The sequence below is a fragment of the Peromyscus eremicus genome, chromosome 12 (genome assembly GCF_949786415.1).
Source record: "Peromyscus eremicus chromosome 12, PerEre_H2_v1, whole genome shotgun sequence".
Classification (NCBI taxonomy): Eukaryota; Metazoa; Chordata; class Mammalia; order Rodentia; family Cricetidae; genus Peromyscus; species Peromyscus eremicus.
The window spans coordinates 21,667,965-21,812,143 of record NC_081428.1 but is presented as its reverse complement, the minus strand read 5'-3'; the positions used below and the strand labels follow the sequence as shown (position 1 = coordinate 21,812,143).

General features: G+C 37.6%; 2 protein-coding genes across 3 annotated transcripts; one reads left to right on the top strand and one right to left on the bottom strand.

Annotated features, from left to right (window-relative positions):
* Nucleotides 1–40,022: 40,022 nt before the first annotated feature.
* On the bottom strand, nt 40,023–77,311 carry Lipi (lipase I). Its single transcript, XM_059277526.1, has 11 exons — nt 77,146–77,311; nt 69,043–69,090; nt 66,747–67,132; nt 63,751–63,859; nt 60,129–60,230; nt 56,641–56,730; nt 55,497–55,664; nt 53,756–53,860; nt 52,015–52,126; nt 46,933–47,109; nt 40,023–40,281 (listed from the first exon to the last, which is right to left on the bottom strand). The coding sequence occupies exons 1-11, from the start codon at nt 77,189–77,191 to the stop codon at nt 40,194–40,196; spliced, it is 1,431 nt and encodes a 476-aa protein (XP_059133509.1). The 5' UTR covers nt 77,192–77,311; the 3' UTR covers nt 40,023–40,193.
* Nucleotides 77,312–84,691: 7,380 nt separating this feature from the next.
* Nucleotides 84,692–92,659, top strand: Rbm11 (RNA binding motif protein 11). Of its 2 annotated transcripts, XM_059276999.1 has the most exons (6): nt 84,799–84,912; nt 86,857–87,066; nt 88,248–88,410; nt 90,049–90,121; nt 90,637–90,733; nt 92,350–92,659. In XM_059276999.1, the coding sequence occupies exons 2-6, from the start codon at nt 86,890–86,892 to the stop codon at nt 92,626–92,628; spliced, it is 789 nt and encodes a 262-aa protein (XP_059132982.1). In that variant the 5' UTR covers nt 84,799–84,912; nt 86,857–86,889; the 3' UTR covers nt 92,629–92,659. The 2 variants fall into 2 exon arrangements, with proteins under 2 accessions (XP_059132983.1, XP_059132982.1); XM_059277000.1 differs by lacking the exon at nt 86,857–87,066 and having other exon boundaries at nt 84,692–84,912.
* The last annotated feature ends 51,520 nt before the right edge of the window (nt 92,660–144,179 follow it).

The window sequence follows — 144,179 nt, the reverse complement described above, 5'->3', positions numbered from 1 at the left end:
ATGAAACAAAGAGTTGGTTCTTTGAGAAAATCAACAAGATAGACAAGCCCTTATCCAAACTAACCAAAAGACAGAGAGAGAGCATCCAAATCAACAAAATCAGAAATGAAAAGGGGGACCTAACAACAGACATTGAGGAAATCCAGAGAATCATCATGTCATACTTCAAAAACCTCTACTCCACAAAACTGGAAAATCTAAAAGAAATGGATAATTTCTGGATAGGTACCACATACCTAAGTTAAATCAAGACCAGATAAACTATTTAAATAGTCCAATAACCCCTAAGGAAATAGAAACAGTCATTAAAAGTCTCCCAACAACAAAAAAAAGCCCAGATTTGTCTTGAGGTGAATGTTTCCCCAGATACTTCCCTAACCTAAGTTCCAAATGGAGCAAATTAAATATTCCATTCACCATCTCTCAATCTTATAATGCCAGATGCTGGCAGAATCCACTGTTCAAAACAACCCATAGTTCAAAATTATTTATCCTTTTGCCAAGTCCTGTCCAACTATCGAACAGTCCTTGAAGGGAGGAGTGAGAATTGATAAGTAAAAGATATGAAAAATAGGGATGTAGACATAAAAGAAAAAGACAGAGCCACAGAATAGCTTTGACAGGGTTCTGGGTCAATACCACAGTTGCCCCAATTTTATTCCTCATGGGCTCTTTATACAACAGCAAGGGGAGAGGTAAAAGACCTCGCCCTCTCATAGACAAAATATAGACAATTGTAAACACTTCGTTAATTCTCAAAACATCTAGTAGCCATGCCTTAAGGCAAAGCATTCAGTAATTAGACCTTGAAGACAATTAAAAACAACTGATAACCATATCTTTGGCCAAAACATCCTATTTTGCAGCCTTGTGGGACAAAACAAGCTCAGACTCTCTGACCTTGAGTCAAGATGGAATAAGACCCACTATGGAGTCTCTGTGGGCCCCAACATACTTTTGCCAATATTCTTTTTCTTTGCCTTTTATTAAGACCAATTAGGATTTGTGCTATAAGAGATCATTTTCAAATTAATGGTATCATCTTGGTTACGTACCTGAGATAATACTGAGCATATGTTAGAAGAAGAAAATAGTATGTAAGGACCAGTAAATGTAGGCTTTGGGACAACCTCTGGGCAGAACCCAGCCACCCACATATGCAGTTAAACTGCATGATCATCAGGTCAACTTCAATCATTACTAAGACCACACCAGAGCTCCAGCTGTTCATTCCCCAATGCATTGACATCCTGGTAATTGAAACAAGACATTGGCATCTACAAGAAGCTAACATGCAGGTAATGCCCAATAGAGACTGTGGTGATACTTGGTGTATGTTCTAACGAATAAAGCTTGCCTGAAGATCAGAGCGCAAAGCCAGCCAATAGTTAGCCATAGAGGCCAGGTAGTGGTGGCACATGCCTTTAATCCCAGCACTAGGGAGGTTGAGACAGGAATTGACATAGCTGTGCAGAGATTGTAATATAAGGCAGGAGGAGACTGGAACTCAGTCTTTTTTACCTGAGTAGTTGGTGAGATGAGAGGTGGCAGAGGCTTGTTCCGTTGTTTCTCTGATCTTCCAAAATTTACCCCAATATCTGGCTCTGGGTTTTCATTAAGACCAAATAGGATTTGTGCTATAAGAGATCATTTTCAAATTAATGGTATCATCTTGGTTACATACCTGAGATAATACTGAGCATATGTTTCAAGAAGAAAATAGTATGTAAGGACCAGTAAAAGTAATTTCTAATTTTACGTAAGAACTTTAATAAACAGTGTTTATGTCTCTCCTTTCAATTTCATGATTTCTTGATTTAATGCTTCTAATTAAATGTGCTTCTAAAATAATAAGTGGATGGGAAATATACTATTAGAGTTACATCATCAAAACTGTAGAAAGACTGTGTATCCCATGAGAACCCACTATCTACTTGGTGGCCACATAACCAAATTAAGCCATAATACAAATACAAAACACAAACAATAAAACACTACTAAAATTTGTACTATATCCCTTAGAAGCCCAGATATATAAATGAAGAAAAATGTTCCAATTACTCTCATTTTTCTCTGTGGAACTGTAACAGATGGATTGTAAAGATGATTCTTTGATAAACATCTAAATGTGGTTACCACCTTCTGTGATTTCTTGGTTCATATTTTTATTGTTTGCTTTTTCTTTATAACAGGCAAAACTTTTTCTGAAGCAATGCAGAACTTACAGCTGCATTGAATGTTACATAGCTACATATTTTTCTTTATTGTAGGTGTCTCTTTAAAGGGGTAGAGAAAACAAATAGAGGAAAATCTAGTATTGTAAGGAGAAAGGAAAATACAGCTTAAAATAAATAAAAAGGAAAGCATTGTTTGAATAAACCTTCTAAAAGAAAGAGGAGCTTGTGAACTAGTTAGATTCTGCATCTTCTGCAGCATGCACACACACACACACACACACACACACACACACACACACACACACATGGTGGGGGGCAGGATAGGTAAATGATAGATGATGGATAGATAAATGATAGGTGAGGATGGTAGATAAATGATTGATAATTACATATATAGATACCATTTACTTATATATATATATATCATTTGCTCATATGTATGTATGTATGTATGTATGTATGTATGCATGTTTGTATGTATGTATGTGAGGAGTGATTTAAATTTCTGATACTAGGATTATAGGTGTGTGCCATCATGCCAGGCTTTTAGCGGACAGTTAATAATAGGATGAAGAATGAAGAGCTGAAAAGATAATGCTTATTTTATGTTAGTGAGTCTAATAATTAGTAAAAGCAGGACAGATCCTCCATGTTGTCCATCAATAGTGAGCATCAAATTATGCACTTTGGCAATATGAAAGGACATTCATGCACATTGAGGCATGGGAGATGAAAGCATGCTTCTAGGGACGGAAAGAGACATTCATTACCCTCTTGAAATTGCATAACCATTATGCTAACAATTAAAACTCAGGAGGCAAAATGTGTCTTTCCACATGGGCAATGCTGAATGTTGTCTTCTGCATCGAGATCAATATAAAACAGCATCACAAATAGAGATTATTTCCATCGCTAAAATAATACAATGGAATGTTGAATGTATGTGATGTTCAACACAGGCCTTTTATAGATGTATCCTGACCTTTAAGTACATTGCCATATGGTTGAAGCAAAATGTTTCTGTGTAAACTCACATAACCCTGCACAGCAAGTTGTAGAAAAAAAGTAGATCATACCTAGAAGATGAATCTATCTTCATCTCTATAGGGCATATATATCTCAATAAATATATCAAAATACTTGAAGTTTTTAATCAATACTAAAAATATCTAGTGCAGGCTATCTTCTAACTAATAACAAATTTAGAATATGTATTTTGGAAGATGTCATTTTCTATAATTATGATTAAAGTTGACAAGATAGAGGTACTTCGTGTTCAAATTTACACACATACGTTTTCTTCTAAATGTGACAATTACTTGTGTCCTATTTCATTAAAAGCTATATTTCATGAATCTGGAAAGATGGTTCAGCAGTTAAGAGGCTGACATCTCTTGCAGAGGGCCTGAGTTCAGTTCCCAGTACCCATATTCATGACTCAAAAACACATGTAACTCCAGCTCCAGAGTATCTGATGCCCTCTTTTGTTCCCCTCAGGCACCTACACACGTATACACATACATGTAGAAAAACACATATACACATAATAAAAATAAATAATAATAAAACATTTGTTAAAAGATAGTTCAGGAATGTTTTTATTTTTAATTACAATATAATTGCATCATTTCCCCCAGCTTCTCCTCTCTCCAAGCCATTGCATGTCCTATCACCACTGTCTCTGCTCACTTTCAAATTCATGACCTCCATGGCTTCTTTTCCTTATTTCTACATATATGAATGAGTAAATATATAAATGCAACTGCTGAGTCCATTTAGTGTTGTCTATATGTGTATGTTTTTACCTTCCAGTCTCCCACAGAACAGCTCCTGAAGTTCTGAGCACTGCATGTCTTTTCTAGCCTCAACTCCTTCCACATTCTCCCTAAAATGCCACGCTCAGTTCTGTCACAGAAACACTCCACAACCCTATTTACTATCTACTGTTGTGATGATATATCACAACCAAAAGCAGTTTGGGGAGGAATAAGCTTATTTTAGTTCCTGTCATGAAGGGAAGTCAGCCAAAGAATCCAAGGTACAAACTAAGGTAGGAACTGCAGGAGAGGCCACAGAGGAAAGCCACTTACTGGCTTTCTTTGGCTCTGTGTGTTCTTCTTATACAATCCAGAGCCACCCACGGGGAGTAGAATTCCCCCACTTCCATATCAATCATAAACCAAGAAAATGCCCCATGGGCTTGCCTACAGGCCAGTCTGATGGAATATTTGAAGTTCCCTCTTTACAAATGTCTCTATTAGTGTCATGTTGACAAACAACAACAACAAACACTATCCAGAATATCCCCCCTTTCTCCACTTTATAATATTAATGCTTCCTTTATGTTGTCAAAAACTGCATGTTGAAACACTGTAGGTTGAAGTAGATGACTATTTTTCACGTTGTAAGGGCTCACAGTTAAGAAACTCTATATTTACATTTGGAAAAATTTTGAAATGACTAGACTGGGAACTTCTGAAGTAGAATTCAATGCACTTTGCATTATAAGATAGCCATGGTGACAAGCAGTCTACCTGGTAACATCATAAAACCATCCAGGTGTGTTGGTAGAAGTTTCTGTCCCACCAGCAGCTCCCAAATACCTGAAACAGAGACTCAATATTAATTATAAATGTTTGACTAATAGCTCAGGTTTGTTACTAGCTAACTCTTACATTTTAATGAACCCATATTTCTTAGCTATGGTTTGCCACATGGCTCATGGTAACGTGGCTTGCCACATGACTTTTTACATGCCTTGCTTCCTCGACATCTGGCTGGTGTCTCTCCTCAGACTTCACCCTTCTTCCTGCCAGCATTCTCAGTTTGTCTCTCCTGCCTAACCTTATCCTGTTCAGCTATTGGCCAGTCAGCTTCTTTATTAAACCAATCAGAGTAATACATATGCATAATGTACAGAAGGATTATTCCACAGTATTTCTCCCTTTTTGTCTAATTAAAAAGGATGGTTTTTAACATGAACATAGTAAAACTATATATAACAAATCAGTTACTAAGTAAGATTTATAATTACAATATCCAGTCCATTTGTATTCGGAAAATTTACAGAAAATACTCTATTATCTATCTTATCTTTGTGACTCTAAAGTTTTATACTTAATTTACTTTTACTGAGGAAAACTTTAACTACGACTATCTAGACTTCACGTCCATCAAAAACCCTAGAAGTATGAAATGTTACATAACAACAGGGACATCTGGTTACCTGGACAGTCACGCTAGGTTCTTCTGCAACATTGGGGTATCCATCTTTGGCCTACAGGCCTAGTATGTCTGATAGATGCTTCTGAGAAACAGGAAATTTTGTCTTTGCAAAGATCGGCCATAGCTTTCTCTTGTGTCCTGCTGGTCCAGTTTGGACAGTATACTGTCAGTAATTGAGGCAAGGGCAGTTTATTTGCCTAAATGGCTAGCTTTTATCATAAGGAAAGCAAACCACTAAGTAGCACACTTCCATGGCTTCTGCATCAGTCCCTGCCTCCAGGTTCCTTCCCTATTTGAGTTCCTGTCCTGACTTCTTTTAATGATGAACACTGATATGGAGTGTAAACCAAATAAACCTTTTCCTTTCCAAGTTACTTTGGTCATAGTGTGTCACCACAGTAATAAAAACCCCAACCAAGATACCTAACTTTGCAAAATTGTGGTTTATCATGAAGGTGGGAGAGGGTATACTTATTTCAGCATTAGACTATGAGATTTTTAAGATGCTTGGAGCTTAAGAAGTATGTTTATCTGTGTACTTCAGGTTTGTAAGTTACACTGTCTATAGATATGTTAACATTGTTGAGGAAACAAATTGATCATTCCTCTGTCACTTGTTTCTGTGATACCTGAAGGAAACTGGATGTCCTTGTGATCTGACTTACAAAGATTTTCTCTGGTGTTGATAATGAAGATTCTCACAGAGTGCTAACACAGTTCTCCAGTATTTTTCTTATTGCCATAACATACTATCTGGTATAGGCAAGTTAAGGGAGAAAGGACTTGTTCTGGCTTGCAGTTCAAGGGTACAGTTTATCATGCCCAGAAAATCATGGTACCAGCAGCTTGAAGCAGCTGGTTACATTGTAATCAGTCAAAAAGCACAAGCTATGATGCCCAAGTGCATGTTATGTTTGTATTGAGTCCAGGACCCCTGCCCATGGCATGGTGTTGTCAGTAATTAAGATGGATCTTTCTACTTCAGCTAACCACATCTAGATAATTCCTCACAGACATAGCCAAAGCTTATTTGCTTGATGACTCTAGCTAATTTGATGATCAACATCAAAATTCACATCTTATACGCATAAGCTGTCTGAAATGTTAAGACTTGGGAAATTTCATTTGTTGTGTGGAAGTTGGTTTTCTACTTCTACCAAGTGTGTCCTGTGGATCAAACTCAAAACATTAGAATTGGCAGCAAGTGCCTTTACCCACTTAGCCACCTTGCTAGCCCTGTTTTTATTGATGGGAGTAAGGCAACACAGCTTTGCTGTCTGCAGATTCACAATCCTGCCTCAGACTTCCATTATGGGGTGATAGGTATCTGTTCTCACACCTGGCTGAACACAGTGGCTATTTAATTCAGCATTTCTCTGATTTAAACTTAGAATATCCTTGGCAACCTCCTTTTCAGATCATGTGTTATGAACATGCATCTACTTACCCACTCAGAGTCCTTTCCCAATGGGGTTCTGTGTGCAATGTTGGATAGACCATAGCATGTTCTAAAGATGTGTCACAAACAACATTCTTCTGGGTTCAGATTATTTGTCTGACTGTGCTATGAAACTTTTATTGGTTAATGCCATTTTATAATGATGTTTATTTGTTAAATTATAATTATACCATTTCTTTCTTTCCTTTTCCTCCCTCAAAATCCTTTATATACTCCCTTGTTCTCTCTCAAATTTATGTCCTCTTTTTCTTTCATTGTTTTGTGTGTGTGTGTGTGTGTGTGTGTGTGTGTGTGTGTGTGTGTGTGTGTATTCCTAGATCTATAAATACAACCTGCTTAGGCCATATAATGTTACCTGTTTGTATATGATGGCAGGGATGACCACTAGTTTTGGATAGCTAATTGGGAGTCTTTTCTCTGGAAAAGACTATTTCTCCAGCTCTCAGCATTACCCACATCCACATAGATTTTTTGTTTGATGGTTTTTTTTTTGCCTTCTTTTGTTGTTTTTATTGTTGAGTGTAACATGAAATCTAACATGGTCTTTTAATAAAAACTCAGAGCCAGATATTAGGGTAAATACTGAAAGTTCAGAGAGACAAAGGAATAAGCCACAGCCACATCTCACCTCGTGAACTCCACAAATCCTCTGACTGAATGTCTCTGAGTCCTCTGCCGAAAGGGGTCCAGCTGAAAAGCCTTTAGTTCCTGTCTCCTCATGCCTTATATACTTTTCTCTGCCCAACCATATTAGTTCCTTCTTAGTGCTGGGATTGAAGGCATCTGTGCTTCCCAAGCAAAGACATAAGATCTCAAGTGTTGGAATTAAAGGTGTGTGATTCCCAAATACTGGGATTAAAGGTGTGTGCCACCACTGCCTGGCTCTGTTTCTCTCCTAGACTGAATCAATTTCATGTAGTCCAGGGTGGCTTTGAACTCACAGATATCCAGACAGATCTCTGCCTCCCAAATGCTAGGATTAAAGGTGTGTGCCACCATTACCTGATATCTATTTTTAATCTAGTAGCTTGTTCTATTCTGTGATCTTCAAGCAAATTTTGTTAGGGTACACAATATATCACCATAGTTGAGTAACCCCCACAAACCTTCCCCTTCCCATGTTAGCATGTCCTTTGTTGTCCTCATTATTCAGGTCTTGATTAGGCAGTCATGTTGATGAGACTTTGTGGCAGTAGCTGCTCTATCATTTCTAGAAAACACAATCTTGAAGCAAATTTCCTATAACCCTGGCTATTATAATTTTTCTGCCCCTTCCTATTCAATGATCTCTAAGACTTAAGAGAAGGAATTATGCTGTAGGTCTATGAGGTGGAACTGTGCGCCACACAATCTCTTGTTCCCTGCATTTTATCAGTTGTGGTTTTCTGCAATGGTCTCTATCTTTTACAAAGAGAAGTTCCTTTGTTTGGGGAAGAGAACTACAGTTATCTGTGGATGTGAGGATAAATATTTAGAATGTAGTTGGGAATTACTATTAATACAACTTTTAAAGCTCCTTTGATTACAAGATTCACAGATTTTTGTTTTGCTAAAAATATTCATTCGTTAAGTTTAAGAGGAGTTTATTGGACATAGAGCCATAATGCTGTATCACTAACTACCCTCTGGGAGCAACGTTATACCAGCAATGAATATAAATCCTTGGTGAGGACTGCTCAACTATGAATTCCATATCCTATTAGACTTTAAAAATGCTATAAACTCAAGAAAATTTTATGTAGATTTCATTCCATAGAACATTTTCTAAAATTCAAATGCAATAATTATGAAAGAGTAAAAATGGAAATAAAAGAATACTATATGTGCGGAAGCCTTTAAAAGAAAACGTTGTAATTATAACAGTATGGAACAACTAGCAAGTGTGATTCTGCCCAATAAAGTCAGAATTACCACACAGAGAATAAAAGATATTGTTAAAACACTATACCAGTAACAACAAAGCCTCTTTTCTCTTATTGATAGAATAAATGCTTACTAAGGGAAGATGATGCAGATGTCTATAAGAACCCTCCTTCAAAATTTAAGAAAGCATATGTGATTGAAAAAGCTTAAATGTCTTTGGTGGAGAAAGTCAAAAGAAAATAAAAGATAAAACAATATGACTATTAGATAATAATTAAATGGATACATTAATTAACATTATATTAATAATATATCAAATAATCTATTACCTTTTGAGTCAAATTCATTTAACATCAATCATGTACAATACTCATAAACTATTAATAAAACCTTGATAAATTACTTGGATAACAATTTCATGATTTAAACTTTCATACCAGTTATTTTATCACACTCATTATAACAAATTTATAAGATATATGAACTCTACTGCTGTATAGAAAAAGAAACTAAGTTGTATAGATAGTAGGGAACACTATTACCAAGATAAGTATGGTTAGAGTTGATACTCCATGTTTCAGTCTTATAAATCACCATCATCATCATCATCATCATCATCATGATCTAGAGAAGTGCTAAAATATTATTTGAAAAGAGTGTCTCTTGGGTAATGTCCTAGTTAACATTAAGTGCCAAATTAAAACAGACTATAATTATCTGAGAATGGAATCTAGATGGATTTCCCAGATCCTATTGCCCTATAGACATGTCCGTAGGAGATTGTCTTGATTGTTAATAGATGAGCACTGCCCATTGTAAGAATCGCCATTGCCTTGGCAGGTAGACTTGAGTTATATAAGAAAGGTAACTAAGCACTGGCCTCTGAGTTGCTAATAAGCAGCATTCTCCATGGTTCTTCCTATACTTCTTACTTGGTTGGAGGTAATGAAGTGTAGAACACCAAGCAAGCCTGCCCTAAATGCTGAGCTAACTTCTGTCAATGATGAACTATAATCTGTAAACTGAAATAAGACCTTTCATCTCCTAATTTGCTATTTGCCAGAATATTTTATTATAGCAACAGAGATAAAAACAGAAGAAGTAAATTGTCTGTACTTAAATCCAGCAGCTGTGTGATCTTGGGAAAGTTCAATTGCGTCTAACTGCCTTAGTTCGATCAAGTTTTGCCTCTCTTGGACTAGAAAAAATTCTACTAGTTTCTACTCGTAGGAAACAAACACCTGACTCTTGCTCAAAAGTACCCATCATGTACCATTTTCTTCAACTTGACAAGTCCACGGTCAGATGGAAATCAATGTCAATATGGATAAATGCTCACAAGGCAACAGGAGGAAATATAAAACCATATAAACAGCTTCATTTTACTGGAAAGGTATTTGAAAGCTATGTTAAATTGAGAAGGGGAAAGAAGGTCTCTAAGGGCATGGTGAATCAGTGACTGGAAACTGATGAGGCTTGTCTGGAATATTATCTTGGAGACTCTGAGACTTAAGAGAAGTTTTGACAGATAATTGAAGACTGTTGGGGGAGAGATTTTCTGAAGTCAGCAGAGACAAGGGAGATGAATGTGGTAAGGGGATATGGTATTAAGTAATAATGTCTTTAAGTGGTTCCATGGGGGCTATGAATGCAAGGTGTGTAAAATGTAAATCACCAAGATGACTATTGCATCATAATTGCCTGGCTGATATACACCTACATGAATTGGCCATTGAGGTCAATTTTACCAGCCAGTGAATATCATTAAACTTCGGTCAGTGGTATCAGAAATGTCTGTCTACAGCTGAGCAGGTATCTGCTGTTCTTGGATGATGTTGCCTATCTATTTAGGAACAATTGTTCCTGCAAAAATTACACAAACACAAAATGTTCCATCTTAATCATTTAAGTATATTATTCAATATTCATAATACTTTGCAATCTTCTCTGCCATTCATCTCCATAATTGTTTATGTCTTAAAATACTGAACCATATCCCTTAAACAATGACTTTCAGTCTCTCTCTCTTCCATACCTCCTGTCCTCATGACTAAAGCATCTCATAGAGTGGAATTATACTGTGCTACATGTAATGCTGAAGATATTAAACACTTAAGTTATCATGAGCAGAGTGAGCATGTTAGCATTAATACACATGCCTTTTTTGAATTCTCAGACCACTTTATGATGTAACTGCTTATTCCCACTTCATAGCACTCCACAGCTATTAGTGAAAAAAAAAAGTCTTTTTTTTGGAAGTGTGAGATATCTAGCCTTGTCTGTTTGTGTCTATCTTCCTAGGTCAGCAGCCACTTGCCCATTCTTCCATTTAACCACGTGTTCTCTTTATCACCTTCCCTTCCTCGTGGCAGTTTCCCATCTGCCTTGAGAGCATTGACCTTGGTTACTGGTTCCTGTCTCCCACTCTATTCCCAATGCTATACCTTGATTTCATTCAGAGCTCCTTCATACTCAAGCATGTAGAAGATCCATGTGTTGCCCAACAGCTACATTCCCCAGAGTTTCATATCCTGCATCAGCTCTGCTTCCCTTCTTTTTCACCTGTAAGTAAATCTCACACCACTTTCTCCTCAGTTTATCAGATTTTCATTTATTCAGACCCTTTATGGAGCTCTCTGAGTTGCGATACTACATATACATATGTCAGTTGGCCCAATGTCAAATTTATGTACAGAAAAATAGAGAAATTTGTCCTTTCCCTTGCCAGGAACAAATTTCCAGAGTAGGAGAGATAAGAGAATACTCTGCAGTGATGTATTTAAGGAATCTGATGAAATTTAAGAAAAGACATTTTATTTGTTTTTTTTTGTTATTGTATTTTTTTTCTTTCATTTTTCTTTATTAAGAAATTTTCTACTCACTCCACATACTATCTGCATATTCCCCCTCCTCCCTCCTCCCACCCCCCAGCCCTCTTTCCCAAGCCACCCCACATCCCCACATCCCCCAAATTGAGGTCTCCCATGGGGAGTCAGCAAAGCCCAGCACACTGAGCCAAGGCAGGTCCAAGCCCCTTCCTATTGCACCAAGGCTGTGCAAGGTGTCACACCACAGGCACCGGGTTCCAGAAGCCTGCCCATGCACCAGGGACAGGTCCTGATCCCCCTGCCTGGGTGCCCCCCAAACAGTTCAAGCCAAACAACCGTCTTCTGTATCCAGAGGGCCTAGTCCAGTCCCATGGGGGCTCCACAGCCACCAGTCCACAGTTCATGGGCTTCCACTTGTGTGGTCAGTCATCTCTGCATGTCCTACCATCATGATCTCGACGTCCCTCGCCTGCAGTATCTCTCCTCTCTCTCATCAGTTGGATTCCTGGAGCTCAGCCTCGTGCCTGGCTGTGGATCTCTGTATCTGCCTCCATCTGTCACTGGACAAAGGCTCTATGGTGACAGTTAGGTTATTTGCTAGGCTGGTCACTATAATAGACCAGTCCAGGCACTCTCTGGACCATTGCCAGCAGAGCAAGGTGGGGTCAACCTTGTGGATTCCTGAGAGCCTCCCCAACACACTGCCTCTTCCAATTCCCATGGTGTCCTCATCTATCATGGTATCTTCCTCCCTGCCCTCCCACTGTCCCTGTTCCAGCTTGACCCTTCCATTTCCCTATGTTCTCATCCCCCACTCCTCGCCCTCTGCCAGGCCCCCACACCCAGTCCACTCATGTAGATCTCATCCACTTCTCCTTCACAAGGCCATCCATGTGTCCCTCCTAGGGTCTTTCCCTGTTAGCTAGCTTCTCTGGAGTTGTGGGTTACAGTCTGGCCATCCCTTCCCTCACTTTTAGTATCTACTTATGAGTGAGTACATACTATGTTTGTCCTTGTGAGTCTGGGTTACCTCACTCAAGATGATATTTTCTAGTTCCAACCATTTGCCTGCAAATTTCATGATATCATTGTTTTTTACTGCTGAGTAGTACTCCATTGTGTATATGTGCCATATTTTCTTTATCCATTCTTCAGTTGAGGGGCATCTAGGTTGTTTCCAGGGAATTTAAGAAAAAACATTTTAAACTTCTATTTTTCAGCATGCTTGCCATACAATTTAGACAGTGTCATGCCATACACAAAAACACAATTTCATGTCCAGGAGCTTGAATTACTGTGAGGTTAATTGTTCATTTTTTATAAAATTGAAAAAGCTATTTTATTTTAAATTATACTCTCTCTTTTTAAAACAAGCTGTAATTAAGAGGTTATTTTTTTTGTAGGGCACACAACTAGGAAATTAATTCTAATTTCAGCATCTACCCTGTGAGTAGGCTAATTAATTGTATGTCACAGTGACATTGACAGGTGGGAGTCTTGAAAAAGGTCCCTAGAATACTGTATATGAAGAAGCACATGAATGAGGAAACTTAAAAAAAAATCATTCATCAAGATTAAGAATAACTCATCAGGATGAATTATTCTGGTCTACACACATTTTCACTTGTACAATCCATTCATTCTATTCCTTGATATTTGATTTGATATGCACTTACTTTACAAATTTGCAAAAACAATGTAATGTAAAACAGGCTGAAAATGAAACACGTAGACATCAATAACTATAAATATCAGTTTGGAGCTAGGTTTTGAACAATTCCACACCCTAAAAAAAAAATCTTAACATTTTTAGGACGTCACTGAACCTCAAGTATATTGTTTTACTACAAATACAAATAATTTATGCACTCTCAACTAACTTAGGTCCTTTAACATATTTTTAAATTGCTTCTTCCATTGTTATTATGTGCACACATCTATAATCTTTATTCTGTGGTATATTCAGAAAATGCTGCCTAGCAAAGTCATTTTGAAGTTAGCACTGGAGAATTTTCCTACAAAAGCATTTCTGCTTAAGATCCTGGTTCTGTTTGTTATTTTCATCTTCAGTGCCCATCTCACTTCCTGACTGGGTATCATATATCATGTCCTGTAGCATTACGTATTTCTGGAAATCCTTCACTATGAAGACATTCCATGTAGAAAAGTAAGTTTCTAACAGATTCCCTTCCTTCAGATAGTTCTACCAACCCATCTACTAGGCAATACTTATAGGTTCTATGTTACTAATTTAATGTCATCTTCTTTAAAAGCTATTTTAAATCTATTTATGCTATTGAGGCCGTGCCACATTTCCATTAATACTTCACACATTATAATGCATTCAATCCAGTCACGCAGGACTGGTAAGACACCATGCATCCTACAGCTATGCTTTAGTTAGCAATGGACCCCTTCCATGACAATGGGCTGTGAGATGAGAAAAGAGCTCAAGTTTTTCTTTCACCTAATGACATCACAGCCATCATAATACTCTAGGAAAGTTCTTACATGTCTATGGCTTTTGTGTGTAAAGAAGTGTACCAAGATGTGCTATGTGAAATGCAGTGCACACAATTATGAATAGTGCAATTACTTGATAATAAGAATGAATGAGTATATTTTCCTAGCTTATGTATTTAGTATAACAACCTTACTCTTTGTGCATGTGCTCATTATATATATATATATATGTGTGTGTGTGTGTGTGTGTGTGTTCTAAAGCTCACTGAAAAACAACCTCAGGCTGTTCTCTCATGCTGTAGGAGGCGGTGTCTGTTTGTGTTGGACTACTACAGCCTTTCCAGTGGGACACAATGGAGACAGAAGGTAGAATCCCTTAGTGTTGGTTGTGACTCTGTGTGGGCCTAGGCTGATGCTTGTCACAGCTTCATTTTTTAAAATATATAATAAAAAGCTAATAGAATTAGATATAAGAAAATCTTTTCTACAATCTTCAAAGCATTTGTATCTTAGGTTAAATGTTATTACAGGAGTCAAATGTAATAAGGTTGGTCTATTATTATGTGCTATGGTTGGGTTCTTACAATAAATAGTTTCACAATATACTTTACATAAAAATATGTTATTCTGCCTTTGGGGACTTGGAGAAAGAAAAAACAAGCTTTTCATAATTAAGTCACAGTAGGTACTGAGGGCATGCTGTGTTATATTTCACGTGTTTCAGCAACTGCCCACATGACATCCTAACACTCTTCTATTAACTGAACTGGAGAAAACCATTTGTAACAGTCATGAGGAAAGTGATTAATTATCCATGTTAAGTGGCATGCCTGCATTTTGGTAGCTGCAAGGAAGGATACTACAAGTCTGTATTGTCTTAATTATCAAAATATTAAGTTCTTACAGAAAAACAATCCAAATCGGCTAACATTCTAAACCCAAATTAGGTTTAAATTCAATACTGATTTTTGTCGGATTTTTATTTTCTATTTGCAGATATTATATTTTACACATTTTTTTGAGACAGGGCTTCTCTGTGTAGTTTTGGTGCCTGCCCTGGATCTCGCTCTGGAGACCAGGCTGGCCTTGAATTCATAGAAATCTGCCTGGCTCTGCCTCCTGAGTGCTGGGATTAAAGGAGTGCACCACCACTGCCTGGCCTATTTTACACATTTTTAAACAAAGAACTCACATTATTTAAAATGTACTACAAAGATACAACACAGTAATCTAAGGTCAATATATTATTGAGGGAAAAGCATTAGTTAACGGATGTAATGTGACCTAAGAACATAATGTTTATGAAGTGTATAGTCAGGGTTATAAATGTCACAGGTACATGATATTTATAAAGTCTGTTCAGGTATAGTAAAGTCCCCGTTCTGTACCCTGTCTGACTCACCCAGGGAAACCTTCCATCCCACAAGGTCTGATCTTGGCGTGAACTCTGCAAACATATGCCATTTCCACTTTAAACATTTTTTTCTGCAGCATTTCTATGTTGGAATATGATAAGCTACTTATATGTTTGCTCTCTTGTTAAGTAGTTAGCTACAATTATGCTTTATGGGTGCTTTATGGGTTTCCAATGGGAGGTTGGGGTGTATACTCCATGATGTTTGCACAATGGCAAAGTAGTCCTAAAGCTTTTTCTGAGAGCGTGGCCTGTTAATAAGCAAAAGAAGATTAAAATTTCTAAAAGCTGGTATTAAAAACCATATTCTTGATTCACATCCTACTTACTGTTTAAAAGACAATCTCCTCTATTCTATATAGACACCAAAACTATTCAGAGACTATGCTAAAAATAAGGCTATCCAAAAGTCATCCAGCAGGTAAACTGAGGCTCATTGTCCTCTGATTCAGACAGACTTAAACCAGTCACTGTTAAATGATGGAGCCATATGCTACAGTATAAGTGGGAAACTTTAATAACTTATTTGAGCAATGCAATTTCATTAGCCAGGTCATCCTTACTTGCTAGCTTCATTAGTCCTTTTTTGACATTAAAATGAAACATTTGATTGAAGCTACAAATAAACAAATTAATCTTAGTATTTACTGGAGGTACTCTGACCTCCCAAGGGATATTTGGAGATTCCATTAGCTATGTGGTGCCACAAGATGGCTAATCATAAATGACAATAAGAAGGTCACTATGAAGTTTAAGCCAATGGCAGCATGATTAGGGATTTCTGTTAACCTTGAAATCATAGTTAGCTCAAAAGGTGAAATAGAAAACAAAATCACTTTAGCAGTTAGTGAGAAACCAATTGGAAGATAACTTTATAAACGATTCCTCTTCTTTTGCTATTAAAAATCAATGAAATTTGCAATTAGGGAACATTATGGAAAGGTTAAAGATGAGAACACATGCATTCTATCTACAGGACACCTAAGCCATTTAGGTTAATGAAATGCCTATGAAAGCCATATTAATTAGCAAGTTCCCAGGACTGCAGCCTCTATTTTATAAATGCCATGGTATACAGCACAGGTTTCCATATTCTCCTGTGTCCCTTACCAATTGTCACATAGTACTTATCTCATTCAGTCTTTATCCACTGTCTGAGCAGCGGCCTGTATGTTATGAAGTGGTATATATTTCTTAAAATCCTTCACAGGCAGAAGTGCCAACTAGTCCCATTGCCTTAAAAATACAGAGAAATAGTAGAACATCTCATTTTCGGAAAAGGTAATTTTTACTTTTTCAAAATGTTAATATGCAGCATGCTACAAAGATGACAGATCTATGTCCTTGCCTTTCTCTGTTGTCGTTTTCCATCAAAACATTTTTTTTCATAGAAGAGTGAGAGTTTTGGTCAGTGGATGTTATAATAGAACAGCATCATGTATGACAGAGTATGGACTGGAAGACAAGCAAAAATGAATGCAATACAGATTTAAAAAATGATAAAACCAGGATAGCAATCATTTCTACTATGAACTTAACTGCCTACTCAGGGAAAAATAGAAATTATCAGCAAGAGTTGGTTAATCTCTACTACTGCCAGCAGCTGAAATGGATCCACCTACAGTGCCCATGATCCCTCTTATTCTTTCCAATGCGTTGGTACACTGGATTAACTGAGCCTGAGTTTCATGTGTATCCTTGGCTAGGAGAATAATTAAGAATGCATTCCTTGATCCTAGATTTTGTAGACAGATTCAGAATTTGTAAAAGTCTCCAAATGTAAAGATATTTTTCTTAAGTTTATAAATATAGTTTTGACCATAAATTAGGATAGTAGTTTATTTATTTTAAATGTAGAGGAAAACAATAATGAGCCCACAAAAAGTAAAAACGACATTTAATAGTACCTGCGACAGTCAGAAGGCAAAAAAGTCAGAGTGGCTGAGATGTGACGGAAAATTTATTTCTTTGAAGGAAACTTCTTGAACTGGTTTCAGTTTGCCTGGGTGCTGCTTTTCACCTGCTGACACTCTATGAGAAATCAGTGAGATGAGAAGTCTTCGGAGAGGACAGAACCCCTTACAAGCTAAGAGAGTCAGAGCAGATGGGAGACAAAACTAGAGATCTGAGGAATAGGAGGGAGTCCAACAGGAGTGTATATCGCAGGGGAATGACTCAGAATAAAGAGCAAAGATGTGAGGTAAATTCCATCTGGGAATATGTGAAGCTTCTAAAATGTACCTCTGTAAGAGATTCTATATGTCCAAGTAAAAATCAGATTTTTTTGCTTCTGTGACACCATTTGAAACTGCTTTCTATTTCACATTCACTTGATAACTTTAAATGTTTACACTTTTTTAAAAAAAAAACTTAATGTTGAACTGCTTTTAACATTTAGAAAACTGTCATGGACTATGAACATACCTCACTTTAAAAACCTTACTTTAGGGCAAGCAAGGTGGTTCAGTGGGTGAGGGCACTTGCTGCTAAATACAATGACCTGAGTTCAATCCCCTAGACCCACATGGTGGAAGAAAAAAACCAACACCCACAAGTTATCCTCTGACCCCTACAATGACACACACATACTTGCATGCACACACATAAATATATGTTTCAAAATACTCTTACATATGATTGTAATCAAAGCTATGGGTTAATACTGAGTTTAATAATCCAAAGACTGTTAGACTGTCTCCAGACTCTTCAACCTTGCAGTATGGCCTCCTTCATTCCCACGGACTATCACTTTTTTGTGCTGGTTTAAGACACTGTCATATTTACATTTTTTTTAAGTTTTTGAAATAAATCCCTAGGAACTCTCACTGAGGAGTTTGAAATGGGGAATATCCTTCTCATTCAGCATTCTGCTCAACCACTCCTCTTACTCCAATGCTGAAGATGTATTCCTGTCAGATGAATTAGGTTAATGGCAAGCAGAGACACACCATCAGAGACCAACACGAGCCAAGGTTTTTGGGAGTGCTTTTAGTTTTGTAGCTTATATTGTATCAGCTAAAAACCCAGAGTCAGGTTTCAGCAGAAGAGGAATGTAATCTCTAAATACTAATGACAACATGTCTGCTCTAGTGTCACAAAGCAAATATCACCAGTTTCTGGAGACACAACGAGCTAGGGGGTTCTAACAAACATATTACTGTATTTGATGTGAATAAAGAGTAACTTCTGCGATGTGATAAGGTTTGTTAAATACAAATGATGATAAAAATATAGATATAATTAGTCTAAGTAACACAGAAACTGTGGAAGAAATGCTATGAATGTGTGTGCTTAGTTTAATTGAAAAATAAACATGGTCAAGAGAGTCCAGGCAACTTTCAAAACAGTATAGGCTATTGGAGTTGCCTTTGGTTGCCTTGCAGAATTTTAAGGTAAGGCCCTATCTTAGAAGACACCGCACACTTCAGACATGGGACTTGGAGGATTCCACTTGGACATGACCTGACAGCCTCCTCCCTGAGAACTACCTCTCATAGTATTGGAAGTTGCTATGCAAGTTGCCAAGGGAGAGACGCCATTCATAATCCTAACCAGCTGTGATAGCTACAAACCACGACAATGACCAGTGCAGCAAGATATCCTCAAAGGTGCAACAATGGCCATTACATCTTAGCAGTAACAAATAGCTGCCTAGTTGGGCTTTAGACCCACTGAATCTGAGGTAATTAATTCACACCTGGTACTCTAAACATAGCCAACTACCCAAGATATATGAGGCCACAAAACCTAGAGGAGAACCCACTCCTGTCACTTTCCCAAACTAGGATAATCTTTTACTGCATTCTTAATAATTTTCTTTAAAGCCACAGATAAATGTCGTCCTCCTTCTTCATCATAGAAACTTCACTTTGCAGCAGATAGAGATTGCAGAAAGCAACATTTGATCAAAATGCAGACAACTGACTGCTGGGCACCCAGCCCCTACGGATACATATATAACATCACTTGAACACATAAGACTCAGGGAATATTGCAAACGAGGGGGCATAAGACTGTATGAGCCAGAATACCAAGATGTCTGCCGCACAATAGTCTCTACTATATGTGACAGGGAAGCTAAACTATAAAACCTCAACAGTTGTTCCTAAACGTGACATGAATAACAACAACAGTATTGGACATGCTAAGACAGATAGGGAAAATCTTACAAAGCCCCACGCCTATATGAGGAGCTATGGTCAATCAATGACTGACTCCTGAGAGAGGGAAAACCACTCTCCCTCAGGGATAAGCCCCCTCTTTGGCTATCCAGTACCAAGGAGTCAGCCATAAAAACTCATCGAGAAACTGGACTCAGCCTGTTGTATTTATATATGTACTTGTGTGCATGTGTGTGTGCATGCGTGTGCGTGTGTGTGTGTGTGTGTGTGTGTGTGCATGCGTGTGTGTGTGTGTGATAATAATCAAAGAAAAAGGCCATGAACTTGAGAGTGAATGAGGGGCAGACATGGCAGCAGTAGGAGGAAAGAGAGTGAAGAGAAAAATACAGTATACAAATATAAACATTTTTAAAGAAAAGATGTATAGCTGGTAAAAATTTTTTCTCTCTCTGTCAGCTGCCTCTTCACTTAATCTTGACATTGTTTGTTTTATAGAAACTTTTGGTTTCATGAGATGCCATTTATTAACTATTCATTAATAGTTCTTTTTATGTTGGTATGAGATGCCATTTATTAACTATTCATTAATAGTTCTTTTTATGTTGGTATTTATTTATTTTACTATTTTGTTTTAATTGGGGTTTGCCTGTATGTATTTATATATACCACAGGCTTGCCCGATACCGATGGGTGTCAGCATCAGATCCCCTGAGACTGAAGCCACAGATAGTTTTGAGTCACCATGTTAGTACTGGGAATTAGACCCGAGTCCTCTGCAAGAGTAACAAGTGCTTTTTAACTTCTGAGCCAACTTCCTTGCCCCTAATTGTTACTGTTCTTAATGCCTGTGTTATTAGGATCCTTTTCAGAAAGTCCTTTCCTGTGGCAATAAGTACAAACATATTCACTACTTTCTCCTCTATCACATTCACAGTATCAAGTGTTACATTATGTCCTTGACCCAATTTGGATACAATTTTGTGCAAGGTGAGAGATAAATCTTGAGTTTCATTCTTCTACATGTAGCAACTTAGTTTTCCCAGCACCACGTGTTAAAGATGATATACAGAATAACCTAGAAATGATCTCTAAGAATTCCCCTGAAGGATTGTCTTGGGTTACTTTCTATTGCTAATATAAAGTAGTCTAGCTTAAAGCAGCTTGGGGAAGAAAGGGTTGATTTGTATTACATGTCCCAGTAATAGGCAATCAGGAGAGGGAATTAGGGCAGGGCCTCAAGGCAAGGAATTAGAGGCAGGAACTGAGGCAGAGGCCATGGAGAAATGATGCTTACTAACTTGCTCCCCATGGCTTGCTCAGTCTTCTTTCTTATATAGCCTACGAGTACATGCCCAGGGGTGGCACTACCCACAGTGGGCTGGGCCCTCCCATATCAATCATTAATCAAGAAATTTCCCCACAACTTGCCTACAGGACTGTTTTCTCAACCAAGGTTTCCTCTTCCCAGGTGACACTAGCTTGTGTCAAGGTGCAAAATTCTAATTCAGACATTGCTTTAAGTTAATTAATATAAGAAGGCTTGCCCACTGAAGGGAGCACCATTTCCTCGGTTTCTAACCTGGTTTGTATAGGAGTGTAGAAAGTGAGTTAAGCATATGCATTCATTGTTGTCCTTGTCTAACTGTGGATACAATATGTACAGCAGCTTCAAGTTCTTCCTTCCTGCCTTGACTGTCCACCACTCTGACACATATAACTGGAACTGTGAGCTGAAAAGTATAAAGCAACTAAAATATTTATTGCAACATCATTTGCCTATTTCATTATCCAATCTAGTGATTCCTAAACCACAGATTTCTTTGTAATCAAAATATACACTTGCATGTCACTTGCATGCATAGCCACACTCAAGCTTCTGACGTTTTATTGTAAATTCACAACATTTTGAGTCAGGGTTTTAAAGTTTAACCTTTCTTAGTATTGCATCCCATATTCAGTTTCTTCACACTTAATTTTTTCAATGGGAAAGCCAATCTTTACTACAGACTTAACCTATAAGTACTATGTGTACACAGATGCCAATTTGACTAACCAACAACAATTATGCTTTTCTGTAACAGGCTAGAACCAGTAGAACAGTAGCAATGGCCAGCACGCTACCATTTGAATAACACATACAGCTGTTTTCCTCTCTTTAAAAAGCAAAAGGTGGGCTGGAGAGATGGCTCAGAGGATAAGAGCACTGACTGCTCTTCCAGAGGTCCTGAGTTCAATTCCCAGCAACCACATGGTGGCTCACAACCATCTGTAATGAGGTCTGGTGCCCTCTTCTGGCCTGCAGTCATACATGCTGTATACATAATAAGTAAATAAATCTTAAAAAAAAAAAAAAAAAAAAGCAAAAGGTGAGGTTTACTCAACCAGGTACAAAAAGAAATGCATCCCCAAACACTTTAGTTATATTATTCTACAAAATACCAACTACTTCCACTACTTAAGACCAAATCCATAACTACAACACGGGGATACCTAGTCACAGAGAAATGGTTTAATTTTTAAAGCAATGAGTAATACTCAATTATAAGAAACTATGAATGTCTTTCAAAACTATTCAGTTCAGATATATTTCTTTTTTTTTTTTTTTTGTTTTGTTTTTCGAGACAGGGTTTCTCTGTGTAGCTTTGCGCCTTTTCCTGGAACTCACTTGGTAGCCCAGGCTGGCCTTGAACTCACAGAGATCCACCTGGCTCTGCCTCCCGAGTGCTGGGATTAAAGGCATGCGCCACCACCGCCCGGCTCAGATATATTTCTTTTAGAGTCTGCTGTTTTAAAATTCTTCAGCCATAAACTGAAAATTTTGTGTAATTATTTTCAATCCTGAAATGGTAGCTAGTGATACATGCTTTACATTATTATATATAATATATATGTAACATATAATATATATGCATTACATATATATTATATGAACAGCTATTATTATGCTCTTAGAGCTCTAATCAATCATCTCTGTAGTTTGAATTCAGAATAGCCTAGAGTGACCAGTCTTAATTATTTCTTTCAGGACAGCTTTATGCTATCATGCTGACATACTATCCAAGTCTACTACTAATTTATGTTTTCACCTTCTTCTTTCAGATCTTGCAGTGAAGAGGAATTTAATGGGGTTCATCCCTAGCATAAAATCAACTTCATGAAGTCCAAAGACCACATGCCAAGGTTTTTATTTTAGAATAGAAATGATCACTACCATGATTTTTATCGTCAGGACATAAAATGTGGTTTTCACTCTCAATACTTTAATAAATTCGAATCTATCTTACATGGAAATTGGCAATCTCTGTGATACCAGTCTTGGCAGCAAAGACTATCATGGGCTAAATGTTTACTTCTTGGTCAGTGGCTCTGGGTTTCCCATCAGCAAATAAACTGATAAAGGCGATATTTACTTTCCTCCTCTAATTACAAGACTGAGAACTGCCATGAGGTGCCAACAGCTAGATGCCAACTGATGCCCAGTGTGTGTTTCACTGCTGATAGAAGCACAATGAGCCTTTCTGGGGAAACGGTGTATTACAGCATACACCTCACAGCCTGTCATGAAGGGAAATTAGGGCAGGAACTAAAGCATAGGCCATGGAGGAATGAAGTTTACTGGCTGTGGTGGCCCACAGAGGCTTCCTAGTGAGACCTTACTCAGGGTCAGAGAATCCAAGCTTGCTTTACCCAGCAGGGCTGCATAAGGAGATGATTTGGCCACAGGTGTGTTTACCAGGTGTTTGGAAGGGTCTACACATGGTGTGCTTTGATCTTGCAAGGGGGAGGTCTTTTGCCTCTCTCCTTGGCATATTATAAAAAGCCCTTTTGAGCTGGGCTGTGGTGGCACATGCCTTTAATCCCAGCACTCAGGAGGCAGAACCAGGCAGATCTCTGAGAGTTTGAGGCCAGCCTGGTCTACAGAGCGAGATCCAGGACAGGCACCAAAACTACACATAGAAACCCTGTCTCGAAAAACGAAAAGAAAAAGAAAGCCCTTTTGAATAAAGCTCTGGGTGGCTGAGTATTGACTCAGGGCCCTCCAGATGCTGTCCTGTGTCTCTGCCTTTCTTATTGTCTCTTTCTATCTAATATTTCCTCATTCCTTTCTGCTCCACCCAAGAACCCCTCATAAGGTGGGAGACGGTTGGAGCTGGACCCTGGCACACTCCCATAACTGACTTGCTCTTCAAGCTCACATTCAACTACCTTTCTTATACCTCCCAGGACCACCTGCTCAGAGACCAAACCACCTACAGTGGGCTAGTCCCTCCCACATCAATCATCAATTAAAGTACCCCCACAGCTTTTGCCCACAGGCCAAGCTGATGGTGGCATTTTCTCGCTTGAGGTGTATGATCTAAGTTTGTGTCAAGTTGAAAATACACAAATAAAATATATGTGACCAACATGTTTGCAAGCCATGTGCAATAGCCATTGAGTGGCAGAATGAAATTATCAATTCAGTTTCTTTCATCATTTTTTCCAGCATCGATCTAGATCCTAGGAGCTAAAGACAGATTATTCAACACAGACATTTATAACAAGTGGGGTGCAACAACAAGTATTAACAGCCAAGATAGACATACTATTATTGTCTTTGATTATTAGTTCACACAAAGTTCAATCCTGGACCCACCATCACAAGGCTTCTTCAGTTATGCCAGATCTACAATACACATCTTGATGATTGCAGTCCATAGGGTTATAATGATACCCATCTCTCAGTCTGGGACCACAAAGGCTTTACCTTTTGCTGGGATACTTACATCAGGTTGGTAATTTCTTCTTCACAAACTGTTATGAAAAATTTTTTATCATAGGATCTTGATTTTCACATGTATTCTTCAAATCACTAGCTGAAAGACACTTGCTATTCCCCACACCCCTGCATCCTTTGGGCTCACTGAGGATAGGAATCAACCATCAGTTTTTATGCTACTTTGGTTTCTGCTCAATGGTTTGATTTCCCTCCTCTTCTACCTGAGAGAATCAAAGAAAGGGACCACTTTATTCACACAGATTTCTAAAATGTCTTAATTATATAAAAGCTTTACAACTCTAATACCTGGAAAAAAATCTTGGGTTTATGATTTGAAACTTAGATAAACCAAAACAGAAGAGTGCAGATGATGCATCTCAGGCAATGAATAGAAAGTAGAATTGAAATATTAAGCCACTTACCAGAACATCAACTCAGAAATATGGAAATAACTGAAAGAAGATGCTGCTAACTTACCGGAAGAACGAAGTCATTTCAAAGTTGAAGATTGGAGAGAAATGGATCACATGACTAGGAACAAGGGGGCTAGCCCCTGGATTTCACTTAGACTAAATCTGTCAGAAACAACAGAGTCCCTCTTAAATGCCTTCTGCCTAGCCCTGTGTGGCAACCCATAGCTCTAATTACAACAGTAAAAGTCTGAGGCAAGATGTCTGCTATGAACTAGACTGTGCTACACTGTGAGAGCCTCTTGGAAAACAACAAAACAAAAGCACTGCTGATCTGTCTGCCTTGGGTTAAGAACAATCTGAGCAACAACAGCTGCCCAGTGAATCCAACCACCAAATTAGACAATGTAATAAATGTGTGAACCATGAGGAGGCTCTGGACCAGAGCTCTGCCAATGATTGCTAACTTGCAACAGAATCACCTGGAGGCCCCTGGTGCTGTGAAATGCTGGGTACTAGCTGTGTAAGGGTCTGAGAATTGCTGAAGAAGACCCCAGACCCAAAGAGTATGTAAAAGCAAAGAGTGTGTATTCCAGCATGCAAGGGTCTACCATTTGAACAAAATGGCGACCCCAAAAGGAACAAGCAGGCCCCTTTTACTTTCACCTAGGGGAATTCTAGGAACAGTTAGGTCATCTCAAACACAATTGGTTAAGCAGGCTATAGCTACATTAGTACACTTTTAATTGACTGTGCTTATAGTTTTCCCATTTGGGGTCATACTTGGGCAAAGCAGGGTATGTTTTATGGAGATTACAGGAACTGTCCTTTTTGGTCACTGCCTTGAGATACTGTGGGGGCTACTTCAGGACTAGTACATGCTGTCTCCTTTGTTGTTCCTTTAGGAACGTGAAAGTCAGGTCCAGTTGTATAATGGAGAACATTCAGACGTTTTAGCTGTGCAATTTCTAAGTCAGAAAGTGCCAGAATTCACATCTGGACAAGGCAAGGTTCAGGCAGTTATAGTTCAAGCTGGTCCTGGACATGAGGTTGACCTCCGTCTTGCTGTCTCTGCCCTGGTAAGGACAAACATTGGTGAGGAAGCAATCAGAAACTTCTGATCTGAGAGGGCCATGCAAGTCTCAGAGATCAAGACAAGGACAAACAGCTGTTTGCTCCCTAAAAACCTGTCTCAGGAGCACTGTGTCCTGCGATACTTGAAAGGCTGAAAACGAGAACTGTAATTTGTACGTTGCCTTGCAGTGTTTGCGTGGTTAGAATCTAAGGTAGATCAGAGACACAGTCACAAGTGAGTATATTCACCTGAGTGCCTTGATATGCGGGGTGTATTGAGTGTGACTTTCTGCCTGGCCATTTAAAAACGCAACCTAAGGAAAGGATCGAGAACTTCCATCCCTGGTTTAGCTTATGTAGCAATCATTTCGATTAGCAGCAAGGTAAAGACACAACTCGCAGAGGGCAAAGAACTTGCTCAACGACCTTGGATTTCACATCAGTATTTAGTTTTAGGTTAACTGCCTGGAGACTGCAAACACAAAACAAACAGCAGCGACAACAAAACCCTGGTCAAAGCCTGTGGTTGTGAAGACATTTCTGTTAAAAGACTGCCCTCTTGTGACAATGTGATATATTTTACTAGTAAGGAGCTGTTTGTCCCCTCTGAATCTGACTCTGAATAGCTAGCTTAACAAGTAAAACCTAGGTATAGCTTTTGTTGTTGTTGTTGTTGTTGTTGTTTTTAAATACCTGGTCCCTTTTTTTTATGATGCCTTTTTTGATGAGTAGCTAAGTTCATTTTCTGTAGCTGTTTCAGGGAACTTATTGTTTAAACCTCGTTGTTTAGCTAATTTGATGTTTATGTTTTGTAGAATATAACCCACCTCCATCTTTAGAGAACTTAAGGACAGCTTCATATTGAAATGTCAGTGGCATTCCTCATAGGAGGCCATGGCTTATATTCCTGTAGAAAGAAATGTCAGTGCAGGAAAGAGTTTCCCTCATCAAATGGCAAGCAGTGCACAGTCTCTAGCTTTACAAAGTCTTTGGCCCAAGACTGAGGTCACAAATGTAAACAAAGCAAAACTGCATGTGCTATGACACAGGTATGTATCACACCTAAAAAGCATGAAAGGGAGAGTAGGACAGAGTGGGTGAAGGACACACACACGCCCACCTGGGACCAACTGATATGGGTGGTCTGCTTGCCACCTGATGCCATGCTGTCATCTGGTCCAAGGGCCCTGTCTGTGTCTGTGGCCCTGCCACAGCTGAGGTCTGTATTAATGTCCTTAGCTCCTGTTACCACTGAAGGCCACAAGGATGTCTGGGTTCTGGGCTGCCACCTGTGGCCACTTTGGGTCTGAGGGCCATGCTGCTGCCAGGGCCATGCTGAGCTGAGTGGCCTGCACTGCTACCCAGGGCCATGGTGTCATCCAGGCCTCAATTGCTCCTAGGGCCATGTCTGGGTCCATGGCTCTACTGCAGCCAGAGTCTGTGTTGATGTCTTGTCTGTGTTACCACAGGGGCCCATGAAGACCATGTGTTGAACCATATGTTGAAGTGTGAGGTTCATGCTGAGCTGACCTCACCAGCCCTGGGGTAGGAACTCTGATGATCCCAGCACTGGAGAGCTTGCCCTCACCCCTCATAGGAGAGCTTCTGGCCTCCACACTTGGGAAAGCTGGCTCCACCCCCTCACCAGGGATGTGGGAGAGCTAGCTCCACTCCTCACCTGAGAGAGGTGGTCCCAGTGGGCAGGACTGACCAGTTCAGCTACTATCCAGGCACACATCCAGGGCTTTGAGTTAGCACTTCCCAACATCTACCCATGTATGACCTGCTGGAGCAGTGAAGGGCCTGGTCCTGTGGAACCATAGCTGCAGAATCTCTGGGCAACAGCATGATATGGAGAGGAGTTTCAGTGAGGGTCCAGTACTGATGGTGAAGTGAGAGGCCTTGAACCTGACCAACAACACATTACAACATGAACAGTTGCAAGTAAAGCTGTTTGGACAAAAGTATATACTGCATGATAAACCACAGCTTCCAATGTCACTAAGATGAATGAAGAGGTGATGGAGAGGTGGGAAAAAGACTGAGGAGTGGTATGGGTTTTTTTTGTTTTATTTTGTCTGTTTGTTTTATTTGTATTTTTATTATTTCTTTTTAAGTATTCCTTTGGGGGAAGACACACAAGAGTGGAGGACAGATACAGAGGGACTAGGAAATGAATGGGATTAGGTTGCATGATGTGGAATTCCCAAAGAATCAATACAAAATTATGTTTAAAAATTAGAGCATGAAAGAGAACCAGTGAAAGTGACAAAAGGTAACATTGAAGCCCCTATTAAAATAGGCCAAGGAGAAAAGGACAAAGAGAGGCCGGTGACAGGTGGACAGATGGTCAAGCTCCAGCGCCCCCTTCTACGCTCAGGCTCTGCTCAAAGGAACTGAAATCTGGCACTAGATGTGTCCTTAGTGACTGAAATATCAGCCCCCAGTTCCTAGGAGTGTTGGCTGCTGACTCTGGCAATGAATCTCTCACCTGCGGAATGTCCCCGCACATAAATCAACAGCCTATCTACAGGGACATCACATAGTCAGTATGGGAACAAAAAGACATAGTATCCTTGACTCAGTTTGAGATGCTTTTTATGTACTCATTGAAACTCCCATGGAGAAGCTGGGTATAGGGAGTACACACCGGTGACCCTAGCCATTAACATGCTAAGGCATGGAGGGAGCTTGCAAGTTTAAATACAGCCTAGGTTAAAAAAATGATACTCTATATCAAAAATTATTAAAAATAAAAATAATAAATATATAAATACATCATGAATGGGTGAATGAGAAATCCCCATTGGGTGGGCTGAGGTCATTATGGTGATTTTTTGGCAACTTCTTGCTCTGTGCAGTCCTAAGGCCTTCACTGCTATATAGGTTTTCAGAAGTATCTCAAGATGAATCTTTATAGCATTATTCTGGAAAATGTGATGGTAACATGTATGTTCCTAAGACTTAATCTGGAAGTGGGCAGTGGAACATAAACAGAGGCTAACTTTTATGCTAGGATGTTGCGTCTGCCTCAACCAGCAAGGAAGACGCAACACCAGGCTCTTCTACAAGCAGTTTATTCAGGAGCCTTGAACAATCTTCTGACCCGGGGGAAAGCCATCTTCTCTCTCTGACTCCTCTCCCTCGGGAAAGCCAGCCCACGCCCTTTGTAGCCACTGGGCAATCAACCCCGTAGTGCCACGTGGACAATGCCGATAGGGTCAGACATATGCAAGCAAGCCAGATTAGGTCCAGGTGTGCGGAAGCAAGCCAGATCCTAGCCTTAGCCAAATAAGGAGCACCTGCCATTGGGAAGGCGGAAGCCGGACGCTGGTGCCATCTTTGCGGCGCGGCCGTACACAGCTCTCTAGAGTTCCCCCTTTATTGTTTTAAGCAGCAGGCAAGAGCAGAGGTCTAATCTCTGCCAAAATACAACTTGGACATTGTACTGGTGTTAGTCCAGGTGTCATCCACCCAGAGAACACTTGACTCGTCCGATACCCTTTTTTGCAGAGGTGGGAATTAGGGCATCAACCAACATGCAATTAGACTTGCTCTTCTTGGGTTTTGCAATACAGCTAGACCCAAGTGCAGTGCACTAGCATTGCTTCCTGCGTGATCAAGTTTTTAATGCGGCCAGCCAGGCCTGGGGAGACTGTCCGGCCTCTATGACTGTAAAGGCTTGGATAATCATGGCTGCATTGTGCTGCTGAGAAACCCTTAAACGAACAATGCACCACAGGTACATCAGGGAGACAAGCACCAGTAGGCCTGTCAGGGCACCTAATCCCGCCCACTCCTTTAAAAAGGTGATAGAATTTCGCAGCCAAGACATCATTTCCACAGCGGAGGCCAGGTGCACACGGGTGGAGTTGACCGCAATGATCTCACTGTGCAGGATCTGAGTCAGGTTAACAAACTCCACCAACCAGGTTCCTCTTGTGAGTCTGTCCTCAGCTGCTCCCACTGGCACGCTTGTCAGAATCAGGGCTATCAGGATCAGGCACATCAGCTTCCGGGGTGTCATCACGTCTCTCTGTCTGAGGGACCTGTCGCACCAATCGTTCAGGTACCCAGATAGGGTCTAGCCGATCCTGTGGGAAAACACAAACAGAACCTCCCGCCTTGCTCCTGATTCTCCACTGCCCCATATATTTGCAGGCCCTGAGGCCGAGGGCCCCAGTTAATAAAGCATAAAAAGTTCAAACAAGCATCTTTGCAACTTTTGTTCTCACAGACAGAGACCTTTCTAGGTAGTATTCTAAACAGCACCGTTTTTGCTGTTAGCTCAGGTTTTTCTCTGTTGCATTGATTTTCCATGGATCTCAGCTGCGAATGCCTTGTGCTGATTCTGGCATCCGCCATTCTTAGCTTCTTAGCGGCTTCTGGAGCTTTTGAAACCATTCAGACTGCCTACTAGGACACTATCTTCTGTGTCTCAGATTCTTTTACCATATACATTAAGCATAGATTCACACTCAATATTTACACTTTCACAAACTCACATATAACATGTGCTTAAGCATAAACTCACACTCAACATTTACACATTTTTACAAACTCACATATAACATATTAACATCTACTTATTTATACTCTAATGAAACTATAGAACTACTTTAGCAAATATATTTCTTATTACTTCTTATATACTTCTTACATTTCTTATTTAAACTTACATCTTATTACTTCTTATATACTTATATTTCTTATTTAAACTTACATTTACAACTAATATCTTTACTTCTTAAGACTACCTTACTTCTTGCAAGCTTATATTCTTAAAGGAACTCTATGGATCTATCTTACAAACTTATATAGGGCTACCATTAGCATATATTTAACTTAGCAAACACCTATAGATTTATTTATTTTCATCACGGACAGATTCCGCTAGAGACTTGATGACCTTAAAATCCAAAGGTTCATGGTATCTCTGTTGAGTCTGGGCATTGAGAAACACTGGGCGAGCTAGCTGCATTTCAGTTCTAACCTGTCTCCAAACCTCCGGGTTACTCTTCTTATTCTTTAATTTCTTTGAAAGGAGCAGCTCGTTAAGAGCCAGAAAAATTGGGTGCAAAGAAGTTGTGCCCATGATACTAGCAGCACTTTTGCCTTCACCTGCTTTCACTTTCTTTAATCTTCCCGTCCACTTTTGTCGTGGCTCTACGTTTCCTTTTAATTTTCCTGTCCGCTTTTGTCGCGGCTCTATGTTTTCCCGCTTTTGTCGTGGATCCCCACCTTATTTAGGGACTTACCAGTGCACTGCCCTGACTGTGAATATTTCTGAGCCTTAAAGGTTCCCCGTACGGGCCACCACTTGTCGCATCCGCCTCGACCAGCAAGGAAGACGCAACACCAGGCTCTTCTACAAGCAGTTTATTCAGGAGCCTTGAACAATCTTCTGACCCCGGGGAAAGCCATCTTCTCTCTCTCTCCTCCTTCGGGAAAGCCAGCCCATGCCCTTTATAGCCACTGGGCAATCAACCCCTTAGTGCCACGTGGACAATGCCGATAGGGTCAGACATATGCAAACAAGCCAGATTAGGTCCAGGTGTGCGGAAGCAAGCCAGATCCTAGCCTTAGCCAAATAAGGAGCACCTGCCATTGGGAAGGCGGAAGCCGGACGCCTGCACCATCTTTGCGGTGCGGCCGTGCATGGATCTCTACACTAGGACAAGAGGAAGAGGGCTTAAAATAGAAATCTAGATGATTTAAAGGGGCTTTTCTTATGAGAGATGCATTAATCTATATGTTTAAAGATGATAACTTACCAGTAGCTTGAGGGTCAGCCTCCAGCTACCCTGGGTATACAAAAAGTCCATGGGGGTGGCGAGGGCTTAGGAAAAATTCTCATCTATCTGAGGGCTAGAATTTTTCTATCTGAGGGGAAAAATAAGGAAACATACATGCTTTCTGATGGGAACTTTCTCTTCTACTTCACCTTAAAAAAATATCTTTCTCTGAAAATCTGTCTCCTCACAGTGACATCTCTTAACATACAGATACACACACACACACACACACACACACACACACACACACACACATACATATATTTCAGAATCTTTTTCTGAAAATCCCTCTTGCTCTCTCTCCAGCCTACTTATTCATTCTCTTTCCTCAGCTCCCTCTGGACACACACACACACACACACACACACACATACACACACACACACATACACATACACACACACACACACACACATACACACACACACATACACACACACACACACACACACACACACACACTGCACAGCTCTTCACAGTTCTTTCCCATAGCTCTTTCCATACAGCTCCCCTACATAGCTCTACACAGGCCCCCTCACATTTCTTTACATACAGCTATAATGTATTATATTCCTTCACACACTATTGCATCATTCATTCACTCTTTACTCTCCAGTCGGTCTCTCACCTTACTTTCTCACCCTCCCTCTTTACAGCCAAACTCTGGACAATTGTATGTTACATTTTCAGGGTCTGACCCATTCTCATAACACGTGGTAAGTCACAGTTTTTCTCAGGCTAGGAAGGTCGCACAGACTGGCCAATGTGTAACGCTTGGCCAAGCACATGGCCTCAGTTGGTGAGATTTCCCAAACAGAAAGTAGACAATTGGCTGAACCTTGAGCCTGTAACATAAACTGAGGCTGAGACTACATGCAATTACTGTCAATTACTGTAGTCAACGACTGTAGAGGGGACGTGCAGAAAGAGAATTAGCTGCAGAGAGTTATGTCTACCAAAGTTGCTGCAGTTCTGACCCTGATTTAGCAAAAACACCTGAAACTTATGCTTGTGTTTTCTCTGCATGAACAATCAGTCTTTGTCACAGATTGTTGTGGCACAGGTGTGTAGGTTCATGAGGATCCATGGAAAGAAGACTCAGAGGTACCTTAAGAATGAATCTAGCCTTTCATGGCTGCAAGAGGGTCCAGCTTCTAAGGACTGAAGCACTTTCCCTTTGCCCAGGGCATTTTTATTTTTCTCAATATTTACAGTTTAGCCAGTTGGTTTCCATATGCTCAGAACAACCTGAAAGAAGCTCCCAAAATACAATGCCAAGTGCAAATTCCTTGATTCATCAGGTACCACAGTTTTCCAGGTTTCCTGAACCAAGTTTTACATAGGCCTTTGATCCTTAGGAGACTCTCAGACAAGATTCACATAGGGTGATAAGGGAAAAAAAAAGGTATCCTTAAACGAAGGATGGATTGGGGCAAGGTGCTACTCTCTGGACCCAGAACAGGAGTAGCTCATCAGGGATGCAGCCACATGACTATTTTGAATTTGTTCTGAAATTTAAAATTAGCTGCCTTTGTGACTGGAAATGCTGTTGCTTCCCTGCGTCAGTTATGAAAAAATATTCTAGTATTATTAGGATTATACAGCTTAAGCAGAAATCATCTTCCTGACCATCCACAGCAGTACATTTGCCCAAAGATGGAATATTTTCATGAGATTAAGCACACAAGCAGTGGGTAAAATACCCAAAGATGTTATTAGGGAAGAAATGAAGTGACACAGGAGAAAATTACAAACAAAAACAACGGGTCAGTGACTCCACGGCCTTGCCAGGTGGGACCTCTGCATCCAGTGAGTCTGGTGGGTCGACCTGTTAAATTCTAGTTGTCACCTGCTGTATACTCCCATGGCCTCCTGCAAAACTAACATAGGCTAAAGCTTAATAATATGGCCATGTAACAGAATAATAGCATTTTTTTTTCTCCCTGGGCCTATGACATTGTAGTCAAGTGTCTGGAATATAGTTAATAATACCAGACAGTCATGAGTTTCGTCTTTTGGAGCTGATCTTAAGTACCAATAAAAACAGTGGTTGGTTATTCCTACACTATCCATACCACTATTGCACCAATGGGCAAACTAAACTAGTCCTTGCTGTAGCTCACAGTGTTCCCAGCTGGACCTGATTACTGAGCACTTTTCTCCCATGTTTGCATAAACAGAATTTTCTAGTACTAAGAAAGCTAGCCTGCAGGGCGAAGTTCCAGGTCAGTGCCTGCCTGACTTCTCCATATTCTATGATTCGGTTCCTTTGGCAATAGGATCTTAACATCAAGATCTGGAATGTAACCCAGAGCAACAGCAATATTCCATAATATCTGGGGATAAATGAGAACCCACTGACCAGCAACTTTAAACCTGTACCTGGGACTGAGCATTTTATTTAATAGTCTGTGGTATCTGAGAAAGGTATTGGTCCCTATAAAACCCTGCCTTAGATATGTATATATAAGTAAATTAGAAATTTTCTTCAGGACTAGATACCAAATAGAAGTTTCAAAGATCACTCCCTCTACTCTGCTCTTCCATTCTCAACCCCTCCTATACTATAATTTCTCTTTCCTCCTTCATGTCAACTATATTATATCACAATTCCCTTAAAATTTACCCCTATAGCCGCTCACAAGTTCTCTCCCTTTTGGGTGGTGTTCCAGTTTAAACACACTTATACAAAGTTTCAAATATAGCATCCAAATATAGTAGGGAATATGTAGTATTTTTCATTGTCTTCTTTTTAAGGTCTGGTTACCTCTCTTAGAAGGATTATTTCATACTCCACACATTTACCTGAGAATTTCATAATTTTGTTTTTTTTAAAGATGAATAATATTCTATTGTGAGTACGAGATTATGGGGGCCAATTGCATTCAAAATTAATGCTGTTATTCTGTTACATGGCCATTTTAGTAAACTTTAGCCTATGTTAATTATTATCTTAAAACATACAGATTATTACATCACTCATCAGAGAAGCCCCTTTAAATCATCTGGATTTCTATTTTAAACCCTACCACATTTTCATTATCTATTCATCAAGTAACAGACATTCTAGTTGTTTGTATTTTCTGGCTATTCTGAGAAAAGCAGCAATCAACCTGAATGAGCAAGTATTTCTATAGTAGTATATAAGCAAGTATTTCTATAATAGAATATTGGGAATATGTCCAAGAGTTGTACAACTGGATCATTTGCTAGACCTATTTATAGACTTTTAAAGAACATTCACACTGATTTACATAATTGCTATCCAGTTTGCATGCCCACTAAAAGTGGGTATTTCTCTTTCTCCACATTCATGCTGGCATTAGTTGTCTTTTTTTTCTTTTTTCTTCTTTGGTTGTGGCCATTCTGACTGGGGAAAGATATAATCTCAATATAGTTTGAATGTGCACTTATTTGGTGGTTAAGGGTGACAACATACTGAGAATTCAACTAAGGAAGCCATTCGGCTAACAACAGACTCCAAAGCAAAATCTTGAAATAAATCTAATGAAGGAGGTGAAAGACCTGTACAATAAAAATGTCAAGAGACTGAATTTAGAAATAAAAGATATTAGTGACAGAAATATCTCCAAGGCACATATATTAGAAGGATCAATATTCTGAAAATAGCCAACTTACCGTGGTAGCTTGAGTATAATTGGCCCCCATAATCTCATAGGAAATGGCACTATTAGGAGGTGTGGTATTGTTGGAGGAAGTGTGTCGCTGTGGGGGCGGGCTTTGAGGTTTCCTATGCTCAGGATATCATCTAGTGTCTCAGCTGACTTCCTATTGCCTTCAAGCCAAGACATAGCCAGCACCATGTCTGCCTGTGTCTACCACACTCCCAGCCATGATAATAATGGGCTTAGAGTTGCAGTGGTCATGGTGTCTCTTCACAACAATGGAAACCCTAAGACGCCACCAAAGTCAATCTACAGATTCAATGAAACCCCCATCAAAATTCCAATGCAATTCTTCACTGAAATTTACAGTGCTGTGCAAAATAACAAAAAAGCAGCATGATATTCTCATTAAAATGGACGGTTATCAATGGGATAGAATTGAGGACCCAGACAATAGCCATGCTCCTACAGCCACCTAATTTCTGACAGAGTCCAAAATAAAACACCAGAAAAAAGACAGAATCTTAACCAAATGATGCTAGTTCAAGTGGATAACTACATGTATAAGAAATAAACTATCCATATCTCTCACCCTGCCCAAAACTCACCCTGAAACTGAATTGAGGTATTCAACACAAAATCTGATGTCCTTAATTTATTAGAGCTCATTGGAACAAGAGTTTTTGGATAAAATCCTGATAGCACTGTCAGTAAGAGCAATAAATGACAAAGAGGATTGACTCATGAATTGGAAAACCTCTGTACAGGAATGGACACCATCTTTGTAATGAAGTGGGAGCCTACAGATTTGGAAAATAAAAAAAAAACTAGGCATCTGTCATATAGTTAGGTACTATGTAGAATGTACAAATAAAGAATTGTCTTTGATTATGGGATTTCTATTTAGAGCTTAGAATATTGTGATTACCTTTTTCTATATTATGAAACAACTTTGAAACCAATCTTCTGGGGTATTCTTGACTTGTTCAATGGGAAGAGATGCTGAGGTGAATGTAGCACCTATGTACTGTATCATCACAACCCTGATAAAGCTTCCAAATAATCTTTTTGTTTCATGCAAAAACTGAATATATGTTTAAACCAACAAATATCAAGTGCTAGTTTTGATGAAACTTTATTCTGAGAAATAAAGTTTTAAATGAAATAACACATTTTTCTTTAAAATCTCTATGACAAAACACTTGAAACTAATGACACATTCATTTGGTAAAGCATAATGACTTTAGAATCTTTATTGTTGTGGATGCTGTTTGCTTGTCAGCCAATGTTTAATTTTCCTAAAATATTGCTAAGGAAAGGCATGAAAGTGATTACTATTTTATCTGTTCAGATGTTAATGAATGTTTAATACTCATATAGTTAGGAGAAGGTATTTCAATTAATTTTTAATTGAACTTATTAAATACTCTATTTGTCTTGGCTAAAATTTTGTAATCCTGAAGTCTTATTTTAGAAGAGTTTAAAACCTAGAGACTCTCAAATGATCTCTAAGAACCCTCTGATCTTCAAGCGGGCCTACCTGTAACATTTTGTTCCAGACAGTCTGAATAATAATGATTGCTGCCCACTCCTTCCCACTTAAAAGAAACTTGAAAATGTTACTGCTTCATTTATCTACTTTGGCACAGGTTGCTGAACAATTGAAATAATCCAGTTATCCATTGAGACCCTGAAATAAAGATCTATGCATTCCCAATCACATTCTGATGATGGAAGACAAGTGTGCAGAGATTCACCAGAGCCGTGCTGTCACACAGACTTGGGACCACATTTCTGGTTAACAGAAGAGATAAAGGCATAGGTGGGCGTGTGCTTGGGGCAAATAAGTTAACCAAGGGAACAGCCAAGCAAAGGCCCAAGGGGGAGGTGGGATGTGGGTGAATCTGAGCTAAATATCAATTGCTGTTGATAAGGATCAAGGGAAGAAACCTCGAAGTGTATGCAGAGCAGGGCAAATGGTCTGAGTGAATGGTGCCTTTGAATTTAATCGTCAAACATTTTCTGTAATCTTGTGTTCCATTTAAAGCACTTTTAGCCTGCATGCAAAAACAATCTTCCATGTCCCTATGAGACAAAATTATACTCTGAGCCAAGAGCCTAGCATTCCAGAAATGTAAGCCATGGTACAGAAATCCAAATTCAGTTCATCAACACCATCTGTATTACCAGCTGTTCACCTTTCAGACTTTCTTTCGTTTTTCAAGTACGCCATATTCACAAGACAATAAAATATTAAGGAAAATGCTCTTCATGATTAGAAGTCCTCGATCTCAAAACTATCCCCCAGTGTTCTTCACTGATGTTGCTTATGCCACCTGAGAAATAAATTGTATTTACTTGTCTTGGGGCTATTTTATATAATGTTTAGCAATGTCTTCATCTGAAAAATCTAAAAGCACGCCCCAGAGGAACAGCATGTGTTTCTGTGAGTTTGTCAAGATGGTCACATTCAGCAAATTCTGTGTCATTTGGCTTAATATTTACCAGCCACATCACACTTTTGGGGAGCCGAGCTCCCCCTATTGGTCTGTGCTTCTGCAGAGGGTTTGACTTCTCATTCATCCATTTATTCATTCACACATTTACATAATTCTCACTGATTACTCATTATATAACAACCAAATCACACCAAAAAGTCTTTCTCATATTGTCCATTATTCAATTCTTATATCTTTGATTCTTAACCCCATCACTGAGGATATTAAAAATTCTTGCTTTTAGGGAATTTGTAAAGGAACACGAGCTATTGCAAGTAGAGATTTTAATGCATAGATTGACCTGATAGTGCTATAATTTCATCTCAAGTGTCATCTAGATGAAAGAGTATATGTTGAAGGTATTGGGAGGTTTTAGAATCTTTAGGAAATGGGCTTACTGGAGAGAAGATAGGCCCTTGGGGGTCAGTAGTGAAGATACTGGAATTTCAGCCCCCTGCTTTCCTCAAGTTGTTATTAATAATTTTAATATATCAGCAAAAACTTCACAAAATCACATAAATATATTTAATAATGCATTCAGTTGGATATATAATTTGGCTAGAAAATTAATCACTGTCTGGGGAAATGGCCCAGTCAAGAAAGTGCATACCTGTTCCTGAGTTCAGTTTCCAAAGCCTGTGTGAAAATGACAGAAATGGAGATGATGAAATGTCTCAGCAATTAAGAGTAGTTACTAGTCTTGCAGAGGACCTGAATTCAGGTCCCAGTACTGATGTTTGGGAAGCTCAAAACCACCTATAACTCCATTTCCTGGCGATCAGACACCCTCTTCTTGACTCTTCATACAACTATACTCATATGCACAAATCTGCACTCAAACACATGCATATACATAACTAAACTAAACTAAATAAATAATCTTTCAAACAAAATGCCAGACATGGTTTTTCATGCTAATAATCTTAGTTCTGGGGAGGCAAAGAAAGGATTACAGGGGGTCCCTGACTAGCCGGCCTAGACTAACTCATAAGATCCAGACCAAGAGAGTTCCTGTTTCAAAGGACATAGCCAACACTCAGGAAACTGACACTTGAGTTGGTTCTCCGGCTTCTACACACACATGTGCATTTTTGTGTGTATACTGGCATGGACACATGACTCAACATACACAGGAAAACACACACACGCACATGTACAAACACATACAAAATTTTAATTATAAAATGAATTTAATTACATCCAACTTCAGAGATGTGGTTATGTTAAAACAAGACACTTTAGGTGGGCTGCACTCCAGTCGGGCTGGTAAACTTATACTATACTAAGTAGACATTTTGAAACAGAAAGGGACAGTTAGTACTCCCATACATAGAAGACCCTGGGGATATATATCCAGAAGATGGTCATCTGCAAGCACTAAAACAATAATACAAAAAAGAAAAAAACAAAGAAACAATGAAGAGCATAGGTAGGGACTCTACTTGGCATTCTGGTTCAGAAGCATGTAACAAACTATGGAAGTACAGACAGATTCACAAGTAAGAAAGCTCTGTGGCAGAGAAGTGCCTTGATTAAACAGGTAAGATGGAGAATGTCAAGGATATTTAGATTGTATTCCAAGTTATAGTGGTAATTAATCTAACTCCTCACATTGCTAACACAAGTTGATGAAAGACATTAACAAGATGATTGACAGGTATCCAGACATCTCTGATCGAATTTGAGTTATGCATTGAATCTCCAGCACCTTTACACTGGAGTCTCTTCCTCAGTTATGTAATAAGACTAGTTTCGTGAGGTTTTATATAATTAGATGGGTTAATGTGTTCCAACAGCACAATGACCCACATAACTGTTAGCTATAAGCCTATTTATTTTTATCATCATGGGGAACAGACACCGTTCAAAGTTTTGCTGGGTAAATTTCACATACATTTCATAGAGGACTTAGAAACACAATGAATTAAATTAATCTACTCAAAGTCATATCATTAAATTAAGGATTTAGGATTTCATCTTAAGCATCACAAGTCCACTAATTATTAATTTATTGGGTACAATAGCACAACATTCTTGTTTGCAGCACATAAAAATTTATTCATATTCACAAGGTTCACATTAATCCAACTTATTTCACTAAACAATAAATTTTCAAATTAAAAATATCATTTCTTTTTTTCAACAACAGAGAGGAACAGTGATATTAATTTTTGCTCCACATTAAAGCACTAAACTTGTCATTTCCCTTTAGAAAAATATGTTTTTAACATATTCATTTATTAGGAATAAACACTCAATGTTAAAATGTATATAGGAAGCAGATAAGGAGAAACAAACAGCTTTAGAATATATTCAGAATACTTTTTATTAAATGTATATTATTTTAAAGAATCCAAAATAAGAAATGATAGACACACCTGAATTACAGATTGAATAGTTTATTCTAAAACAATGGCGGTTACATTGTTGTATTTGAGAAATTACTTGGTTCACAGTTTTAAACCTGGTAAAAGAAGGCTCTCACACCATCTGTGTCTTACAGGCTTCTGGTAGAAGTTCGGTCTTGATTTTTTCTTTAAGTACAAAATTATATTTACAAAATGGTGGTCTTTGAAAGAGAAGAAAAGAGGGAAACCATTATTTGTAAAGTAGCACATTTTATTTCCTTTTCATGTAAATCTTAGAATAGTCTAAATCTGTAACTACCTAGCTTTCCAAAAGCAGGGACTTGTAACAATCCCATAGAACTGAATCCACTCGTGCTATCTGTGTACGGATGACGTAGAGAGAATGCTTATGCGATGGAAAGTGCTCTTTCCTTCCACGTCTGTCTGTGGTATGTCACAGGATATTAACATTGTATAATCTAGATCGTACTACTGAAATCAGTCCCTTCCTGAATTCAACTTTAAAGTAGCTATAATACATCTTCCATCACAACTACTACCAAGGAGAAAGAGTGAGATATAAGACATATTTATCTAAATTTTTTCTTCCTATTTTGCCATTTATTAAAATTGAAATAACACCATGTAACATATTATACATTTTAATGAGAACATGTGTACAGTGCTTGAGAAGACTAATAGATTAAACCACTGTGGTTAGTTAAGCATCTTGTCCGGTTGTTTATTTTCCTGTTAACATTTGGAAAAGCTTGAAAATAATTCCTTTACACGATTAAACATTGTACGTATTACAGATGAAAAACAAATGATCCCCAAGAACCCACATACATTCAGGTCCAAGCAACTTGTTATAAATTAACAGCATGGAAGCAAGCAAGGTATTTTTCCCAGTCAGTTCTTTTACAGGCAGGCTGCATTTTGCAGTTACAAAGAAAAGATTGATCACTTTATTATTTATCTGAAAAAGTAATCCTATAAAAAAATCTTAAGAGAATCACAAATCTCAACTTTTATATATGAAAAACAATCAGTTATCTCTACTCTAAATCCTCATGGTGCATACCCATCAGTCAAAAAGGTTTTTTTTATATCAGGAAGCTGAGGGCAGAAATGGGTGCAAGGAATTAATCAGCACCTTTGATCACCATCCCATCCTAGCAAGAAAGGTGTGTCAGCCAGCAATAGCCAGGCTGCCATTGGTTTTGTTCCCTGACCTCACTGAGTCCCTCATTTAACTATTAAAAGTGTGTCTTTCTAAACTTTAAATTGTTTCCCAAGATTTTCTACTGCAAAGCCATTAACAAAAACATCTTTACCTTACCTTAAGTCAGTATTCAAAGCTTTGTTTTAGCTATGACACACACTGAAACCCGTGAACACATCTCCCAACACTAAGTTTGAAGTTCCACACCCATATAAAAGCCAGGTACTGTAGTTCAAGTCTGTAACCCCAGTACTGGGGGTGCACTGTGAGGTGGCCCATTCCTACAAATAACTGTTAGATCTGTGTGACAGAATCCATGAGCTAGGTCCAATGAAAGACTTTGTCTCAAAAAAAAAATCAGAAGGGACTAAGGAAAACTTCTAATTTTTATCTCTAGCCTTTATAAGACACATTCACACACATGTGCACATATACATGAACAAACACATGCATCCCCATTTGAAGATGTATGTACACACCCATATACTACACACACACACACACACACACACACACACACACACACACACATAAACACACCATGTCTCTAATTATTGTTTTCTCTTTCAAAGATTAAATATTTAAGCAGAAATGGTACAGTTTTATAGACATTTGAAATGAAAATGTTTGCCAACAGCAGCACACAAAGTATCATTGAAAAGTAAAAGCAGTGTACTACAATATTCTTCCACGTAAAGTGTTAAAAAAAATCACTTAAACTAAAGATTATAATATAAACTTCAAAGAAACCATTCACAAATCCTCATAAAGAAGCAATGAAATTATATAACTCCTCAATTTATCCAAAACAAACAAAAACAAATGAAATAAAATGATCAGGGAACCAACAGGACAAATAGGAAACAAAAAGGCAACGCTTGAATTAACCTGCACTGTCATCCAACTTACTTAGTTAAATGTGTAAATGCCTAAGTTCAAGAGCAGAGACGGCTGGGCGGTGGTGGCACACGCCTTTAATCCCAGCACTCGGGAGGCAGAGCCAGGCAGATCTCTGTGAGTTCGAGGCCAGCCTGGGCTACCAAGTGAGTTCCAGGAGAGGCGCAAAGCTACACAGAGAAACCCTGTCTCAAAAAACCAAAAAAAAAAAAAAAGAGCAGAGATGAACTCACCATCACCATCTGAGAAATGCAAAAGAACAAGCTATATTTGCCTGCCTATTAAAAAAACTAGAAGTGGGGCTGGAAAGATGGCTCAGCGGTTAAGAGCACTGTCTGCTCTACCAGAGGTCCTGAGTTCAGTTCCCAGCAACCATATGGTGGCTCACAACCATCCATAATTTGATCTGGTGCCCTCTTCTGACCTATAAGCATACATGCAGACAGAATACTGCATACATAATAAATAAATAAATAGATAAATAAATAGATAGATAGATAGATAGATAGATAGATAGATAGATAGATAGATAGATAGATAGATAAATAAATAGATAGATAGATAGATAAATAAATAAATAAATAAATAAATATTAAAAAAAAACTAGAAGTGAAACACAAGACACCAACCAAGCAGCAGTAACAACACAACCAAAACCCAACCTGGCTGTGGTGGTTTGAATGAGATGCTCCCATAGGTCTCAGGCCTTTGAATACTTAGTCGCTATTGGTGTCAGTTTGGCAAGGATTAGGAGGTGTGGCCTTGTTGGGGAAGGAGTGTTAGGTTTCTAAAGTCTCCCTCCATCCCACGTATGTGTATGCTCTCTGTTTCCAGCTGTGGAGAAGAGTATTGTTGCTGGGCCAGGAACAGCTTACACATGGTAGCAACTTTGATTTGGTCAAGTTGGTGCTGCCTACATTGACGTCACGTAAGTGGTAGCTGACATGCTGAGCTGGGTATGGACAACTTCCACGCTACAAGAAGATTTTTAAGCTTTCGTTTGGGTTTGTGTCAAGTCCAAGAGACTTGTGTGCATCCGGGATAGAAGAAGAAGCCATTCAGGTGTGACACAAGGCAGAAGAAACAAGGGTGGGAAACTGTTTACAAACGAACTGCTGGGAAGGGGTCACCTGCTGCTCATGCTGAAGTGCAGTTACCTATGTTCGTCCAGAACCAGTTTTGGTCTAATCCACATAACTGGCTTTATTTGACCCTCTTAAAGGTTCAAGTTCAAGCATATTTTGTCAGCTGTTCAGTTTCTGTGGAATCTTGTACTTCTGGTTCATTATAACAATTGTTCTCTCAAATTCAAAAAAAAAAAAAAAGAAAGAAGGAAAGAAAGAAAGAAAGAAAGAAAGAAAGAAAGAAAGAAAGAAAGAAAGAAAGAAAGAAAGAAAGAAAGAAAAAGAACTCTCAGATGTCTAGTACCATGCCTGCTTACCTTCTGCTGTGCTCCCTGCCATTATGTTGACAGACTCCTCTCCCCTTGGAAGTGCAAGCCTGCCTGAAATGTTTATTTTCTATAAGGGGCTTTTGTCATGGTGTTTATCACAGTAATACAAAGTAACTAAGACAATGGTGAAAGTACACTTGTCCAAAGAGCAATAAATACATAATGCTGTTCAAAACGCAAAACATTATATAGTTACTTTGAAAAATACTTTGACTGTTTCGTATAAAGTTTAAGACACATCATATGATCAAGCAACCCTACTTCTAGGTATCTGTCCAAGACAAATGGCATTTTATAGTCACATAAATGCCCATATACAAGTACAGGTTTGCTCACAGAAAACAAAACTGCAAACCCATGTCTTTTAAGTGGTGATTGGATGAGCATATTATGTAATACTTTTATAACAAAATAATATTCATCCCTAACTTTCATGATATGGGCAACAGCTAAGTGCAAAATTTTATGTATACAATGACCTATAATCCTGTGTATACAATATCCAGAAAAATATGAGCCAGCCACAGCAAGTGAGGTCAGAATGCAGCTGAAAAGCAAAGCATAGAATCAATAAACTTTGATGACTTCTAAATTCTGCCTGTGGTTTTAACTACAATTCTACACTTAATAAAATCCATGCAAATACACACCAACAGAAATATTTCACATTAAATTTTTAAAGTGGCTTCAGTCACTAGTTTTCTGGAAGTCGTCCAAGGTCACACCTCTCATGTGTATTTCTCTTAGTCCCTCGAATCTAAGATTTAATTTACTTGGAGTGGCTGGGCAGAGGCTCTGGCTGGTCTCTACCAAACTACTTCTGGAGATATAATTACTCATCAAGGGTGTGCAGACTAAGGTGGATCAGAAGGCATCATGTCCTTTATAATTCACATCTCCAACAGTCTGGCAGTCTGAATTCTTGCTGACTGTATATTATCTGTGTGGACATATGTGAAGAGGAACGCTACTAGATGGTTATGGCAATTATCTAGGGAATTAAACATAAAGCATACTTTCATCCAATTATCAGTTTGCATTTCTATCTCTGTCCAGAAGATGATGTTAAGAGCTTCATTAAATATCCAGAAGTAAATAATCATAAGCCATCCATAGTTTAGGTTTTGAGAAAGAAAATCCCATACCTTTGTGTTTTATGCACTGGATCATATATAAGTGGTTTTGCCCTACTTCTTAATTAATGGAATTAATTAATTAATTCTGTTTATTAATTAATGGAAATGCTCTTATTGTAAAAAATAAATACCAAACCATATATAGATGAAAACTTACAACTTTGTCCTCCAAGATATGACATCCTGCTCCAACCACACATTTGTAAGGAATGATGATAGTAAATGTTCTTGCTTGGATTGATTGGTTTTGATATTTGCATACATTTCAACCACAGGGACAATGAAAACTGCCTTTTGTCACTATAATAGCATTTTACTGATTATTGAATGTATGTATATTATCATACTGAAATTTGTAAGATGATTTGCATTTAAATTAGTTTCCAACACTTCTCTGTAGATGTAGAACCCATCTAAACGCATGTTTTCAGATTGGGAAACAGCTCAGTCAGTCAGTAACACAAGTATGGTGATCTTGAATTGGATCCCTAGCACTCATATAAAAAGGCTGGAACAATGTCACTCTCTTATAATTTCAACATTGGAAGGGTGGAGAGGGGCAGATTCCTGGGGGTCATTATTGTGATGCCAGTGACAGACCCTGTCTTCAACAAAATGTGAGTGGCACTTGAAGAATGATACCTAAATTTGACCTCTTGCCTCAACACACACATATGCACATGCACCATGCACTCATACATTCACACACAAGCATTCTATATCATTACACACACACACACACAAACACACACACACACACACACACACATAAAATCATATATTGCTTTTGTTTTTACTTTCTACAAATATTTGTCTTCTTACTGCACTTTTATAAAAGATAATTGGGAATTCATTTTTATATGTATAAAAAGTAAATGAAAGTAGAAATATTACAACAATCTAAAGAGATTACAATCTATCCACAAACCACTTCTTTTATTATGTACATATGGGTGGGATACATATGAGATATGCATGTATGCACGTGTGTATGTACCTATGCATGGGGTAGGCATGTATGCATGTGTGTATGTGTGATGCATTGTAGCTAGAGTTTTCCTGTCTGGCCCACGGTCAGGGCAAATCTCTCTCACCTGCCAGTCCCACAGCCGCTCAGACCCAACCAAGTAAACACAGAGACTTATAGTGCTTACAAACTGTATGGCCGTACCAGGCTTCTTGCTAACTGTTTTTACAGCTTAAATTAATCCATTTCTATAAATCTATACCTTGCCATGTGGCTCGTGACTTACTGGCATCTTCACATGCTGTTTGTCATTGTGGCGGCTGGCAGTGTCTCTGACTCAGCCTTCCACTTCCCAGCTTTATTCTCCTCCTTGTCCCGCCTATACTTTCTCCTGCCTGACTACTGGCCAATCAGTGTTTTATTTACTAACCAATCAGAGCAACACATTTGCCATACAGAACATCCCACAGCAATGCATTTACCTCTGCATGCACATGCAGAGGCTAGAACATGATGTTGGTATCTTTTCTCGTCATTTTCTACCTTATTTCCTTGTGATATGATGTCTTACTGAACCTGGAGATCACTGTGTTTACCAGCCTGGCTGTCAGCAAGCTCCATGATTCCCCCGTGTCCCTTCATCCAACACTGGAGTCACAGTTGTGGAGGGCAATGGCTGACCTTTTCAGGGGTGTTAGGAATCCCACTTGTGGTCCACCCTAACATAAAGAGCTTGCTTTCTCTCTTTCCTCTTCCACTGTGTCTCATGCTTGATCCTCGCTGAGCTGCTGAGATTTACAGCTTCCATGTCCTGTTCTGTTTCTCTTAAACTCTAATAAAACTGTTTTTGAGCTAAAAACAAACCAACCAACAAACAAGCAAAAAAATCAAATATTGATAAGCCTTTAAGGGATATATTGTATCAATTCCCCACCTTAACAATACCTTCTGACATTATTATGTGTGTTTGTGTGGGGTTTTGTTGTTGTTGTTGTTGCTCAGATAATGTGATTCTAAACTATCACAAGTATCACTCAAGACAAAAAAAATACATTTTATGTCCTTTTAAAAATATTTTGAGATCCTTTTATAATAAAATTAACCAACATTTACACACATAAATTCTTAACCAAAACTTAAAGAGCATTTTTAATGATAAGACAAAATGTTTAAATCAAAATTTAGATTTCCTACCTTTCTGGGTGTGTAAGTGACTTTAACACAAGACTCTGCACTCTGTATTGGCACGTGGAACAGCAGGAATCAGGGGAATGTAAGTATGTTACATATATGCATGAAATGTTCACAATATCCCTTATGAACTGAGCAAGGATCTTGACTCCTTGAAGATTATCAAATGGTTTGCTCTTCCTAAATAGAAAAACTTGATAGTCTCAGTATATTAATAAATTTAAACATATTTTTTCTAAATCAATGTAATACTAATGAAACACAGGGGACAATTTTATAGGAAAGAGGTCAGACAAGACAGAATAAAATAACAGTGAGGATATATGCACTCCCATATCAAAATGTGGAGAGCATATTTTGTCTAAGGTCTATCCTGTATTTGACTTTGTAGAGCATTCTTCAGTCATCACAATTCCTTCAGTTGACTAGGAGTTCAAATGAAAAATGTTACTCTTCAACACATTTTATAATTTTTTCCTTAAAGAAAATATCAATAAAATATTGAGATTTAAAATGAAAAGTAAAAGTAATATCTTATAAGCAAAATTTTATGACCACTCTCAATGTATCAAGTAACAGTGCTTCAAGCATACACTTGGACCTTATTTAGCCAGCAACTTCCCTTTTAGGATATTATAAGAATGGCCATTTTAAGGTAAGAAAACTGAAGTTCATATCATACAAATTGCTTTCTAGAATTCACATGGCTACTAGTTAGTTATGTGCTGTATAAAACCATATTTGTAAATTCTGTTCATTACTCCTTCTCACAGTTCTTCACCTCTGTGTGCCAGAAATATGAGTTCATAAAATAATTACCATCATTATAGACTTGTCCAAGTATAAGAGCTCTCTGTTGTCATCTCTCAGTAGCTAAAATTAAGGGCAAAAGCAAGTTGGACCAGAGGAACCACAAGATTTAGGTCAGAAGAAAGAAGTGAATGGGAAGGAGGAAAGGAAGGAAGGAGAAAAAAGAGAAAGAATATGGAAATCTTCATTGAAAAAAAAAAGTGTTTTTCATCAAAATGTGGTGAAGCAAAGGCAAGGGTTTATCTAGAACAGAGAGCAAAATAGCAGCCCATGGGGCCCCAATATTTCCTACCAAGCTTGACTTCTCTTTGCCCCACTACCCTTTTTATTCTCCACAGAAGTTAGGCTCACCAAAGGATGTCACTGTTCCCTTCAAAGTTCATCGCTGTTCTCACCCTGGCAGGGTTACCCACCTTCCCCCCAAGAATATAATTTTATTGGGTGTATTGCTAATGTGTTTCAAAGAGCATACCCAGATTTCTCAGCGTTCCTTCAACACACACAGATAGGAATATGTCACCTAAAAATTCATGTATCCCCTAGCAGTTCCAACTGTTATTTCCTCAATACCAAGGGCTTCTCCTCTCCTTCTTGTCTTTTCCCTTTCCTTCCCTTCCCTTCTCTCTCTCCTCACTTTTCTCTCTCATCTCCCTTTCTCTCTCTCCCTCTCTGTCACTCTCAATATCTCTGTTCTTTCACTTTCCCCTGTGTTCAGACTGTCTCAGTGTAAACAATCATAAAAAACTGTCTGGAGGAATGATTAATATCATAATTTTGGTTTTATCATTAATTTAAAGTTTATATGCTGCACTAGTCTGAAACTTTTTTTTTTTTTTTTTTGGTTTTTCAAGACAGAGTTTTTCTGTGTAGTTTTGCACCCTTCCTGGAACTTGTTTTGTAGACCAGGCTGGCCTCGAACACAAAGATCCGCCTGCCTCTGCCTCCCAAGTGCTGGGATTAAAGACTTGCGCCACCACCGCCTGGCAAGTCTGAAACTTTTTAAAGACAGATCTAATATACATACATACATATATATTATGAACTGCTTTCTTGCCAGTGTACTCTCTCAAAACATTTATCGAATGATTAAATTGGAAACTGTCTGTAGAACCCTCTACTTCACATATAATGGTTTGGTATGGAAGGGTATTTTAAATATTTTTGAGGGTCCACAACTCAAAATTTGAAGTTATTCTAGATTGGTTTACTTTTCTCAATTTAGCACTTCAGATAAATCAGGTAAACCCACCACACACAGATTTGGAAGCCTTAGAACCTCTAGAATCTCTCTTGGTCTTTGTCTTTATTCCACAGAATTTGCCTAGTTCCCATCATCTATCACTGAAATACAACAATAGCCATTTCTAAAGACTGCAAATTTCCTTTAATCTCACCATAATTCACCTGATGGACTACTCTAATATGAACATCCTAATATGCACATTGTTATTTAAAAGACTACCATGAGGGTGGGTTATATAGCTTAGTGAATGAAGACTACCAAACCTGACGACCTGGAAACCACATGAATGAAGCAGAGAGTCAGTACCCAAGATATGACCTCTGACCGCCACACACATGCTGTAGCATGTGCATCCTCTCTTCCACAACCCCCCAAAATACGCTCAATCAATATAATAAAAGTAAACAAATAAAACCCTAAATTTATAAAACATTACATTTCAAATCATATTACAGTAACTGAGTGCTCTTTAGTGACCTTGAAAAAATGACCACACCACAACAATATATATGAAAATCAGAAGCCAACACATTTCCAGTGAAGTCCCCCTTTACTAATAAAAAACGAAACAAAAGCATACAGTGCACAGATCCTGTACAAGAAGAGCGGGGGAGTAGGATGAGGGGGGAAGGGAGAGGAGGAGGAAAGGGACAAGAAGGAGGATCAGGAGGAGGAAGAAGAGTGATTATAATGTAAAGGTCAAGTTCAGCATCCATACACGCTATAGTCATAAGTAACCCTAATTTTTCTCTGTATAATATTGTGTATTGTGTACGAAAAGCAAATATTCCTGTTTCAGTTTTTGAAGGTAAATGCATGGTCTTTTAAGATTCTTTGGTTCTTCTAGTATTTGAACAAAAGTTCAAATGCCAAATAACTCTAATGGAAAAAAAAAAAATAAACAGCCAAGCTTAGGTGGCTATATTGTAATAAGTATACATGTTCTAATAACTTTATCCCCTACATACTGAATCCATTATGAGTGAAATTCATCACTATTTCAAAGTGTTTAACTGTTTGCAAAATAAAGGAGAACAAATTTCTTTACCTACTGGAAAAAATTGAAGCAACCGCATTAGGAGATTGGTTTATGTGGTATTTATGAGTTCAATCACTCTGTTTTATCTGGGCCTGGGAACGCAACTTCTCCCAGCTTGCTTATGTGATTGCATTACTTTCGAATGTGTTTATTCCTCTTCTGACTTCTGACTGCGCGTTAAGTGGTAATCTATCATGAAACTCACTACTGAGATTCAATTAGGTATTAGCCTCCACCAGTGTTCGGTGATTTCCTTCTGAACAATAACACTATTTCAGTTTTGAGTGCCCAGATGTCCTTTAAACATCTGAATATGTTTAGTCATAAGTGAATTAATTTAAAGCTAACAGCATATTTCTTATAAGAATACTTGATAGACTATATATGTCTGTGTAATATACACAAAACCTTTCTACAATTTAAGAGATCTTTATTAATGAACTATTTACTCAATTGCATTTAGTATTATAGCATATAATATATAAACAATGTCCAAGCTTAGGTGAAAAGGTGTTAAAAAGTTCTCTTAATGAAATATGGACCTACACAGAAGTAAGGAATTTAGATCAAAATTCTTATATGATATGTTCTATATCTTCTTTGAGTGACTTAAAGAGGTAAAAAAGAGAAGGAAAAAATTACTTTTACACTACCATTTTCATGTTATCACTAATTTATCTGCAATAATTCTTACTAATTTAAAAAATATATTTATAGAATGCAACATTAAAATGTTTGTGTCAATTTTTACTCGCCTGATGTTGACCCAGTATTTCATTTCTGAGAATGATCCTAGCATCCATTGTGGAAGCTCTTAGATTACTTCACTAGGAAGACTTTCAGTATTTTGCCAACATGAACTTTTTTCTTGTGATCTTCTTCATGAATTCTAAGATTTGAAATGCTTTTTTTTCCTATGTTACATACCACCTTTATTATGTGATATGTCTATGTATTGTATTTTTGTGACATTGCAGATTTTTCATAAATATTAATAGCATTGTAACATTAAGGATGTTGCTACCATGGTTTGACAACCAAACTTGCTTCCAGTCAGGGAGGTTTTCCTCTCTCACAGTTGACAGCTGACTAAACCTGTATGTCACAATATGTCCACAGCCAAGACTCACCACACATTGTATTTAGTCTATTGTCCAGTTCATGTATTATATTTACTTCAGCTGTAACAGCAGTAAATGTTGGCGATAACAACTGTGGCTTCTGCAACTCAAAAGTCACCAATAACAGGTTAGAGTTGAAGCCAATGTATGGCCTATTAACAGTTAAATAAAGTTTATTATTTATTTAATCATCAGACGTAAAAGAGTTCTAAATGGTTAAACCAGCACATTGGAAACTGTAATTTCAATGAAAACATGCACCTTTATGTCATTCTTTTGCTTAAAACAATTTTTTTTTATTTTAAGAATTTATCTAAGAGATAAACAGATGTTCAGCAAACTTGAGCTGAGAATGAGCTTGAAGATTAAGTAGCTTTGGAAATGTGCATATCCAATCATACACATGTAAATAGTCATTTGGAATTTAGGAAAAAGATACCTCAACCTATATTTTTGAGCTTTATGATTCAGAGTTCTATAAATGTTAAATTTGTCTCACTCTGTCTTTGACTGATGGCATCATGTTTTTATTTACATCACTGTGAAAATCATATCCCATTAAAAACTGGAGAAAGTGAGCAAGCAAGATGGTTAGGAGGAATACTGGAATTAAGAGTCAAAAACAAGACAAAAAATGGCTTCTGCCATTCCTTTAACATTTGTGGCCATGAACTGTAAAACATGTCCTATCTATTACACATTCAACATCTTCCCAAAGAATGAAACAGCAGAACATGATATGCAAAATGCTACTAATATTTAAGCCTCTCCATTTAGAAAATTCACTCTGAATTATCTACTTAACCATTCATAGATATGCAAATAAGCAAACATTTTATTCCTGGAAAAAGTAAATGATAACTAGTACTTACACATAGAGCCTAGGATATTCAAATCTCTGAAGGTTGTTTAATAAACTAAATGAAATTGAGCCGTCCTTTATAGTTCCATCCAAAGCAACTATACTGAGAACAAAATAATAGGCTACAAAATAAAAATACAGAATGTTAATCATTTTATATCTCAAACTTGGTTTGGTTTTGTCACATAGGCAAAAAATACATGAAAGCACACATGATATATGTAGTAGAGTCCCATATTTTATATGCAGGCAAAATTTTCAGATAGAATAATTTTATCAATGGAGAATGCATTCTGCTTCTTGTTGGGTTATTTCCAAAATATCTTTCTTAATTCTTTGAGAATTTCAAAAACTTTATTCTGACCATATTCATCCTCACACCCCAACTCCTCCCATATCCACCATATCCACCCATATTTCCCTAACACCCAACTTTGTGAGTTTTCTAATTTTTTCTCCCCATTGAGTACATTATGTTGCCCAACTGTTCTTGGGAGTGGAAGCTGTCCTGAAGTGTGGTAAACATACTAGGAGTCACATCATTGTAGAAAACTAAAACAAACAAACAAACAAACAAAAAACAGAGTCATGTTTTGAAGAATAAGAATCTGCCATTCAATTGTCAAGCTTGCGTATGATGATAATTTGGTTAAAATCAATACTACATTCTAACTTGCCTGCAAATACCAAATCAAATCAAATAATAATAATAATAACATGAAACAGCATTTTGTTTTTCAAGAACATATTTAAATATTGTAAGTTTCTTAATTACCTGATTAATATATACAGCTAAATTTGCTTACCAACTTCAATTGTCAATTTCATTGCCTACTGAGGAATGGCAATGAAGTTAAATAATTGTATATAGTGTACGTTCATTGGAGCTGTCATACCTCAGGTAGGATACATGCAGGGATATGCTAATCCAAAACAAAAAGGGCTCATGGTGAACTGGAGAGATTTAGTTCAATGATTAAGAGTCTGCTCTTGTAGAATACATGAATTTGAATTCCAGCGGACATGTCAGGTGATTCAACAATGCCTGCAATTCTAGCTCCAGGGGGATCAAATACCTTTGGTCTTTGTGAGCACCAGCATTTACAAGTGTGTGAATGCACAGGGGCGTGTGTGCACACATACACACACACACACACACACACACACACACACACACACACACACACTTTTTTAAACTAGCTTTAAAAATAACTGGCCAAAATTACTACTGAGTAATTCAGTAGGCCTTATTTTAGCAATAAAGAAATTAACAGCAAAAAGAAGAAGTGGGAGAGTGACGTTCAGATGTATCGATAGAAAGCTGAAATTATGAAATATAAATGAATATTTGATGCAAGGAGTGGTTGGAGGAGAAAGGTTTAAGAAAGTAGCTGGAGAAGAGAAGCATGAAGAGGAGGAGAAGAGCATCAAAAGCATGGAGATGTGAGTGTAGAAATCATGGCTAACCAGGGCTTGAAACTAAATGGCGCTAACCTGGGTTGATTCTAAAATTATTTGGCAATGTTGACTCCATTGTCTTTCTGTTCTTCTCCCCGCTGATTGATATTTCCAGGCTTCTTATACTTAACTAACTGATGTACTTAGGAGTAAGTAATTAATTCCTCAATTTACAGGTTTAGAAACCAAGATAAAATCATCTTTAAGATTAATTATAACCATGGTTTTGGTTATTCTGAAATAACATATGCTTGTAAATAATGGTTCATTTATTTAAAATGTGAACAACTTACTACAGAATGAACTTTGGGCGCTAGTATCCAAAAACGCAGTGGTCCTGAGAGGCCATCCTTCCATTCTTTCCTTCAAACCTTTTTTCCATAGCTGAGCCTGATTACCTAAGATTTGAGAAATAGACACTGGAATTGAATTCCATCAAGTAGCACACAGACTCTTCAAATCACTAAATATCTAAAAATCTCTAAATATCACTAAATATCAAGGTACACCATCAAATATAGATTAAAAGGCACCCTGAAAACATGTAAGGTACTTTACATTAATTTTCAAAGTAATTCTTATAGTCAAGATTCACAAAAATCACTTCACTCTCTGAAAGTCTTATTAGTGCTTGACATAATCTGCATTACTGAGATCCATTTGTATCAGTTTTTATACCATATTATAAATTCAGATGTCCATGCATAACTCTTTTTAGTAAATTCACCAGAATAAGTGAATTACACAAAATTTGAATATGTAGTTTATCTCCATAAATGAAGCCTCAAAACTTTTCTACCTATACAACATTGTATTATGCCACAATATCATAAACATATAAATAATACAAATATATATAAATCCTATGTATTGAGTATATTTTAATATAGGTGCATACAGAATATGAAATTAGTAACATATTAAATATAGTCAAGTTCCTCTTTATTGCTACCCCAAACCTTTTTAATTTTAATATAGTAGACAGAATACTTCATTTAAATTTCTGAATTTTTAGCTCTAGCTCAATCTTGTTCTCTTAAGCAATCTTATAGTTGACATGAATCATAGATGAAAAAACAATTCCACCAGAAAAGCAATCCTATCTAGAGATATAAGATAAATAAATTCCCAGATTATTTCTTGTGGACAGCAGAAATCTATGGAAAGTGGATTTGACAAATCCTGGATGGATCATGCTTTATATAGCGATGCTCCATTTACAGCCAGTACTGCTGAGTCAAGCTTGGTGGGTTCATTTTGGTCCTCTTAATCATCTCCCATTTTTAGAGACCCTTTCACTTTGCAAATATTTTTGTAAAACCCTTCTATGGTACTAACCAGATATTGATATATTTATACCATGCTGGTACCTGGCATTTTCTTTGGAAATTACTGAGCAGTGTCTGGAACTCTTTCAAGGTCGACTCCTTTTTTCCTTTTACTTGAACACATATTATTTATTCATTTATTCTTTCACATTTTAACCCTTTATATAATATATACATAATATACTTTTATTATGCTCTCCATGTCCTCGTTGCCTCCTCCAATTAATGCCGTCTTCTTGTGGACTTTTTTTTTTTAATTTTCCATTGGCAGACTTTTCTTTTCAAAAGCTCCCAATGTAACTGTCCTTGTTAAGTTTTTACTGATATAGATAGTATGAATCCCATGTAATTGTTGACTTCCTGCTGAGAGCAAATGCAAAGCTAGCTATGATGTATACCTCTTCACTTGTGCCTGAGATTTCCTATTAAAAGCAAAAGCAAAAAAAAACTTCCTAGTGCATAAAGAATGGAGAAATTTCTGCCTCTATGTATAGGGTATATGTATGAAGAGGGATGAGCAAATTACTTTGGAAAAAAATGGCAGGAAATATAGAATCTGAGTCTACCATTATCCCCATTGATAATTTCCCCCAAATCATAACATGTTAATAGATTAATATGAAGCACATTTTAGCCTCCAGCCTAAAATACTACCACAATGGTGTTACTCATCTTCAAAAGGAATTGTAATAACAAGTTCCCTTACCAAGCCTAGGACAGGTGTTTCCATAATGGTTCCTACAGTCCACACATAAACCATTCTCATACTCTTTGTACGACGTACAAGGAAATGAAACAAAATTGCAATTTGTTTCAAAAGCTGCAATAAACAAGTGAACTGCTCTCTGATGGTCACATTTTATGTAATTAACTCCTTGAGGGTGAGAAAAACAAGCAAAACAACTGTAAAAACACAGAACCAAGTTCAAGTGAATTAGAGAAAAACTGACCATTTAAGTTATATTAAATTCTATGTTCCTCCTAAATACAAAGCATTGACCACAATACAGTTACATCTCAACCTATTAAAAAAATCCCATTAAAACCTTAAATTGGGCATGGCTTTTTCATGAAATTAACAAGACATTTTCATAAAGTAATAAGCCATAAAGTATAGCTGTTTAAATTTAACAGTCTCTGAAAACACATGGCTACAATGTTTACTATTAGATACCTTTCCCTCTAATTTTGTACCTGTGAAATCTTGATCCAAAGTTAAACATGCCTCTGGAGTCAAGCAGTGTTACGACTCATTCAGCTCACTTGCCTTTGCAGTCTTTCGTGTTTTTTCCCTCTAGTTCGAACTTCTCTAGTCACACTAACATTTGATCACGTGCTAACCTGCCATGGTGCTGAGTGAGCCAGATTCCACACTCAGAGGCCATGGGCCACTCCGTATATGGGAAAACCAAGTGGTCAGAACTGACAAATTTGTGAATATGTAGTACTAGGTTGACCACAGGTGCTAAATTGTGGACTCAAACTCAAGCTCTGGGGTACTTTACCTATGTGTGTTTTTCTAGATGACTTAAAATTCCTCTTCATGTTTAAAATGATGACCTAAAATTGTTGCAAACACACAAAAGAGGTCTCATCCATGACCAAATGTTGGATACGCTAGTAACATTTGTATATTGAGTGGTATCAATTGAAATTATTTCTTGCCAATAACTCTCCTATGTCATTAGCAAAAATTATGATATCAAAATATTACCCACAGATTAAGAAAGCAAAATGGTGAATTATTTTCTCAGATCATTTTGAATCATGTATAACTGTACTCAGAATATATTATATGAAAAAATCTATTTTCAATAAAAGAAAAAAGAATGAAAATACTTTTAATTTACCTGAAAAAACTGTTGTAGGACAACCTGGCTGTTTTCTTCCTCCATTTGGGTAAAAATCTATATGTCCCAATGGCTCTAGAATGCCTAAACCTAGGGGGAAAGCACCCATAAAATTATAAGGCTAAAAAAGTTGTTTGAGCAACCATATATATATATATATATATATATATATATATATATAAAAGATCTGCTAGCATCCATTAAACTCGCTCCTTAGAAGTTTCCAATCAATGATAAATGCTGTTTTATCTTTGTTAGTTTCCTCTGTCTCCAGCTACTCTTGCACTACATTTTCAAATTAATTCTCATGAAAATCATGTGTTAATCATTTCACACATTTATTATCCACCTGTTTACTGTGGGCCAATCATGACACTTTGGGGGGACAAAAGGAAAATCTTTGTAGTAGAAGTGATGTGTGATAAAGAAAAATATAAGAGAAAGTAAAAAAACTATTTATCAGAGAGCAATATATGCAATGGAAAGAAGAAAAAACACCCAGCAAGGGTAGACCTTGCATATTTTTTAAAGTGGAAATTAAAAATGGAAACATATTTAATGTAGTTTGGCTAGAGAATTTCTCACCCAGCAGTTTAGAAGTTTGACAACTGAAATAAATAAGTGAAGGATGGAAAACAGAGAGTCAGTAGGATATCTGGGAGCAGATTGGGGTCCACAAAGAGAGTGGCTAAGATATAATGGGTAATGACCACCACACGAGGAAAAAATATCAGGTCATATGCAGCCTCTCGGGTCATTGTGATGCTTACTCCCACTTTGGCTGATGATGCCTTGGGCTTGTTGATGTTAGATTTACTCAGTGGTAAAACCTACAAAGCTTGCTGCCTTCATGGGGATAATTTGAGTTAGGGTGGCATGAGGCTATATGGTTATGAATTATAGGCTTCTATAAACCTGTAAATTTCCAGGGCTCTGGAGAAGGTTCAAATTCTGAACTCATTACCAGTATTGCAGTCTATAACCCAGAAGAGCCTGAGACAGGATATAAATCTCAGAAAACTTGGGACTATACTTACATATGAAATCTTGCTGCCAGATAAGATGGAAATACTTTAGCTTAGGGTACAAGCAGTTTTATGTTAGTGCATTCTTCAGATAAACATTAGTGTCTGAGTATGGATCAAGATACAGCAACTCAATTTGGGTAGAGCATACAACAGAATCCAGTAACGTGTCATGATATAGCAGAAACCCATGAAGCTGCTGGGCATGCACAGTATCAGAAGCAGACAGAAGGGTGTTCAATGTATAAAGATGAAGGCTAACTTAAATTATTTCACTAGAAATCCTTATACTTCAAAGAAGCAAGTGTGACTTTACTGTAGCAGTGGAGAATTCCTCTTCCAGCCCCATAACCTACTCACTTGTTTGATTTAAACAAAGAATTCTAGCATTCTAAATATGACCCTAGAACAGTGGTTCTCAACCTATGGGTCATGATCCTTTGGGGGTCACATATCAGATATCCTGCATATCAGATATTTGCATTACAATCATAACAGTAGCAAAATTACAGTTATGAAGTAGCAAGGAAAATAATTTTACAGTGTGTGGGGGTGGGGGGTCCAACACAACATGAAGAACTGTAGTGAAAGGCTCAGAGCATTAGGAAGGTTGAGAACCACTGCCCTATAATTCCTATTGAAGGAATTTCTGACATCTCTGTGTGCCTCAATCAACATGAATGTTAAAAACCAAGAAGCACCTGTTGGGACAGATCTCCCACATGGCAATGAATTCGGATAAAAACAGGAGGGCTACACAGCCATGAGGGAGAAACAACAGGTATTTATTATGAACTCACAAATGGTCCTTAAGGCAGGCATGCCACAATCACATGGTAGCAAGTCGGTTTGGAAAGGTTAGATCATTCACTCCTTTGGTTTATAGAATATATGTATAGCAGACACGGCCTCTTAAGTTTTTGAAATTAACTTCTCTTATTATTTTTAGGTTATCATACAAAGTAATGGTGTTTTATGGCTTTCATACATTTTATCTCATAATATTTGTTCTCATTTGTTTCCCTCTCAAACTGACCTCCCTGATGGTCTGCTCCTTCCCAATAGCGCTCTCCCTTCTCCTAGATAGTTAGTTGCCCTTTCTCCTTTCTTCATACATATTTATAACCATCACTATTTTACCCCTTCACCTCTGCCTTAATGTCCCTCTCTCCCCTTCTACAACCCCCTTTGTAGTTTGAGAACGTACACACACACACACACACACACACACACACACACACACACACACATAAATACATATATACAAAAGCATAACTTTAAGGATTTATTTTTATTGTTTTTAATTATTCGTATGTGAGTTTATCTGCATGGGCACAAGTGCACCCCACTGCAGGTGTCTGTAGAGGTGAGGAGTATCTGATTACCCCCTGGAGCTGGAATTATGGGGCGCTTGTGAAAAACCTGATATCAGTACTGGGAATCAATCCCTGATTCTCTGCAAGACCAGTACATGATCTTAACCAGAGAGCCATCTCTGCAGCCCCCACATACATAATTTTAAAACTACATTGGGGGAATAAAAGAAAGAGGATATTTGTCTGTGTTTGGCTTATCTTGCTTAATATAGTGATTTCCCTTTCCACCCATTTGCCTGCAAAATGTCATGATTTCATTTTTCTTTATGGCTATATAAATTTCCATATGTGTTTATCCATTCATGGATAGACTGCTTCTATTTCCTTATTATTATAAGTAGTGCAACCATAAACATGGCTATATAACATACATGCAGAAAATATCATTGAAATGAGTTTGATGAGTTTAACCAAGAGACTCAGTGATGTGTAGAAAGAGTTTAGTCGATGTTCATATCACCAGCTTTTAATCCAGAAAGACATCAAAGTCAGGTGCTGCCCGCCCCTCCTAACTTAATAAACTCACTCATCCAATCAAAAAAAGCCTCAGGTCAGTCTCAGTAATTTTTGTAATGAATTGTCCAGCATTTTCTAATCAATGGTACCAACACCCCGTTAGAGAGCATTATAAAGACAAAGTCAATAGAGAAAGTGTCCTCTCCTCATAGAAAAGCAGTCCTTATCTGTGGTTTTAATGTTGTGCTAACTCCAGTTGGTATACATCACAAGAGGAAAATGAACAGTAAACTAAATAGCAGCATTGAGCATAGCAAGAAATATTATCAAGTCGGTGACTGCCAATAAAATAAAAACAATTATTTTAAAATGAAATTTCGATGTTTTACAATGACGAGATGCTTCTCAAAACCTTAAAAGGAAATAATAAATAAACACAAGGCAAACAATACCAGAAGTCAATGCAAAAACAAACAACACACACACAAAAAAAAAAAAAAAAAACCACCTCATTAAACCATAAACATTTTATCCACAGCTCTTCCTCATCTTACAGACTCTTCCTCGGGATCAGATCCACATTCCACATTTTGCTTTCAAACACAAAACCCATTGAAACTTATCCTTTTACCGTCGGAATCAGTGTGGATGACATCTACAAACTTTGCGTCTGTGTAATCTAATCTACTGTCTGATGGTTTCCCAGAGAATTGTGGTCCAGCTGGGTCAAGGCCTGAAATGCAAAACAGGAACTGTCAGTCTAATTATGCTGTACTACTTCATTATATTTTACACTTGAGTACTGTCAATTATAAATATAAGTGTCTACAATTTTAGTTTAAACATGTCCAAACATATCTAAAATTATTAAACTTGACAAGTGACAAGTGCCCTCATTATTTAAATATTTATTGACAACTTTCAAAGGTGGTCCAAACATGGGAGAAATATCTCAGCAGAATAGTGTTAAGATATTTTTAGTATTCTTATCGACGGAGCAGATGGAGTAAGCTATGAAACTTTGTATTTAATAGTAACTGAGATTCCCTCCTGATTGAGGAAAAGAGCTAAGGAATACCATCTGGACCTCTCTTGAATTATTCTCCTTACTGACCTCATCCTATATCTGTCTATAGGTCTAAAATACTTTTTAGATACCAATACTATTCAGATTAATGAATGGAATGAATTTACTATTTTCTTAGCATTCACCTCTCCCAAGAGTTTCCTATACATCCTTAAGGGGAAAATGTTATAAATTCGATGAAATACAGATATTATTCTGTAGAATAAATTCTAAACTGAAGTCCTACGATCATGACTTCCTGGTAGCAAAAGGATTGGAATAAAATTCAGTCCCTTGAGGAAGAGACACCCAGTTTCCCAGACCCATGTAGCAGAAGGAAAAAAAAAACTGACTCCCACAAGTTTTCCCTTAACCCACATTAATTTATAAATTAATGTTATTTTAGCTATTGTTCATTTCACTCTTCTATTGCTCTTATTTTATTTTAGCCTGCTTGACAGAATACCCCACTTCTCTCTTCTTCTAAATTTTTTGAATGTAAGAAATCTGTATTTTCGATCTTTTAGACTTTCGTGGCATCAGAGCAACAGGTAAGTGAACACCTGCGTCAATACGAGTAACGTCATCTCTCCTTCCTTTTATGAAATTGTATTAAGACAATGCTATCCTTTATAACTAATTGGAATTATAAACATTCTAGTGATATGGATATGGATAATTGCTTAATAAACCTGACATAGAAAAATGCTGTGGGATGTTCTGTATGGCAAATGTGTTGCTGATTGGTCAATAAATCACTGATTGGCCAGTGGCCAGGCAGGAAGTATAGGCGGGACTAACAGAGAGGAGAATTGAGAGCACAGGAAGCTGGGTGAGGGAGACACTGCCAGCCGCCATCAGGACAAGGAAGATGTAAAGTACCGGTAAGCCACAAGCCACGTGGCAAGGTATTGATTTATAGAAATGGATTAATTTAAGCTGTAAGAACAGTTAACAAGAAGCCTGCCATGGCCATACAGTTTGTAACCAATATAAGTCTCTGTGTTTACTTGGTCGGGTCTGAGCGGCTGTGGGTCTGGCAGGTGAGAGAGATTTGTCCTGAGGTGGGCCAGGCAGGAAAACTCTAGCTACAAATGGCGCCCAACGTGCTGGCAAGAGTTTCCACCTAAAACCTGAGGAAAAAGATTCTAAAACAGAGCTAAAAACAGTTCCTAGTTGTTTCTCTCAAGTTAGTGGCAGCCTGCGTGTTTGAGCTACTGGCGGGTTCCTGGCATGTGCGCTTGACCTGCAGTATGGCAGGAATGAGGCCTCTGCAAGTGGCACATTAAGCTGCGTGGTAGATTTAGCCTTTGCTAGTACAAAACAAAAAAAAAAAAAAAAAAAAAAAAAAAAAGAGGTTTCTGGGCTACATGCTGCTTGGATAAAACCATAGACCCATGATAGCTCCCAGAGTCTGTGGTAAAGTATTACCGCCATGTTGGGAAGCTGAGGTGGGTGGAGCCAGCAGCCATAGCACCATTTCAGTCTTACAAATGCTGCAGTTTAAAGCAATAGATTCACAATAAGACAGATTCAGATGTAATAGTTTACAATGTGTGTAAAATATACATAGACTTCAAAGAGACAAAAAAGGTGATATATACAGTTATATAAACAAATACATAGTTTTAAAAAATAAAGTCTTTAGAGAGACAGTAAAATTAATATAAAAAATAAGCCACATAAAGATAAATATTACACAGAGAATCTGGATTGTGTTGTCTTTGGGATTCTTAACTGCAGAGAGATATTTTATTGTAAAGGAAGCTGAGTTAAACCAATATGTATATTTTAAAGATACCTTGACTTCAAAATTTGGATATAAGGATATGTTGCTTTGGAAAGGAGACTCTGCTTTTGTTCCCACAGAAAGCCAAAGGCTATGGATTTGTTCCAGATTAAGATACATCAAGTTTGACCAGCCAAGACCCCCTGAAAGGTCTCCGATGACACGATGGCCCAGATGATCCAACATCCAGAACCGTTTCAAGGCGACTGGCTCAGACTACACCCTCACGGACTACTCCATAATCCTAAAATTTTCTTTGTGTCCCCATAAGATACAGCGCCCCCCTCCAGCAGGAAGTAGTAAGAGAAGCTATGCCCAAATTCCCAAATTATATGTAATTTTACTTTGTTAAGGTTAAAACCTTCCTTTTTGAAAAAAAAAAAGGGGGGGGAGTGCTGTGGGATGTTCTGTATGGCAAATGTGTTGCTGATTGGTCAATAAATCACTGATTGGCCAGTGGCCAGGCAGGAAGTATAGGCGGGACTAACAGAGAGGAGAATTGAGAGCACAGGAAGCTGGGTGAGGGAGACACTGCCAGCCGCCATCAGGACAAGGAAGATGTAAAGTACCGGTAAGCCACAAGCCACGTGGCAAGGTATAGATTTATAGAAATGGATTAATTTAAGCTGTAAGAACAGTTAACAAGAAGCCTGCCACAGCCATACAGTTTGTAACCAATATAAGTCTCTGTGTTTACTTGGTCGGGTCTGAGCGGCTGTGGGTCTGGCAGGTGAGAGAGATTTGTCCTGAGGTGAGCCAGGCAGGAAAACTCTAGCTACAGAAAAAGGATGGAAATCTGTGTGAGCAGCGCGTAGTTGCTGCCTTTAACTACAGTTAAGTTCACCATGTGAATCTGAGTGAACACGAGAATGAGGATGTCTCAGACTTGAATAGCAACTACTGATTGGTCGAGTGCACCAGAGAATTAAAATTAAAATTCAACAGTGCTTGTGAGAATGAACTATGTAGTTAATATTTTTAGCTAATAAATAAATGATTTTTTTAACAGAATGGACCAAACTTTTCCATGTAATCTTTGATATTTAGATAAAGCTACCAAACTCAACACTTGCTTTTCTTGTTCATCATAATCACTAAGGAAGAATTAACAATCTAGGAAAAAGTAATATTTGAATATAGTTTGTAGCTGTGCCTTCAGGTTTTAAGTAGAATAAACGCTAGTGGGTATAATGTGCTAAAATGATAATTTTTTTTTTTCGAGACAGGGTTTCTCTGTGCAGTTTTGGTGCCTGTCCTGGTGTCGTTAGACCAGGCTGCCCTCGAACTCACAGAGATCTGTCTGGCTCTGCCTCCCGAGTGCTGGGATTAAAGGTGTGCACCACCACCACTCAGCGTCTAAAATGATAATTTTACAAAAGGAAAAACAAATAGCTTTACCTGTAATTCTTCCAAGTTGACCGTGAAATAGTTTTCCTACAAAACCACTAATATGAGCCCCTAAACTCATGCCTATGAGATGAAAATTGTCAAGAGATGCTCCATGGTTCTGTAATGGAAAATACAATGGAATAATTTTAATTTGAGTAATCACAAATCATTCCTAATATATTGACATTCTCTGAACTTCGTTATTGATTCTGACTTTGTATATTTCTGGGACATAAGGAAGGGGACTTATAACTTTGAAAAGATAAAGCTTTGCTCAGCTTGCATCACGAAATATCTGATTTTCCTCTATTCATTTCCAGTAACATCATTAAACTTCACCTGTGGATTTAAATTTTAATCATCCATAATGTAGAGTGAGATCTATAAAATAATATTTAGTTATCAAGGCATTTAACAATCAAATAGTAATAATAGGCCTGATTGGCTGCTTATTTTGTTTCTGGGTACCTCAACATGTGCTTTGTAAGTTTCATATTTAATATTCCTGTTTGCCCTTTGAGTTATTCATATCCATCCTATTACTTAAAACTCTGACTGGCACATATTAAATACTAACTAAGTAACATTCAGTGAATACCCATTTTACTAAGGAAATAGGCTTACAAGTTAAAGTCGTGTACAAAGCTACATATATGTGTTTTAAGTCACAAAGTCTGAATGTTTGTGCTACTGAAAATTAATGTGCCTAAGCTCCTAACCTTTAATGTTATGGTCTGTGTAGGGAGTGGGTCATAGAGAAGGTGATGATATTACAAAGCTGGGGCCTTCAAGAATGGAGCTAATGTCCTAATAAAGGACACCTAGAGAAGCTTATTTGGTTCTTCCATAGCGCAAAAGTGCTGTAACATGATAGCAACTACGAACCAGAACCTGATGCTTAACAGATCCAGAATCCACCAGGCCCTTGCTCTTAGGCCTCTTAGTCTGCACAACTGTGAGATATGAATGTCTTTGTGTACAGAGTCAGTTTAGAGTGTTTATCATGGTGGCTCAAACTGACTAAGATACAAGCCTGGATCAGTTTGACTACAAAATATATGCTAGCCTTCTTCTGTTTTCCTTTCCGAGTATATCAATGCCTCTTAGCAGAACCAGTAAGAGTATAAAAGTCACTCGTATTTGGAAATGCTAAGATGAAGTGTTTTGGACTTAAGGTGGGTTCCAGGATTGCAGGTTACATAGCAGCACAGAAAAAGAATCTAAGGTCAGTGTGTGAACATCTGTTTGCCTCAGGTAGTTAGTTTTGTGAGCTCACTGAGTGTGTGGCTTTTCCAGCAGACTTCCAGGGAGCTGAAAGGAGTTAGCAATGGTCCAGACTACCCAGTGATGTCTGAAGTCTCATAAAATGATGTTGAACTTTCACCATTATTGGAGAGCCAGAGAGGGACTTTCCTAACACAGAGAAATTCTATTCTTCAAATCCCTCCAAGCAGTGTCCCCAAAGCTGAAGGAGTATCTCTCCAAACATAAAGCTATGGCTACTCTTTTCCCAGCTCCTATAAATCCTTTGCAAGCAAAATCCTACGATTTTCCTTAAATTATCTACTTAACTCATGCTTTCCACATTAGGAAGTTTTTGTTTATTAGCTAGAGACGATCATAATTCAGGGAAAAAGTCAATTATTCAGTTTTACACATGTTCAATTTCCTCTGTGTCAATTATTTCCTCTACTTCTCTCTTGGGTCATAATGTTTTTAAAATTGTCGTTTCAAAAATAATAATGAAAAACCATTTTATTCACAGATAAGTAAATGTCATGTCTTGATTAAGCATATACACATTTACATGTGTATAATGTATATTTCTATATAAATTTACAATTCATGCAACAGACAATCGAATTTTATTATTTTGTGTGTATAAACAAAGAAACTTGGCAGAGAGGCGAAGTGATTGCTCAAAGTCACACAGATGAGAGGTGACAGACTCGAGCTTTGATACCCTCCAGTCTGACTCCTGGTGTGTTTGTGTTAAGCATTTGTGTTCCACTTGTTCAACTTAGCATAGGTTTGGAAGCTCATTGTAACAAAAATTCAGACTTCAAAACCAAGAACACCCAAAGAAATCAAACGCAACCTTTCTTTCTCTGAAAACCTTACTGTCACCACCAGTTCTCAGGACAGATAGGAACTACCCTAAAGGTTGGCATAGTAAACAAGAATTATGCACCAAATAGATAACCTGAAACCAGCCTTGAATCTGATTGATGCAGCTCAAGGGCAGCAGAGCTGGAGGACACTGAGTACTACATTTAGCCTAATACAAATTAGGCTAAATTGACTGTGAATTGTTCACAAAAGCTTTACAGAAGTGTACTTACTTATTAGAAATAAAACTGTTTAGCTCAACATTACCTATATTAACACAAACCAAAATAATATGGTATCATTTTGCTTATAAACTTAAAATAGTGAAAAATTCCTTCTAGGGCATATACCAGCACTTGAAAGTGTGAGGCAGAAGTACCTTCAGTTCAAGCTTAGCCTTGGTGAGAGAGCAAGAACCTGAGAAGAGAAAGAGAAAGAGGAGAGAAAAAGAGGACAGAGAAAGAGGAGAGAAATTGTTCCAATATTGATGAGTGTAGACATACAAAAGTGGGAATGGACCACTTTCCAAATGGTTTTCCTTTTATATTTACCAACTGCCATTTGACTAACAACAAACACATCAGCCAGCTCTTAGAAGAGATGACTAAAACAATGTACTGAAATTACAGTAATGTCCACTCTCCACACAAGATCACTAATGCATCCTGAATTCAGGGTTTGAAAGAGCTTTAAATTTTTAATAGTTTAAAATAAAAGGGTTTTCACATTTAAAAATCATATAAAATTATTTAGAGTAGACAAAGCAAGGCTAAAAAGATCACTATGTCTACGGCAAAGTTCCAACTGCTTACGGAAAAAAAATCTCTTAATTCCATGGTGTCACATAACAAACTGTATACTGTGTAGCATGTATACATTCAATTTTTCAGACTTACCAAAAGACTTTGAATTGACTCACTCAAATACTTAGCAACTAGTCTGGTGTTTTTAACAGCTCTATTGTAAATGAATGTTGTAGCACCCTGGTTCCAGTCTACAACAATGAGATTCACATCTTCGTGTTTCAATAACACCTTGGTAAACTTATGAAGCCATGCTGGGATGGAGCCCAGGGGTCTGTATCCATGAATGATGCAGATAGTTTTCTTTGACGGGTTGAAACGGACATTGAGAGAGTTATTAGACTCAAACAGAGGTTCTGCGCAGCTTACACTGTCCCTTGAGTACAACATCAGAATTATCTTTAGTTTGGGGGAAAATAAATCTCTTAAGGAAGTCATTACATTTAATTTTGAGAATTCAAGACATGTTTTCTTATTCTCTGTAAAGAAAAAAAAAGTCAAACTGAGCATTAGGATAAGATTGCCGTTTTATTGGTATAATATTATACAACTGAGCAGGAGAATTCTATTTCATTAGCACTTTAACATGATTTACTGAGCATCTACAGGGCTAAAGCTGTACACAGGTGAAGCAAAAAGACTTCCTGAACTAGAAGTAATAAAAGTAATGACAAATATGAACAAGTGTAATAGGTCAAAAATTACAAACATCCATCTAAAATAAAATAGAATATGTCACACTGAAATTACTGCGGTTACTAATCACATGGGAAGGTCAACAATAACAGTAGATAAATTGATTGTGAGTTTTTCACAAAAGCTTTCCAGAAGTGTACTTACTTATTATAAATAAAACTATTTAGCTCAACATTACCTATATTAATACAAACCAAAATAATATGATATCATTTTGCTTATAAACTTAAAATAGTGAAAAATTCCTTCTAGGGCATATACCAGCACTTGAAAGTGTGAGGCAGAAGTACCTTCAGTTCAAGCTTAGCCTTGGTGAGATAGCAAGAACCTGAGAAGAGAAAGAGAAAGAGGAGAGAAAAAGAGGACAGAGAAAGAGGAGAGAAATTGTTCCAATATTGATGAGTGTAGATATACAAAATACATATATTGAATGCTGAGAGAATGCAATGATAAAATCTATTAATCGACCCATCCTAGAACAAAGGCCAGAAAGTGAACTAACTGAAAATTTACAACAGCAGTGATCTCTGTAAGGCAGTGAAATAATGGCTGATTTATATTTAGCTTTTCATAGTTTTCCAGAATTGTGAATTATTGAACAAGCATAAGCATAAAAGATTTTTTTATGAGAGCATAAGTTTGTACTACTTCTAGAACATTAATTTGGTAATTCTGTTTAGGAAATAAATTTTTCAGCACTTGTCAAATACTTTAAAAGCATTAGTAAACTTGAATCTCAGTGATTCAAACTTAAAAATTGAGCACAAGAAAACAAAAGAAAAGAACTAACAAAATTATTTTAATATTGCACATAATATACAATGCTTATGGTAATTATAATTTTGAAAGTACAGATTCATTCATGCCACAGTAATTTAGAGGAAAGAAGCCAATTAAGAAGCTGTAATATTTGCACAATAACAATGGATATGCAGTTAGAAGAACTTTGGTCCTGCATATATAGCAAGTACCAGAGCAAAAAGAAGAAGTAAGGAGGAGCGTATAGACCCATGGTGGCTATAAACTTACTATGCTGAACAAATTGTATGAGTCATGCACATCCACCTCATTTATCACCAAGTTTGGACAAGTGTGAAATATAATCAAATAATCCAAACAGCTGCTTGGTTACAAGCCATGATAGACTTTGCCTTTAGTGGGAAGATCCCTCTGATGTAAATAGGGAGGAAAGATCTACATCTAAATAGATATCAGAAAAATGAATTATCAATCACTAGGTATAGCATCAATTACTAATTTTTTTTACAACATTCTTTTTCAGAATATAAGAAAACAATGTCATTTCAAAAGCAAGAGAAAGAAGTTATTGAGACAAATTTTAGAAGTTATTAAAAAAAACAGGATCAGGTAAAGAACAGGACAATTAAAACTACAGTTAAAGGAAAACACAACTGCATAATAAATATTCAAATCATAAAATCATATAAAATAGGGAAATCTCCCCCTGCAGAAACATATGAAGGGAGGAAGTGTTAAAATTACGACGAGAATGAAGACAAAGGATGGAGAAAACTTGGGCAAATTAACATGTGTCGCGGTTCCTTGTGGAGAGTCCTTTGGTGGAGGAAGAGTAGAGGATTGCTTCATTAACCGAGGACAGAGCTGCATGGCCTGGTTTGCAAGCTCAACAAACTTACCAACATTTAGAGAAAATTCACTCAATCAGACTCACCAAGATTTTTATAAACTCTCTTGCTTTTCGATGGCAAATTTAAATACCCTAAAAATATTAAGACAGAAAATTCAGGTTACGAACAGACTAGTAATAACTTCTGCTTTTCCTTTTGAAACAATTAATCAGACAGACAAAAGTGTACAAAGTGAGACTTTAAATGGAAATGCTTGGGGACTAACAACCTTATGCCTTTCCTGAAAGATACTACTCACACATGATTATGTTACATTTATTGATACGGGGTGTGTGTGTGTGTGTGTGTGTGTGTGTGTGTGTGTGTGTGTGGTGCATGCACATCAATGTATGATCTTCTCAGTGCATGCATGAGAAGACCATAGCAAGGCAGCAGGTGTCTTCCTTTATCACTCTCAACTTGACTGCCTTGAGACAGGACAGCTCACTAACCCAAAAGCTAGTCACTTAACTTTTAACTAAATTGACAGTCAAGGGAACTCTAAATGTCCACTTGTCTCTGGTACTTAATGTTAGTGTTATAGACACAGGTATGCCGACTTTTTCATGGGTACTGGGGATTCTAACTCAGGTCCTCATGCTTTCAAAGTAAGGGTCATTACCCACTGAACTATCTCCCCAGGCCTGATGTTGTCATTCTTAAGTAAAAATGTTAGGTTCAATAGAAATTCATTTAAAATACTGAAAGTGATTGTCAAAATGGATATTGATTTAATTTTGAATGTTATAAAGCAGAATTTCATAGAAAGTTAACAGCATAAGTCATCCTTGTCCTATGACACATACAACTTTTACTAATAAGGTGAAAGGGAATATAGAAAATTAGACAAGTCCTCAATTCAAGGTATCACAAGATTTCCGTTTTTAACTCCAAAAATAGAAATACCTTAAAAATCACTGAGAGGGAGAAAGCAGATAGAGAGAGAGACAGACAGACAGAGACAGAGAGAGTGAGAGAAAGAATTTCAGAAGGGAGAGGGAGTTAGCATATAAGGCTCAGTAATGCTGCTCTCAAAATCCCAATGCCAGATATGGCATAGTTCCTTGTTAGTTATTGGCCAAGAGGCCCCAGGGGAGCCCAGTACCCCAGGCTTTTGCCTCTCCTCTTGGTTGTCCACCAGATCCAGTTGATAAGATCCTATTGTTAAAGACATCACAGGCAGTGGCTGGAAGATGCAGAGAGGTTCAGCTAGTTCTATGGAAACTTTCTCCCTGCTGGCTCAATTTCATAGAGACAGGTGGTGCTAACCAGCTGCTTCAGAAGACAAGCCATCAACATGGTTTACCCCACTGGGAACCCTCTGAACAACAATACCAATCCACCCGAAAAAACACACTTGGTGGAAGAGTGGCAGGTCTGTTGGGGGTGGGGTGGGTAAATGACTGCTCTCTCTGAATGGACTTGAGGCCCATTGTGAAAGAAGGAATTCATGTCTGTAATGTAAACCCAGCCAAAAATCCACAGACAAGGAGACCTAGATGAGATAGATGTTACTACTGTTGTTTGGCAAAATTGACAAGCTGCATTATAAACATCTACATTTATACCTATAAGCTAATGCTACTCCCAACCTCAATCAAAAGTACTGCTCATAGTACTTAGAATAAGTGATGGCTGAGTGCTTGGGACTAAATAGGACATTTATATCATCTCCTGATTATTCAGGAAACATTAAGGAAAAGTGGATGGGAAGAAATAAGACCAGGAGACAGGGAGAAGAACTGTGAAATACTGTCTTCTTGGCATGCCACGTCCAACGTAATCATGCTGTCACCACAGATGATTCAGTCTGCCATGAGCCTGTAGTAGACTGAGCCCATCAACAGTCAGGCATGGGTTAGAGGATCCTACCCCTCCCTACTGAATGATGCCTGGATAGAGGCAGACATTTTCTTTGCTTCTATTCCCATCGATGGACTCATCAGGCTTTGTTGGATAGTTACAAACATATGCTTGAAGAAAAAGAGACAAATAAATTGTACTTTATCTAATGAATTGGGATTGTTTTCTAACTTGCATTAACATGAATATTAATATACAGCAATATGTACACATGAAAAGCATGTATTTAAGAACTGTGTATAAATGTGAGAGCATGTGTGGACTACGCATATAAAGAGAAGATAAAATAACATTCTCTTTCAACTTGGCAAAAGAATTGAAGACACTTCACATACAATGGCAAAGTATCCCAAGAAACAATACATCATTAGCCTTCCAAAATATGTAAATTAATACAAAAACAATATGCTATTGTGCACACACCAAAATGCTAAATGCTAAAGACTCGTAAAGGGGGAATATTATTGAAGATGTGAAGCTTATGAAACATTTTTACACTATGGAAGAAAATGAAAAAAATGATACAGCAATTCAGAAAACAGGTTGATAAATTCTTATAATGAAAATGTGCACCTTATTGGACCATAATAGCTAATATCTAGATGTTAACCATTGACAGCTGAAAATGTATCCTCATAAAAGCTTGTACAAGCTCATAATAGCATGCTTTTCATAAAGGCCTACTTTTGAAAGAACTCATATGCCAATAAAGAAACACATGAAGAGTTGAGTTGTTGTAGTCTGTGTAATTTATTACACCCCAAGCAATAAATAAGAGTAAAGTACTACTACATAGACAAGTTTGATCAAGAAGATATAAAGGGCTAGAAAAATGAAAATAATCATTTACATAAAATTCTAGAAGAAGGATGTCTAATTCAGAGTATCAGGAAGGAGATCTGTGTCAAGTGGAATCAGAAGCAGGAAGGAAGTGAATTGCAAAGGGCCTAGGACATTTGGGGTATAGGAAATATTTTACATGACAATTGATATGATTTTTATGTATCTTATAAAATATATACATGTATTTTTCAAAATATGTCAATACGTTCAGCTAAATCTGTACATTTTGCTGCATTTAAGTTACACTTTCATAAAAAAATATTTTTAAAGAATATAGAATAGTAATGGTCCAACAATTTTCCAAGGACGCAAAAAATTAAAGCTTTTATTTATTTATTTGTTTATTTAATTTTTATTTCTTTTCAGGCAGAATCTCAGTTATTTCACTAAGATGGTCTTGAACGCCTATTCTCCGGGGTCCCCCAGCCTCAACCTTATAAATTCTGTAATTACAGGTATATACCACTATGTTAGCTTCAAGTCATCTTAAAATTCGAAAATAGGCCGGGCGGTGGTGGCGCACACCTTTAATCCCAGCACTTGGGAGGCAGAGCCAGGAGGATCTCTGTGAGTTCGAGGCCAGCCTGGGCTACCAAGTGAGTCCCAGGAAAGGCGCAAAGCTACACAGAGAAACCCTGTCTCGAAAAAAAAAAAAAATTCGAAAATAGCCCTAATATCAACCATAAACACATATGCACACACATAAACTACATACTCAGTCAACAACGTAAATTCAAAATTGTTGAATAATCACCTCACAAAAATGTATACCATAAAACAAGACCAAAAGAACAGAATTTTAATTATTATTGCTTCAAATATGAAAATAGAAGTATGGCTTATTAAATTAAAATAATAAAATCCTAGTAGTGATTATCCTATTAAAATATTAAGAAAATATAAAAACATCTGCTGACACAGTGTGAATTGTTTTTAACAATCATAAAAGTACTAATCATTTATTTTGTGTGTGACATTTACTTCTAACATAAATATGAGAATAGAAACTGAAAGAGTAAGTACATTTAGAATAATCGATATAGGAAATAAATGGTTTGTATTAAATAAGTAATAGCAATTCTGAACTGCAATTTTTAAAATAATGGAAATTTCAATTAAATTTCCATAATTACATTTACATTTTCCAATTCTTCTTTATTTTATTTTGGAAGCTTTTTCCTACCCTAACTGATTTTTGTTTTAGTTGGTTTGGGAATTTGCAGGGGGCAGGAGGTGTTTGTTGCTTTGGGATTTTTTGTTCATTTTGACTAGCTAACCAGGAAGGTTCTTTAAATCTATTTTAGGACCATCTCAATATTCAGTTGGCCTAGGCCTAGCTCTCGTGGCAGATACTTTTAGGAGTGAGGGACACACTAAGCATCCAATTTTTAAAGTACGCAGATTCAGTGGCATTTGATACAAAACTTTTCAATAACGGGACAGCATAAATTATTTTCAGCTAGTTTCAAAGCGGTGCTAGTGACTGTAGTTCACTAGTTTTTAAAAAAAATACAAGAAAGCAGAACAGAAGAAGGAGGATACAGAGGAAGAATTAGAGGAGGAGACCACAGGAAAGAAAATAATAAAAGACTGGAATAAAGATAAGGGATACATATTCACATAAAATAAATACTGAAGGGCAAGGGTATTTTACATAACAACAGAGAAGGTTTGATTAAATATGGAGATATATCATGGTCCAAATGTATTCAGGATTAATTCTACTAAAACTGCTTGCATGTACAGTACAATTCTAAGTTATGAACTTAGCCATAAGGAGGATGGGGAAATTTAGGCAAAAGACAAATGAATGCCAGACTACAGATAATGAAGTCTGATTACAATGATTTTTTGTGTTACCCATGACAAAGTCAAACCCATGAAACAGAACATCTAAGATAAATCAAAAGAAGTATGTAATATAATGTTTCAATACATCTATAAAGATCAATCAGGAGGATTCATATATACAACCTCTCTTTACCACTTATTTGTGGTGATAACAATGAAGATCCTCTTCTTATATGGTACTGCACAGTACATCTTTTTAGGTAATGCCCGCCTAATATTTAACAGATAAAACAGTTCATTCTTCGTATCTAACTGTACTGTTGTATCTGTTGGAAGACACCCCTCCCCCCCCCCCCCCCCCCCCCCCCCCGTCCACCCTTGTCTGTTATCCTCCAATGCTCCATGGAACCATCAGTCCATTTTCATCCTCTTTGAGACAAATTTTTCTCATTTATTTCACTTAACTGAATGGTGTTCTCGCCACTGAATGGAAGGAGGAGACAGAAGTGCTCTCTCAAACCGGGCGATGGTGGTGCACTCCTTTAATCCCAGCACTCGGGAAGCAGAGCCAAGCAGATATCTGTGAGTTTTAGGCCAGCCTGGTCTACAGAGTGGGTTCCAGGAAAGGCTCCAAAGCTACACAGAAAAACCCTGTCTCAAAAAACCAAAAAGGGGGGGGGGGGATGCTCTCTCATCTACTATTACAATCTTTGGCTTCAAATTCAATCTCACTTGACAACAGCTGAGAAAGGATTATATGCCTCATGACTTTTAGGGTTATATAAGCTAAGAATGCAGGAAGCCCAAAACTGTGTAGCAGAAAGCCACTGTGCAGATACATACATCTGTATTGTATATATGAAAACAAATTCATAGTGGTTAAATAATTGTACAATTTCACAATGTTTGGTTGGCGGTTAGTTATACATTACGGTAATACTACAACTGAATGCAGAGTTTATACTGCTTCCGGAGTGGCTGCTTGATTGAACTGTTCTCTACATGGACAGAGAGATGTTCATCATATTATAAATGGAAACACTTTCTAAAATTATATTTTAAACATTTCTACTCGTCCTGAAGTGTAGCACCAAATGTTTCCCTGGATCACTATTAATATTCAGTTATCTCCTGGAAACATTGTGGCCTCTGGGTTTTTGCCATAATATTCCTATTAAAATTTACATGGTGCTTTATTCAAATGAAGAATTGCAGTCCTCAGTGAGTGAGCTAGTAGATATAAAGGAGGGATATAAAAGGAGAGACGATGTGGTGGAAATTATTTAAATATAGTACTTATGCATGCAATTCTAAAAAATTTAAATTAAAAAAAAATTTACATTTTAACCAAATTCTTATGTAAACTATACAGCATAGGGCAAGGTCTCTAATTTTAGAGAAAAAAAAAAAGACTCCAAATCTCTATGTCTCAATTTTCTCAGCTATGACATGGAAAAGAAGAAATGAATTAACCTGTCTTCAATATGTGTCCCACAGGACTAAAACATGGGAATTCACAAACTATGTCATGAAAGTCAAATTTGGTTAGTAATCTAAGAATAATATCATATTTTAAAATTATTTATTTATTTATATTTTATGTGTATTTGGTGTTTTGCCTGTATATATGTTTGTGTGACGATGTCAGATCCCCTGGAACAGGAGTCACAACTTGTAAGCTGCCATGTGGATGCTGGGAATTGAACCCAGGTCCTCTGAGTCAGCAGCCTGAGCTTTTAACCACTGAGCCGTCTCTCTAGCCTCAACTTTCTTAATTTTAAATGAATGTAAAAGATAAAATGGTAATTTTTGTGATATTTAAAAATTATAACTAATTCAATAAGTTGAATAAAGCTTTGTGAACAGACCCACACTGCTCTGTTTTCATTGAGCCTAAAGTTTCATCCAAAGTCAGATAGCAGAGCTGAAAAGACACATCATTGACTCTGTGATCCACGAAACTTCAACTATTTATTATCTAGCCCCTAACAGAAATATTTTCCTAACCTTACTACAGAAACAATATTTTCTATCCTTATAACAGAAACAACCCAAAACTGCAAATTTTGCCATTAACAACTATAATAAAAATACATGTGCATATAATTTGAATACACATGTAGATAAATTCCTTTATATAATCTGTTTAGCTACCTTTCTACTTGTCTTGTAGTCTATAAATACTTTTTAAATGTTTTACTCATTGTAGTTTCCTGGAATATTTTTCCTTTTGTAGAGAGCAGACCTTGTCAATGATGTTCAGTGTTGACAAGAGAGACCAACTATAGATAGTATAAAAACGCAAACTGTGTACAAGCAGAACGGAAGATAATTAAAAGGAATAGGCTACTGAAAATCCAGCAAAATCTCCTAATTGATTGGAGATTGTTTTTAAATGAAAGAAACTTAAGTCTACATGTGTTAACAAAAGATCTTTTAAATTATAAAAATCTTTAATTTATTATTTCCTGTTTGTTGTTAATATCTAAAAGTTTTGATATTCTATTTTAGTAATCATCACAAATGAGCCAAACTTTTGACAGAAACAAAAAATATTTAACAATTATAACTCTATTTTCCCTGTTGAAAACTTAGGAAACTGGCTAATTCTAGTCAAAACGATAATCTCTGAACATCTGCGCTAAAGCATGCCAACTATGATATCAAAATTACTATGAACTATGATATTAGAGGATAACTAAGTCTGGTGGCATAGAGTTCAAATTTCTCTGTCTTTCAAGTCAAGATGCTGATACCATGAATCACAAACTTAAAATATCTTTTTAAAAGAACATCCCAGTGAGTAAAATTTACAATATAAACTATGCACTATTGCCTAGATTCTCAAATGCTTCCAAAAACTGTGATTAGTTCAAATACTCAACTGAAAATAAAAGCAAAATATTAATTTCTACTTGGTGTATTATGGTTTTTAGAGTGTGTATAGTCATGAATTTATAAAAGATATTTAATACATAAAGAAAATAATCTTTCACAAAATTCCACCAAAGGGCTATTATTCATCTCGACTTATGAATTTGCTACTGTTTTCATTTACAGAAGGTAGAATGGCTTGTTCAACCATAACCAACAACTCATTCTCCTCCAGGCTAGAACAAGACATTCATCCATAAAGCAGAAAGTCACATTACTAACATTAGTAAGCTTTATAACCATTATCAACAGTTCTCACTTACAACCATTGGACCATTTGGAACTTTCATTATGTGAAACAAGAAAAAGAAAAGTCCTTCTGTATTGATAATTTTCCTTTGCAACTGGTAAATTACCTATTCAATAATTTTTTCAAACATGAAAGCAAGTTTTATAGTAAGTCATAATTTTCAGACCTTGAACTAATTCCTTACTGCTTAAAAACTTCTTATCTTGAATGTTTCTACTTATTCCCTCTTTGAATATTTGTTCTCTAGCTTCTAATCTTCAGACAAATGAATACAACATAGAGCTCCAGTTTAGTAAACACATGCATATCTATATAAGTGCACACACATAACCCTCTTAAAAGCAATCTGGTTTGGTATAAATACCATAATCGGCAAATTTTTCACACTACAATGGCATAACAGAATACAAATCATATTAATTATTTTATGGGCATTTTAATGATAAGTGATTAACAAACATCTTACCAAGTCTTATCCAGCACATCAAACACAGGAAAATGTATATTCTCATTTGGAATCAGAAACTGTAAAAGAAACACTGGGATTCACGAAAAAGAAATTCTATAATTCATTAAGGTTCTTGGTGGATAGGATGGTCTCTGTCGGGTGAGCTTTCCTGTAAAAATGACTTTTGCTCCTCCCCCATCCACAAAAGGTGAGGGAGTGGGGCTGTCTCCTACTGGCTTGTGTTAGGAGATCATGTTTAAGCCGGAGACTCTGTTATAACTCACAAATGTTCAGCTACACAAATAGTATTTAAGGGAGTGGGAAACCTAATTGTAGATGTCTTTACTCCTTAACCTCATGATTTCAGAAGTGGCATGGGAGGATATGTTTATGGAAAGCATACTTAAAAAGTATGTTACTAGAATACCAGAAATAGAAAGTCAGGGAAAGTTTTGTTTTATCATCATTTTGATTACAAACTAAATTCTTCACAGAGGTACAAATCAATAACAAAATCCACACCCATGAAGCTGTCCAGCTTTTCATGTGTATGTCATTATGCATCTAAAAGATAGCGGCTATTTTAAATGTTAGATTCTAGCTTGTCTCTTGGAGCTAAAATTTGAAAAGGAAAAATATTTTTGTTTTTAATATGACAAACATTTAAAAATTATTACTGGTTTTTTCTTCACATGCTTGTTTTAGTTTTCCTCTTATTTTCTTTCCCAGAAAGAATGTTGAGAAAGCAAGAATAAGCAGTAGCTGTTCTACATACACAGATCACAACTTCAGAACAAAATTCCTTTTAGAAAACACATGCCTTGGGAAAGCTTCAATGATACAGTGAAAATGGACTGTTTGTTTTACATCGATTAACAGACACTAATCTGAAGTCTTTAGAGATATGCTTTAGAAATCCCCAAACATGGGATACTTATTTTGAAATTGGGGCACGTGACTGCTGATAAGCCCTCATTAATTTGAAGTGTTTGACCTTTAGGAGTTTTATTGAGACTGTTTTTAGGAATGAATTCACTATATTTTGTTTTGTGGTAATAAAAGAATGTTGACACCCCCACCACACTCAGCTGTTAATAGCTGTATATCTCAAAAAGAAAAAAAACCAGAAAAGTGAATAGCCATGTTATTTGGGAAGGGAGGAACACAGTGTATGCAGTACATGGAAAACATGGTTTTAAAAAGATTATACTTAATAGACTAGAAGAAAACTCTTTCCTAAAGACACAATTTATCTTTTCTTGAGACTCATTTTTCTCTGTGTAGTGTTGGCTGTCCTGGAACTAGCTCTACAGACCAGGCTGACATCTAACTCATAGAGTTCTACCTACCTCTGCCTTGAGAGTGCTGGGATTAAAGGTGTGTACCACCACAGCCTGAATTTACACTTTTGTTTCTGTTCTTGTAAAGTGAAAGTATCTTACAGTAATATTTTCATTGCTATCATTCTGACCCCATCATATGAGTTTTAGGTTTCAGATAGTACAGTATTTAGCAGAGTTTCAAAATATGAAATGTCATCCCTTCATTATCATATAATTTTCTTGCTTTCAACATGAGAACATTGGGTTATTAATGCCTAGTAAAACATCAGCAGATGATAATATAATATGAAATATGCCAATAGGTTTTAGTAATATCTGTGTATTTATTTTATTCCTACTCAGACATACTATATGAGAGGGAGGACCTTATAGATACATGTACAAAATAAGCAATGTCACAGAGCAGGTTGTGTTGATCATATTTTACAAACATGTATGGTTAATGGATCTCTGTGCAACAGGCATGCTTCTAAGCACTTGAACAGTAGTTATAATGGCTAAGTAATATTAATTTAGTAGATTGCTTTTCAGAATGTACGTTGGGAGAAAATTTTATTTAATCTATATAAATTCTGTTTAAAATATTTAACAAAGGCTGGGAGGTAGTAGAGTCTGTTAGTAGAGTATGTACCAAGAGCATGTGCCAGACTCTAGGTTTGATCCCTAATACCACATAAATGCGTATGACTGTGGTCCACTGTAAACCTTGCAATTAGGAGGAGGAGATGGGCACAAAAGAAGTTTAAAATCAACCATGGCTACATTTCAAGTTTAGGCCAGACAGTGACAAGATACTGTTAAAAACATAAAAAGAATTTTTAAAAAAATTGTTAGCATCTGACTCAGCAATTAAACATCCAAAAGACATTGCTACAGAACTGCAAGTTCTTTCCATGCCATAGTAAAATCACACATGCACAAAATTATGAGAACAAAGTGTTCATCTCAGAATCATTGCAGTAGCACCCAAATGGAAACTATAAATGTCTAACAAGAAAGAATTTCTCTAATTATGTGTACTGTGGAGATTAAATAGTATGTAAATATTATAATTCATGGTTGTAGAAAACTTCCATTAACAAGTTTTTCCATTCATTAATTCATTTATCTGTACATTCATTTACACAACTTTTACTAAGTGCTGTCTGATATCCATAGACTTAGTTGTTGAAGATGCACTGTGGAGATGCTTCTTTTTTCAAGAGGTACCTTTTCAACAGGTATTCACTATATAGTCACAGGTGTGTCAGGATCTGATTAGGGTGTGGTGATATTGTGTCCCCCCAATATATGTGTGTCCTAATAAACTTATCTTGGGTCAGAGAACAGAAAAGCCACTAGATAGACATAGAGGCCAGGAAAGGGTGGCACACACTCCTTTAATCCTAGCCTTCTGGAGGCAGAGATCCATCTGGATCTCTGTGAGTTCAAAGCCACACTGGAAACAACCAGGCATGGTGGCACACACCTTTAATCCCAGCACTTGAGATCTCAGGTCTTGCTTGGGAAAGACACATGCCTTTAATCCCAGGTTATGGCAAGAGGCAGAAAGGTATATTAAGGTCTGGGGACCAGGAACTAGAAGGTTTTTTTTTTAAGCTTTTAGCAGAAGTTCAGCTGAGATCCATTTGGATGAAGATTCAGAAACTTCTGGTTTGAGGAAACAAGATCAGCTGGGAAGTTGGTGAGGCGAGGTTAGCTGTGGCTTGTTCTGTCTCTCTGATCTTTCAGTGTTCACCCCAATACCTGGCTCCGGGTTTGTTTTTATTAATAAGACCTTTTAAGATTCAGGTTACACTCGAGTGCTTATGTTTAATCATACAATAGTAGTTCACAATAAGGAGGGTTTGAAAATATAACAAGAGAATTATGCTACTACACCTGTGGGGCAGTCAGCTATTCTGAATTTCACAATAGAGACAATGCCAGCAGAACACACTTCCTGGGCTGAGGTGCTGAAGGGAAATTAGACATTTGTGTATCTATCTATCATCTATCAATATATCTATCATCTATCTACCTACCTATCTCACTAGCTGTTTGTTTGTCTAAATTTGTATATTTATATACATAAAAATTCTTATATATTCATATTTATCCTTTGATATGTTTATGCAAGTAGAAGTATAAAACATTCTGGTAAAGACTGTAATTCTTTAAAGTATATTTCATGTGCTCTCGTTAAAACTTCATATGTTTCTAATGGGGCTAATAAACACTGAGATCAAACTCTATTTGGCATTTCCTAGAGTCATTCACTCAACATGAGTTAGAAAATACAATGTACTTACATGAAAAAAATTACCTGTTGAGATCTAAGTCTGAGTAAATATATAAGTGCATAAGCTTAATCCAGAATGGTGAATAAGAACTCTGAAGAACTCAAAAACTATAAAGACTAAAACTGTATGTAAAGCCAGAAAAGAATAGGGCCCATTAAGACACTAGGAATATTCACATATGTATAGAAAGAATAGCACCCATTTCATATAATGATATAATACCACCACTAGTTATTTAGAAACACAAAGTTTTATAATGTTCACAGTTATATGTAAATACTGAATATGTATAAATGTTAAGAAGAAAAGATCTTGGTTTGGATTAGATTTATTAAGTAAATACATATAAATATGTAAGAGATCTACACAGATTGGAAAGTTTCAAGTGCTGATTCATTTGATAGTGCACTTACTTCTCTTACCCTCTTGCTGTACTGTATTTATTTTGAGAATAAAGGAAAGAAAGAAAGAAAGAAAGAAAGAAAGAAAGAAAGAAAGAAAGAAAGAAAGACAATATTTATAGACTTGAGAAGTAACACCCAAGGGAACTACTAAAGCTACCGGAACCTGCATTATCTAGATAAGGCCTGTCTCTCCAACTATCCAGATTTCTATAGTGACCTTTGTTCTGGGGACTAAAAACAGTTCCTGACACCTAAGAAGCAATTCAAAAACTAAATACTGGATGAAATAATTCATTTGATCCAATCCATTCCTTAGAAACAATCTGAATTCCAAAGTCAAGTTACTTGCCCAACTCACACAATTAAATATGTCAGAGTTAGAGAAGAAATGAAGTTTTCCTAAAATGTATCTTTTTATTAAAATACTTTTATGCAATATAGTTTGATGATGTTTTCTCTTCCTCCAGCTCCTCCCAGATCTTCTCCAGCTCCCTACCCACCTAACTTCATCAACTTCATGTTCTCTCTCTCTCTCTCTCTCTCTCTCTCTCTCTCTCTCTCTCTCTCTCTCTCTCTCTCTCCATATTTGTGTGTGTGTGTACGTATGTATGTATGCATACATGAATATCAACAAAAACTAAAAAATAAATTAAAAAAAAACAAGTATGACAAAAAATGCCAAAACAACAACAGCAAAAAAGCCCACAAAAAGGGAGTTTGTTTTGTGTTGGACAATTACCCTTGGTCATGGGGCCTGCCCTGGAGTGTGGCTGATATGCCAATGACAACTACATTGGAGAAAACTGAATTTCCCTTTGCTAGCAGGTATTAATCACAAATTGCTTCCTGGTTAGGTGGAGGGCCATGTCAACTTCCCCCTCTCAGTGCTGGGATCCCATCTAGCTCAGACCTGCGTAGGTCCTTTGCATGCTGCTACAGTCTCTGTGATTTTCCTGCTTGTCACTCCTGTGGTATACAGACGCTGCTGTTGGCTTGGAGCCATCCGCCATCTTTGGCTCTTACAATTCTTTCTCCCTCAACGATCTCTGAGCCTCAACAGGAGGGATTTTTGAAGACATCCACTTTAGGACTGACTGCTGTCAAGTCACTTAACTCTCTGCACATGGCCCAGTTGTGGGTCTCTGTGTTAATTCCCATCTACTGGAAGAAAAAGTTTCTCTGGTGAAGACTGAGTGAGGCGCTGATCTATGGGTAATAACAGTATGTCATTCAGAGTCAGAGAGTTGCAAAATAAAAGTAGGTCCATAAGCTATCCAATCGGGTTCTTGGCCACTTTAGTCATGTCAGGAATGAGTCCCGTCTCATTGGGTGGACCTTAAATCCAATCAAAAAGTGGTTGGTTGATCCCATGACATTTGTGCCACTCTTTTTTTGTTTTGTTTTGTTTTGGTTTTGGTTTTTTGAGACAGGGTTTCTCTGTATAGCTTTACACATTTCCTGGATCTCGCTCTATAGACCAGGCTGGTCTCGAACTCACAAAGATCCGCCTGCCTCTGCCTCCCGAGTGCTGGGATTAAAGGCGTGCGCCACCACCACCCAGCTTGTGCCACTCTTGTACCAGTATATTTCATGGACAGTTCACTGTTATAGGTCTCAGGGTTTATAGTTGGGTAATATTGATGATTACCTTTTTCCTTACTCTACAGAGTAAGTTCCAGCACCATGAATGCTATTCTGAAAGGGTGAAGCTTCCAGCAGGGAAACCAGCTCAACTTCTGTGTGTTTGATGAGGTAAATATTGTCTTCAGCAATAGGATCTAACCATCAAGCTGTGAAGAACAACCAATAGCCTTGGCAAATGCTATTTGGGATAACAGGTAGAGATAGATCCCTGTGGCCAATGACTCAACAAGCTGTAACCCATCCCTGGACCTGGGAGTTTTACTTGGTGGCAGAAGATGTCTAGTTGGAGTATTATCTCTCCTATTAATTAGTGACTCTATATAAATTTCTTTCATATATGTATGTATATATTTTGGAAGGTTCTACAGTAGTAGGTTCCCATGGGTTTTTCAAATGCTTTCAGCATTCCCCTACTTCCTCTTCACTCTGCTCTTTCCCCTTCCCCATTTAGCACTCCTATTCTGGTTTCTCCTTTATCTCTCGTGTTAACACCATATTCTATTTTTCTTTCCTTGGAATATTCTCTCTTCCTTCTGGCTCCATACTAAGTATATGTCTCTGTGATTATTCAAATTGTAGCATACATATTGATAGCTTGAAAACTAACACCCACACATGAGAGAAAACACACAATAGGAAACATTTGTTTTTGTGTGTGCCTGTGTGTGTGTCTCCTTGGGGTTTTTTGTTGTTTTTTTATTTGTGTGTGTGTGTGTGTGTGTGTGTGTGTGTGTGTGTGTGTGTGTTACCTCACTCAGGGTGGTTGATTCTAGTTCCATCTATTTAGCTGGAAACTTCCTAATTTCACATCTAGCAGCAGAATAATATTCCGTTTTATAAATGTGCCACATTTTCACTATCTATTCATCAATTGGTGGACACCTAGACTATTTCCAATTTCTATCCATTATGAATAGAGCAGCAATGAACATGGATGATGTCGTAGTTTAAGGTACTTTGGGTATATTCCTAGAAGTATAGCTGGATCTTGAGGCAGATCTTCCTAAGAAACTGCCACACTGATTTCCATAGTGGCTGAGACAGTTTGGACTCCCACAAGCAGCGGGTAAGTGTTCCCCCTTACCCACATCTTTGCCAGCATGTTCTGTCATTTGTCTGATTGATCTTGGCCCTTTTGTCTGTGTTAAGATGAAATCTCAAAGTAGTTTTAATGTGCATGTCCCTCATGGCTAAGGATGTTGAGCATTTCTGTAAGTTTCTCAACTATTTCCTTTTCTTTAGAAAAGAGTATTCTGATCAATCAACCAAGCAGAAGCGGGTCTCATAAATTCCCATCTCTCTACCAACTAAAGACCAAGTCGTGATCTAATTACTGAATGATCTTCCCAGGACGATTTTAGGGTCCTCGGTAGTCATTTTCCAATGATTCATTGATACACGGTGTTTTCTTGAGTTCAGTAGCCTTTTAGAGCCCACAGAATATTTTCAAAGACCTGTCTTGGGATCGCTTAAAGGACAAATAAATGTTCAGTTTAGCTCTCTCTGCTATCAATATCTATGCAGGGAGATGTTTCTTTAGATTGTACTTTAACAATAACAAATTTACCACCATGTTAATGATCTACCCATTTACTCTTTAGAGGCAAATTAACTTTTCACATTACTCTAAGCATATCTATAGTGAAGTTAGTCCATCCTAAATCCCCTTTCTAGTCATGTGATTGCAAATACAGCTTGAAAGGACCTAAAATTAATCTTTAATCTCGTTCAGGAAGAGACCAGAGGCACTGTGTGCCCAGTACGCAGGTGAAGCCCTCAGGCCAGTCGCGGGGTCTCCAGCCAGATGGGGGCGGAGCTGGCGGGGTGGTGGGCGGTTCCCGCGGGGGGGCGTGGCCGCCCCGCCCCGCCCCCCCCGGCGCGCGCCCGGCTCCGGCGGCTCCGCTGCCCTCTCGGGGCCGCGCAGGAAAGCGGAGCGAGGGGGCGGGGCCTCGGCATCGCCTCCATCCCCGCCCCCGCCCCCTCCCTCCCCTCTCCCTGGCTGCGGGGACCGCAGGGATGTTCCCGGCTCAGGAGGAGGCTGACAGGACCGTGTTTGTGGGCAATTTAGAGGCCCGAGTACGGGAAGAGATTCTTTACGAGCTGTTCCTTCAGGTACCGTCCGCGGGGAAGGCCGGGCGGCGGCTGTGGAGCCCCGGGACCCCGCCCCACCCGAGCTCGGGTCTCCCTTCCTTCGCTTGGGCACGCACAAGTGCTCGGTCGGTCCGGGGATGAGTGGCTTCTCTGTCCCCCCTCCTCTGCAGCCCCCGGGTGGGCAACGACCTCCCAGCCCTGCCCTCCAGCCTACCAGCCCCCTGGTGAGGGCTCCCCGAGCCTCTGCGGGCCCTGGATGTGCTGCGGGAACACAATACAACCCCGTCACGGTCCTCATCGGATAGTAAGCACCCTTATGTCCAACCTGAAAAAAAAATGGTACCCGTCCCTGGCCATTACCCTTTCTCCCAAGCCTTTTGATGGGGAGAGCGGTTTATTCTAGAATCATACAAGTGATTACTGAAAGGCTAGGCAATCAATTCTCCGTGACTAACTGCTGGGTTCCCTGGTCATGCTCCTTAGGGAGCTTTAGGAGAATTGGTAAACACACTTGCCAGAGAGGGGCGTCTTCAGCCCCTCATCTAGTTGGCTAATGACTCAGAATGATGGAGCAAACTCAAGTGCCGACAAGAGGCTTTAACGGGGGAAATCCAAACTGTTTCCCATGATTTATGCCAATCTGCAAAACAGACAGGTAAATAGTATGCAAAAGCTGTTGACAGTAAGAGCGCTGAGGTCGTGTGACTGGGGGGGGGGGGGGATTCAGTCAATATTTGAGTCTCCGTATGTGGTGCCCTATAATGTCAAATGGGAGTAATAGTGTCTGAAATGTAATATGATTGCCAGAAATAAACTTAGCTCAATAAAACAGCTACAGCCAGTGCTGTTGACTGCTACTAAATAGGACTATCGTTATTGGTAATAATACTAATAATAAATATTATTACTAATAGAATAATAAAAAGAAATCAAGAGTGACTTGAACTTCCAAAATAAGGGAAAATTCTCAGGGACACAATAACAGAGATGCATTTGGAGAATGAAGTTTGGATACTAGCCATGGAAGGATTTTTGTTGTTGTTGTTTTAAATCATATTTAAAGTACTTACTTTGTCTCTAAACTCTAGTAAAGCATGCCTTTGCTACCCATAGAGAGCTCCCCTTTTAAACATTAACATTTTTATTATTTAAAATTATATATTTAAGACTTTTATCTTTATCCATTACCATTTTAAAATTTTCCCTCTAAAAACATAGTTATTTTAAGACCCAGTAGGGTTTGAAAATCACTGTTGGGAAAAGGAGTAAGTTTAGCTCCCCAGAAAGCTTTCCTCTTGAGCCTCCAAGGGAGATGGTGAGGAGAGATGGTTTGTGGGATTGCAAATCCTGACACCTGAGCTATCTCCTCAGGAAGAACTAGGTCCGCAGCAGATGTGTGCATAGGAAAGGCAATATATAGGAGCTCCTTACTTCTTTTATGACTTCCTTTTCCCCCTTGATTAAAATTTAGATCCTGTTTAATGGGTCGAGCAGTAAACCTGTTTTCACTTTGCCCATGGAGAGTCTGCTAATGTAAAGGATCATTTGAAAGATGTAACATCAGAAATAGGAGCAAGGAGCAAAACCCCATTTCAGCTGCCCTGAAAATGTCTCCTTCTGACTTTAAAAGAAAGTTATGTAATTATTGGTTTCAGAAAAGCCAGTTGAATTTTACCTTTACAAATATTATAGAGGAACTGGGAGTGTGGGTCAGTGATTAGCATTTGCCTGGCATTCACAAGTTTCTAGGCTCAGCTGCCAGCACTCAGGAAATAAGGAGTTTGGCCTTAGGTTTATAAGTAAATCTTGTCTTTGTATGCCACAGCATACTGTAATGTTAGTAGAGGAAAATAAAAACTAGAACACAGAATAATTCCTTTATTACTATATGAATTTTTTATAATCTATTTCAAATTTCTCAATATCCCTTTTTAAATTCAAATATATTTTTGTCCTTTTTACCAGGAAATATTGGGGATTTAGAGTAGGAGAAAGACAATGATTGCACTTTCAAATGTGTTGAGAGTGAAGTTCCATGACACAGCATCTCAGGAAGCTGTCTTCATAGAGAGGCAGCCATGGGGAAAGCGTTCCCTAACTTCCTCCTGTTCAGAGAAAGGGAGCATGAGCCAATCCCTGGGCAAAGCATTCAGAGAAGAAAGACTGAAATCCAAGGTATAGCACTGTTGAAAGCATGGCAGTACCTTCTTATGGATGAAAGGCAACTATGTGTATATTTACCCAACTCTGCAGAGAAAAATAATTATTAAAGTATGCAGCTTAAGTCCGATCCGGTCTTGTGAACATATCCTCCAATGATGGAGGTAATTAATTGATGTATTTTTTTTCCTCAGGTGTGATTAACACTGTTCACTAATATTTAGCTTTGTTTCCTTGCTTTGTATTATGCACTACAGTTTTTGTAGCTGCACATTCTGAAACTTAACATTTGTGGTACTTTATGTTGTTTTAAGAAGTCACCATGGAATAATATTTCTAGTTGCCACTTTTTAAATTGTTCACTCTTATGAATAGCTTACCTAGTCTACCAGATCTTAAACATAATCAGATAGATTTCCTTTGGGCATATTTATGAAGCAGTGTTACTGAATCAAAATGCATAATAGATTTAGTTTCTCCTAGAAACTGTAGTATATGCAGGTATGTGTACATATGAGCATACACGTGTGTGTGTGTGTGTGTGTGTGTGTGTGTACAAGCATATATGTCAGTGAATAAGGAGGGCAGAGAACACTTAAGTTGGTCCTTGAGTTTCCCCTTTGTTTGAGACATGTTTTCTGTTGTATACCCCAGGCTGGCTTGTCCTCTAGCTTTTGCATTTGCATTCTGCTGACTCAAACTCAAGTCCTCACACTGAAGTGGAGGCACTTTTCCCTACTAAGCCAACACCCTAGACCTTTTGCAGTTCCTGAGCAGGAAAAATGAGTCCATCTTGTCATGTCGCCGTACTTTTTGACAGCAACCAATTCAACCAACATGATTTTTCTCATTACAATTTACTTGTCAGTTAAATATGGCTAATATGTGCAGAGAGGTAGTACTATCTTAATCTGAGTTTCAAATATTCTCTAAGTTGATTTGTAAAGCCAAAAATAAAGATAGTCTTTCTTTCTTTGTAATATTTGAACTATACCTTGAAAGTTCCTTTTCCATAAATGTTTTGATGAGCTAGAAAGTTTGCGTAAGTAAGTAGCTGTGTTGTTTATTGGGAAGATGCATTATATGTGGAGCTATTTATGACTGTTCTTTGTAGTCAAACTTGAATTTATTTAATTTACCTTAGTGTAAAAACAAAATCTTTGGATTTATGAGAAAATAATTTTAGTTTCTTACAGGCCGGGCCGCTAACTAAAGTGACTCTTTGCAAAGATAGAGATGGAAAGCCAAAGTCCTTTGGTTTTGTCTGCTTCAAGCATCCTGAATCTGTGTCTTATGCCATAGCTTTGCTGAATGGGATTCGTTTGTATGGAAGACCAATTAATGTGCAATATCGATTTGGTAAGTTCTGTCCCTGATCAGTCTTCAACGTGTGCTTTATTACTGCTGTGCTCCAGGGCTTAAGCGTTTTGTTTCCTATATAATATATAGGGTAGTGGGTCTCAACCTTCCAAATGCTGCGACCCTTGAATACATCTCCTCATGTTGTGGTGACCCCCCCCCAGCATAAAATTATTTCATTACTACTTCATAACTGTAGTTTTGCTACTGTTATGAATTGTATTGTAAATATCTGATATGCAGGATATCTTATATGTGACCTCCCAAGGGGGTTTTGACCCACAGGTTGAGAACCTCTGGTGTAGGACAATAAAAATTATCTCTATCATCACTATTAATTTTTTGCAGTATCTGGTAAGTTCTGTCACCCATCAGTCTTCAAAATGTGCTTTCTTGTTGGTACTATTCTCAAGGGCTTAATCATTTTGTTTTCTATATAATATAGGACAATAAAAAGTGTCTCTGTCATCACTGTTGTTTTTTCTTTTGGAGGTGGGTACATATCTAATGTTTAATGTGTAATTAATTACACATTACCAAATTACCAAACCAAACTTTTCTCTTCTGTATGAAAACTTTTAAAATTCTATTTCAGAACCAAGCAAGAAGTACCTATAAAGGTTGCTAGCAACTTGAAAATCTACATGAATTAAAAACAAATAACTAAATTTTATATAGCGAGACAGTTTTACCTTTTTGACACTGCTCAAGTACCTATTATCTTGAAGAAAGTCCTTCCCAATTAGTCTTTCTTGGGAAACTATTCCATGAACATTTCTAGGGCCTGAATTTAAAACTTAAAAGACATCTGTTGTACACATCATGAACTAGTCATCTATGAACAAGAAGTACAGAGAATTTTGCAGTCTGAGAAAGGACTGATAGAGGATATCTATGTAACTCTGGGGCCTACCCAGGATGGTGCTGGCTCATTGATGTATTATTATTATTATTGATCTACTAAAGTCAACAGTAACAAAAACCATGTCTTCTTGCAAAAGGAAAGTTGTCTCTGCCTTTTTCTTTGCCCCCCCCACCTCTTTACCAATTGGTAGAATAATCTTGGGTGTGTTATGTTCCGATGCATTTTGTGTAAAGTTGAGTTGGCTTTTGTCCATGTTTAGGGAACTCATATTTTGTACTCTGGAAGCAAGTGTCAGTGATAGTGTACCACTTTTAATTTATAGTAATGTGCAATAAAACAACATTGTATATCTCACATAGTCCCATACCTGTGTAATAATCTTCATATCTGTCCATGGCTTTTGGACACAGTTCAATTTTTACCCAGTCATTTATAATCCTGTAGAAAATCTGTAAATGTGAATCTAGATATAAGTTTTATGTGCATATGTCTTAACTAGGACAGAATTTTGAATGCTAAAAAGGTAGGGTTTTATATTTGGTTTTGTTTGGTTTTTATATAACAGAGTCTCACTATATACATCTCAAGCTAACCTGAAACTCTGGATCCTCCTGCCTCAGTCTCTCAAATGTTGAGCCATCATTCAGAACCACCAGATTTGGGGTTTTGGATGACTTTTTGACCTAATGCTAGAATGTTCAAACTCCAAATAATTGTGTCATGAAATAATGTTTCTTCTCTATTTTATTTTCTTTAATTCTGTCTCATTAAAGGTAGTTCTCGCTCTTCTGAACCAGCTAGCCAAAGTTTTGAGAGCTGCGTTAAGATACACTCACACAGCTTCAGGTAATCAAATGCATGTTTTTGAATAAATATGGGCTTTATTCTCTTAATTTGTCAGACATCAACAAGTATATTAAAACAGCAGTCTAGGCACATAACATTTTAGTTAAATTGTAAAAATAGAAAAACTAAAGTAATAGAAATTCCACATTGCTTTTCTAGCTATAGAAGACTGATCTTTTTTTAGTGAGTGCAAGGCATTTGCTTTGTTATGTTCATATCTGAGTGTTTCCTTTTATCAAATATAACATAATCTAAGGTGTTCCTTATAGAAAGCCAAATGTGATTCTAAATATTGTAGATTCAATACTTTATAACTAAGTAATTAATGTAATACCGTGTCATTACATCATCAGTGAAATAATACATTATTTGTGTATGTTCCAAGCATTTATTCTTAAAGGCTACCAGAGAACTCTTCTCTTCTATTTACATAAGGATGTCAATTTTTTTTTCATGAAAAAATGGCCTTTGTACCTTGGAAATTTAAGATGCCCTTGTTTCTCTTCTTTCCAAAGGAATGATGAAATGCTGGGCAGATCCTCGTTCCCCATGCACTTTTTCCCAATTGCGAATGCTGCTTTACCTCAAGAATATTTTTTCTTTCAGAAAACGGTACGTGTGAAATGCATTTGTTTCAGTGTACAGTTTACAAACCCCATCCTTAATATTTGGTGTTGAAATCTGGACCTGGCATCAGTGCAGACTATGGCCCAGCGCATGCTCAGACACGGTCATGAGAAATCCTGAGCGGAAGACCCCAGTGCTCAGCTGTAACAGGCAGTTGATAGCAATGACAGACAGCAGTAACCAAGTAACCCTTGAATCCCACTTCCCCAGAGAGTGACCATTGCCCAAGATGTTCTTAGGAAAGGAGATTTTCTCCCAGTGTGTAATGTCCGTATGTGTGGCCTTCAATCACATTTAAGTATTTTTGTCTAAAAAGCCACTTGAAAGTTCTCAGTTACTAGAAGGAACTGCCGTTTAAAGGTCTCCATAGTTTGGCTGTAGCCTAGAAATCTTAATCGTGGTTTTTGATTTTAGAATATTTTCCTCACAGCACTTTGTTTTATAAGTAAAATAATGTAAATTCCAGGATATTACTCTGCAAACCATAGGTTTATTAGTGACAGGTATGAGACTAACTTTTGTTGTTTTGTTTCTGTCTGTTTGTTTTTATTCAGAAGCTGTTATGAATACCTAACACATATATATATATAACACTTATATATATATATATATAAGCTTTAAGGTTTTTTTTAAAACATCCACTTCCAATTCATAAGCAGTCAGGGAATTTCCTGGAAAATGATGCTTTCACTTCTGGAGAAAACTTTCCTAAATGATGGCTAGATACATATCAGCAAGGAAGTCTCACCTGACTCTACAGTCTCCCAGGATCTTTTCTCTTTTGGTCCAGCTGAGCTTGCATGGGAAGATTGTCTCACAGTAATCCTATCCTCTGGTTAGAATAGTCAGAAATTTCGGCTAATTTGTTAAAACACAAGAAGCATTTCTTGACCTAAAAAAGTGACAATTATGTCTCTTTACAACATGGGAACTTTCAGGTTCACTTGCACCTAAGCCGCTTTTAATTTTTTATAAAATTTCAAATCAGTATGTGTACCACATATTGGGAAGTTTCTATGTATATTTTAAGAAAATGGAACATGGTAGTTCTAAATTTTTCTGTTAGAAATTTTATGTAAGTCTACATCAAATCAAATAACTTCAATGATGGTTTAGCTTCCAAGTACGATAAACTGTGAATATTTGAGAAGGCTCCCCCCTGAAAATAAAAACAAACTATCTCCCTGGGGATGTACCTCGGTGGTAGAATGCCTGCATAGCACAATATTCCAGCTCTGAAAAAAAAATCTCCTTAACTAGTAAAGGTGTTAAATGACAATAGTCTGAATATGTATGGGATAAATAAATATACTGTTTTATCTATTTATTTTTTCCTTTTATATTGTGTTTACAGACTACCTATGTATTTTTGCATACTATTTCTTCTGGATACTGCTAATCAATGTGGCAGTCAACTATGTGGCACCTTTAATCTTTCTGCTTCCTGTTACCCAGATGAAGCAATGCCCACAACCCCTGTACAATACAGCCACTGTACCCAGGTCCAGCTCGGCCCACGACTGCTGTCTGCAAGGGCCTGGGAGTTGTTACCTTTCTCTCTGCATTTTGAGTGTGTGTTCATGCCTGTCTTCTCTTCACAGCACTGGCCCACCCACAGTCCAATGTTGCAGCCTCCTTTCTACGACATGACAGCATCCCTTCCCAACAGTGCCTCTGGATCGCGCTCCTTAAACCTCGAGGCTGGACCCAGCTCCTACGAGTGGACTCACCAGCAACCAAGCGACCCTGACCTTTATCAGAGGAACAAAAGAAAGAGGGAAAGGCAAGCCAGCGACACCGACAGTAGCTCAGAAGACAAGAGAGGGAATGAAGGGAGCCAGAAACACCAGAAATGCAAAAGGAAGAAGAAATACCAGTGAAATATATCTGCACTGCGCTCAACTCTCTCTCTCTCAAAAAAAAAAAAAAATCTGTTATACCAAATGACCCATTTCTTGGCCATCTTGTCTTTTTTTAAACACATATGAAAATATGACTCTGTGATTTGCTGTTCAGTTTTTGCCCTAAATGATAAAAAGCCTTTAAACAATATTATAATGTACTACTTTTGTATTTGCAAGGTTATTTTTGGCCCATTGTCAAGAAGCATATACTTTACATCATCTTATTTTTAGAGCTGAGGATGAAATTTGACCAGGTTCTAAAGCCGCTCTCTGAACCCTTGAGGGTTAACCAGGATGCTCTCCCTAGAGTCTCGCCTAAGGCTTCCAACCACAAGTGGGCTGGCCTCAGATGTAGGTCGCTGGGAGAGCTAATGGGAATATTTAAAAACAACATGGTCTAAGGGATACGTAGTGAGGAGGCTGCAGTTCCCTTTGTAACTGACACTTTGTTTTTATGCCTAAATGTGATATCTCTGAGCATCTCTAGCAGGGTTGATTTCACATGACCATGACTGTAATACCAGAGGAAAGACAACTGTGGTATGCTTAAAGGGAAGGTCACATGATATTCCCTCTTTTCATGATTGTATTTGACCTAATTATTTACATCTCATTTATGGTTTGTAGTGAAAAAAAAAAAATCAGCCGATGATGTCAGCATCCACTGTCCACTTCTGCCAGCAAGGATGGAAATATATAGCAAATGTGTGAATTGCCATGATGAGCATGTGTATAGAACGATGTTGTATCATCATCTATTTAGTGCCTACTTCCAGGTCTATATTTTTAATTCACTTATTTTAGGAGATAAATGGACTACATGTAAAATGAATAGTGTATGTCAATTTTATTCAGCATTAATCAAAATTATGAGAATCATGTATTTATTAAAGCTAATTGAAAGAACTGGGCAAACTCACTTGGATTTATCTACTCAGTTCAATAAGAAGAACCACACATGGATATTACTTTTGCATGTTGTTTACTTTTTCATAAGTATTATTTATTTAAAAGAATAAAAACGTATTTCACCAGACAAATAACTGAATTTATCACTCTTGATAATAATAAGTTTACAAGATAGTGGCGGTTATAACAAATACAAGCCTATTTCCTTCTGATCAATTTGAAAAGCTAAATTCAGCTGCATGGAACTTTAACTTGTTTTTATATTCTTGAATATTTAAATGTGAAAGCATTATTTGTCTTTTAAACCCATATTTTGGCAATTTGGAATCATGGCCAAGGTAAAATTTATTCTTTCATAATTAGATAGTAACATCTTTAAACTCATTGTCTTCAATTTTCCTCTACATGTGTAATTTACTGTGGACATAAATTAGGCCAAATGTGATTGGCACAGTAGCAGAGCTATGTATAAGAATGCTTCTTAGCAACTATGATTGACATGTGTAAGAAAGTCAGGTTGAAGCAGTGCATGATCTATCAAGTTCCAACTGGGAAATGTTCTTTAACTCTTCCATCAGAGACAGAAAATTAACTCAGCATCAATTCTCAGCTAGTCAGCCATTCAGCTAAACAGAATGCTAGCAAAGTCACTTTCACTGTGGTGTCTTTCTTTGTTAAAGATTATAAAACATGCCTTAAAGTGCTAATATTTACTACAACTCCAAAATTTTAAGTTGTTGATTTTCCAAATGCTATGTATTTAGACGAAGAACTGCTAGTAGAATTTGTTTCACAGGGATTCCTTTCCCAATTTTTGTCCTCCAGTCTCATAATCTACTTCAAATACAAGAAGAAATTAATAACCTAAAAATGAAACTAGACACTTTACACATCCTCAGTTCAATAATTTATTTAATTAATTTTTAATATACCAAGTGGTAGCATAGCTGAGAAAAGTGTCACTAGAAATTAATGGCGAACACACACTCAAATCTGCAGAAGAAATACATTGTACTATGGGTTAGCTGTGTAGGCAAAAGACAGCTACAAATTTTCACCATTAAATGCACTTATATGCAATAATTTTGAAACATTACAAAATGCTGTTTCAATTTATTTTTATTATTGTATATGGCTTAAAAATACTGAAAATTGTTACACATTGTTCAGCACTGTTCAGGTTAAAAATATTAATAAGCAAATACATCCTCGGCTTCTTAATGCATGGTTAAAGATTTCTCTCTTGACAATATTTCCGATATTGTACCTAGATTTTCTTTCTTGTCTAGTACACATATTCACTAGGTTGTCTCATTAGCAAAACAAACTTTATACTTTCCTTTCTAGTCTAAATTCTCCCCAGATATTTCCTCTTGCTCAGTTTTGGCTAGTGTTCTCATACTGATCAGTTCTTCAAAATTTTCCACAGCGATCTTGCTTCGGTGCCTGACTTCAGTCCCTTGTCATGCTCCCATTACACTGAAATATTTCTGATGCCAAACACACGTCCATATGAAAATTAGACTCTTATAGTTTCATGTGAACACACTGAAAATATAGTAGAGGTGACACAGTTCTCTCGGTTTTGTGTCTGTTTAAATATGGAAAGTTGAAGCAAACTCCTCACGGTGGACTGTGAGGTTCGGTGAGCTGTGGTTTAAATAGCTGCTACTCTGGTAGTTTGGTTGTGTGCTTTCCATTCCTGCTGGTCCCTGGGAGGAAAAAAGCTGGAGGACTGCTGTGCAGTCAAGTCCCAAGGCTGGCAGAAAGCCACTTTCAGTCGATTGCAGCTGCCTAGGGCTTTCCATTGTCCACAGTCGACCTCTGCTTCTACACATGTGAGCAAAGCATCAGTTATTACTTATTTAAAAAGACAATTGATAACCTGGGCTTTATTTTAGTCAACGTGATTCCTCAAAACCAAACTATTTCAGAAATTATATTTTACTACAGATAGCTCAAAGAACATCTATTTAAGTGATTTTCTTTGTTTTTGACATTTTGACACATACACAATTAAATGTTATCATGTCTCTTCCCTCCAATTCCCCCACCCTTACTTAGGAAGCTTAATAAAATACTCTTTATTTGAACAATATTGATGGGTCTCATCCACTTACTTATTAGGGTTATAATGTTTGGGGTTTTACTTCTGTATAATAGGAAACAACAGTTACCACAGCAATATACAATAGGGTGGCAGTGTTTTAACTGTATTCTAACCTTGGCTTGCAGTCAGAAGAATTACATAAATTACATTGTTTGTTGTACTGTTTGCCACCCAGAACCCTGGAAATGACTATAGAAAGTTCTCACTTCCATTTTGTGTAGTGTGTATTTGTATTTGCACTTGGACACACATATGTGTGACATGTGTGTGTTTGTGTGTGTGTGTGTGTGTTTGTGTGTGTGTTTGTGTGTGTGTGTGTGTGTGTGTATGTGTGTGGTGCATGTGCATGCATATCAAGGCCCTGGATCAACATCATATATTTTCCTCAGTTGCTTTACAAATTACTGAGACATAGAGTATCTCATTGATCTTGGAGCTCACCTATTTGGCAAGATTAGCTTGCCAGGAAACCTCCAAGATCCCCCAACTTTGCCTCACAAGACTAGGATTCTGAAGACTTGCCGCCATTCCCAGCTTTGTACATGGGTGCTATTGATCACAACTCAGGACCACATGTTCACACAGCAGACATTTTGTGAACTGACGTGTCTCTCCAGCTCCTCACTACTCTTCCCTGTGACCTTGTTCAAGATTCCCTGTTTTCTGCTAAGAATTGTCATCATTAAGAGACTCAGTCATCAATGAATAAAAATGTCCTCCCAACACTAAATTGATACCAAAGCTACATCGCTGAAAATGTATGACCCTTACCTCATTCAAGAAACTATGGTCTTCAGACAAGGATGGAAAGCTGGAGATGGGATGCAGGGGTGTGGGGGATTCAGGATAGTTACAACATGGCAGAGGTAAACAGAACAAAACAATAGGAATCCACGGGAGGCTCTAGTCCTCCAAAAAATGAATCCTGAGACGAGGAGAGGAAATTGTCAAACCTCTCACAAATAATGAGGTATTCTGAATGATCATCAGCTTCTCTATAACATCTGAACTGTTCCCATGCTGCCCACTCTGTCCACCCAACCATGGGGAGGTGACTCAAGTTTCATGTCTGTGCAAGTCTCTGTCAACCCATCTCCTAAGTATATTTAAATGTCTAACCCTTTCTGCCGTTACTCATCCCATTCTATGTGGTTTATTTTGTTTTTCTGTTATTTGTACTTACTAAATCAGTTTTTGTTGTTGTTGCTGCTGCTTTTTTTTGTAGTTTTGATTTTACAGAAGCTCACAGCTAAGACTCTACCTTGAATCTCAGAAGATTGACTGTGTTTTAAACTTCTGAGCAGCACTGGGGCTGTTGAGAATATGAGCACTCTTAAATTGGGCTGAATATATTTTTTCATTATGAAATGATCATCAGCCTATGGTGGTAGGGATGAAATATTTTAGTTTAGATGTAACATGTCCCAAACTGCATCATTGGATTGAACACTTTGTCTCTAACTGTGGAACTGTTTGGGGATTTTGTAGAACTTTCAGACATGGAGTCACAGAGCATGACAAACACTGGTTAGTCACAGGAATAACTTTTTGAAGAATACAGCTGAGGCCTATTTATTGCTCAGCCTCCTTGATCCCTAATTCACCAAAATGTCTACAAATCCTGCCACAATCCTTCCAAATCACAAAATTACCTGCTGCAGCCAGAATGAATTCCCCACAACAATATGCTTTAAGCCTCTAAACTGAGCCAAAATAAGTCCCTCCCCACCTTAAATCATTTCTCTCAGGTACTCTGACACAGCAGTTATGCCCAAAGAGAGTAAAAAGGTGAAATAAGACAGCTGTTATACAAGAAGCATGACTTTCTGAAAATGACCCATGTACCCATTGGTGGGAAGGATGTAGCCGAATGAACAGTTCCCTACACACAGGCTTTGCCTAGCCTTAAAGATCAAAACGTAAGCTTGGTATCCTATAGGGAAATGACCTCCTCAAGTCTACCCTTAAGAAAAGAAGAAATTCGCCGGGCGGTGGTGGCACACGCCTTTAATCCCAGGACTCGGGAGGCAGAGCCAGGCGGATCTCTGTGAGTTTGAGGCCAGCCTGGACTACCAAGTGAGTTCTAGGAAAGGCGGAAAGGCGCAAAGCTACACAGAGAAACCCTGTCTCGAAAAACCAAAAAAAAAAAAAAAAAAAAAAAAAAGAAGAAATTCATGACCAGACACTTAACTTTTCAGTCAGCATCTTCTTGGGCTATTACATATGAACTACCATGTACAGTGTGTCAACAGGCATCTCTGAAGGGTAAAAGGGTATTCTCTCATTCAAAGTTCTCCAATGGAATCTATCCCATAGGCCATCTACAGTATGATAAGGAATTCATCCTGGGTTCTGTTCTGTGACGGGTAGATGGTGATTCTGGAAGAACTCATCTTACACAAGGTAATGGAATGGGTTCCTGTGAAAGCTGTCTTTTGGATATGATATAGCCATTTCACTAATTCACTTGGAGAAACTGTTATTACCTGCACAAGATAAGCACAATATGGGCCTGTCATCATTTCCTAATAGATAGGATGATGATGCCACACATCTGCCTGAGTAACAACTATTAATGGTTGCTGGGAAAGAAAGTATCATTTTGTTCAATGCCAATGGCTAATTTGCTTATAGTCTAGTAAGTCATCCCCTAGCAAAAATCATGCAAGGAACTCCAGTTAAACACACACACACACACACACACACACACACACACACACACACACACAATAAATAAATAAATAAATAAATAAATAAATAAATAAATAAATAAATAAATAATAAAATAAAAATAAAGCTTTTAAAAAGCAACAGTAAAAACACTTTTAGTTCTTCGAAAAAGTTCACTGAGTTTATCACCACTGTTTTTCAGAAAAGAACACTATGGTTCTCTGAGGAATTCGTTCATATGTGACCCAATTACTTCCTGAGAACAATGGATCAAAGCAATTGTCTCAGTTCTCTTTTGATGTGGTAAGAGAGGGGGAGGAAGCTTGTGTCTGGCTGGCTGTTCTGGGGGCAGAAGCTGGAGGTGGTATGGGGCCAACAGAAGCGTAGACCTGAGATGATTTTTCATGAAAATAATGACCTATAAATGCCTCCCCTGTGTGTTTATGTACCCGCAAGCTGACCTTTGCAGATAATATTTTTAGGAGTCTTTCACTTAGAACAAGTCGTGCCCACTGGCATTTATACTTGTCGCAGACGTACTTTTCCTCCCTTATTTGCCTGTCTGCCTGTCTCTGACTTGGAGACTGCGATTTGTGTCCATTGCCATTTCAGTCGGTATTGGTGGTTGGTTGCCTTGTGAGACATTCTCAGTAAGCCTTTTTATTATTAATGGAAATAACTTTTTCCAGCTTTTCTTCCGGTGTTTTGTTTCACCTTGACAATAAATATGCAAAATACTTAGAATTAATGTTATTGTGAGATATAAGCTGAAGAATCTGCCCTGGGTTATTCTCCAGGTTGTTGATTAAAATAACCCATCTACAACAAAGTAAACTCTTGTTTGTGCTTTTGGTGCTTTTTATTCTCATGCATTGAACATCTGGCTTTATAATAATACTACATTATTTTAATTAGTCTAGTCATAATTTAATGGACAATTTCATAAAATTGCATCTTTGCAACTTCATAAAACAAGCCAATCACAATTTACTAAGATTGAAATGTGTGTTTATGCTTGCTCTATTGTATTGGTGTGAAGGATTTAAACTCAGTAGCCAATTATCACAGTCTTTAAAAATGCCTTCAAAACTAATTACTTTGAAGTGTCCATTTTATTCTTAATTTGTTTTCCAAGTTTTAAAACATGAGCCAACAAATCTTCAGAACTATTAGAAGGCTTGCTAACTTCCTTTAAAGCTTCTCTCTTGTAACAATGTTATTTAAACTTCTGCTAATAAGGTTAGTTTTAAATACATGTTAAAGATTAAAAAGGATAAAACAGAATCAATATTTATGAAAATTCATCTGCATGTATTATTAAAGGACAATGAACAAGCAAAGTTGCTCTTTATTTTTTTTCTTTGCAATCCAGTTTTCTTTATTCCTTTGAATAAATTCCAGGGGCAGCATTGAAGTAGGTCTTAAGGACAAGAATCTATCCTTGCAAACTGGTTTCCTTCTCCTTTCCAGTTCTCAAGACAGAGTCAGGACCGACCTTACACACCGCTCCTCTGTTCTTTCATCTGAGTCTACACAGACTGTTGTAAATGCCCACTGCTGGACACTTAGATATGCTCCCCGCCCACCATTTTCCAATGGACGAGACTTCAGCATAGAGGCAGAGATGCTTTCTATGTATCTGAACCCCAGTGTCCATGAAAATTGAATGTTCTCTGCTGTGCTGTGGGTTGGATCACGCACTCTGGAGTTGGGACTTGGATGTTCCACCTTACATGTGATGCTTGGATCCCACCTCATCCTTTTCTTTTCCTTTTAATTTTCATTGTTTTCATTTCAACAGTATTGGCATATCATAGTTAAAAATGACCTAAACGCCTCACAGTTCTGGAGAGGTGTGTCACCATTGAGTCACGGTGGAACTGTGGCATTCAGAAACCAGGAAATGTCCACACTGGGATTTCCCCCTAGAAATATTGTCCATACATGCACCAAAATAATTCTCATTAAAACAGGTATGTGATATAATGGCTATAATAATTGGCTTTGTTTAGTCATTTCTTAATATATGCATATATTAAAATATGTAAGAAATCATAAAAACGAAAGTTTTGAAAGAAAATGAAAAGACAGGTTTATCAGAGATTTTCAAACTAAGTCACCTCTAAGAGACTGTAACTATGGATATTTTACAGTATGTTCATTTATTCAAGATGGAACTACATTCCATTGAAAGCACTACTTTCTAATCCTGGGTTACTATAAGCTATATGAGAAAGGATATCTTGAAGGCTGGAAGCACCTGCATTAGGCTTTGACATTCTGAGTAGGGCATCAGATGTGTGTGCAGTTCATCAACATTTCTCTCTGATCTGTTGAGCCACATTTTTGGCTTGGTGCAGTAGCCAAGCCAACAGTTCTTCCCCAACCCTTAGATCTACTTGTTTAGATTGTTTAAGGTCAACTGGATAATTAAGGCCTATTTCTTGTCATTCATGATTATTCTTCTTCTCTGGTCATATGCTCTTAGACATAACTAAAGAAACTTAGAGGCAGAATTCAGAAAATGCTATCACATTTATTTTGCCTTCAATTACTTAAGTTAAGATTGGTGGGGGAGAATAGGACAGAAGCAAAGAGGATTTTCCATTTCTAGTCAAATTTTAGGAATTTATGGAAAATGTAAAGGATCTAGGGATACACTGGAATTGAACAAATCATTCTATTAGCTATTATAAGTAAAATATTATTATAGAAATAAATTATCATCAATAAATATGAAATGAGACATACCAAAATAAACTCAGCTCATACATCACAAATATTTGGCAGCTAAAAATCTCCTTGTTGAGACCTTAAAGAATGTAATATGTTTCCTGGGGCTTTAGAAAACTGGATGGATGTTGCCTTACATGAATTACTACGTAGGCCCAAATAACTAAGGAACTTTCATAGTAAAATGTGTACATGGCTTATGCTGATCATAAGATTTAAATGGTACAATATAGAAGAAAATCTGTGGTCCAGTTCTTCATCTAACACCTAATATGGATGGGAAAATAGGATATGGAGGATACCTGGTGATGCACTTTTCCATTCCATGTGGCCAAGGATGAGCATAGAAAAAGCAATAGCATATCAATCAGTGATAAGAATAAGAGAAATATTTTACTTAACAGGACTGTGCCCAGTCTGAGACTTCAGAATTACTAGTGACTAGTTACCGTTGTGTTTCCATTCCCTTAACTTTTGAACTGGAGTTTCTATTGCTGCTCTTAGCCCTGTCCCACTACTGTGTGATGGTAGACAAATAGCTCACAGCCGCTCAGACATAGAGGCCCCATGGTGAAGAAACCAAACGGCCTCATCTATGTCTGGACCTGATTTAGAGTATGACTCCCTGTACCTTAACACTGAACGTGCTGATGTTGTGGAAGGTAATAACTGTAGGGCTGTAAAGAAGGCTGTAGCTCTTTGGCATGCCTCTCTTGAAGTTTAGAGTATAATTCTTATCTCTGTCCACCTTCTCTGCTCTTACAAAATATGTGAAGCTGGGTGAATTGAAAAGGTTTTCCATTGACTCACAGTTATAGAGGTTTAAGAGCACAGTTTCAGCTATGCGATCCACTCAGGCACTCTGGTGGGGGCCTTGTGACAGACAGCATCACAATCGCAGGACAATTTGAGATCTTAGTAGATGATATGGGTAGAAGGGATTCAGAGGAATTCTATTGTCTATTCTAAAGGCCATTATCTGAAAAACTGATCCTCCAGTCACAGAATGGTTGGACCACTCCTGAAAGAGACTTGATCTATTCATGAGAGATACAGCCCCATGAACTTCCTCTAGGCTCCACTTCTTCAAAGACTCTACCACCTGGGTACCAAGCCTTCTGTTTGTGAACCTTCAGGGAACAAATCACATGCAAAATGCAACATGCCTCCTTCCTGTGAACTTTCCTCAGCTCTTTCACTGCTTTGGCAAATAGAATAGTCATACCCTATTATGCTCTTCTCTGGTCCCATGCTTTAAAGACTAGTATTTGTGTTTTATGTATTTGGAATCTTGAGTCTGTATTTGATTTCCAGTTACTTTCTTGTTGATTGTACTATAATGAAGACTCAGGAGCTACGTGAAAATGAACTTCAAACTTCTGAAAGTCCCTTCCAAAACAAGGTATGTGAATAAATCTATTTGAGACTTCACTAATCTGTCCTCCAGAAGGTCAATACATCACCTCAATCAATACTACAGAGAGCAGAATCACGAGATTTAAGGAAATGTTTCTTACTGGCCACAGAGTTTTGACATATTTGACTCCTCTAAAAGTAGAAAGTGAAGTCACATTTTAATGGACCACAACCTAGATTCTAGAAGTTGATCTGCGAGGAATGACATCCTGATCATTTTATTGTAGAAAAACAGAAGCACTTTTCTTTCTTCCTTCAAGAAGAAAGTTATTGGCTTCCACACAGAGATCTTCTGGTGATCAGATAAATTTTGCCAGCACTACCCTTCCTGGCTAATAAGCCTTTGGAACTTTGGAGTGAAACCACCGGAAATCCTGTGGCTCTCAGACAATTGCTATACCCTCCTCCCAGGTTTTATGCCATAAGAGTTGCTGTGTCTTGGCTCCATCAGGACTTTTTTTTGTCCACCTGCCCCTCTCTTCAGAAATCATGTAGCAATGAGAGACAGGAGGGCATTCATTTCAACTTCTTTTGTATTTCTTCCAAGTCCAACTTTTGGAATTTTCATGCAATTAGATTTTGTGTGTGTGTGTGTGTGTGTGTGTGTGTGTGTGTGTGTGTGTGTGTGTGCCCTGCCTCGCATTTACAAAGTGAATGAACAACAAAGCTAATCCTTAATCTATTAAAAAAAAAACTTACTTCTCATTTCATTTCAAACATGAAACATTCCATTTGTTCACACACTATATATGCAAATTGATAAAGTCACATTTAAAATCTAGTCTAAAAAGTTAGAGGGGATAACGTATGTCAAAGCTACTCTGAAGACTTGCTTGCTCTGCTTTTGAGGCTTGAAAGTTCCTTGCAGAGATGACCATCTGCGTCTCCTTCCCTCCCATCAATACTCTAGTGATCACAAGCCTAGACTATTTTAACCCTCATCCAGTCTTCTCAGGTCACATAAGATACAGAAAGGCTTCCATGCCTCAAGAGATCATGAAATACGATCCATTTCTTCACATTTCATTAAAGGAATCAAGATTCTCATTTTCTTCCTAAACTCAACCATTTTTTCCTAGAAGCTGTCACACACTGCAGCCTGGCTTTCTCAAGCCCTCGAACTCTGAAGATCTAGATGGTATTAGATTCATCATTACTTCCTAAGATTATTAAAGAAGAATATAGCTTGCCCCTGGCACCCATAACTATTCTGTGGTCAAAGCAGAGTTCTTGATCCCATAGTAGACCAGATTATGTGGGGCTTTTACTCAAAAGGACACCTACATAAAAACAAGATGTTCCTTAGTCTGACCTCATATATTTTTCAATCACAGTAAAGGAGAGCTCTGTATATCTTTGCATCGATGAGATAACCACCAACCTCTCTTCTTAAGCTCCCTTCTTTATACTAAAACTTCATCCTCACTGTTTCTCTCAAGGCTATTGAAATTAGTCCTATTATGGCATTTCAGGTACTACCAGAGCACATGAAGTCATCCCTCATCTCACAGACTCCAGGAAGCATGTAAGCATTCCTCTTCAGGACCATACTTAATTTTTGAGGACCTTACATAATTTTTTAACTTCCTTGATTTGTTTTTGGGAATCACTGTTACTTGTAATCCCTTGCATCCTTAGCTAATTTCCTCCCTCATCTCTCTAACTGAAACCAGACTCTCTCCAGAGGACTATGGCTGTTCTGCAGCCCTCTTGGGTGGTGTCTGTCATGTCTTTCATCTTCTTTGTGCCCCTTAACCAGAAGGAGGGTAGTTGCCTCTTTGCTCAATATCAATTCTTCTAGAACCATCTCATTCTTTCTGTCATTATAGTATGTCACGCTATAATGTAATGCCTTCTGTCTGCAACATTTACTGTGTTCTGTCTTGTTTTAAACTTTGATAAAATGAAGAATAAAACATGTAGTTCATAATGTTACTTCATAATTTTATTGTTAAGAATTTAAGAAGTTCCTACATTTACAGATAACGTTGTGTTAGAAACTTTGTACAAATTGCTGCAACTTTGGATCATATAATAATGTGCTTTTCAAAGAATGAATGGATTCAGAAAGATGAGCTCCTTTAGCATACTGAGAAAATTATTTTAAAGTTGTCAACTTTCTAAAAGAAGTTCTGATGAGACCTGGGGAATAAAAAAAAAAAAACACTGTTATTTAGTATTACTATAATTTTAAGATAAGAAACCAACATTTAAGAGTCAGTTACATAACTCAAATCTTGTTATGTATAATACATACTGAATCACATTTACCACTGAGTCATTTGGGGAACGCTGGTGAATATGTGGAGAGGAATTTTCTGAATCCAGCATAAATATTCTTTTATTCTCTCAGACAATTTAATTACTCTGCTTTGATATTTTTGGGGTTGTTCTTTTGATCATTCTAGTTTTTTTTTTAATTGAATGTAAATTGCAGAATATACTCATTGCAGAATACTGAGGTTGTGAATATCTTCTCATAGATTTTACCTGAAAAATGCTTTAGCCCTCCTTCTATTTGGCTCCATTTCTAACTCTATGGAATTCATAAAGTCACCCTTGTACCTGTCCATGTGCCTTTTATTACATATTGGGTTGGTCCTAACCTTGGACTTCCTGCTGTCTTCTGCATATAAAAATAACTTGTGTCCTGAAGACAGTAACGAATGTGCTCTTTGTTACATTCCTTAACTAATTTCTAGAATCTTTTCTTCTCCGAAATGTCACAGTGATTTCTGCTCCTTTAGGAAACATTGTAATATTATCTCTCAGAGAACTCAACTAAATCTCTGTATCAACCAAATTTCATACATGAAGAGTTGTGGTGGTATTGTGTTCTCCAAAATATTGTGCACCCTAATAAACTTATCTGGAGTCAGAGAACAGAACAGCCATTAGATATAGAGCTAGAAAATGGTGGCACACATGCCTTTAATCCTATCACTTGGGAGGCAGAGATCCATTTGGATCTCTGTGAGTTTAAAGCCACACTGGAAACAGCCAGGCATGGTGACACACGCCTTTAATCCTAGGAAGTGAGCCTTTAATCCCAGGAAATGATAGCAGAAAGCAGAAAGGTATATAAGGTGTAAGGACCAGGAACTAGGGCTGTTAAGCTTTTAGGCTTTTGAGCAGCACAGTTCAGCTGAGAGGCATCCAGTCTGAGGAAACAGGATCAGCTGAAGAACTGGTGAGGTGAGGTAGCTGTGGCTTGTTCTGCTTCTCTGATCTTTCAGCATTCACCCCAATACCCAGCTCCAGGGGTTTTTTTTTTATTAATAAGACCTCCTAACAATCCATGCTACAAAGAGTGGATGTAAATATGTACACTGAGTGCTGACCTGTCTTTTCTTGAATCGAAACGTCATGTCAAGAGCTCTTGTTGAGTTCACATTCTCCTTCATTATCTAAAAACTCGCCACTGTTTGAGTCCTGTAGACTTAAGATACAGCCTTTCTAATTTACCTGGGCTTTTAACATTCAAATCAGATAATGTAGATGGCTCTGGAGAACCCCCAAGGCTACACCATGATTAGAGTTGCCCTGATCCCTGATGCTCGCACTCACTTGGGTTTTGTTCAGAAACGGTAAGCGGCCACCACTGTTTTCTTGATAGCGGCCACTGGCTATTATCTCACCTCTATGAGATAATTCTATGAGAATTTTAATGTTAGACTCTCTCATCATGCAGAGGCCCGTGTATTAAAGACTTGGTCCCCAATATGGAGTATTGAGAAGTAGTGTAAACGTTGAGAGATAAGCTTAGTGAAGAATTGTCTTCCAGTTGCTGACAGCTAACCATTCAAACCTTTACTCAGGAAAATTCCTTGAGATCCTGATATCTCATCATAGGCCTAAAAGCATGTAGTGAAACCTGTGAAACTGTGAGCCAAAATGAGGATCTTCTCTGTGTAAATCGACAATGCCAGGCACATATTACAATTATGAAAAGTAGAGCAATACATGAGTGGTCTCTAATTCAATGTAGAGAGAGTTGAGTATAAAATGCAAATGTTTGCATGACAAACTTGTATATAGGAAGTACAGGAATGGGTATCAGTCTTTCCCTTTGATAAAAATTTTAGCATTCAGAAGTAGCAAAGGCCTGAGTGATGGTAGCTCATGTCTTTACTCAGCAGAGCTGATGGTTTCTCCTTTTTTTTCCCTCATTCTGGCAATCTCTAGATCATTTTTTCCCACATTCCGTCAACCATCATTGTCTTAGGAGCCGAGTAAAGTAAATTGCTTATTTTGTTAAAATATGGGAAATCATTAAACATAATTCATTCATGATGTATAAAATGGAAATCAAAATAATGTGGCAGGAGAAAATACCATATAAAAGATTGACTTTGAATTCAAATCCCTCCAATAAATTCCTACCTACCTCTGAAATTTCCTGCCACTTTTGCCCATCTTTCCTAGGAAAAATATCCACTTAAATACATGTTAGGGATTATTGAGTGAAACAGAAGGAGTAAGCATCTCCTAAGACTCACCTGTAGCGATGATTTCCCCTCATGGCAGCCCACTCACTGCAAGCAAATGTATGTGCCCTGTCACTGAAGATTCTGAGGGAGATCTGGAACCTTTGAATCAGTAGATTAAATATTGATTTTACCACTGCTCTTAAAATTATGTTTATTAATCTGAATACTTCAGTCATGTATGAGAAGATAAGCAGTTTGATTTCAAGATCATAGGCATTTGGTCGACCTATTTTCACTCTGAATTTGTGTAGAAATCGCCATGTATTAGCTGTCCTAAATATTCTACATAAAGATCCTTTAACATTATTTTTTCAAAAGTATATGAAATCTTTATCAAATCTCTGTTAAATAAAGATAAATAAAAGTTCACAGACCAATGAAATTTATACTATTTTGTATTCAAAGTGGGGAACAATGATGTGCTTTAATAATAAAGCAATTAAAATTATCCTGTACACCTTGTAAATGCTTGGTGAGTATGACTTCCCCTCTGGGCCACAAAAGAATTTGTAAACGCAACATTTATTTTGAGTACTGTTTGCAATCATAAAAAGATGCATAGAAATAGACAAACAGTAGTCTCTCAGTATAAACACTTAAAAGGGAAGATCTGTTACTGAAGGGTGAGGAAACATACACCAGCACAGTTAATAACATCGGATGTTAATACATGGATGCACTGTAGCTGGGCTCAATTTTCAATAACTCTCTGCCTTTGTTTATCCACTGAACCAGATAATGAATCAAATTCTCCAATTCAGGTTACCAGAACAAGGACGAATTGATGTTTTTCACACTGTAGAAAATTTAATTAGAAGGGAAATGTACTTCATTCCCTATAATTATTCATCCATTATCTAACTACTACATTAAGTCGGAGATGGATAAATTGCTCCAATGTGATTGAAAACTCACCTTAGCAAATCCCAGGCCAACATCTTTATATCCTAGAGCACATGATGGAAAAGGAACATGATCACACCATCCAAACATCCAACAGACCACTCTACTTCACCTTCAGTTTTCTCTCTACAAGGACAAGGTTAATGTTTTGACTGTTCAGCCTATTTTGCTACCATGACTACCATAAAATGTCTTGAATGTCTTAGTTTAAACAGTAGGAAAGGAAAGAGAGAGGAAGGGACAGAAGAAAAGAGGGAAGGAAGGAAGGAAGGGAGGGAGGGAAGGAAGATGGGAGGGAAAGAGGGAGGGAGGGAGGGAGGGAGGGAGGGAGGGAGGAGGGAGGAGGGAGGGAGTTAATTAACAGCTAACAGCTGAAGTTTTAGTAGGTAAAGCTGTGCAGGAAAATTCCTAAAGAGCCACTAGATGGCAATGGTTAGCAGAAACACCAGGAAAATTAAAGACTACAGAACATAGAAATGACTAGGACACTGTGGAAGAGAACAAAGAAAAGCCGAAGAATAGAAAGAAGAGCAAGACAGAAAAAAACACTGACCAGCTCGGCTGTATTTAACCTTAGTCATCTGTCCGAGTAATGTTGAAGTCAGCTAAGAAACAAAAACACTGCTGTGAGTGGTGTGAGTGTGTGTGTGTGTGTGTGTGTGTGTGTGTGTGTGTGTGTGAGAGAGAGAGAGAGAGAGAGAGAGAGAGAGAGAGAGAGAGAGAGAGAGAGAGAGAAAGCTTTGGTTTCAATGATTGTACAAGCAGCTTTGTGATAATGCTGATGTATTTTAATACTAATTTAATGGAAGGAAATTTTAAAAATAAAGATGACCGTGGAAGCAACTGTGTTAACCATTCCCAGACTTCCTGAGGAGGCACTGAAATAGACATAGTACACAGACTTAGGATTCTGGGCCACAGAATCTTATATCTTAAGTGGTAGAAAAAGTTTGGCTGTCACAGAAGAGTAGACTAATCACATGCTCATGCTCACACGTGCCTGTGCGTGCGTGCGCGCACGCACGCACACGCACACGCACACACACACACACACACACACACACACACACACACTTCAGTTATCAAGAGACAACTTAAAATGGGGCTTTGAAGGGATTACAAATTCACAACAACAAATAAAACAGGTCAACAGGCACCTGTTTCAATACTAGCTTAAACCCCAAGTATGGTAAATAGATGAATGTTCATTTAAGGAAAGTAAGGCTATACTTTTCTCACAGAAAGTTGAACAACAATAATTCTATCATCACTCAGCAATCAACATCTTTGAAATTTAAAAATCTGCTAAAATATGAGTAAACCAAACAGAATTCAAGAACACAGGAAAGCATAGGTGCAAACACACACTGACCATGATGTTCCTCCAAGTGGGGGCAGCAGGAATGTTCAGAGATTGCTGACAGCAGAATCAGTGACAGGGACAGTTGCCAGTGGGACCTGTGGGACCCCCGACAGGACTACGTGGGCTAAGTGGTCTTCACTGCTCTATTTTTAAAGGACATGTCATATATTGTGTTTTCTATGAAGGACCAACTGGGACAGGGGTATGGCATTAACTAGGAAGTGTCCTTAGGGTCAATAGTCATGAAAATGTGGCATCTGCAGAAATAGTGATGCTATGGTGGGGGGGGGTTGAATTTGGTGGAGGCTGCTGCTTATTATAATCATTTCTCCTGGGTTGGATTGAAATTGCCTAATCTCTACACTTTAATTTGCTTTACCAATTACTTAATGTAGGCCACCATCCAAAAGCCTCTGGTATCTTCTCTGAAGGGGAAGTTGTTGTTGGAGGCTTTTGCTAATTTTAGGGGTCCACCACCCAGCTCTCAAATAAATCACATACAGAGGCTTATTCTTAATTATGATTGCCAAGCCTTAGCTTGGCTTAGTTTCTAGCCAGCTTTTCTTCACTTAAAATCATCCTGACTACCTTTGGCCTCTGAACTTTTCCCATTCTCTAACTGCTGTATATCTTACTCTTACTCCATGGCTTATTGTATAGCTGGGTGGCTGACCCCTGGAGTCCTCCTCCTTCTCTGGCTCCTAGCTCTTCAATCTCCTCCCAGATTTCTCTTCTATATATTCTCTCTGCCTGCCAGCCCTGCCTATCCTTTCTCCTGCCTTGCTATTGGCCAGTTCTTTATTAGACCATCAGGTGTTTTACACAGGCACAGTAACACAGCTTCATGGAGTTAAACAAATATAAACAACATAACAAATATAAGCAATATAAACAAAAGTAACACACCTTAAAATATTCTACTACAGGAAGTGATCCTGGGAGGGTCTGAGGTGGCTCTCTGTCACCAGCCACTCCACCAAGTGGGGTGATGAGCTGTCCTTCAAAAGTCTGGATGGTGCAGCTTCATAATGTTCCTCAAAAAGTCTGGATAGTTCAGCTTCATGTCTAACATCAAGTGGACTGATTACTCTTATCATAGATTCTCTCTCTGCAGCTCTAAGAGGAAACTCATCAGTCACTGTCACCTGCAGTGTGAAGAAATCATCGATAATTCCTATGTGAAGTTTTGAAAAGAACTTTTTAATGGATTTCTGGGTCCTGCATCCTTGTAGGGCATGTCTATGTTCCTCCCTGTTTCTCTGTTGAGGTTTTTTTTTTTTTTTCCAGAGGACTTCCTTGTGGCACACAGCCTCACATAAAACATCCTCCTGCTTGGTTCTTGGAAGGAGATAGGTCTATGCATGTCATCTAACCTATTTTCTCCATTTATGTTATATCTAAGTAAGTCTTGTAATGCTCAAGAACTTCAGTTTTTGATACTTCTAATTTGTTTTCTGTTTTTTCCTCTTGATAAATCTGTTTATTCAAACCATAATTAATCCATCAAGGTATCCTGCAATTTTCTGCAGTCCCAATTACATGAACTCTTTCCATACTAGCTTAAACCCAAAGCATGGTAAATAAATGACTGTTTACTTAAGAAAAGTAAGGATATACTTTTTTCATAGAAAATTGAGCAATAATTCTATCATCACTTAACAATCCATGCTCTTTAAATTTAAAATATTAATTTTCTTGGACAATAAGTCTTGTATATTTTTAAGATACAAATTGGCCAATTCTGAGCTTTCAGTAACATCATTATGGATTTCTTTTCTATTATTACACAGGTGTAAAGATTCTTTACCTCAGGATCATCAACACTGCAAGTCAGAAAACTGTAGGACTGTCCTATGCATTCTAGGACACTTACCAGTGCCCCAGTCTCTCCCATTACATGTTAGCAGCAGGAGCTCCTGCCTTATTCTCATGGTGAACAAAAAGATGTATTTAGATACTGCCAAGTGTCCCCTTGGGAAGAGTCAAAATCATCTCTGACTGCAACACTACAAAGTACAATACAACCTTAGTCATCACTTTTCATTTTTATACTTAGTACTACAAGTCTCCTTATGCTAATCCTCTTTATCGATTTTGTTCTGAGGCTCATCCTTTTAGCCTAATGAATTTTTTAATCTCAGTCATTACTCACAATGTAATTGGAACCTATATGTAACATAATATTTTAGAAGTAAGGTATGTTATTTCTTATGTTCTTATTAGAAACTTATAGTAACAATAAGGGAAAAAAGAAAATGTAAACTTCAAATGCTGTAATGAAACACATTACTTCTTGTTATTACTTTAAAGGCATATGGAGATGGGTGTAATGGATCATGGTTATAATGCTAGAACTCATGAAGCTGAGGTAGGACGATTGCCATGAATTTGAGGCCAGCTTGTACTACATATTAAATTCCTGAGAAGCCCAGGTTTCAAAGCAATATCTTAAACAGAAAAGTGGAAACGCTATCTATTCTTCTTGCCAATTTAAATACCCAAAATCCTTTTTGGAGCAGATCCAAGATATTTGGCTGGTCGTAAGAATGCCACTGTTGCCAGGCAGCAGTGGCGCACGCCTTTAATCCCAGCACTCGGGAGGCAGAGGCAGGCGGATCTCTGTGAGTTTGAGGCCAGCCTGGTCTACAGAGTGAGATCCAGGACAGGCACCAAAACTACACAGAGAAACCTTGTCTTGAAAAAAAAAAATGCTACTGTTTGTGGCAATTTCTGAGTAGTGTAGGAACACCTCTGATGAGGACCTCTTGCATAGGGAATGAGATAATAAATAGCTTCCAAATGACATGGAAAACTTCCTTCAAATTCACGAAGTTTCTCCCAAAGTCCAGAAATCACTTTCTTATTTTAAGCTCACTCCCTGCTTATTCTATTCTATTTATTCATTCAGTATGTTGCCCCTGATATAACTTTCTAAGTTCAAGTACAAATGAGGACATAAGAGGTGGCTAACGTGTGGTTATACAAGCATTGGCCGTGTCAACAATAATAAATATGCCCTGCAAAGAACAAAAAGATCTAATTTTGTATACGCAAGTTAAAATAGACTTGCATGTGTTGTTCAGGATGAAAGTAAAGGTGTATAATAACTTTAGATTTCGATGGAGTAAATTTATACATTTATATTTTTAAGGCAAATTCTAAGATGATAGAAACAATTTATAGCCTCCAAACAAAGCAAAGGGGTCTGAAGAGTTAGATACCAAAAGATTTTAAGTCAATCTAAAAAAGGAAAGGAAGAGGAAAGAAAATCACACAGAACACAAGATGCTTAAAAGCATAAAATAAGATCTATCCACAGCCAAGTACATCAATAGTAACATGAAATATATACATTCCAGACTGTTTGAAGGTTTGGTGCATATTTTTAAAGTCCCTTTTATACAGGATAGTTATAATATATCAACTAAAAATTTAATGGAATACTGAAACAAGCAGAAAAGGAAAATTAATATTCTGGAACTGTAAATCAACCACACACACACACACACACACACACACACACACACACACACAACTTAACTTTCTTAAAATCAAGGAATAAGTACTTTAATGCAAACACTCTCTTGTGTGAAAGAGAACATCAAAATAACAAAAGACTCAGTCCAGTAGTTTAAGAAAACTGCTATTGAAGATACAAAGAGAAACAGGCAAATTCACAATTATACTCCAACATTTTATATCTCTTTCCACTTCATAGAAAGAACAAAGAGTTAAACAATACAATATTTTGATGAACTGAACCATATAAATACCCACTTCTACTATTTATATGTATTTACATGCATTCACATACCACCATGCACATAAAAACGGACACAATACTTAACAGAATTCATCTGTAATATGTTGTAAAGCTAGTCACTAAAATTATAAACAAATGTAATATATTCATATATGTGTATTCATATATATTATATATATGTATAACACAAAACTCAGGCAGCTTCACACCAATTTTTTTAATAGTTCTTTGCTATAATGAGAGCTATACACTTTCCTTTATAATCTCCATGGCTGTTTTTGCATTGCAAAGGCAGAGTTCAAAGGTTTTGTAAGAAACCTCATAGAACAACTGTAGGATTTCATGATCTTGGGTTCTAAAGGAGCACCATGTTCACTGGGAATGCAATAACATAGTTCCATTAAAACCAGAACCCTAAACCCAATGGCCTCTTGAAGCTTGCCAGTGAGTTAACAGGTAAAGAAGAATGTAAATGTTCTGGCTGGACAGCTAATTCCACTTAGAGGAAAAGGATAACAACCATGCAAGAGACTTACCTTCTAAGATGGGGTCTGGATACAGAAAGCAGTCTAGAGACTCTCTAATATCCTAGGCTAGTGAGATAGCTATTATTTAATGTTTCCAGTAGATGGAGCCAAGGTAACATAAGTCCTTGACAGAGACTCTAGCAGGCTGCAGCAATAGGAAAATCTGTTCCTATGACCTGCCACTCTTGGCCTTAGAAGGGTATGTCTGTATTTCCTATTACCAGTGCTGTGTGAGCAAACCTCACCTATGTACCGAGTCTATAAATAATTACTGGTTCAATTTCTGTTGTTGCAAGCCTCAAGTTCTAATTATTATAGGTTTTATAGACCTTTAACTGATTTGGGTTATAAATAAACATTGTGAACATAATTTCATAATAATATGTAACCACATGTCATACTTTAAAATCAAGTCACATTTGAAAAGTGTGCTCTGTCTTTAAGCTTTGCTAAGCACACTCTTTAGCCCTAGAATTAGCCTTTAATCCGGAACAAGAGCACTTGCTTGATCTACTGGGAATTTTCCCTCATGAAATGCATGTCTCTGGTGCTGTGAAGAGTCTCAGTTAAAAGATACAAAGCTTTAGATAATTAAAAATACTTGCTAAACAAAATTAATGAGAGGTTCATTTAAAAGCATTAAGCTGCTTACAGCACAATAGCTGAGATTGTAGATGCTGTATATAAAAGCCCCGGTGCAAACACTTGATCCATGTGCTCAGCAACGATGTTTTCCGGCTTTCCTCAGTGTGAATATAGAAACCAAAGGGCAACTTTGGAGAGGAGGTTCTCGCTTTCCATTTCATTTGATATCAGACTCTTATTTACCTGGTGTTTTCTGCAAACTCCAGGCCAGCCAGCCCTTCAACTTCCTGCTGATTCTCCTGTCTGTGCCTCCCATCTCACCGGAGGAGTGCTGGAGTTAGATATTGACACTGTATCAGCTTTCTACATGGGATCCAAGAACTGGATTCACATAGTCAGGCTTGCATTGGCGATTGCTTTCACCTGCTAAGCCTTCGCCCTGTGTTCAACACGTGTTCTTCTATGAAGACTACTACACCTGTGCTACATTGAGGTCACCTGAAAAAAAAAGCCTTTGCAATTTGACTTTAGTTGCATTGAAAAGGTCACAGTTCCTCTAAAATCAACAATGACACGCAGCATAATCTCACGCTGTAAACTTATCCTCCTACTCAACAAAGTAATTAAAAAATTGGTAAAAATAAATATGCAAGACTATGAAATAATGCTATAAAACAAGGATACAAAATATGTGAAAATTATAGATTTCCAAAGAATAAAGCATATTTCAATAAGATAATTATTAAAGTATTAAAAGTATTATTATAGTGGCCTAACATATATCAATGAAAAGGTATGAAATTCAAATACATATAATTAATAATAACTTGGAATATAAAGAAGTATAAATCACTAAATATTGGTGAGAGGGATAATAATTATCTATTAAAAGAACAATTTGGGAAAGAATAGATGTACATATCTCAATGTAATAAAAACTGAATTTCAGATAGATTAAAGAATGATATGAAATCATTCTGAAAAGTTTGATAGTATCATTGGCATGGTATGACTGGTGATGAGTACAGTGGCCTACATCTTGGCTTGTAGACAACAGGATGTTGTCTGAAACACTGGGCAATATATTGAGTATATATCAGACCTCAAAGCCAGCTTCCACAGTGACACATTTCTTCCAACAAGGCCACATCTCCCATTAGTGCCACTTCCTTTGGGAGCCATTTTCTTTCAAATCACCAGAGCCATCTACTGCTGGACATGGGACCTACCCAGTATTTGTGGCTAGTATACCTAGTAAGACTCCATTGGAGAGAACTGGGTTTCCTTTTGCAAGTGGATGTCATTTGGAGATGGGCTGGGAGATGATGTCCACTTCCCTTTCTCAGTGCTGAAACCCCATCAGGCTCAATCCTCTGCAGGCCCTGTGTATCTGCTACAGTCTCTGTGAGTTCATATTACCATCCTGCTATGTCTGTTTTCCTTGTTTCACTCATTTCTTCTGGCTCTTATAGTCTTAGAGCCTCCTTGACCACATAGTTCTTTGAGCCCTGAGGGGAGGATTTGATGATGGTATCCCATTTAGGACTGAATATTCCAAAATCTGTCACTCTCTATACATTGTCTGCTGTGTAATAACGATTTTGTACACTGGTTTAATAAAATGCTGATTGCTCAGTAGCCAGACAAGAAGTATAGGCAGGATAAGCAGACAAGGAGAATTCTGGGAAGAGGAAGGCTGAGTCAAGAGACGCCAGCCCGCCGTCCAAGGAGCAGCATGTAATGGCACACAGGTAAAGCCACAGAACATATGGCAACATATAGATGAACAGAAATGGGCTGAGTTTAAGTGTAAGAACTAGTCAGTGGTAGGCCTGAGCTAATGCCCAAGTAGTTTTAAATACTATAAGCCTGTGTGTGTTTACTTGGGTCTGAGCAGCTGCAGACCAGACAGGACACAAGGCAACACTCAGCTACAATTGTCTATCTGTGGGGTTCTGTGTTAGTGAAGTTCTTAGCCACCAAAGCATGGCTTCCAACTTGTGGAGAGGGCCTTAAATCTAATTAGAGAGTGGTTGGTTACTTCCACAACTTTTGCACCACTATTGCACCAACATATCTTGCAGGCAGGTCATCATTCTAGATTGAAGGGGTTTTTCTCCTGGGTTGGTATTTAGCTTTCTCCACTGGTAGCAAGAAAAGTACCTCCCAGTACCACGAAAACTAGTCAGTAGGGGATTAAGGCTCTAATTAGACACTAGTTTGACTTCTCTGTGTTCAGTGAAATATATAAATATTATCTTCAGGAACAAGGCCTTACCATCAGTTTGTGGTAAGCAAGCAGTAGCCTTGGCAATAGCCAGGAGTCTGGGAGTTTCTAAGGAGTCCCATTGGCCAATGACTCATCTAGATGTAAGTCATTCTTGGCTCTGGATATTTCACTTGGTGTCAATAGATGTCTCGTTGGGGCATATCCCCCATCCCCTGTTATTTGGTGACTCTATTTATAGTTCTTTCCTATATGTGTATATTGTAAGAAGCTTCTACTGTAGGTTTACATATGACTTCTGAAGTGGCCTTCAGTGTTAGTTGTTTCTCCCCATATTCCCTCCTTTACCCTTCCATGCCCCTCCCTGTTTAATTTTCCTGCCCCAGTCTCCTTCTTCTCTCTCTATTACTACATATTCTATTTCCCATTGTTTGGGAGATACTTCCATTCCCCCTAGTCCCATACTCTATACTTAATCTCTGTAGTTATATGGATTGCAACATACCCATTGAAGCCTTAAAGCTCACATCTGATTATCAGAGAAAACATGTAATATTTGTTTTTCTCACTCTGGCATTAGAACTTCACTTTCTCTATGATTACCCTTCCTGGTCCTGTTAGCCATCACACCATAACAATTATCCAGCCAGCAAGGAAAGTAACAGAATTAGGTGAAATAAATACTCAGTAAATAAATAAATACATCCCAGGGACAATAAAGCTTGCACGCTTTTGGATAATTTTGCTAAAGATAGCCTGAATTACTGTTTAAACTGCCTGAGCTAGTAACATTTGGTGATGTATTTCAAAGTAATAAAAGAAAATGAGTAATATTTTCTTCACATATATTCTCAAATTAAAAATATTAGAAATAATAAAATGTAGAAGAATCAGAGTTATACCTCTAAACGAAACCACATTAACAAAATACAGTATTAGATAATTATTTTAAAATGACAATTGTGTAGATACATATCAAAAGCAAGTCACATGAAATTTTTAAAAGCACAAAATATACTCTTGGAAAATCATAATGAAATTTAAAAACAGAGCTCATAAAAAGAACTAGATAATGGAAACCACAGGATCTCCACCATACATACAGCTAGGGATGGAATTTGGATTATTTTTCTTTTCTTTAAAAAATAAATTTTAAGTGTTCAATTAATAAAACTAGGGCCTAATGCAGTCATGTGATTTTCATAATCTATTCATGTTTATAATTATTTCACATTTAAAATTATAACTACTTGATTACTTAAATTCAAAGTAATATGACCTTCAATTTATCATTTCAAAAAAAAGAATTTCAAGGAATTAAATGTTTTCAAAATTTTCTTCCTTTTGTCCAAGCTTATAAAGAATTTTTTCTTTTATAATTCTTAAATTAACTTCTAATTAATAATCATTATAAGAAGAAACAAGTCTATATTTTAATAGGATTTTATTTCAATTAAAGTTAAATAGTCTTATTGGTAGTCTTTAAAGAATCTGAAGACTTCTCTGATTCCATTCAGTTCATTAATGAATCATTTTGCAAACCAAATTAACAAACTCTTTCCTCTATTGTTCATTCTTTCCTCACAAATTCATCTTGGTTAATGCTAATGGGAAGATACTGACTAAATTCTTATGTCGTAACCACCATCACTTCCTTAATATATAAAGATTGATGGCAATTTAGAGTGAGAATATTGGCCAAAGAACTAGTAGGGCTCACATGTACCTGATGGTCATTTCAGATTCAGCTCCAATCATGGCTGGCTGTGGTCTATTCATCAAAATAACCTTCCCAGTGAACCACCATCAGCTAATCTGGAAGGTGGTGCCTATCTTGATAGTTTATTTTCTAATACTGTGTCATACTTTACAGTATTCTTACTTTACCTTACTTTGTAATTTCCTGAATGTGCTTTTCTTTCTTGGCCACTAGTGTATAAGGACAGGAATGAATCACTACATTTCTGGTATCCAGAAGAAGACCAGACATTCAGATGCCAAATATTAGTTGTTAAATGCATTAGAGAACTTATCCTGAAAAACTGCAGTATAAACGTGAACAAATTCTTTGCAAAATATTTGGAAATTTTTTTGCTATTTTGAGTCACAACAAAAACAATCTCAAACCATGTTGCCCTTTGTTTATGATTTGCAAATGTATAGTCATCTGAGATGACGAATTGGCACCATGAAGAAACAAACACAAATAAGCCTCAGTTAAGGAAACTGGATGTACTCACTTGCCTTTTCTTTTAAATTGGAAATAGCAATGAAGTGTTTCTTGACTGAGTCCCCTCCTCTGTGGCCAGGCAGGTTGGGAAAACCCTCGAGAACCCTTGGTCTTTTGTATTCTTCTTTTGCTTGAAATTTTCTCTTGGTCAACCTTTCACTTTTGTGAGACTGCCAAAAGTTGTGTGAGTTTCTGGCTTCTGCACACATCTACTAATGCTCTAACTTCATTTCACTATAAGCTCCCACAGTAGAAAGAATGGAAGGAGGCATAAAGACCTGACAAGAGTCCCCATATAGCCTGATCCTGATGCCTGGTCTGCACAAGGAGAAGCTTATGCATACTGAGGAGAAATAAGCAAAAGAGTTCTCATTTTAAAGACATTTGATTTTTTCTATGGAAAACAGCAGCTGACCTTTGCTTAGTGGGAAAGTTCTAAAGATATTCAACCAGGCTTCCTACTGAGAAAAATGTGATAATCATGTTCAACAGAAAACAAAGCTGTCCAACCCAATTGCAGACCTGTATTAAGATTTCCTACAAGACCTACTTTTTGCTCACCACAGAAAGCCAAGTTCACTTTTGTGAGTGGTTATTTTTTTTTCTCTTTTGGGGGGCCTGCCACCCTGCTTCCAAATAAATGCATGGAGTCTTATTATTACTTATAAATGCCCAGTCTTAGTTTGGCTTGTTCCTGTAAAGCAAGAACCCTGAAGGACCATCCCACTTCGTTTTGGCAAAGTTTAGCAGTCACTTTCCTATGTGTCAAGTTTATACAATATACTGTCAAGCAGTCCAGGTAAGAGCAGCTTCTTACCCAAATGGCTAGCCTTGCCACATTGAAAGCAAACTCCACAAGGAGTTTCTTCGATGCTCCATGATCTCTAAAGTAAATTGGTGCTGCCAGAAACAGATGTGTCTCATTGTCATGAAAAGCCTTACATTAACAAAACATTTTAAATGCCACATTCTGTAGGTCTTTGATGTGTTTGAAAACCATTTATATATCTAAAATACACCTTTTTAACCTTGAAAACATACTTAATGTGATTACAAGTTCGATTATTATAGATTAACTACTAACCTCATTTCTCAATTATACATTTCATTTTTAAATGAACAGCATAAGCACAATACCTCAAACAAGAGTAGAAATATATTCCTATACAGAGTAACAAAATTAAATTTAAATTGGTATCAATATACCAAAATTTATGCCAATGCAAAATATCTGAGAGTAATAGTTGTCTTTTTATCCTATATTCCTACATTCTCTTAAATTATAACAAATATCCATAACCCACTAAATAACCAAATACCACCCACACCTACCAACTCTTGGGAACGTCGGCGTCATTTTCTCCATACTGCTTCCTGTTGTCTGTGGATGAAGTATCTTTGGGGTCCCAGAGAGAAAATTGCAGATAATGGCCAAGTCCTGGGAATACCAGCTATAATCTTTTTTTTTTTTTTTTGATATTTATCACTTGTCAAGATTCAGGAATTCTCTCTTGATCAAACCTGCTCCATATTATTCCTGAGGGAATCCACAACCTATTATCTCCTGTGGGAACAAAACTCAAAAGCATTTTTGATTTCCATTTGACAAATATATTTTTTCTCTTCTTTTTAAAGTTAAGGCATTCCTAAAGTATTTAGATTGGCTCAATTTAGCACTACAGTTCAAAATCCCATGTTTCTTAGCAGCTATTGTTTGCTTATCAGCATTCAAAAAATTCAAAATCAACACAATAACATGCACGATCCAGACTCCCTGTGCATTTCCCATCTTATGTGGCTTTTTTCTTTTATATTATTTTATTCTCTCTTTGAGGACTTTATTATTTTTTAAAATATTCATTTTTTCCCCATGACTGTACCATTTTCCTTTCTTTCTTAAGCCTATATACATTTTAAAACACACTGGAACCTGTTTAGAAGTTTTTTCCATCTGGACCTCCTTTATTGAGTATATCTATCCTTTTTTGACCATGTGAGCAAACCTTACACTGTTAGGCTACATCTGGATCCTCCATGGCTCTCTTGGGCTGGTTCCACCTGCTCTTGGGTCATGAAAGGCAAGCCTAAAGCTTGCGGCCTGGTGAAAGGTAGGAGGTGAATGACAGGAAACTACATTCAATCTTCCTAGAGCTCTAGAATGCTGAATCTTGCACCGTGGCAGGCATTTTTATTTTTATTTTTTATTTTTTTATTTTTATTTATTTTTGTTGTTGTTGTTATTCCTACTTAACATACTGTCTGCTCACCAGCGGGCAGAAACTCTTAAAGGAGCTGTATTCTCTTTTTTTTTTTCTTTTTTCTTTTTTTTTTCAGCTTTCTCAGGCCCTACATAGAAATTCAAGAGCCTTACACTGGTACACCAAAATGTTGTTGGTTATTTTTTTCTCTTTTGGTGGGCCCCCAAAGAGTTGAAAGAGCAAAAACCAACAGCAACAGCTTTTAACGGGGCATTCTGTTGACAGAGAAAGCGATTATCACTTGTCTGTCATGCCAACGGTGACCTTGAAATTGCAGTCTGGTGACTCCTTATTAAAATATTCCTTAGATGATTTATCTTTCTTGAGATGTTTAAACTTTGACTCCCTGGCCACAGCTTTCCAAGATTTCTTTCTTTCCTCCATTCAAAGCAACTTCCCTCAGTTACATGCTTGCCAGCACCTTCCACTCTTGTATCTGCTTTTCATTTCAGAATCTCAAAACCGAGGAAATCCAGTCTTTCCTGCTGCTACTCTGTGCCCCCATTTATAAAATAAGCCAGGGAAGAAATGTGATTTTCATCATCTAATTTTGTACATTTGATGCCACATGAGGTAGAAACGGGAATAAGGGAAGTGGGACTAAGAAACTAAGAGTTGAGCAATTTTCCTGGAGTCATGCACATAGGGACTCCCACCGTAGTCAGCTTCTGGTCTCACACTCACAAATCATGTCTTCATTTAGTCCCACTTCTACGAAAACATCAGCAAAAGGTTGGGCATGAGGCTACTCCCAAAGTGATTGAGAAGTTATAGGTTTATCTTTAACCATATCAGCCTAATAATGAAATATTCATACTTAACAAATTTCTTCATCATTTTCAACTTACAAAGATGATACACATATTTGCTATACAAATTTTGAAAAGACACATAAATGTAAAGAAAATAAAAATCACCTATAATTTCAGTATTCAATGTGCAACTATCTCAAAAATTGACTGCCTTAAATGTTATATAATTTAACAATTTAAAAAATAAGTTAGCCAGGCGATGGTGGCGCACGCCTTTAATTCCAGCACTCGGGAGGCAGAGCCAGGCGGATCTCTGTGAGTTCGAGGCCAGCCTGGACTACCAAGTGAGTTCCAGGAAAGGCGCAAAGCTACACAGAGAAACCTTGTCTCGAAAAACCGGAAAAAGAAATAAAATAACTTAATTATTATATTTGCATAATTGATATGCTGTTTTGAAAGCTATAAAAATATCCTGTGTACAAAGACCTTAAGAATACCATTCTAATAAAAAAGGATACAGTAATACAGCATGATAATGCTCACAGCATTGACCTTGAAATTAGGCTAGATAGTGATCACAAGGCAACTAGGCACACAATAATCACAATGATAATCTATACAGTATTTTCCTTTATATAGTAGTTAGCATATGCCATTGCTGTTTTAAGTACTTTGCCTAGTACATTATTAAGTCATACAGGTTTAGCTCAGGCTGGCTTTGACCTTGCTACAGTCATAATACTTCAGCCTCTCAAGTGCTGGAATTACTAATGTAAGCCACAGCACTCACCTGTCTAAGTTATATTCCTTTCAAACAAACCTATGAGGAAGTCACTATTAATTCTATTGTGGTATATGAGAATTTAAGCTGAAATTTTAAATGCTGATGAAGAACAGAATCATCATTTAAACCCACATCCCCATCTCCATGTGTATATGCTTAAGTACTCTGCTTTGGCATCCATGAAGGAAAGTATTTTCATAGGGGAAAGTCCCATGTAATACTCTGGAAAAAAAGGTGAACATTTCACAGTCTCACATGGATAAGTGACTTACAAAAAGAGTTGAAATAAAAACATGGGAGAGGGCCGGGCGGTGGTGGCGCATGCCTTTAGTCCCAGCACTTGGGAGGCAGAGCCAGGCGGATCTCTGTGAGTTCGAGGCCAGCCTGGTCTCCAAAGCGAGTTCCAGGAAAGGCGCAAAACTACACAGAGAAACCCTGTCTCGAAACCCCCCCCCAAAAAAAACAAAAACAAAAACATGGGAGAGGGACAGTTTGCATGGTAGAGTTAAGGAGAAAAAGTATGATTCCATTAATAACACAATTTATTACCAAACAAAAGAATTCTCCCTGGCTAGGTCTTCATTGCTTAAAGAAGAGGAATAACAAAAAAAAAAAAAAAAAAAAAAATCTCAGAAGGAACACATTAGCTACACGAGGTACATTAATCACATACCGATTGATAAACTACTGCTGCTAGCTGGGTTGCACCAGACCAATGTGAAAAGTAGCACCTAACTTGGGTAGAAGGTTTTAAAGGTGCACTTTATATGAGATGTTCTCAGGGGGAGATTGGCATGACTCACAAAGCAGAGATCTTTGATTGTTCGTGAGGTCCCCAGGCTCTGGGAAATCAGTTCCAGTGTCAGCAGGCCAGATTTCAGGGACAAGTCACGTCACAGTCTTCAGAGAAGTGACTGACAGCGCAGCCTTGTCACAGCATTCTGGGAAAGACAGCTGTGGGAACATACAGCCTGCCATGGCCCATGCTCTGACTGACTGTTAAACTTGCGTTTGAAGTATAGTAGTTAGGGCCAGTCACTCACACAGGGACACCTGCTGTAGTGTGATGCCAAGTCCCTAGAGGAGAAGAATATACTCCCAAGGTCTTGCATAGCAGTACATATAAACTATGTGTATAAAACAGACTACAAAAGCATTTGGAATCTTTTAAAAGCTACAGACAGGCCAGACTGAAGCATCCTTTGTATACAATTCGGAAACATAAAATAGTACCAGATTTCTTTCAATGATGAACCAACCAGTCTCTTAACAAAGTAAGTTAAATTAGAAATGATCCATATGGGGTAAAAATGAATTAGAAAACAAGTCAATGGGGGCACGGAAATAGGACAAAATGAAATTGTAAAGCCTCCTCCCCCTGCCCACTGATAATAGGGTGTCATAAACTCAACAGTACACTCAAATTTTTATGTCAAGGTCAACAAGGAGCAAAAATAACATCTGTGCAATATCCTGCCTTCTACTACAACAAAGCCCACAATCACCTTAATGACGGGAATGCACTTCCTTTCCAGGAAACTAGTCTCATTTCTAACCAGCCTCGGAGATTCTGATCCTGTCCCATGAGCCTCTTCTCAGGAGGGCAGACCGAGCTCACTGCAGTACTCGGACAGTATCTCAGAATTTCTAGAAAGAGCGATGAGTCCTGCCAAGTTGAACAATCAAATAATGTGACCTAAAATCTGCCGACCATATCCTAAGTCCGTATGTGCCATGATTTTCTGTGTGCTTGACAAGGGACGAGTGCGTTTCACAATCCAAGCAGAGTAAGAACCTGCTGAGTCAGAACATTGACTTCGGGGTAAGATTTTGCTTATGTCAGGTCTTTTTAAATTTCATATTTCCAATTCCCTCCACAACCTGAATATTTCACCCAGTTTTCTTTCAAGCAATGTTAAAAACTAAGTTTTATTGCCTTACAAAATTTCATACTTCTGCTCTCCTCTCATCATTCACCCCTACAACAGAGACATTTGGACACTTCAATGTGTGCTGTGTTACATTTTTCTGGGACTCCTAGAGATTTGTCTCTCAACGCTTGTGGCTAGGGCCTCCATCATTCAAAGCCCCCAAACACTCATCAGTTTTTCCAACTTGTGCTTAATTAACTTCAGGATTCCTACCTGCATGGGGTCATGTCGGCGGAAATACAGGACTGAACAAAACTCTCTGCTTCCAGTCCCAGAGTCAACCTTTCCCAAAGGGGTTTCTTCCCAGCGGAGGAAGAGAGATGTTGTGTTAAGAGACCTATCTTTAACTCTCTCTTCTTCCTGGATTTCTTCTCTGTGGCACATGTCAGAAAGTTCTTCCTCCCATGTAATATCACTGAAAAAGGCCCAGCAACCACTCCAAGCTCATGTCTTTCTCATGTAGAATTCAGGCCCTAGCCAGTGTGAAAGTGTAGTGAGAGACTCCTAAGTCAGGTGCTCATGTTGGTATGTGGGGGTTCTGAAACTCTTGGGAGAAGTAGGACTAAGATCCTCTGATGTGAGCTGCTTCCTCCATTTGTTGAGGACTAGTTTAATCAACAGTGCCATCTTTACAAAGGGTCAGACAAGCCAGGTCTAAGACAGGACTTGTGCTGTGTATCTGTTTCCTCTGAATTGTCACATTGCCTCCTGGAGTAGAGAGAGAAACTCAAGCATCTTCCGATGGCTGGAGAGCTGCAAGATTTACAGGTCCTTCCTCAACATCCCATAAGCAGCAACAGTTGCTGGAGACAGGAGACTTCCAGACCAGACAAGTTGCCCACAAGTGGTGCCGGGGCTGCCAGAGATGTAAAGTAAACTGGATCACCAATCCAGACTGGGATGGAGTCACTTTAATCAGTTGTCCATGACTTAACATGAGGTGAATGGAAATTTCATTTGTATCTCCAGCCATATAACAGATTCTCAAATTTTTCCATTGGTCATCTCATTTTACTAGAAAACTTTTACATGATCCCAGGCATAAAAGAATACAGATGTACAAAGCAAACATTTACTGATAATGAATCATAAATAAATATATTACATATATATATATAATTTTACTATTTATTAGAGAGGGAAATGTTTCATAATAGTGAGATAATATGCTTACTTATTTTGCACATAGAACTAAATCCAGACAACATTGTATATGGAAGGATTGTAGAGCATCATGAACATTTTTCAGAGTTAATATTTTGACTTTAAAATCATCAGTACTGAGAATGCCACTTCACTTCAATGTGTGCAAAATGGCAGAAGTATGTTGAGGGCCAACTCAGAAATTGTTAGAAATTCTATCTTAATTCCTAGTCAAATTCAATGACTTTTTCATGGAACTTAGGTCCACAACTCAAATCACAGTTTATAAAACTAAATATCGCAACACAATCCAGTCCAATGATATACTAAGTTGATACTTATGCCCTAATGAATAATAACAGGAAAATATTAAAAGTCTGTTTTACATTATTAAAGCATTATGTTTCTATACTAACAGAAAACCTAGGGTATGGAGGAAAATAGCATACATATCAAAGTATTAAATCTGATACAAAGTATTTTAGGCTGAGTGGTTGATGCTGCTTAGCTTCCTGGCATGTATAATGTAGAGTACACATGTCGTATGTTCAGAAACAAGGTTGTGGTGAAGGCATGCTACACAATACTGGTGGTGAGTACTTCCAGGAGCAACTGTAATTCACTATGTGTTTGATTTTGGCCACTGCATTTATTAATTACCTTTCTGTTACTATGATAAAACATTATGATCAAAAGCGACTTATGAAAGAAAAGATTAAAGTTGGCTTACAATTTCAGAGAATTAAAATACGTAACAGCAGGGGCATCATGGCAGCAGGCAGTTGGAGCAGGAAGCTCAGAAAGCAAACTAGAAAAGGGGTACACTTTTACATCTCAAAGTCCACTCTTAGTGATATACTTCCAGTCAGACCTCCCTATGATGTCTCTAAACAGTGTCACCAGCCGTGAAACAAATGTACAACTGCCTGGGTGTATACAGGAACATTTGTGATTTAAACCACCACATCCATACTCAGAAATTTTTACTGTTAGCACATTTTCATGACTCCACTATTCTGGTCATGGTTTCCATATATTCATTGGGTAAATCGTCGAAGTTGGAGCAAATTCTATAACCAAGTTGTGATACATCAATAAATACTTTTTACCAGAGAAGAAATCTCTGTTCTTATTGCTCTTCTCAGCATTTCTGTGTCAGGAAAAAGGACTGGAATTCTAATATGCACTGGAATCCCCTCTCTGCAGAGTCAGTGTCCACACTCAAGGACCTCTGTAACAACAAATCCTGGATCCTTTGTTGCTGTCTCCTCTTTCTTCACCATTCAGGGATCTATGATCTGCTTCACAGGTAAACAGGACTGACTGACAGAGTGTGACTTGCGTATAGGAAAGGCATTCTTCAGAGAGCACCTGGAACCTCAGAATCCAGACTGCTACAGTTCTACAACAGATCTCTGCAAAATGCCCTGTGAACAGGGTTGAGGCATTCCCACTCCTCCTACAAGAAGTCCACAGCCACAGCTCTGAATGTCAACAAACCCTGGAAGGTTCCAGGCTGCCAGGCTGGGGTTCCCGACAACACTGCCCTGCTGATTGGTGATTTTCCCAGGCCACGCTGCATTCAGCGACTGTGGCTTAGGGGAGTTTCCATGTCGCAGAATACTTGGTCAGATCTTCCTCACTCAGTTCAGGATCATGCAGCTCCCTGAGTTCAACAGGGAATAGTGGAATTTCCTGGTCCTTCCAGCAGACCAATAATGCCACGGCCACATGGCAACATATAGATGAATAGAAATGGGTTAATTTAAGATGAAAGAGCTAGCTAGGAAGAAGCCTGAGCCATAGGCTATACAGTTTGTAACCAATATAAGCCTCTGAGTGATTATTTTATAAGCAGCTGCAAGAGCTTGAATGGGAGAGATTCGTCCAGATCACAGGACTAAGTGGGACAGAGAAATTTCCACCAACAAATTCTTTCACAATTGGGGACAAATAACAGAGTGTTTAGTAATGTTGTTAGGACACTGAGGTCTAAGAACTACTGACACTTAATTGTGCTTTGCTCTAAGCCACATTGACCCTCTCTTTCATTTCCACAATAGGTGTCATGTACCATGACAGTAGTCAGAGAAATGACATTTGAATGTTGTGTTAGCCCTTTACCTAATGAAAAATCTGTTCCACTTATCACTACACAAGATTTACACATTGAAATAGCCCTTTAGACAAGTTGCTCTGTAGTACTCACAAAGAAGAAAGAGAGAAAAGGAAAAAGAGAGAGAGAGAGAGCAGAGAGAGGGAGGGCAGGGAAGGGGCAGTAGAAAATAGAAGTTGGGGAGGAAAAAGGAAAGCCAAATTTGGGGGATTTTGATCTGATCCTCTGTTCTAATCTAACATTGTTAGTAAATAAGTGTCAAATTAATAAAACAGCAACTATGACTAAGTATAAGATGGAACTATAAATGTTCGAAAATGATGATAAAGCCTGTAGTTGGTTGTTTTTGCTCTATTGGGGGTGCCTGCCAACCAGCTCCAAAATAAACCACACGTGGAGGCTTATTCTTAATTATAAATGCCTGGCCTTAGCTTGGCTTATTTCTAGTCAGCTTTTCTTAACTTTAAATTATCCCATCTACCTTTTGCCACTGGGATTTTATCTTTATTTCTGTATACCTTTATTTACTTCTTACTTCTTCTATAGCTTGCTGTGTAGCTGGGTGGCTGAGTGGCTGGGTGGCTGGGTGGCTGGCCTCTAAAGTCCTCCTCTACTTGTTTTCTTGTTCTTTCTCTTTCTCCTCCCAGATTTCTTCTTCTATCTATCCACCCCCCCCCCACCGCCTATCAGCCTCACCTATGTCTCTCTCCTGCCTCACTATTGGCTGTTCAGCTCTTTATTAGACCATCAGGTATTTTAGACAGGCAAAGTATCACAGCTTCACAGAGTTAAACAAATGCAATATAAACAAAAGTAACACACCTTAAATAATATTTTACAACAAAATTCTATGTAAAATATATTTACCCTTTATGAATTGAAAATAAATTTTTTCATATGATATATTCTGATCATGGTTCCTTCTCTGCCATCTCCTCTAAGATCCTGCCCAACTCCCCACCCATCCAAGTCCAAGCCTACCTTTTTTCTATCTTTAGAAAACAAGGAGAATATATATATATATATATATATATATATATATATATATATATATATATAGAGAGAGAGAGAGAGAGAGAGAGAGAGAGAGAGAGAGAGAAGAAAAAAACATACAGAAAGAGAGACTCATACACAGGCACACACACAAACACAAACACCAAATTGAAAACCATAATATACAAGCAAAAGATGAGGAAAACCGAAAGTCCCAAACAAATTAATGGGACAAAGAAGCTACAAAAATACCACTGAGTCATTTTGTGTTGGCCATCTACTACTGGGCATAGGGCCTGCTCTTAAGGGTGATTAATATACCCAGTGAGACTCCCCTGGAGAAAATAAATTTTTCCTTTGCAAGTGGATGACATTGGAAAATGGCTTCTTGATCAGGGATGGAAGCTTGTTTAAAATACCCACTTAAAAGCCTATGCAGTGGTAGAGTTTATAATAATATGCCTTTAGACTGTACAACAGAAATGACAGAAATGGTCAGTCACACCAGTTTAATGCCATCAGTGAAACAGCAAATATAACATACAAAATTAGTATATTATAACAATATGATGTGAGAAATTATTAACTCAAGCAATTGCTTCATCCCAAATTCTAGGCACCTCTTTCTGTAGGATTCAAACAGTTATTTCTTCACTGTTACTGAATGTTAGTAGCATTCATAGATCAGGATGGGATTCAAGAAATTCAATGTAGTAATTATCTTATCCATTTGTCATTTTTATAATGCTAAATTAAGAAAAAATGTTCACAGTTTCCAAGTATGTTGAAAACCTTCTATGGTTTTATTTCAAGGTTGACACTGCATTTAAGATATAATAGATCTCAGGTTAAAAAATATATCCTTCCTAAAAAAAAGATTTAAAAATATCAGTTGATGGTTCTGGCAGGGATGGGGAAGGACTCAATTTTCTTTAAGAGGCTGGCCATTCGGAGTTTGACCATGATCCAGTGAGTATATGAGCAACCCAAAATGGACTTGTTTTTTTTTTTGTTTTTTTTTTTTGTTTTGTTTTTTGTTTTTTTCCTCTTCTTCTCTGGGAAGAGGTCACAGGGTGTGGAATGTGGACCTAGGAGGACCGGGAAGTATGTGTGATAGGGTGCATTAAGTGAAATTCCCAAATAATCAAAAATATATATAAGGTTGGAAATAAACCTATATCTAACCTGTTCCCTAAGAACAGATCTTTATGACCGAGTTTCTAGGGCTGCATACTGATCATCCACAGAACGATCACAAACATTTCTTGTGGGTAGATAGTAACACTCACCGATATTTTATTTCTTTTATCCAAATCACCATCTTGACAGTGACACAAACTTTGAAATATAAAGATAAATTCAATATAGTTTATCTCCTCCAGAGATACTAAAAACAAGAGAGACACAGGAATTATAAGTTAGTGTTCGAAAGCTGGGCTACATTCAGTGACTTCAGAGCTGACATCCCCAGTCCCCTGGGGAAGGCTGTTTAGTTTCTTCAGTAAGACAGAACCACTGCCTGAGTTCTGAAGGCAGAGGAAGGGAGCACCAAAGAAGATCAGTAAGTTTTGAATAGGATTGAAGCTTGAGGTGGGAGGGATGGGGTGAAGAGTATAGGCAGAGGAAAGAACTCTCCACAGAGGGAGACAGTATGAAACAGGTCCAGAGTGGGGACTGTGGAGTAGAAGAAGACAGAATGAACTAACTAAAGAAGATCTAAACTTTAATACTTCTGAGGTAGAAAACGTTGAGAAAGATTCTTAAAGTCTGTGCCTTAGTTGCTATACCTGTAAATTGGGGATCATTTAGTATTTCCCTCAAAAAGTACGTTAAAGTTAGTGAGGTGGTATATAAGTAAAGAGTCTGGGATGTAGAAAGTGATTAAAAATGTGAGCTTTTGGATTTGTAGATATATTCCCTTTCCTCTGAACCTGCACGTCTATTTTGTCATGACTTTCTACATTCTTCCCAGGACCCTAACTGATACTGCTAGAGAAAGTTGGGGGCCATCAAATATTAAATAGAAATCACACAGAGGAGAAATGAAGCTCATTTACTAACACGGACAAATGGGACATTAGGTAGGAATCTCAATATTTAAATGGAAGGATGAAGAGTGTTCTGCAAAGGAAACTAAACGAAGGTGTTCAGAAAGGCAGAGAATGCCCAGGAAGAAGTGACTGACACATTGATGTCTACAGAAAGAGAACTAGTTAAAAGGATGTAAAGACTAGGGGTATATCTCATTGATAATGCACATGCTTTGCACAGAGCTGGGTTCAGTCCCCAACTCCAACAAAAAGAGGAGAGAAGGAGAGAGAAAGAGAGGGGGCACTAAGCATTTAAAGGAGTACCTTAAAATAAGGATGTATATTCAATATTATTTTTTATTTTTAAAAGTTTAGAAAAAATATATACTTAGGAAAAAATTCCTGGGTAGATGAAGCTGAATTTGATAATTCCAAGTAATATAAGAAAATGGTAAAATTCTTTATTAATTTGTAATATTAAAATACACACTAGACAAAAAGGAATGTTATTTTTCTGTGTAAGAGAGAAGGGGAGAAAGAGGGAGCGTGTGAGGGAGGGAGGGAGGGAGGGGGTGTTCAGAAGTCAGTATTTTGGTATCTTCCTCTGTTGTTCTCCACCTTTTTTATTTAGTTTTTTTTTTTTTTTTTTTTTTTGCTTTTACATCCCAACCAAAGTTTCCCACCCCTCCTCTCCTCCCAGACCCTCCTCCCATCTCCCCGATATCCACCATCCACTCCTCCTCTTTCTTCTCAGACAATGGCAGGCCTCCTATGGATATCAGCCAACCATGGTATATCAGATTACGGTAAGACTAGGCACCTCCTCCTCTATTAAGGCTGGACTTAGCCACCCAGTAGGAGGAATGGGTTCCAAAAGCAGACAACAAAGAGACAGCCCCTGATTCCATTGTTAGGAGCCCCACAAGAAGACCAAGCTACACAAGAATAACATCTCTGCAGAGGGCCTAGGTCAGTCCCATGCAGGCTCCCTGGGTGGCAGCTCAGTCTCTGTAAGCCTATTTCATCTGTGAATTGAAAGGCTCCTCTCTACTCTGGATCTGAAAACTACTCAGTGTCATTTTAAACTTATAGCTATCATAGTACTTAAATAATATCACTGAAATTAAAGATTTTAGGCTTTAATTATAAAGGTGGAAAATTATATGTGTACATACTGAATTTAGGAAGTATCATTTTGTGACTTCCAAAGTAAAAAGGCAAACTTAGATTAAAAAGAAAAAATAAGGTATAAAAAAGTTTATACTTAACATAACTTTTTGTCTTGAATTCTTTACATTATATCAATCAAACCAACCAATAAACTATAATCATTGACTATGATGTTTATTTTCTTCTTAAATTTAATGTTTCTGAACTAAATATGATGTATTTTCATAACAGGTTGCTCTTTGGAACTCTCACTGGCATGAATCCAGTTTGGTTTCTTAACTGGCTAACTGAACACATGCTGCTAAAAAAATTACTATTATTTAAGAGGATCTTCTTTTGAAAATAATGGTGAATTTTATTTCTGATCCTGTTTATGTAGTTACAGAGAAATGTCATTAATTCTTTTCTTTTTTTCTTTTAGGGATTATAATTTAATTATAATATTTCTCCCTTCACTTTTCTTTCTCCAGATTATCCCATATTCCCATACACCATTTCCCACTCTCCTTCAAATTCATGTCCTCTTTTTTAAAGCTAGTTTTTTAACAATTCTTTTCTGGACCAAATTTAACTATTAATCATTATGTGGTCATTTCAAGTAAAATATGCTCAGATGATACACTAGTTACAAAAAAAATTATATACTCACATCATAGTTCCTGAGGCAATAGGTGTCTAGATCATTTTGATGATCCAATAATTAACAAGATTTTATTTTAAAATAATATCTATCATTAATGCATAATGGCCATGGCCCTGGAATAATTTATATATGTCGAAATGTCTAGTAGTATTCTTTATGGACCACAGCTGGGTCATTATTTTAACCAGAGATACACTACCAAATATGTTCTGTTTTCCTTACACATCATTAAGTGCATCCATTAACTGTCCCATATTATATTTTTGAACAAATTAACTTCATTGCTTTCCACACAAAACAACCTCTCCTTTAAGAAATGTTTGAAAAATAATTAACATTAATACAGTAGATAAGGTTACTGCATGTATATGTCTTTCAAGTATTCAAATACTATTCATCTGCAAAATATACATTTTTGCCTCATCTTCCTAGCGAAAAGCCGATTTTTAGTAAGAAGCACTCTCCAAATAAAATGATGAAGTTAAAAATGGAGCCAAGGTAGTATATTGCAAGGGATTGTGTAACTTTTGTTATCATTGGTTTCTTCAGTATGTATTCTCATATAACTTTCCACCTTTATAATTAAAGCCTAAAATCTTTAATTAATTTTAGTGATGTTATTTAAGCACTATGATAGCTATACGTTTAAAATGACACTGAGTGGTTTTCAGATCCAGAGTAGAGAGGAATCTTTCAATACATTATGTAATGTTCCTGAAGCTTCTGGTGCTTGGTGTTTTGGTGAGCACGGATGCTGTTTTGCCTGCTTCAGATAGTTGCTAAGATCAGGTTCGTGGAAATGGGTGTCCTTTGGAAAAAAAATCTTATTTTTAAGAATTCTAAATGTATATGGATCCTATTGTTTTAAAAACAAAGCCAACAAAGAGATGGGGCCTGGTATAGGTGAAGGTTTACTTAATGAGAATATTAACCACAAATCCTGGTTCCTTTGTCCAGAGACCTCAGCCCTTAATGTAAAGGAACATTAATTCTTTCTTCTCTTTCCTGTGGGAGCCCACTAGGTTTCCTCATAGCTGTACCCATCAGGACTGCATAAGAGGTCGATTGGACCATGGGCCTGGGTACCAGGTGACTGTAACTAGCAAGGGGGAGGTCTTATGCTCCACCCCTTGGCATTGTTAAAACAGAACTTTGGAATAAAGTTCTGGACCTGTTTGGATAAGGATCCAGGCCTACCCGAGTCTATCCTGTTTTTTTCTCTCTCCCGCTATTTCTAACTACGTCTCTTATCCCTCATTCCTCAAGAGTTCCTGGGGTTAAATAAGTGTGGGGGCTGGTCCTCTACACTTTCCACAAATTCTTTTGGGAACAAGGAGGCCTATATGATGAGAAAACTTAAGCATGCCACAGACAGCATAATTTGAAGAGGTGGGACATAAATGAGGAGCGCAAAGTCCAGGTAATAAACTGTGAGAAGCACATCTTCAGCCTAAGTGCCAGCTCAAGATGTTGCATTATTTGGAAAGCCAGCGGGAAAGCCAGGGGTCACTTATCCCTGAACCAAAACCGCTGAGTTTAGCATAGTTCAAACTCGAAATGCTGAGACAGTAAATGTTATTAAAAATGGTTTTGTGAAAAAATCAATGCACTCTTATTTGGAAAATGAATATTTATTTTCTGGAATGGAGTAGAAGGATTTAATATGACATGAAAAGAGTCCATTGCTTAATATACTTATAAGAGTGAACTGTGGGAGATTGCCCAGCATACTGGAGCCAACAGAAACACGATTACTGAAAGTCCTTTCTTATTACATTTAAACTTTTTGTTAAATTTGAATTGTGATATGGTATGGCAAAAGAGAAGTAAAAATGAATCCAGAGGACACTCTGGTAACCACATGGTTTACACCCATCCCAGGGACAATCAGTTCCGTAACAATGACAATGAAATACCTGGACTGGGCCCTCTGCATAAGCCAGACAGTTGTGTAGCTTGATCTGCTTAATGGGCCCCCTGGCAATAGGATCAGGATCCATCCCTGGTGCATGAGCTGGGTTTTTGGAGCCCACTACCTATGGTGGGACACCTTGCACAGCCTTGAGGCAGGGGGAGAGGCTTGGACCTGCCTCTACTGAATGTACCAGGCTCTGCTGACTCCCCTGGGAGGCCTTACCTTCTTGTAAGATGAAATGGGGGGGTTAGGGGAGGAGAGACTGGAGGGGAGGGAACAGGGGGATCTGTGATTGGTATGTAAAATGGATAGAAGAAAATCTTAGTTAAAAAAAAGAAAGAAAGAAATAGTCCCATTTTAGAGTAGTACAATACTTTCTTATGGTCTCTTGAGCTAATACATTTTAACACGTATCAGCTAGAGAGCCAGAAGACTTGAGCTTAAATATAAATTTAATTTCTTACCCAACCTGTATTGTCAACATGATTAAGAAGTATATCTGCAATCAAGTAAAAGTGGATTTAGGTTCAAGTGATAGAACACCCAAATGGTAGTGGCTTAAACAAATGAGTATGGTAATGCTTAATTTCGACATAATGACATTTGGTCACAATAACTTAGCACAATGTTTTGATCTTATATTTGTATTGATGCTCCTGTAAATAATAATATTAAACAACCAGGCATATAAAATATGACATCATACAGATAACCTAATGATTGTTAATTATCATAAATAACTGGTACTGGTATATTATTTACTGTATGATATTTTAATCATTATATGTTGCTTCTATTTATTAAAAGATAAAAGTACAGTTGTAGTCTTTGAAGCCCTCACATTGTCCTTAAAGGCTTCATGTATACTGTATCATTAGTCAAGATGTGAAGGCCTAGACTTATCTTTACAGGCTCTATCTTAGGGAAAGTGCAACCGTCTCAGACCACCTGCTGTACTCAGTTCCAGGAAGGACCAGAGCAGTATCCTCCTGCAGACATCCTGTCTGCAGTTTATGGCCCTTGAAGGTATATAGATAATCCTGCTGAGCAGTCCAGATAATCCTGTTCAGCAAGTTGTGGTTCCCCACCAAAAGTCTAACCTCTCTACACCTGGGCTCGTGGCCGCCGCCACATTTCCTTCCATCTGCTGTGTGGTGGCCCAGGTTGAATCTGAATAAAAGGACCCTTATGTGCTTGCATCAGAAACCGGCTCCTTGGTGGTCTCTGGGGGTTTCGAGAAACGGGTACAACAAAGAGGCCATATCAAATGACTGGCCCACCTCATCTAGGTTTCTGTAATTACACACTATGATATGTATACAGTTTCTAAGTCCTAAGAACGTGTTTCTCACACTGCAACCCTGTTGCTAACCCTTGAATAATATTTCTTTCTCTATACTATTAACTAAAAGTAGACTGATGAACTACTTCAGAAATGTTATAAAGGTCCACAGATTTTTTCTATCTTCCCACTTCCTCTTCTTTTTATTTGGCTTTTCACAAACAGTAGCCAATACAGTGACAATCTACCTACTGTTGTGATGGTATTTTATTTGTGCTGAAATGTGATGATATTTTATTTGTGCTTTAATAAATAAAGCTTGTCTGGAAATCAGAGGAAAAGGTCAGCCATTATAAGTAAACAAAGAAGTCAGTCATGGTAGCACACACCCTTAATCTTATCACTTGGCAGGCAGGATCTCTGTGTGCTCAAGGCCACACTGGAAACAGAGCCAAGTGTGGTGGCACATGCCTTAATTCCAACACTAGTTAACCATGGAGGTCTGGAGGTCTGTACAGACAGAAAATAACAGAACTGTGTAGGAAGAGGAAGTTATGTAGCTGGACAGAGAGAGCAAATCAGATGGCAGAACAGCAAGGCATATAGACATGGGTAGACAGGAAGTAACACATTTGGAAGCTGCAGAGTTGGTGAGGTAAGGTTGGCTGTGACTTTCCCTATTTCCCTGATCTCTCTAAGGCTTTCACCCCTATATTTGGCTCCTTTTTTTTTTTTCATTTAATAAGACCACTTAGAAATTCATCTATATACTGTTATAATACAGTATCTCATACTCAATAAGTTATAAAGAAAAGATAGTTAACTCCACACTTTGGGAATTCAGTAGGTTGAAAAGTTTGGCCCCTGCACTTAGAGAGTCTCCATTCTGTATGATGAATTGTGAAGGACAAGTCAATACACAAGCTACACAGAGAACATTGGCCAAAACTCATCATTTTCCTCATAAACCTACTCCTTGTATCATTTGTCCACACATAGTGACAATAATTCTTTCAGGTTGGCAGAGCCCTTTCTGGCTGAATTACCTCTTAACAGACCCAGATCTTAGGCTTGTCAAAATGGCAAATCAACCCTAACATCCATTTTGGAGAAGACATCTTAGCTTTGCTGCATGCACCAGGAGGAAGTGGAAGGGACAGTGAGATGAGAAGTTCCTCCCTTTGAAGTTCTATACTTCCCTTTGAAATGATCTCTTCTAATCGTGTTCTTTTCCAACAAGAGATAAAGGAAATGGATCCAAAAGGGAGAGGAAGTGGGGATCAACTGAGAGGAATAGAGGGAGGGGAAATTATAATCAGAATATATTATATGAGAAAAAAATCAATTTTCAACAAAGGAAGAAAAATAAATTTAAATAAAAGAAAAAGAAAAAAAAAAGAATCTCTCACCAGACTATTCTGTGCGAGTATCATTAGCCATAACTGAGTTATGTTATTACTCCTAAGTGAAGAGTAATGAGATTACCAAAATTTACCTCACACAATTATGATTCATAACTCAGTTGTTGGGATAATGGGTTACTCTGAGTTTAGGAGAAATTCAACTCAGTAAGTATCAAATGTTTGTTAGAAGTAAGAAAGTAGGGCTGAAGGGTGACTGTGGGTATGTACAAGATGCTATTTTTCACAATAATATCTAGAGCACACCACACATTTTGTGTCTTAGTTCACATCTCAAATTAGATAATACTGTACCCTGTGATAAGCTCTTTGAGTGGAAGACGATGGAAACATTAAAATGTTGCTGCGGATTTTAAAATGGTATTCTACAATAGTTTATATTCTGTTGGTCAGACTTTAAGTAAAAAATATAAGTCATATGGCTGAAGTAAAAGTTTTGAGGGGTAGAACTAATACTCGACATGTATCTGAGATTCTTCTAATGGAAAAGGGACTTTTAAGTCTCATTGGAACAGCAGACAGGGGAAAATACAGAATCTAGACCCATTATTCATTTGGTGCAACCATAAATTGAAAATGTTCTTGGGTTGCTAAGTGATTAACTTACTAACCTATTACGAATGCTTGCTACTGGGCTATAGAAATGATTCAGTCAGTAAAAATGCCTGCTTCACAAATGTAAGCATCCAATTTTGAAATCCTAGAACAGAATTTAAAAGCTAGACATGGTAGTATATGTTTATAACTCCCAGAGTTAGATATGGGGGACACAGAAAGGTCCCCAATGTCCATTGGTCATTCAGCCTACTTGAATCAATGCACTTTCAGTTCACCCTGAGAACCTATCTCAAAAACAAAAAGTGAATAACAATTAAAAAAGAAAAGACATCCAACATCTACCTCTGAACTATACACACACTCATACACATATATTTACACTAATCAATGTATACTATACATACACACAGTAACACACATACAGAGACTAAAATTCTGCTATTTAAGTTTTAGTAAGAGAGAGATTCATGTTAATAGTGTGTTTTCCAGATGTGGGAGGAATAAATGAAGGTATAGTTTCACTGAATAACTGGGTGTTTTAACAGTTTAATTGAGTTTATTCTTTTACTATCTCCTTGTTTGGGGGTGGGTATATATTGCTAATAGTATAATTTCACCTTTACTCATATTAATTATCTGTAACTTTCTCAGACTTGAAATTTCTTCACTTTAAGTATCTTTGCATAGAGAAGTATGTACCAAGAATCCACCTCCACTCTGCTTTTTGTTTAACACACTTAAATGTGTCCCGAATCTAGTTGCTTTATTGCAAGTGCTGGCTGATACTTTTGTCCTTCATTAATCCACTCATTATGAACTAAGTGGAAATTTAAGTGGATTTTCCCTCCTCACAGGTGAATGTAAAGCAAATATTTCATCATAAAGATTCTTATAGACAAGAATAGCATTTCATTTAGAATGTAGACAATCCATTAGTGCTGCTGTGTTTTGAATGAGGACCATGATACTATAGTTGAATTCACTGAGGCCCTGCACTGAGTACATCTCTAAAATATGTGCATTCAAATTATATCATTACACATCTTCAGAAAAAAATCCAACCCTGAATATATATAAATTTCATTAATATTTTTCATAGAAAAGTATATCCCAAGAACTCAACTCCACTCTGTTAAATATCTTATCAAATATTTACATATATATGTACATATATATTCGTAAGAGAATTTATTACAGTAATTGGCTCAACTGCAACATGTGACCTCTACACACTTGGAGACCCAGCCAGCCAGGAGTCACATTCAGCAATCAGGCACTGAAGGCCTGAGAAACTAGAGCTGAGAAATCCAAGGGCAGTAGAAGAAAGCACAATTGCCTTTTCTCCACCCTTTGTTGGATAGCCAGGCTCAACTGGCTGGATGACACACTATGATGTTTAATTGGTCTTCTGGTTAAAATGTGCTCATCATTGTATCTTCTATCTGGACATCCCTTTACCTAGTCAAGTTGATACATAACATGAACAGCACTTTAATCACCATATTTAACCTTAACAACAATGAAGTGTATATATTGTTTTAACTATAATTATAATAGAGGCACAGAGGCAGTTCTAACCAATTTCTTTGATCTGTATAGATAAAATGCACCTGAATACTGAAATCCTAGATTTGATTCAAGTGTATATTTCCAAAATGAAACAATAAATATTCTCACTATATTTCATGCTTTTGAGAACTGAACTTGTAGGTAATAATTAGGTGTGTTTACATGTGTGTACTGAATATGTAAAGCATATAATAAAATATTACTACAAATTATTCTGAAATGCCTATGTATGTCTATGTACATTAATAGAGATAAATATTCATATGACATGAAGCATTTCTAAAATATCTTTCCACAAGAATTTAAAGTCACTTAAATAGAGCTCTTCCCAAAGTATGTCATATTTTCAAGAAATCTCTAACATACTTATAACTGTAATGAAAAAATATTTTACTTTCCTTATAGTATTTTTAATATTAAAATTTTTTAATATTTTCAAACTGTTAACTTTTCATGAATCATAATCATTAAATTTATGCACATAATCAGTCATGATTTATTTAAACCTGAGATAATACCTAGAAATACATTCATCCAATACTCATTGAGCACCTACTGCATGCAAACACTGTTGAAGACTGTGGGGACAGAGAAAAAGTCAAAGCATCCTGACACACATAAAGTAGAATTATACAATGAAATTAATAGACAAGGATAATAATATTCAGGCACAAATGGCACTTTGAGGAAAAGCAAACAAGGTACAGATCGAAAGTTATATTTCATGTAAAGTAAGCACAGAGCACATGGCTACTTAGAGTTCATTTAGAAATGATAGTTATTATAGTTTCTGAGAGTGGGAAAAGTAAAAAGCCATGAGCCAAGAGTGTCCTTGGTGTCTTAGAGGGCCTAGAAGAGGACAAGTGAGATTGAAGCAGAGATGCTGGGTGTTTGCATTGCAGTCAGATGGGTCCAGGAAAGAAAGCCATCTAGACGGGCTTATTGAATATGATGGGATTGTGATTACAATATGAAAGGAAAATCAAAATTTTGCAGAAAAAAAACATAATTCACATTAAATTTTAGAGGTTCACAGTGGCTGTGATTGGAAAGTTAAAAAGACCAAAATTATAAGAAACATCCCCAATAAGTCCTCTATTGAAAGAATCAAGACAAAATGCAATAATAGCTTCAACCAGGTGAAGGTAATGATCAAAAGTGAGCAGATTCCGGCTCTGGTTTAATGGTAGAGACAGCAGAACGTATTGATAAGTTGAATGTTGGTAGAGGGCAGACAGCAAGAGTCAAGAACGCTTTCAGGAGATTGCTTAAGTCAAAGTAATATAATTACAATAAAGAGTAATTTGAAATTTCAGTAACCATTGGGCTATAAAATGGAGCTTTCTTTTGTGTTTTCTGAATCTGAAGCACCTGTTATCTATTATGCATAAAAGAATTCATGTAGCAGACCTGAGCATAGAATTGAGAAGGCCAGGCTATGGTAGTGGTCTTATGATGACATATATGCTTACATTTCAAAAGAATTCTCATTCCTATGACTGATAGGAAAGAACCCATACACCCAAAATAGTTACATAATCAACATGGTATGTTCAACACCTACCTTTCTTCTAAAAGGGGAATGTAAGCAAAGTGGCCAGCTACCACTCAAAAACTGAAGACAGACTTTCAAATAAGTTTGACTGATATGGTAACCTTTAACACCTTGCCACAGCTATTTGCTAGTATAATTGTTTGTTTTTTTGGACTCCACCAGGAAAGGAGAAGAAATTTGGGATCTGTTGTCTATTTTCCCCAGGACATGGCCCCATGCACATTTTCTCTTTGCTGATTTTGCTCTGTATCTTTGCACTATAATAAATCATAGCCATAAGTATGACCATGTGCCAAGTCCTGTAAGTTCTCCTAATGAATCATTGAGTGGTCTTGCGGATTCCTGACACAGCAATTTAGATTACAGGTTGAGTAAGCAAGTGTCTGTGTATTACAGACTGGAATTAGGAAAGATATAGGCAAGGGTGATAAATTGGAATTGCTCTGAAATGGATTGAGTATGTCAAATTGTTTTCTTGGATGGAAATGTTTTAGCATAAGTGAGGAGAGGCAAAGATATCCACGAAGAATGAGCTTTCCAAAATGTAGAGTTAGTGTACATGGGGAGTCTATGAAGGTGAATGGTGGTTAGTGTAGAAGACACAGAATCAAGCCACCATGATGTCAGGAAATCCAAAGTAGTAAGGTGCTTGCTGCTCTTAGAGAAGTGATACTTTCATTTTTTTTTTAACCCCAAATCAACTCTAGCTCCATCGTCTGTAGTGTCTCAAAGCATAAGGTGAATATCTCCTGGTTTTAACCGCACAGACAAGACTTTCCCTTTTCCTTGTCTCTATTTCTCACTACTAACCAACATTTTCCTCTACTACCCTGATTTTATCCAATGCTATAAATTATCAATAGCGATACTCGGTGGGTAATCCATCAAAAACTGCATTATGCTCACAATTTCTAGGCTCAGAACTTCAGATGGGCATTGCCCTCTCTGTTTTACAATAAGTGTGAATGTAGCTAAGAATCTTGACTAGCTGGAGATGGCTGCAGCCTTTCACATACAGACTCGTGTATACTAACTTGATTTTGGCCGTAAGCTCAATTTCTTTTCTTTTTTTTTTAAATTTCCCTGTGCTAGAACATTACAAATGGTTTCATAAGTTCTTGATTCAGATGTCCAAGCTAAGATGACTTGATACTACTTGATTCTCTCTCTCTCTGTCTTGTCTGTCTGTCTGTCTCTCTCTCTCTCTCTCTCTCTCTCTCTCTCTCTCTCTCTCTCTCTCTCTCTCTCTCTCTCTGTCTCTCTCTCTCTTTCTCTCTCTCTCCCTCTCTCTCCACACACACTTATTGTGTATGTGCCTCTTTCTCTCTTATTCTGTATGTGTGTCGGTTTGTTTCTCTTTCTCCATTCTCCTCTTTTATCTTCCTCTCTGTATCTTCATCCCTCTCCTCCCAAACTCTAACCCCTACATTTGTGACTATCCTCTCTGTCTCATTCACTCTGCAATTCTGTCTTTCTGTGTGATTGAAGCTGTGTGTTTGTCTTTATCTCTACCTCTGTTTCTTCCGCTGTAGGTACTTCTCCCTTCCCTTTTCTCTCCTCCCCTCTTCTCATTCTCTTCCTCCTCTTTTCCTGCTCCTTCTTTCTCCTCTCCTCTCTTCTGTTCATATCTCCCCTCGCTCAATCTCTCCTCCAACTACTAGTGTATGTGTGTAAATCTCTCAGTCTGTTTCTATTTCTGTCTCCATTCCTTTCTCTACAACCACTCTGAGTGGCCATTCAGGTCTAAGTGTACCTGAATTCTTCATGGCATCTCTGTGTCCCCAGAATGAACATTCCAAGAGGCTCAAACAAGTCTTTACATGACTTAAGCCCTGAAAGCCCACAGCACTACCTCTGCCACATTCTTTTGTTTCAGCAAGTCCACAAAGTCTGCAAGAATGAAGAGGAAGGAAACCAGGGTCTCAGTTTCACGTTCTCTGTGGGGAGGACACAGTCGTGGCCCCTTTCAGGTGGGAAATAATTTCCCATTTGCTCAAATCCTTAGATAATAACTGACTCAAATGCATCCTGGATAGAAGAGGCTCTCTCTAACTGTGGGATTTGTTCTTGCAACACACATTAGACCATACTTATAAAATGAGACTTCACTATTGCATTGAGATGAGTCAGTCTTTCTGACAATGGGTTCCTCCATGCCGAGGATCTTGTGTTGCCCAGTCCTTAGTTCTCTCCACAAACCTAGCATGTCAAACTCACACAGATTTTCCAAATAACTCAGAATGCTGCACAAATAGGCTTACTTGATGTTATGCTTTTCTAAAAGATCCTTAGTTCTGAGTAATTTAATAACCTGAAATATCTACAATAGGGACAACTGACTGAAAGAATATTTTGAATTTGCATAATAACATCACCTCAAAGAAGTAAATTTATAAGCTATTTTTGAACCATAGTTTTTTTTTATAAGGAAAAGTGGTTAAAGAAAATTGTCTCAAAGGCTGAGTTCTTGGCATATTATAATGGCTGATATGCACTATCAACCATATAAAATAATGCTTTTATTTACTAAAAGAGATATATTTCTTGTTGACTTTTTTTTTTTTTTTTTTTTTTTTTGGTTTTTCGAGACAGGGTTTCTCTGTGTAGCTTTGCACCTTTCCTGGAACTCACTTGGTAGTCCAGGCTGGCCTCGAACTCACAGAGATCCACCTGGCTCTGCCTCCCGAGTGCTGGGATTAAAGGCGTGCGCCACCACCGTGCTTGATCTTTTCTCAACTTTATGGATCTTATTTGAAATCTGTCAAATTAATATTTATATCTGATGAGTATAGATTTATCATCTTCTCATGGCCCAACTTATTTTAGCATTTCATGCTGAATATCTGTGGGGCCACTATGGTCATTAGTAGTAAGTGTCCAATTCTATGACATTTTTGCAAAAGTCTAGAGTCTAATATTGGATGTCTCCACAATCAAGAAAATGGTGCCCAGCTTTCTGATTTTATCCAGTGGGCATGGGAAAATTTAATAAAATCATTCAGAAAGAATATGTTTCAAATAATTCTTAATAAAGAGAAGTCTCAATAATCATTTTAGAAACACTGGTAATAGCCAGTGATGTGGATTTGATTCTAAAGTATGGTTTTAATGAAGTTGATCAGTTGAAGTACGTGGTTGATAAAGCAATTTGAGTAACAAATCCATTACTTCCCATACTGTCTTTTGGGGGGTATTTTTAAACCCAAACTGGTTTTATTTACCACTTTGAATTTTTTTTCTTATTTTTTTATTTTGCAATACAGTTCAATTCTATATATCAGCCACGGATTCCCTTGTTCTCCCCCCTCCCGCCCCCCTCACATTCCCCCCAGCCCACCTCCTATTCCCACCTCTTCCAGGGCAAAGCCTCCCCCGCAGACTGAGATCAACCTGGTAGACTCAGTCCAGGCAGGTCCAGTCCCCTCCTCCCAGGCCGAGCCAAGCAACCCTGCATAGGCCCCAGGTTTCAAACAGCCAACTC

Excerpts from the sequence above, each read along its gene's own strand:
- Lipi (XM_059277526.1), bottom strand. The coding sequence starts at position 77,191 with ATGAGAATATACATTTTCCTGTGTTTGATGTGCTGGATAAGACTTG. Across the intron at positions 56,731-60,128 it reads CATCCACACTGATTCCGACG|GTTTAGGCATTCTAGAGCCA; the intron begins GTAAAAGGATAA and ends CTTTCCCCCTAG. Across the intron at positions 52,127-53,755 it reads CGCCCAAAGTTCATTCTGTA|CCTATTATTTTGTTCTCAGT; the intron begins GTAAGTTGTTCA and ends TTTATTTTGTAG.
- Rbm11 (XM_059276999.1), top strand. The coding sequence starts at position 86,890 with ATGATTGCACTTTCAAATGTGTTGAGAGTGAAGTTCCATGACACAGCA. Across the intron at positions 87,067-88,247 it reads AAGAAAGACTGAAATCCAAG|GCCGGGCCGCTAACTAAAGT; the intron begins GTATAGCACTGT and ends AGTTTCTTACAG. Across the intron at positions 88,411-90,048 it reads TAATGTGCAATATCGATTTG|GTAGTTCTCGCTCTTCTGAA; the intron begins GTAAGTTCTGTC and ends GTCTCATTAAAG.